Source organism: Aotus nancymaae, unplaced genomic scaffold (genome assembly GCF_030222135.1).
Source record: "Aotus nancymaae isolate 86718 unplaced genomic scaffold, 86718_ANA_hifiasm-v0.15.2.pri h1tg000059l, whole genome shotgun sequence".
Lineage (NCBI taxonomy): Eukaryota > Metazoa > Chordata > Mammalia > Primates > Aotidae > Aotus > Aotus nancymaae.
In genome coordinates this window covers 46,270,609-46,414,787 of record NW_026988473.1, presented here as the reverse complement: position 1 = coordinate 46,414,787, position 144,179 = coordinate 46,270,609, and the positions used below count along the sequence as shown (strand labels likewise).

At 37.8% G+C, this 144,179-nt stretch overlaps 1 protein-coding gene, 1 long non-coding RNA gene and 1 pseudogene across 2 annotated transcripts; 2 read left to right on the top strand and 1 right to left on the bottom strand.

Moving 5' to 3' along the window:
* The first annotated feature begins 64,195 nt into the window (after nt 1-64,195).
* Nucleotides 64,196-128,251, top strand: FAR1 (fatty acyl-CoA reductase 1). The gene is made up of 12 exons (XM_012456608.2): nt 64,196-64,291; nt 90,882-91,077; nt 96,125-96,300; nt 103,657-103,836; nt 106,461-106,638; nt 107,547-107,591; nt 107,703-107,821; nt 108,731-108,798; nt 110,266-110,437; nt 117,339-117,468; nt 122,830-122,957; nt 124,262-128,251. The coding sequence occupies exons 2-12, from the start codon at nt 90,889-90,891 to the stop codon at nt 124,422-124,424; spliced, it is 1,548 nt and encodes a 515-aa protein (XP_012312031.1). The 5' UTR covers nt 64,196-64,291; nt 90,882-90,888; the 3' UTR covers nt 124,425-128,251.
* LOC105720241 (uncharacterized) lies at nt 82,829-93,154 on the bottom strand. The gene is made up of 3 exons (XR_001108105.2): nt 93,047-93,154; nt 87,167-87,299; nt 82,829-83,119 (listed from the first exon to the last, which is right to left on the bottom strand). It is a non-coding gene; the product is annotated as an uncharacterized LOC105720241 (long non-coding RNA).
* A 9,504-nt stretch (nt 128,252-137,755) lies between the features above and the next one.
* LOC105720001 (centromere protein U-like) lies at nt 137,756-140,493 on the top strand (annotated as a pseudogene).
* Nucleotides 140,494-144,179: the final 3,686 nt, after the last annotated feature.

The following is a 144,179-nucleotide window of genomic DNA, read 5'->3' as shown; positions in this document are numbered from 1 at the left end:
CCTACACACACACACACACACACCCCCCACTGGAGATTAGAAAAGTTAAGCAATTTAACCAAGATTACAGTTAGTGAGCAACTATTATTTGACTGAGACAGTCTAACTCCCCCTTCACTATACTATTAATACACAGCCATACAGCAACCTGGGGGGGCTAAGACTTATTCAGTCTTCAGATCTTCAGTTCAGGTTATGCAAGGTTCTTCATAGGACATAAAATTTAGAGTCTGAACTAAGCTGAACAGCTCACTGTGAGGCCAGAATACAAACTAGCAAAGGAGTATCATCTTTACTCCAATAATGACATGTTGCCTCAGGACAATGTGATTTAAATAGACTATTTCATTTAAACTTCAAAAGGTAGGAATGTAGGAATTATTTCAGATGAAGAAACTGAAGCTCAGAGGTGATAAGCAATTTATCCAAATGGAAGATTCATGTTTTTGGCTGCAAGTAAAAGGAAACTTCACTCAGTCTTAAACCATAAGGAAATATATCCTCCCACTTGTTAAGTCTAGAGACAGGGCAGCTTTTGTGCTCTAAATGGGTGATCTCATTTAAACTTAAAAATGCAGGGATGTGAGAATTATTTCAGATGAAGAAACTGAGGCTCATCATGGCCACTACACCGATATACCATGTTGCATCCCCAGATAATGTGTGTGAATTCTGGAACATCCCTGCTCAGTTTTGGACCTGAAGATCTGCTCTTTTCCCTGATCAAACTATCTTGCTTAGTAGTCTCTGCCAGGGACATATCTCAGTCATCACTTAGGACTCCTTGGACTGAGAGGTGGAGAAACCAAGCACACAAGGCAACATATCTGAAGGACAAGCTCAGCCATAATCCAAGGATTAGGACTTTAAAAGGGAGACTTTTGAGGTCCTGTCAGTCAAGTTACAGCCACCAGACAGGAAACAAATACCAAGTCTCCAGGAAGAGGGCATTGGCAAGAGTAAGGCAGTGTAGCCAGAGTTCAGGCTGAGAGGAAGGAACACCAAAACTCAGGGGCATCAAAATGGACCACTGGAATGTATTGTCTTTGGAGAATCTGAAAGCAACCCAGAGACTCACTAATCTATATTAGGATTCTTGGATTGTGAAGATAAATGTTGCTATCTTCAGATATATGTATTTGATATTATTTCATAATTCTTTAATCTTATGAAGTTTGGGAACTAGGGCAGAACAGATCTTGGGTCAGACTATATGCAGGAGACATCAGTGGAAGAACTGGGGAAGACAAAGGCAGGAGAAGCAACATCACTGTCCTGCCTACTGGGAAATGGAAGTCAAATGACCTATCTTTTAGACTATGTAAGGCCTTGGACTTTCAGATAGTTCCAGAAGAGTAAGCTCTACCAAGAGATCTTGAACTTTCAGTTAATCTAGAGGATGGGGGCACTAGCTATTTACTGAAGAAAAAAAAAAACAGATTGTCACTATATTTATATGCTGATTTTTGGGGCAATTTATACTACACACATAATGGAATTCTGCAAAGCAGATTTTAAAAATCATGGTATAGACATGCATTTATACGTCTACTTTGTGGAAAAATGTCTACAAAAGACTATTGAGTGGGGAAAAGCAAGCTATAAAGCAGCATATATAAAGCAGCATGATGCCGTTTATGTATGATGGGTCACAAGATCAGTAATAAGTATGGCCTCATCATTTGGTTGGATATAACATAAATTCAAATTTCCTTTATTGTTCAAATTATAATACAAATTCTATTCTACTTACCTCAGCAGAAAATAATTTTCTTTAATGACATTCTTTTATGTCAATTTTGTTTAGAATTTCTTTTCATGAAACCAGCTTTTGGTTTCTTTCTTTCTTTTTTTTTTTTTTCTTGAGACAGGCTCACTCTGTTACCCAGGCATGAGTGTAGTGGCATGATCATAGTTCACTGCAACCTTGATCTCTTGGGCTCAAGGGATCCTTCCACCTCAGCCTCCCAAGTAGCTAGGACTACAGGTGCACACCACCATACCCAGCTTATTTTTTTCTCTTTAGTAGAGACAAGGTCTTGCTATGTTGTCCTGGCTGGTCTTGAATTCCTTGAGCTCAAGTGATCCTCCCAATTTGACCTTTCAAAGTGCTAGGATTACAGGTGTGAGCCACCTCACCCAGTCTAATCTTTATTATCTTCTTCCTTCTACTAGCTTTGGGTTTGGCTTGATGGAAGGTGCAAAGTTAGATTATTCCTCAAATGACAGGACTCTTAAATGGGTTACCTAAATCAGCACACTTTGTCATTGACAGGAGAACTTGAGGGTTCAAATGCACCACTACTTTCCAAAGTAGGCTTTGACTTCCCAAATTATAGCTTTTTAGGGGTGGATTCTTCGTTGTTCACATATACAACACTCACTAGATCACAAGCTTTCCCTCATAAAAACTGAAATGGTGCAGAGGTTGATGTCTGCTGCCCATAGATTCTAAATCTTCCTAACCCTAACTGCAGTGCAGAAGCCAGACCACTGCTCACTCTGTTTTGATGGTATAGGCACTGTTGTCTGAAGGACCGGTTGACTGCCACCCTAAATAACTGAATATCAAAGAAGTATATGAAACTCTTCCCTCTTGGAGGCACCAGTGGAGCTGTTTATAATTTCCCCCCTGTGCTATAAATTTCAGATTCTGCATATCACACACATATGTAGAAATATGACTAGAGGGATTTTCACTAAAATGCTAACAGTGGTCATGGAGTAATTTGGGGGATTTAAAAAAATTTTTTTAATTTGTTATATTGTTGAATTTTTAGAACAATAAACATATAATTTTATAATCAGAAGAGTCATAAACAGCTAGCATTTATTAATCATTTACTATGTGCAAACATTTTACATTTGATCCTTCACAGGACCTCTGTAAGGTACTTACTATTGCTATCCTCATTTTCCAATGAAGAAACTGAGACAGAAACAGATCAGGTAATTTGCCTGAGTCACAAGTGGCAGAGCCAAGGTACAAACCTAGATAGTCTGTTTTGTTTTTGATTTTCCTTTTAGAGACAGGGTCTTACTCTGTTGCCCAGGCTGGAGTGTGGTGGTGCAATGACAGCTCACTGCAGCCTCATCCTCCAGGGACCAAGCGATCCTCCCATCTCAGTCTCCTGAGTAGCTGGAACTACAGGGGTGCACCACCATGCCCAGCTATTTAAAAAAATTTTTTTTCAGAGATAGAATCTCACTATGTTGCCCAGATTGGTCTCAAACTCCTGGGTTCAAGCAATTTTCTCATCTCAGCCTCCCAAAGTGCTGGGATTACAGGCATGAGCCACCATGCCTGGCCTGGTTTTACCTACTATGTGTGTTATAGAAAGAGTTTTTATTTGAGCTAAGGAGAAGTAAACTAGTAAGAACCCAAAGATGAATATAAAATATATGCTGAATACATTAATGTTAAGTTTTGAGGGAGTTACATTCTGGTTGTGCCAAAGTGGGTATTTCAGAATCTTGCCACATTACCATCCCTGATAAAAATTTACCAAGCATTTAAGTGCTATTGCAGTCTATTCTCAATCATGATCAAATGCATGAAGAAATGTTCTTTGCTATTCAAATTTATTTTGCTTGGGGCAAACCTAAAAATGATCACTAATCAGACACTGCTAAATAAAAGATCTACAAATAACATTCTGTAACAAAGCAAGTTGCAGCTTTGTTGAGATGCACCAGCTAGCCAGACTAGTTTTAGAAATGATTAAGAAAACAGGTATTATTATATAGTCAGTCATATTTTAAAGCAAATGTAGAGGAGCAGGAAGGCAAGGTGAACAAGGGGCCAGTGCAGTCCAATGACTGAATGAGTAACACTAAGAGGTGGATCACTAACACCTGGTAATGGGCCTAGGTGGCCAGGGGACTTAACAGTATTGTTAGGCACAGAGAGTAAGCACCTCTGAACCAGAGTGAGTTGACTTCTGTATCTTCCAGCTCCAAACCTTCTGCTCATTGTGCTCTAATATACTGTGTTTCATAGGCTAGCAATGCCAATTGTTGTAGAAAAATATTGATGAAAGTAATTGAAAATTCTGTGTTATAGCTAAATTAATATATTAGCATAGTTTCCTCCTCAGTGTAATAATTTCTGAAGAATATATTCCATTAAAACCCAGTATACTTATGTCACTTCCTCTATGTCAGTAATTCTCTGCTAGGCCTCTTTCTGCTTCCAGAAAAGCTATTATGCATAGAAAACTTGGATGTACACAATCCAATCTGAGTTATATTAACATAATGGCATTAAACAAACTCACATCCATTAGGATGGCTACTATCAGGAAAAGAAAAAAAATAACAAGTGTTGGCAAGGATGTGGCGAAATCAGAACTCTGTGCCCTGTTGGTGGGATTGTTAAATGGTACAACTGCTGTGGAAAACAGTGTGGTGGTTCCATAAAAAAATTAAAAATAGAACTACCATATGACTCAAGGGTCTTCAGAAGATATTTGCACACCCATGGTCATAAGCAGCACAATTCACAATAGACAAGAGGTGGAAGCAACGCAGAGGTCTCTCAACAAGTGAATGTATAAATACAATGTGGTAATACATACAATGCAATATTATTTAGCCTTAAAGAGGATAGAAATCCTGTCATATGCTATAACATGAGTGAACCTGAAGGATATATTATTTTAAGTGAGACAAGCCAGTAACAAAAACAGAAATACTGTATAATTCTACTTACATGAGATATCTACATTAGTCAAATTCATTGAGACAGAAAGTATACTAGTGGTTACCAGGGGCTGGAGAGACAGGGAAGAGATAGGTCGTTGTTTAATGAGCATATGTTGCAGATTTGCAAGATGAAAGTTTTTGAAATCTGATTCACAACAGTGTGAGTATACTTAACACCACAGAACTTTACAATGAAAAATGGCTAAGATGGTAAATGTTATGTTTTTTACCATAATAATTTTTTAGAAACTTCACCAAAAAATGTTAAACATAAAAAATGAATTAATTAGCTCACGCCTGTAATCCCAGCACTTTGGGAGGCCGAGGCGGGTGGATCACGAGGTCAAGAGATCGAGATCATCCTGGTCAACATGGTGGAACCCCGTTTCTACTAAAAATACAAAAAATTAGCTGGGCATGGTGGCGCGTGCCTGTAATCCCAACTACTCGGTAGGCTGAGGCAGGAGAATTGCCTGAACCCAGGAGGCGGAGGTTGCGATGAGCCGAGATTGCGCCATTGCACTCCAGCCTGGGTAACGAGTGAAACTCCGTCTCAAAAAAAAAAAAAAAAAAAAAAAACATGAATTAATTAGACTTGATAAAAATTTAAAATATCCATTTATCAAGATGTTGAAAAATGAAAAGGCAAATCCCATAGCGGGAGAAAATGTTCACAATACATGCATTTGCACTGGAGGTTGTGGTGCGCTCTCCACATTTCCCTTCCACAACTGTCAGTTTTGGCTGAGAGAAGCTCAACAGCTGAGCCTCGTTCTATCTATATATTGCTCTTGGCCAGAGGGAGCTGCCAGGGAATGACTGCCTCAGTTCTGAAGGGATTTGAAAATATAAACATGGACATCGCTGTTATCAATGGAATCTGTAGCTCTGTGTCAAATGTCTTAGGTATAAAATACTTGGTGAGGAGAGGTTTACAACAGAGTGTTGGGGAAACTCAATAGTTAATGTTCGGATAAAAGAGGGAGAATTTGAGAAGGTAAGGAGAAAGAGGAGAAGAAAAGATAAGGGAATCCAGGGAGATGGGAGGGAAGCTAGAATTGTGTGGAAACAAGGAAGTCAAGGGAAGAGGATGCATGAGAAAGGAAGCAGCTTGTCAAATGTTGCAGAGATATTAGGCAAGAGAAAGACTGAACAATCAATGTTCATCACTTTTAGAAATAGGGAACTCACTGGGGACATGACGTACAAAAATTTGGTTACATAATGGGACAGAAGCCACATTGTACTGTGCTAATGAGGAGGTAAGGAATTAGTAAGTGCAACGACTGAAAAATGTTGAATGTGAAGGGGTAGAGAGAACTACATGAATATCTGGAACTGCTTTCTGGACTAGATAGCAAAATGCCTAAAAGTTTAATTTAATTATTTTTGAATAAGTAATATTAATAAATTCACTTGGTTCAACAGTGTAAAAGATTGTACTAAGAAGTCTTAACACTCACATATGTCCATCCAGCTCCTCATCCTCCATATTCCTCATGTGTCCACTGTATGTAACCACGATTTACTAGTTTTATGGAATTATCTCACTGCTTCTTTAGGCAGCTATCAGCAAATACTAGTATAAATGCATATTCCTCCTCTCTTCCTTACACGAAGGCAGCATAATAGCTTTGCTTTTTTTCCCTTAACAATAAATCTTGCATATCTATCAAGATTAGTCCTGAAGAGCAACATTTAGATTGTCTCTAACCACTTGCTACTATAAACAATGTTGCACTGAATAATCTTGTACAGATGAAAATTCACACATGCGTAGGTGAATTTTCAGGCTGCAATTCCAGAAGTGTTATTTCTGCATCAAAAGATAATTCTTTTTTTTTTTTCTTTTTTGAGACAGAGTATTGCTCTGTTGCCCAGGCTGGAGTTCAGTGGAGCAATCTCGGCTCACTGCAGCCTCTTCCCCCCAGGTTCCAGTGATTCTTCTGCCTCTGTGTCCTGGGTAGCTGGGATAACAGGCGCATGCCACCATGCCAGGCTAATTTTTGTGATTTTAGTAGAGGTGGGGTTTTACCATGTTGGCCAGGCTGGTCTTGAACTCCTGACCTCAGGTGATCCACCCGCCACGGCCTCCCAAAGTGCTGGGATTACAGGCATGAGCCACCACACCTGGCCCAAAAGATAATTCATTTAAAATTTTGATGGGCATTGCCAAATTGCTATCTATAGGGTTTGTATGATTTTGTTCTCCCAGGATGAGTGTGGCGGTGCTTATTTCCCTTAGCCTTAGCAACAGAGAATGCTATCACACCTATGAATTTTTTGTCATCTGATGAGTGACATTGGTATTTTAAGATACTTTTATTTTTCCTTTATATTATCGTGATGAAGGTTGAAAATGGTTTTATATGTTTAAAGGCAAAGCATTTCTTTTGTAGTGAACCTTGTTGCACAGAGTTTTACTGTCTTTGGCTATTTTCCCTTTGGGTTTCTGGCTTTTCTCTTCTCAGTTTCTAGAAGCCCTTTATATATTAGCAGTATTGGGTCATTTGCTTGTGATATAAGTTGCAAATATTCTTATTCTAGTTATTTTGTTTATTGAGTCTATTCCTGTTGTTTTTTTGGTTTTGTTACGTTTTTGCCATGTAGAAGTTATTTTTATTTTATTTTAGTTGACTGCATCAATATTTCTTTACATGGCTTCTGTATATTGAATTATGATTGGAAAGACCTTTCATACTCTAAAGATATAAAGGAATTTTCCATATATTCTTCTAGAAGTATTATATTTTTCCTTTCTTAATGGAAATCTTTAATCTACTACATCCTTATGCAAGTGGGTATGATTATTTTTATGACAGAGAGTAGCAGGAACACAACTTTATTGTCTTCACTTACTAAAAGTGAAATTAAGAGTCAGTTTCATGTGCTAAACTTGATAACGAGCGGAGGTGGGAAGAGGGGAAGTTGGCAGTGGAGAGAAAAGCTTGATTCAGTTCACTATATATATAAAAAAAGAAGAACTGTACAACTTGGGAGACTTCCTGATAAGAGTGTCAGGAAGTGCTGGAGGCTCAGTTGAGCTGGGTGATAATACATTTATAATAATAGCAATAGGTCTGGTTATGTGATTTTTCTCAAATTATGCTCAGAAGAAGCCCATTGCAGGCATGGCAAATTCAGATAGGATTCAAGTTTTGAATCCAGGAAGTCACATATCCAGATTGCAGGCATTTCCCAAAAAAAATGAGACAAAAGGACAATAAAAAGGAATATAGATAGGTTTCAAGAGAATGACAGAAATGACTGGTTCAAAATTGGATTGAGAGTGGTAGAGCAAGATATCTGAATAGAAGCCTCCAGTGAGCATCACCCCCAGGCAAGAACACCAAATTTATTACCTAAGTGCGCAAAAAAGCATAAGAACCAAAAATCAGGTGAGCAATCACAGTATCTGTTTATAACTTCATATCACTGAAAGAGAAACTGAAGAGGTTAAAAAAGACAGTCTTAAATTGCTGACACCACCCCTGGCCCATCCCCTGGCAGTGACCATGTGTCACAGAGAGATAATCTGTGCACTTCGGGGAGGGAAAGTGCAGGAGTTGTGGGAAATCAGCACTACAAACAGTGGCAGAACTCAGCCGATGCCCACAGAGAGAGCATTTAGACAAGCCCTATCCAGAAGGGAATTGCCCATTCCAGTGGTCAGAACTTGAGTTTCTCTTCAAGACTCACCATTACAGGCTAAAGTGCTATGGGGTTCTAAACAAACTTGAAAGGCAGTCTAGGCCACAAGCTCTGCAACTCCTAGGCAAGTCTTAGTGCTATACTAGGCTTGGAGCCAGTGGACTTGAAGGGCATGTGATCTAGTGAGACACAGTTAGTATGGCCAAGGGAGTGCTTGTACCAGTCCTCCCCCAGCTCCAGGCAGTGTACCACACAGCAACTAAAGTGACACCTACCTTCTGCTTGAGGAGAGGAGAGGGACAAGTATAGAGAACTTTGTCTTGCAACTTGGATAGCATCAGAGTCATAGTAGGATATGGTGCTAGGCAGAGTTATGAGACCCATGTTCCAGGCCCCTGCTCTCAGATGGCATTTCTAGATACACTCTGGGGCAGGAGGGAACTGCTGCCTTGAAGGGAGGGACCTAGTCCTGACAAGATTCATCAGCTGCTGACAAAAGAGCCCTTGGGCCCTGATAACCAGCACCGATGCCCAGATAGTAGGCCATAAACCTTCAGTGAGGCTCTGAGATGTGCTAGCTTCAGGTGATACCCACCATATTTCCAGCTGAGGTGGCTATAGTGAGACTCCTGCTTGAGAAAAGTAGGTGGAAAAGTAAAGGGGACTTTGTATTGCATTTTAGGTAATAGCTCAGCCACAGGGAGGGAGAGCACCAAGCAAGCTCTTGGGGTTCCCAGTTCTAGGCCTTGGCTCTTGAATGGCATTTCTGGATCTGTACTGGAACAGAGGGGAGCCCATTGCCCTGAAGGTGATTCCAAGGCCTGACAGCATTCACCACAAGCTGACTGAAGAGAGTTCTGAATTAAAGCAGTAATAAATAGCCTACAAACAAACAAACAAACAAAAAAAAAAAAAAAAAAAGCACAGGACCAGAGGGATTCACAGCCAAATTCTGCCAGAGGTACAAACAGGAGCTGGTACCATTTCTTCTAAAACTATTCAAAATGATTGAAAAGGAGGGACTTATCCTTATCCCTAACTCATTTTATGAGGCCAGTATCATCCTGATACCAAAACCTGGCAGAGATACAACAGTAACAATAACAACAACAACTTCAGACCAATCTCGCTGATGAACATCAGTGCAAAACTGCTCAATAAAGTACTGGCAAACGAAATCCAGCAGCACACCAAAAAGCTTATCCACCACCATCAAGTCAGCTTCATCCCTGAGATGCAAGGCTGGTTTAATATATACAAATCAGTAAACATAATTCATCACATAAATGACAGAAACCACATGATTATCTCAATAGATACAGAAAAGGCCTTCACTACAATTCAACAGCCCTTCATGTTAAAAACTCTTAATGAACTAGATATTGATGAAACATATCTCAAAATGATAAGAGCCATTTATGACAAACCCACAGCCAATATCATACTGAATGGGCAAAAGCTGAAAGCATTCCCTTTGAAAACCAGCACAAGACAACATCCCTCTCTCACCACTCCTATTCAACATAGAAGTTCTGGCCAGGACAATCAGGCAAGAAAAAGAAATAAAGCGTATTCAAACAGGAAGAGAGAAGGTCAAATTTTCTCTGCTTGCAGATGACATGATCCAATATCTAGAAAACCCCATCATCTCATCCCAAAACCTTATCTTCAGCAAAGTCTCAGGATACAAAATCAATGTGCAAAAATCACAAGCATTCCTATACACCAACAATAGACAAGCAGCAGAGAGGAAATCATGAATGAACTCCTATTCACAATTGCTACAAAGAGAATAAAATATCTAGGAATATAGCTAACAAGGGATATGAAGGATGTCTTCAAGGAGAACTACAAACCACTGCTCAAGGAAATAAGAGAGGACACAAACAAATGGAAAAACACCCCATCCTTGTGAATAGGAAGAATCAATATCACGAAAATGGTCATACTGCCCAAAGTAATTTATAGATTCAATCCTATTCCCATCAAACTACCACTGACATTCTTCACAGAATTAAAAAAAAAAACTACTTTAAAATTCATATTGAACCAAAAAAAGAGCTCATATAGCCAAGACAATTCTAAGTAAAAAGAACAAAGCTAAGGCATCACACTACCTGACTTCAAACTATACTACAAGGCGACAGTAACCAAAACAGCATGGTACTGGTACCAAAACAAATACATAAACCAATGGAACAGAATAGAGATCTCAGAAATAAGACCACACATCTACAACCATCTGATCTTCAACAAACCTGACAAAAAGAAGCCATAAGGCAGGGTTCTCCTATTTAATAAATGGTGCTGAGAAAACTGGTTAGCCATATGCAGAAAACTGACACTGGACCCCTTTGTTACACTTTATACAAAAATTAACTCAAGATGGATTAAGACTTACACATAAAACCAACAACCATAAAAGCCCTAGAAGCAAATCTAGGCAGTATCATTCATGGCATAAGCATGGGCAAAGATTTTATAATGAAATCACCAAAAGCAATTGCAAAAAAAGCCAAAATTGGCAAATGAGATCTAATTAAACTAAAGTGCTTCTGCACAACAAAAGAAACTATCAGAGCAAACAGGCAACCTACAGAATGGGAGAAAATTTTTGCAATCTACAAGGTCTAAAATCCAGAATTTATAAGGAAGTCAAACAAATGTACAAGAAAAAAACAATCCCATCAAAAGTGGGCAAAGGACATGAACAGACACTTCTCAAAAGAAGACATTTATGTGGCCAACAAACATATCAAAAAAAACCTCAACATTATTGATCATTAGAGAAATGCAAATCAAAACCACATGAGATACCATCTCACACCAGTCAGAATGGCAATTATTAAAAAGTCAAGAAACAATAGATGCTGGCAAGGCTGTGGAGAAATAGGAACACTTGTACACTGTCGATGGGAATGTAAATTAGTTCAACCATTGTGGAAGACAATATAGTGATTCCTCAAAGATCTAGAACCAGAAATATCATTTGACTCAGCAATCCCATTACTAGGTATATACCCAAAGGAATATAAATCATCCTCTTATAAAGATACATGCACACGTATGTTTATTGTAGTATAATAGACATGGAATCAACCCAAATGCCCATCAAACATAGACTGGATAAGGAAAATCTGATACATATACACCATGGAATACTATGCAGCCATAAAAAGAAATGAGGTCAAGTCCTTTTCAGGTACACGGATGAAGCTGGAAGCTATCATTCTCAGCATACTAACACAGGAACAGAAAACCAAATGCCACATGTTCTCATTCACAAGTGGGAGCTGAACAATGAGAACACATGGACATAGGGAGGGGAACATCACACATAAGGGCCTATTGGGAGGGTGTGGGGAAAGAGAGAATCAGGATAAATAGCTAATGCATGCAAGTTGTAATCCCTAGATGATGGGTTGATAGGTGCAGCAAACCACCATGGCACATGTTTACCTATGTAACAAACCTGCACATTCTGCACATGTATCCCAGAAGTTCAAATACTTTTTTTAAAGCCTGTAGAAATATGCACAGAGAAATTTACTTTATGTTTAAAATCAGAAATTCAAGTGTAGTAGAGTGTCTTTTTAAATAGACTATTATTGAAAGAAAGAAATTTAAAATACTTGGCATTGTTTTTGATTATTTATGTGGATCCTATTTGTATATGTTAAATCATTCTTAAGTTATAAAAAACTGTAAAATTCCTTGAGTATACTTAAACCTCAGATAAAAAATTTACTTCTGAATAAAAGTAAATTTGGTTAACAAAAGCTGCAATAACTTTACTACCACAAAAGGAATATAGCACCTATTTTATCATTTATACTTGGAATGCTACACTTGAATGATAAAAATAAAATCTAAAATATTAAAAAAAGACATAGTGTGGGTGAACAGATTTTTCTTTTAAAAAAGACCAAACAACATATTGCTTGCAAGAAACACACTTCACCTATAAGACACACATAGACTGATGGAAAAAGATATTCCATCCCACTGGAAACCAAAAAAGAGCAAAAATAGCTATACTTGTATCAGAAAAAAAAAATAGATTTTAAGTCAAATCTATAAGAAAAGACAAATAAGGTGATTGTATAAGGAAAAAAAGGTCAATTCAGCAAGAAGATATAACAAATGTAAATTTATCACTCAACACTGGAATGCAAATATAATTCAAGCTAAAAAGAGAGACAGACCCCAGTACAATAATAGCTGGAGACTTTCACACCTCACTTTCAGCATTGGACAGATCTTCTAGACAGAAAATCAACAATGAATACACATTCTTTTCCTCAGCACATAGATCATTCTCAGAGACAGACCATATGTTAGGTCACAAACCAGTCTTAGAACACTGAAAGAGATTGAAATAATATCAAGCACCTTTTCTGAACACAGTGGAATAAACCTAGAAATCAATAACACGAGGAATTTTGGAAAACATATGGCACATGGAAATTAATATGCTCCTGAAAGACCAGGGGTCAATAAAAAAAAATAAGAAGGAGATTGAAAATTTTATTGAAACAAATGATAATGGAAACACAACAAATCAATACCTATGGGATTGCAGTACTAAGTGAAAGCAGTATGAAGAGGGAAGTGTATAGCTATAAGTACCTACATTTTTTAAAAGTAGAAAAACTTTAAATAAACAACCTAATGATGCATCTTAAAGAACTAGAAAAACAAGAGCCAACCAAACCCAAAATTAGTAGAAGAAAAGACATAATGAAGATAATAGCAAAAATAAGTGAAATTGAAATGAAGAAAATAATACAAAAGATCAATGAAATAAAAAATTGTGTTTTTTGAAAAGATAAACAAAATTAACAAGCCTTTTGCCAGACTAGGAGAAAAGAGAGAAGACCAAAATAAATAAAATCAGAGATGAGAAAGGAGATATACATTGGATACTGCAGAAATTCAAAGGATTGTTAGTAGCTATTTTGAGCAACTATATGCCAATAAATTGAAAAGTCTGCAAGGAATGGATAAATTTTTAGACCCGTATGACTTACCAAGATTACATCATGAAGAAATCTAAAATCTTATCAGACCAGTAACAGGTAAGGAGAATGGGGCTATAATAAAAAAGTCGCCCAGCAAAGAAAAGCCCAAGGCCTCTTATTGTCACTGCTGCATTTAAAGAAGAACTAATAAAAATTCTACTCAAACTATTCTGAAAAATAGAGGAGGAGAGAATACTTCCAAACTAGCAAACCAAATTCAACAACACATTAAAAAAGATCATTCATCATGATCAAGTGGGATTTAACCTCAGAATGCAAGGATGGTTTAACATATGCAAATCAATCAATGTGATACAGTATATCAACAGAGTGAAGGGCAAAAATTATATGATTATTTCTCTTTTTTTGTTTGTTTTGAGACAGAGTCTCACTCAGTCACCTGGGCTAGAGTGCAGTGGTGCAATCTCTGCTTTCTGCAACATCTGCCTCCCTGGTTCAAGAGATTCTCATGCCTCAGCCTCCTGAGTAGCTGGGATTACAGGTATGCACTACCATGCTCTGCTAATTTTTGTATTTTTAGTGAAGACAGGTTTCATCATATTGGCCAGGCTAGTCTCAAACTCCTGACCTGAAGTGATCTGCCCATCTTAGCCTCCCAAAGTGCTGGGATTAAAGGCATGAGCCACCATACTCAGCCATATATGATTATTTCAATTGATGCTGGAAAAGGATTTGATAAAATTCAGCATTGCTTCCTGATAAAAACCCTAAAAAGCTGGGTAGAGAAGAAACATAACTCAACGTAATAAAAGGCATATATGACAGATCCACAGGTAGTATCATACTGAATAGGGAAAAGCTGAAAGCCTCTCTTCTAATATCTGGAACATGACAAGGATGTCCACTTTCAGCACTATTATACAACCTTGTCCTGAAAGTCATAGCTAGAGCATTCAGATAAAAGAAAGACATGAAGAGCATAAAAATTGGAAAGGAAGAAGTCCAATTGTATCTGTTTGCAGATGATATGATCTTATATTTGAGAAAACCTAGACTCCATTAAAAAACTACTAGAACTTATAAACAAATTTAGTAAAGTTGCAAGATACAAAATCAACATGCAAAACTCAGTAGCATTTCTATAGGCCAACAGTGAGCAATCTGAAAAAGAAATCAAGAAAGTAATCCTATTTACAATCGATATAAATGAAATAAAATACCTGGGAATTAACTTAACCAAAGAAGTGAAATAGCTCTACAATGAAAACTATAAAACGTTGATTCAAGAAATTGAAGAAGACACAAAAAATGGAAAGATATTTCATGTTTATGTATTGGAAGAATCAATATTGTTAAAATGTCTATACCACACAAATCAATCTATGGATTCAATGCAATTCCTATCCAAATTCCAATGACATTCTCTATAGAAATGGAAAAAACAATACTAAGATTTATATAAAACCACTAAACACCCAGAATGGCCAAAGCTATCCTAGGCAAAAAGAACAAAACTGGAGGAATCACATTACCTGACTTCAAATTATACTACAGAGCAGTAATAACCAAAACAGCATAGTAGTGGCATAAAAACAGATACATAGACCTATGAAACGGAATAGAGAATTCAGAAACAAATCCACACACCTACTCATTTTCAACAAAGGTGCCAAGAACATGCATTGTGGGAAAAGACCGTCTCTTCAATAAATGGTGCTGGGAAAACTGGATATCCACATGCAGAAGAATAAAACTAGACCCCTATCTTTTGCCAAAGTCAAATCAAAATGAATTAAAAGCTGAAATCTAAGACCTCAAATATGAAACTACCACCAAAAAATAATTGGAGAAAATCTACATGACATTGGAGTGGCCAAAGACTTCTTGAGAAATACCCCGCAAGCAAAGGTGACCAAAGCAAAAATGGACAAATGAAATCACATCAAGTTGAAAACCTTCTTCACAGCAAAAAAAACCAGTTGATCCGAAAAGACATCCCACAGAATGGGAGAAAATATTTGCAAACTGCCGACCTGGCAAGGGATTAATAACCAGAATATATAAGGAGCTCAAACAACTCTGTTGAAAAAATATAATAATCCAATTAAACAATGAGCAAGAAATCTGAATAGACACTTCTCAAAAGATATACAAATGGCAAACAGAAATGTTAAAAAGTGCTCAATATCATTAATCATCAGAAAAATGCAAATCAAAACTTCAATGAGATATCATCTCACTCTAGTTAAAATGACTTTTTTCCAAAAGTTAGGCAACAACAAATGCTAATGAGGATGTGGAGGAAAGGAAACCACTGTGCACTGTAGTTGGGAATGCAAATTAGTACAACCACTAGAGACACAGTATGGCAGTTCCTCAAAAAACTAAAAATTGAACTACCAAATGATCCAGCAATCCCACTACTAGATACATGCCCACAGAAATGAAATCAGCATTTCACAGAGATATTTGCACTCCCACATTTATTGCAGCACTATTCACAGTAGCCAGCATTTAGAAGCAAGCTAAGTGTCCTTCAACAGATGAATGAATAAAGAAAATGTGGATCCAAGATGGCCAAATAGGAACAGCTCTGGAGTGCAGTTCCCAGTGAGAACAGTGCAGAGGGTGAGTGCTCACCACATTTCCAAACAAGTTTTCACTGCCCACAGACCAGGATATTCCCGGGCCAAAAAGCACCATGAGTTTTCAGCACAGAGGTTTCAACCAGTGCTGGGTCAGCTCACAGAAACTCACACAAGTCTGGGTGGCTGTTTCAACTGGCACCTGGAACACCTGGGAGACAGAACCACCCATTCAACTGAAAGGGAAGGGGCTGAGACAGGGAGCCAGGTGATCTGGTTCGGCGGGTACCAACCCCACAAAACAAGCAATCTGAAATGCTCTGGATTGAGAGTTTTGCAGCAAATGCAGCTGGACCCAGTATGGTCCAGCTCAGTGTGGGGAAGGGCGTCCCCCACTACCGAGGCAGTCCGCCACTACTGAGGCAGTTCACACAGCAGCTGGGCAGAGCCTGCAGCAGCTCAGCAACACCTCTGCTGGCAGACTGTGACTAGACTACTCCATGCAGGGCAGGGCATCTATGAAAAAAGGCAGCAGCATGACAGGAACTTATAAATAAAGCCAACCTTCCTAGGACAGAGCACCTGGGAAAATAGGCATGTATGAGTTCAGCTGCAGGAGACTTAAAGGTACCTGTCCAGCAGCTCTGCACAGATCAACAGAGCTTCCAGCACAGCACTTGAGCTCCTATAATGGAAAGACTGTCTCCTCCAGCAACTCCCTGACCCCTGTATACCCAAAGAGTCACCTCATAAAGGAGATCTCAGGCTGATATTCAGCAGGTACCCTTCTGGGACGAGGATAGCAGAGGAAGAAACTGGCGGTAATCCTTGCTGTTCTGCAACCCCCACGGGTGATCCCCAGGGGAGTGGGGTCTGGAGTGGACCTCCAGAGGTCCTGCAGCCGAGGGGCTTGACTGTTAGAAAGAAAACTAAGAAGCAGAAAGAAATAGCTTCAACATCAACAAAAAGGACATCCGCTCAGAGACCCCATCCAAAAGTCACCAACTACAAAGACCACAGGTAGATAAATCCATGAAGATGGGAAGAAACCAGTGCAAAAAGGATGAAAACACCCAAAACCAGAATGCCTCTCCTCCTCCAAGGGATCACAGCTCCTCACCAGGAAGGCAACAAAGCTGGATGGAGAATGAGTCTGATAAATTGACAGAAGTAGGCTTCAGAAGGTGGGTAATAACAAATTTCTCTGAGCTAAAAGAACATGTGCTAAGCCAGTGCAAAGAAACTAAACCTAGAAAAAAGGTTAGATGAGATGCTAACTAGAATAAACAGCTTAGAGAAGAATATAAATGACTTGATGGAGCTGAAAAACACAGCAACAGAACTTCGTGAAGTATACACAAGTTTCAATAGCCGAGTCAACCAAGCAGAAGAGAGGATATCAGAGATTGAAGATCAACTCAATGAACTAAAATGAGAAGGCAAGAATAGAGAAAAAAGTGAAAAGAAATGAACAAAGCCTCCAAGAAATATGGGATTATGTGAAAAGACCTAATCTACATTTGATAGGTGTACATGAATGTGATGGAGAGAATGAATCCAAGCTAGAAAACACTCTTCAGGATATTATCCAGAAGAACTTCCCCAACCTAGCAAGGCAGGCCACCATTTGAGTCCAGGAAATAGAGAACACCACAAAGATATTCCTCAAGAAGAGCAACCCCAAGGCACATAATTGTCAGATTCACCAGGATTTAAATGAAGGAAAAAATCCTAAGGGCAGCCAGAGAGAAAGGTGGATCTCTCTGCAGAAACCCTACAAGCCAGAAGAGAGTGGGGGCCAATATTCAACATCCTTAAAGAAAAGATCTTTCAACCTAGAATTTCATATCCAGCCAAACTAAGCTTCATAAGCGAAGGCGAAAGAAAATCCTTTATGGACAAGCAATTGATGAGATATTTCGTCACCACAAGGCCTGCGTTACAAGAGCTCCTGAAAGAAGCACTAAACAAGGAAAGGAACAACCAGTACCAGCCTCTCCAAACACTTACCAAATGATAAAGACCATTGACACAATGAAGAAAATGTGTCAGCTAATGGGCAAAACATCCAGCTAGCATCAAAATGGCAGGATCAAATTCACACATATTTACATTACACATAATATTACACATAATATTAACATTAAATGTAAATGGACTAAATGCCCCAATCAAAAGACACAGACTGGCAAATTGGATAAAAAGTCAAAACTCAACGGTGTGCTGTATTCAGGAAACCCATCTCATGTGCAAGGACACACATAGGCTCAAAATAAAGAGATGGAGGAAGATTTATAAAGTAAATGGAGAGCAAAAGAAAGCAGGAGTTGCAATCCTAGTCTCTGATAAAATGGACTTTAAACCAACAAAGATCAAAAGAGACAAAGAATGGCATTACATAATGGTAAAAGGATCAATGCATCAAGAAGAACTAACAATCCTAAATATATATGCACACAATACAGGAGCACCCAGGTATATAAAGCAAGTTCTTAATGACCTACAAAGAGACTAAGACTCCCACACAATAATAGTGGGAGACTTTAACACTCCACTGTCAATATTAGACAGATCAACAAGACAGAAAATTAGCAAGGGTATCCAGGACTTGAACTCAGATCTGGACCAAGAAGATCTAATAGACCTCTACAGAAATCTCCACCCAAATCCACAGAATATACATTCTTCTGAGCACCACATGCCATCTACTCTAAAACTGACCACATAATTGGAAGTAAATCACTTCTCAGCAAATGCAAAAGAACGGAAATCATAATAAACAGTCTCTCAGACTACAGTGCAATCAAATTAGAACTCAGAATTAAGAAACTAACTCAGAACTACACAATTTCATGGAAACTGAACTACTTGCTCCTGAATGTCAACTGGATAAACAATGAAATGAAGGCAGAAATAAAGATGTTCTTTGAAACCAACAAGAACAAAGTCACAACATACCAGAATCTCTAGGACACATTTAAAGCAGTGTCTAGAGGGAAATTTATAGTAATAAATGCCCACATGAGAAGCAAGGAAAGATCTAAAATTGACACCCTATCGTCAAAATTGAAAGAGCTAGAGAAGCAATATAAAAAAGCTCAAAAGCTAGCAGAAGACAAGCAATAACAAAGATCAGAGCAGAACTGAAGGAGATAGAGACAAAAATCCTTCAAAAAAATCAATAAATCCAGGAGCTGGTTTTTTGAAAAGATCAACAAAATAGACAGACTGCTAGCCAGATTAATAAAAAAGAAAAGAGAGAATAATCAAATAGATGCAATAAAAAACGATAAAGGGGATATCACCACTGACTCCACAGAAATACAACTACAATCAGCGATTACTACAAACAACTCTGTGCACATAAACCAGTAAACCTGGAAGAAATGGATAAATTCCTGGACACTTGCAGCCTCCTAAACCTAAACCAGGAAGAAGTTGAAATCTTGAACAGACCAAAAACAAGGGCTGAAGTTGAGGCAGCAATTAATAGCCTACCAACCCAAAAAAGCCCAGGTCCAGACTGGTTCACAGTTGAATTCTACCAGATGTACAAAGAGGAGCTGGTACCATTCCTTCTGAAACTATTCCAAACAATACAAAAAGAGGGAATCCTTTGCACATCATTTTAGGAGACCAACATCATCCTGATACCAAAACCCGGCAAAGACTCAACAAGAAAAGAAAACTTTAGGCCAATCTCCATGAACATAGATGCAAATATCTTCAGTAAAATACTGGCAAACCAACTGCAACAGCACATCAAAAAGCTTATCCATTACGATCAAGTAGGTTTCATCCTGGAGATGCAAGGCTGGTGCAACATATGCAAGTCTATAAACATAATCCACCACACAAACAGAATCAAAGATAAAAACCACATGATTATGTAAATAGATGCAGAGAAGGCCTTTGACAAAATTCAACAGCCCTTTATGCTAAAAACTCTCAATAAACTAACTAGGTATTGAAGGAACATATCTCAAAATAATAGAAGCTATTTACACCAAACCTACAGCTAATATCATACTGAATGGGCAAAAATTGGAAGCATTCCCTTTGAAATCCAGCACTAGACAAGGATGCTCTCTGTCACCACTCCTATTCGATATAGTATTGGAAGTTTTAGCCAGAGCAGTAAGGTAAGAAAAAAAAAATAAAGGCTATTCAATTAGGAAAAGAGGAAGTCAAATTGTCTCTATTTGCAGATGACATGATTGTATATTTAGACGACCCTATCATGTCAACCCAAAATATCCTTAAACTGATGAGCAACTTCTGCAAAGTCTCAGGATACAAAATCAATGTGCAGAAATCACAAGCATTTCTATACACCAATAACAGACTAACAGAGAGTCAAATAATGAGTGAACTGCCATTCACAATTGCTACAAAGAGAATAAAATACCTAGGAATACAACTAACAAAGGATGTAAAAGACCTCTTCAAGGAGAACTAGAAACCATTGCTCAAGGAAAGGAGAGAGGACACAAACAAATGGAGAAACATTCCATGCTCATGGTTAGGAAGAATCAATATCGTGAAAATGGCCATACTGCCCAAAGTAATTTACAGATTCAATACTATCCCCATCAAGCTACAATGACCTTCTTCACAGAACTGGAAAAATATACCTTAAACTTCATATGGAACCAAAAGAGAGCCCACATAGCCAAGACAATCCTAAGCAAAAAGAACAAAGCCAGAGGCATCACACTACTTGATTTCAAACTATGCTACAAGGGTACATTAATCAAAACAGCATGGTACTGGTACCAAAACAGAGATACAGACCAGTGGAACAGAACAGAGGCCTTGGAGGCACTGCCACACATCTACAACCATCTGATCTTTGACAAACCAGACAAAAACAAGCAATGGGGAAAGGATTCCTGTTTAATAAATGGTGTTGGGAAAACTGGATAGCCATGTGCAGAAAGCAGAAACTGGACCCCTTCCTGACACCTTACACTAAAATTAACTCCAGATGGATTAAAGACTTAAACATAAGACCTAACACCATAAAAACCCTAGAAGAAAACCTAGGCAAAACCATTCAGGACACAGGCATAGGCAAGGACTTCGTGACTAAAACACCAAAAGCATTGGCAACAAAAGCCAAAATAGACAAATGTGATCTAATTAAACTCCAGAGCTTCTGTACAGCAAAAGAAACAATCATTAGAGTGAACCAGCAACCAATAGAATGGGAAAAAATGTTTGCAATCTATCCATCTGACAAAGGGCTAATATCCATAATCTACAAAGAACTAAAACAGATTTACAAGAAAAAAAACAAATCCATTCAAAAGTGGGAGAAGGATATGAACAGACACTTTAAAAGAATGAGAAAATATATGAGGGCAACAAACATATGAAAAAATGCTCATCATCACTGATTATTAGAGAAATGCAAATCAAAACTACATTGAGATACCATCTCATGCCAGTTAGAATGGTGATCATTAAAAAATCTGGAGAAAACAGATGCTGGAGAGGATGTGGAGAAATAGGAACACTTTTACACTGTTGGTGAGAATGTAAACTAGTTCAACCATTGTGTAAGACAGTGTGGCAATTCCTCAAGGACCTGGAAATAGAAATTCCATTTGACCCAGCAATCCCATTACTGGGTATATACCAAAGGATTATAAATCATTCTGTTATAAAGACACATGCACACGTATGTTCATAGTGGCACTGTTTACAATAGCAAAGACCTGGAACCAACCCAAATGCCCATCTCTGATAGACTGGACAGGGAAAATGTGATACATATACACCACAGAACACTATGCAGCCATAAAAAACGATGAGTTTGTGTCCTTTGTAGGGACATGGATGAATCTGGAAACCATCATTCTCAGCAAACTGACACAAGAACAGAAAATCAAACACCACATGTTCTCACTCATAAGTGGGAGTTGAGCAATGAGAGCATATGGACACAGGGAGGGGAGCATCACACACTGGGGTCTGTTGGGGGGGCCAAGGAAGGGACAGCGAAGTGGGGGGTGGTTGGGGAGGGATAACATGGGGAGAAATGCCAGATGTAGGTGACAGGGGGATGGAGGCAGCAAACCACATTGCCATGTGTGTACCTATGCAACAATCCTGCATGATCTGCACATGTACCCCAGAATCTAAAGTACAACTGAAAAAAAACAGATAATAAAGCCTACGTTTTGAAAAAAAAAAAATGTGGTTGGTACATATACACAATGGAGTACTATTCAGCCATACAAAAGAATGAGATTCTGTCATTTGCAACAACATGGATGGAACTACAGGTCATTATATTAAGTGAAATAAGCCAGGCACAGGAAAAGAAACTTCACATAGTCTCACTTTTTGTGGGAACCAAACACTAAAACAACTGAATTCATGGAGACAGAGAATAGAAGGATGGTTAGCAGAGGTTGGGAAAGGTAGTGAGGAGAAGGGGTGGAAAAAAAGTGGGGATGGTTAATGGGTAAAAAAAAAAACAAAATCAAAAACAAAGAATGAATAAGACATAGTATTTAACAGCACAACAGGATGACTATAGTTAATAATAAATTAATTGTAGATTTAAAAATAACTAAAAGATTATAATTGAATAGTTTGTAATATGAAGAATAAATGCTTAAGGGGATGGATACCCCATTTACCCTGGTGTGATTATTGTACATTGCATGCCTGTATCAAAATATCTTATCTACCCTACAAATATATATACCTATATGTACCCACAAAAACTAAAAATAACAAAATTTAAAAAAAAATTAGATTGAAAGTAAATAAGGATAAGAGGAGGCATGAGGGTTCTAAGAAACTATGTGTCGCTAGACCAAAAATTAGTCTGAAAAGCAAGCATATGGAGGTCAGAAAAGAAAATAAGCAGAAATGATGGGATATGGTCATGGAGAATGGACTGTCTTATTTAATGATTTTATAGGCAAAATTGTTCTAGGTGAAGGCAAGATCCAGGGTATAACTTAGGAAGAATATGGAGAAGGTGAGAAGGGTGGAGAAGGCCACTGAAAATAAACAGACCAAGAAACGAAAAGCCAGGGTTTTGGGTAATTAGTCCTGTCTAGATACTAAAGCTATCAGTGTTAATGGGTAGATTAAGAGTAGAGAGAAAGATCGTACAGCTGAGTAGCTGAGTTTTTTTATGAATGAGAGTTGACACCCAGAATGTCTACAGATGACAGACCCAAGAAAACAGAAGGTACTGTGCCAAATGGCACCAACTGTGTCAAAGCAGAGACTTTCACAAGCATTAAAAGAGGAATGGTGAAAATCCAGAATTACGGAACAGTGAAGAGAGATGTTTCTGACCCCACCTCTGGTCCCTGATGCAGAGACATACCCAGGGTTGTGAAGAGATTCTACCTTCATGTGACTGGGCTGCAGTGGACTCTGATCCTCAGGGAATACCTTTTAGGAAATTTATTATTTTAATACTGTAGAGCTGTCATATTGCATGACCATTTTAACCATTAAGGTTCATCTTCCTGCTGTTCAGGGACAGTCAGTTTTGAGAATGATCTTATAGGAGGCATGTTCCAAATGTCAGCAACACCCACAACTCCAGACTCATCATTTTAGGTTAAGGCCTATGATATCTCAAATGCCCTTCAGTTTTTATATTGGGGCACAGACCTGAGTGATCTCTTTCCAAGGAGAGGTGAGAATGGGACAGAGGAGAAAAGGAGGAGGAGATTGGATGTTTCAGGGAAAGATTCCCAGTGAGTGAGGGGAAATAGGAGGCTGAGGGCACCTAAGGTCATGTTAATAGCTCACAGTTATAACTGAGTATTCACCTCTCAGTACTTTACATCTAAAAATTCACTGTAGCTCCGCAAACAACCTAGTGATGTAAGTTCTAATAAAAAAGCACTCTTGTTTTTCAAATGAGAAACTGAGATGCAGAGAGGTAAAGTTTCTTGCCCAAATTGAGTAACACACCAGTAAGCAGAAGAGCCAGGGTGGAGGCTCAGGCAGTCTTTGCGCCAGAGGCCATGCTTTTACCCACCCTACCTTATAGCTTCCTGCCAAACTACATCTAGGGCCTGCCCTGGAAATCTGAAGTATGATGTAGATTTTCCTTGGTTGTAGTCCTTGAAGTCTTCCCATTTATCCCTCAAATGGAATCTCAAAGACAGTAGTCCCGGACTGTGCAAAAAATTAAAATAAGACATAGCAGGAAACAGTAGAATCAGAGTATTATATGACAAAAGCAAAACAGGCTAAAAGAGAGCAGTGCTCAGTAAGGTAGGAAGGTTTTCCCCGTAAAACCTTGGTAAAATCAGAGTAGAATTGGCTTTTCTGCTGGTTCCCCCATTATCCATTATTCTTTTGGCCTCATGGCCTGGGACTTTGAAGGAGGCACAGTCATTTTGGAATTATGCTCTGAGCTTCATTACTCAGCTCTTGAAAGCTAGGGGTTGGGGAACTTCAGGGAAGAGAGAGGAGAGACCTCCCTTCCTCCTGTCTCAGTCTCACAGTCCATCTTACAAACCTCCAGACCAACTCAATTCTTTGGCATCTTTGAGGAATCCAGGCCAGGAGGGTCACTGACGTATTTCAAATAACTGCAGAGTCTTTGTAATAACCACAATAAAACTTTCTTTTTTCACCAGTTCAGAAAGCAAGTCACAAAAGTATATACTGTTTCACTCCATGTTTCTAAACTACCCCTACCCAGAAAACATGTCTGTGTCTGTATACAAAAACTCCATGTGACACAGTGGTTGACTTCAAGGAGCAATTACAGGTGTTTCTGTAATTTTCTTCTTTTTTGATAATGAATGTGGAACTTAAGAAAAATAAAATAATTAATTACAATAACATTGGCTGGGCACAGTGGCTCACGTTTGAAATTGTAGCACTTTGGGAGGATGAAGCAGGTGGATTACCTAAGGCCAGGAGTTCGAGACCAGCCTGGCGAACATGGCAAAACCCTGACTCTATGAAAAATACAAATATTCTACAAAATATCCAAAAATTAGCCGGGTATGGTGGCAGGTGTCTATAATTCCAGCTACTGTAAGATGGTGAGTTACTGAGAATTAAACACAACCAGATGTTAACATAAATACTCAGGAGGTTGAGGCACAAGAATCGCTTGAACCTGGGAGGTTGAGTTTACAGTAAATCAAGACTGCAGCACCGCTCTCCAACCTGGGCAACAGAGCAAGACCCTGTCTTCAAACAAACAAACAAAACAATAACATTAAGAGTAGGTAAGGAATTCATTTTGCAAGATGATGTCAAAGATGTCAAAGCATTATTCCTGAAAGTTTTCTGCCTTTGAGAATATCGTCTTTCATGATGTTTCTTTCAGGGGTGTGCCCCAGAGGACAAGGTGAGATCACCCTCTCCACTTTCTCCAAAGTGACCAATCAATGCAGGGCCACATAAATGCTCAGCACCTTCCATTTGACTTCACCTGATCATCAGGGGTTAGTTTCCATGTTGAAAGCTTCACATCTGCACTTTCAACTATGTCTGGATATAATTCTACAAACCTACACCATGGCTGAGCACCTGAGTAAACTACCCCATTTTTTGATGCTGTGATGCCAGAGCCGATACAGTTGTGTCTCTCCCAGTGTCAGTCACACTCTCCCATGCTAGCACCAACATTGCCACCCCCAGATACTTCAGTTCCCTCATTCCTCCTTTGCCCTCCCCTAATCCTCCCTGCCTCTTCTGCTATAACAAGTTGATGCATCCCAATGACATGTTTAATCCTCACTTTCCTCTTACCTGCTAGTAGCAGAGAAGACGAAAGAAGGAAGATACCATCTCTTCTCAAGAAAAGCTCCTAAGGCTTACTCCAAAGACATTCACATCAAGTTCTCTCTCTCTGTTAAGAGGGACTATTTCATGGAGTACAGTCCTGTGGCAAAACTGTAGTTTTAACCTAACATTTTCCGCTGAGGCTTGACTGGAGAGGCCAGCCCAGCATTATCCGCATGCCCGTGTTGTGCCGTGCTTAACCTTTCCTTGTCCTTGACTTCCTATGTGAAGCTGAGGGCATGGGCCAGGCTCACATGGCTTTCCTTAGCATCTACTCTACTCAACATGAGCATTTTGGCTTGCCAAAACAACTTAATGTCATATGGAAGCAAGAATTTTCCTTGGATTATTTCACCAAAAGTCTCTCAATTCTCAAGTATCTAGGAGCATCATTTGCAAATATGCTCACATAATTTGCACATTATCTCTTTGTGCCATGTTTTTCTGATGCAGATCCAATTTCAACCAAGACACGTGTAAGATGGTGAGTTATTGAGAATTAAACACAACCAGATGTTAACATAAATACTGCACAATATTATTTGCATTCTGCCACTTAGAAGCAGCATGCTGCTTAGTTCAAAATACTGGCTTTTAATTTTCTAAAGACTGAAGAATGTTATCCCCAGAATATACTCTTTATGATGTTAAGTTTGGGTCTTCATTGTTTTATCTAGAGAATCTTAACAAACTAGTAAGTGTATTATGAAAGAGATAAAGTAGTGAGAAAAAGAGTCATGGTGTTTGTCTCATGTTGGAGAAGGGAAAAGCCAGATCCCTGCAAAGTTAGATTAGTAAAAAGTGGGAGACAGCCAGTGGGGAGGTAGGGAAGTGAGTTTCTTTAAGTGGTAGAAATCCGAACCACTCAAATGCAGTGCACTGAGAAGATAAAGATACTTGCCTTGAGACAGGGCGGCACCCTTAGTACCAGGGTTTGCGGACCTGTGGCAGAGGTCCTGGGAACTGAGTGGGCACAAATGAGCCATCTGCCTTCTGTGTAATGAGGTCTCATGACCTATGGTCCTGTGACAAAACTCCTGGACTAAATGATGTTGGGCCTTGAACATATCTTCAGCAATGGTCTCAACAGACTGAAAGCCAGAGAACTCTCCCTTATTCATCCAGAACCTGAAGAAGCTCCAGAATCCTGGTAAGTCCCAAAGAAAAAGAAGGGAGAGGCCGGGCGAGGTGGCTCACGCCTGTAATCCTAGCACTTTGGGAGGCCGAAGCAGGTGGATTGCCTGAGCTCAGGAGTTTGAGACCAGCCTGGGCAACACAGTGAAACCCGGTCTCTACTAAAATACAAAAAATTAGCCAGATGTAGCAGCATGCACCTGTAGTCCCAGCTACTCTGGAGGCTGAGGCAGGAGAATTGCTTGTACCTGGGAGGTGGAGGTTGCAGTGAGCCGAGATCATGCCACTGCACCACGGCCTGGGTAACAGAGCGAGACTCTGTCTCCAAAAATAAATAAAGAGAAGGGAGTCCTGAAGAATGACATATCAGACTTATCAGTACCATTGGCATAAGATTTAACTTGATACACAAAAGAAAAAGAAAGGCTGCATTACTGATACCTGCTGTGGTAATGGGAAGGCCTGGAGGGGCCAGTTCTCTGGAAGGAACCAGGGTGAATCTTCATGACAGTGCTTAAAGATAGTCAGCTTCCTTACCCCGCTCTAATACCAGGGTCCCCAAAGCCTGTACATCATATCACAATCACATGTATGAAAGTTAATTTGTTTTACAAATTAATTTGAGTAGTGACAGGTGTGTATGTGTGTGTCGGTGGGTGGGTGTGTATACACACACAAGGGAGGTGGAAGGAGACAGAGGGACAGAGAGATAGAGAGAGGGAGAGAGAGAGAGATCTACACACTTTTAAACAAACATTTACATTTCCCACAAAGGAGAATCTGAAACAGACTTGGGTGCAGGAGCTTGTCCCTGGAAGCAGGATTCTGGAAACAAAGAGGATGAGCAGATAAAGGGAAATTGCTGAGAAGGGATTTTTTTTTTCAGCTGGTTACTACATGGGAAAGTCCTTGCCAAAGACTCCTGTGTCACCACATCCCATGGTCAGTTTTCCTTTGACTCATGTAACCTCTGCACTTCATTAGACACAATTGCCTGCTCCCTACTTTGTGAAATTTCCTCCACAGCTTCTCTGGGATCATGCCACCTGGATCTTCTACTTCGGACCACCTGGTCTCTGTTTTCTCCAGTACTCTCTTCTCTCCCTGCACCACACTCCGGGTACATGCCCTAGGCTATCGTAGTCCTTGCTCACAGGTTTCACAACCATTCCTACCCTGACCTCATCTTCTTATCCTGGCTCACCCCTCCTCCTTCCTACAGGACAAATCTATTTGGATATAACTTCACCTCAAATATGGTATGTCCAATATGGACCTCTTGACTCTCTAAACCAATTTTCTTTTAACTTCATTTCTTAGTAGTAACACCCATTTCCCAAGGTCATTAGATTTCAGCATCTGACCCTTGCCCACATACCCTGTATTCAATCAATTGCCATAAAGTCCTGGCCAGGTGTAGTGACTCATGCCTGTAATGCCAGCACTTTGGGAGACCAAGGCGGGTGAATCATTTGAGGTCAAGAGTTTGAGACCAGCCTGGCCAACATGGTGAAACCCCATCTCTATTAAAAATACAAAAGATAGCCAGGTGTGGTGGCACACACCTGTAGTCCCAGCTACTCAGGAGGCTGAGGCAGGAGGAACACCTGAGCCCAGGAGGCGGAGGTTGCAGTGAGCTGAAATCGCACCACTGCACTCCAGCTTGGGCAACAGAGGAAGACTCTGTCTCTAAATAAATAAATAAAGTTCCACAGATATTTTTTGACAGAATTCTCAAACCAACTTATTCATCTTCATTTCACTTCTACCACTTCTTCACTTGTTTATGAAGCTTCCTGTGCATGAGGCCAAAAGCAGCATGGTAAGAACTCTAATCTGACAGATATGCATCAACTTAGAAGGCAAGTTAGGCCCTAAAAACTGTGTCAGATAAAATAAGCTGTTGATCAGTTTTGAGGGTCATGTTCAGATGATATCAGGAAGAGCTGATGCAACTGTTACCGCACAATTGTATTTCTACAAGTCCCTACTGTGTCTCCTGATACCCTATGCTACTAGCATGTTTGGCTCACACACGCTTCTGTGCTATTATTTATTTGGTAACTCTGGCTTGGTGGTATTAGTTTGGGATTATCACATTTAAAAGTCTCATAGAGGCTTTGGTGCCATGGTCAAAGCAAGAATGTAGTCAAACACATCCCTAGATTGGTTTCCATGTAAACCAGCCTGTAGGCAGGCACAAAAAGTTATAATTCTGAAGACCACAGAGTCAACAGGATAGTTTCGGAAACAGGAGCTGACATAGAGTTTTCCAGAACCAGAGGGGACAAAAACCAACCGACAAATTTTGGTAGGAGTTTTTCTAAACTTGCTGACACCTGTAAAACAAGAACGACTCAATTCTTTACACTGAGTCAGTCCTGTCTGAACTCTCCTTATCTTTGACATCTAACAGGGCTCAGTATCCCCTGCATATGAGTAGCTATCACTTATATAGCACTTTCCATGGGTTAGTATATTCATCACAGATTTTCTATTTTATGATGTTTTGACTTCTTGTGGGGAGGCTAGCTTGGCAGAAAGAGATTGCCCCTCCCAGGGTCAGCTAATTTTTAGAGATAATTAACAACTGGACTATACACCTGTGTCTCACTTGCAGGCCACCAATCCCAAGTCCATATCCTCAACCTCCTCCTTCATCTAATTCATATACCAAGCCAGTATTTCCTGCCCCAAATCACCCAGGGCCAGCTACTAGACAGCTGGAAATCATCCTATTACCCACAGCCCACTAGTATTATTCAAGGTTGCCCGTTCTAACTTGTATCCTCTGCCTTGCCTTGTTTTGCCATTGAAAACCCAAGAAAGGCTCTGGGCCAGGCTTTCGCCTTGCTCCTTTCTGCCTCCTGACTGTCACTGACGCTTCCCCATGTGGCCCTGCATGGTAGGGCATGCCCCTCCTCTAGCAAGTAATTAAAATCCTCCTTTACTGACATTATCTTTTGCTTATGCTTACTCACTTCCATCACTTAACATCCTATAAGTATAACTGAAACAGCTAGGAACCATTCTGAACACTTTGAATAGACAAACTCCTTTAATTTTCATAACAACTCTTTTAGGCATGTGCTACTATATACTCATTCTAACAAGGAGGACATGAAGGTGCAGAGAGGCTAAGGACGTTGTCCAAGGGCCTATGAGTGAACGGCAGAGCTAGAATGCAAACCTGGGTCAGCCAGTCTGTGATTTCACAACTGACTGTACTGCCTCTTGTGGAAGCTGAGGTGTGTTACATGCTCAAGATACAAATCCCTAGCATTCTCCTCACCACCACAAGTCTCTTGCAAGAATTGCCCTTCTTGTTTGAAATCCTGCTTTAAATTAGTCATCAGAATGAGGAACAGACATATCTGAGGTCTAAAAAGAATCGCTGTTTCTATTCCAATTGGTTGGCTTGGGATGAATAAAGAAAAGAGCATCTAGATACAATTGCCTAGAGGACAATTTCCTTCTAGACAATCTTACTCTGTACCTTGGATTTATCTTTTGTAATACCAGTTTATTACTGGTACCACTGAGAATGTAGTACCAGTAATAAACACATAAGAGCACAGTTCTTTGAGCTGCCCTAGAAGTGAACCAAATGCCGTGTGTAAGCCAACTACAAGCCATCCAGTGTTTCTAGGGCATAAAGTGTCAGAGAGCACTGGTGCTAGACGAGGCCAGAGAGACAGTCTTTTCCCCAATGTATGTTCTTGGCACCTTTGTTGAAAATAAGTAGATATGTGGATTTGTTTCTGGATTCTTTATTCCATTCCATTGGTCTATGTGTCTGTTTTGATGCCAGTGCCATGCTGTTTTGGTCACTACAGAAGTCAGGTAATGTGATTCCTCCAGTTTTGTTCTTTTTGCCTACAATAGCCTTGGCTATTCTGGGTCTTTTGTTGTTTCATATAAATTTTAGGACTGTTTTTTCTCTATTTCTGTGAAGAATGTCATTGGTGTTTTTTTATTCTTTTTTGCTTTCGTGTCCTACATCCAATCTATGTGCAATTTCTGCAGCCTCTAACATCAGAATATATTCCAAATCCAGGCATTACTCACTTCCTCCCTCACTATCATCTCAACCCTAGCCACCCTCATTCCACATCTGACTGTTGTAATAACCACCTACCTAGTAGTTCTGTGTTCACACTTACTTTCTATACAGTGGCAAACGTATTTTATAACATAAATCAGATCATAGCCTTTATCTCAGAGCTCAAATGACTTGCCAACTCTCTACATTATCTGGCCTCTGATTGCCTCTCCAGCCTTGTCTCCTCCTTCTCTTTCCCTGCTTACTCCACTCCAGCCACAGTGTTCCTGCTTGTCTTAATACATCAAACTTGTTCCCACCTCATGGCATTTGTACCTGCTGGGTTTCCTCTGTCATCAATGCTTCCAGTTGGGTCGTATGACCTGCTATCTCACTTCAACCCAGTCTTCATTTATCACCTCCTCAGAATGACCTTCCCTGTCCATCTCATCTAAATAACCTCTTGCCCCTCTTCACTCTGTAATCTCTCACTCAGTTCTATCTGTCTTTTTGTTTATTCATTTATTTTCTGCACCCTTACCCCCACCTTCCTGACCTTAGAACATAAGTGCAATGAGAAAAGGGATTTAATTTGTTCACTTCTATAGCCAGTGCCAGGAACATAATATTTGTTGAATTAATGGTTAAATAATTTAATAAAATGAATAAACAAGGTTGTTTTCATTTTTAAGAAATATAATAGGGTGTATTGATAGAAATGTAATCTTGGGGAGTCCAGATTCTGTTAATGAGTGGCATTACCTCTGGCCCATTTGCAAGAACATCTGATGCTCTTAACAGGGAAAGTTTAGAGTGAGAGTTGACATTTCACATTTAACATGTTGTTTAACAACTTTTCACGAGGCGACCCTGACTCTCAGGAACTGAAAAGAAAATGGCAGAATTTATCTGAAGATCCACAATCTAGAAACAGAAGCACTGCTCTTTTGAAGGGCACCATCTCAGTAACTGGAAAGTCCAGATTGCCTGACACACTGGTAACCAATGACTGGGGGTCAGGTCCCAACAGGTGTCTAGGTTATGGGAGTTAAGTCTATGTTGAAAGGAAGAAAGGGAGAAGAGGACATAAAAACGAATTTGTGTTGCCATATCGCAAAGTTTTTGTGCCAAAGTGGCCATGTGTGTCAAAGTCATGGAATCCCTTCTCCTGGGAGCCAAGAAGTCTCTCAAAGCTAGAAGGGAAAGGTGTTTTCCCCACATCAGTCCAGCTTTGGAGACATTCTATTAGTGACATATGTCCCTTCCCCAAAACCAAGTGTTCTGTGTGCTAACAACATAACTTTAATAAAAAAAGTAAAACAGAATTCTGCATTTCTATAAAACTTGATGAAAAATAGTATTTCAAACTGTACAGTCACCAGGAGTACACGGTTATCAAAAATGCACGCACTTCACTTGGCATCTCCAGCACCTTCAGCTTTCTGTGCCTGGTCTGTTTTGGGCTCTCCATTTTCTACAGGGTTATTCCCCTCTTTGCCAGTATCAGCTCTTCCCTTTTTCCCTTTGGGTACCTTCTCTCCATTCTTTGCAGGGCCCTTTTTAGGCATGGGCCCTTTTTAGGCGTAGGCCCGGGCTTTGGAGGATTGGGTTTAGCAGTCAGCCTCACAGATTTTCTCTGTGGTTTGTCCTTGACTTTATCTCCTTTAGCATCCCCTTCAGCCTTTCTTCTTAGGCATGGTGGTGGCGATGGTGGTGGGTGGTAGGTGCTGGGAGTGGGATGCAGTGGCCCACAGGATGCAGTGGCTGTATTTGGTCCAGGAGTCATTCTCACCTCTTCTTCACTCTAAAGCTTTTTCTCCTAATGGTGTCTTTTCATGAACTATATTTCTTAATTGTAACCTAATCCAATTTATCAAATATTTTTGTATATTCTAAAATCATGATAATATTCTCTGTAATACTGTAGAGGCTTTATAGGTTACTAGTTTCCACATTATACCTACCATTTATTTGGAATTTATTTTGTATACAATGTATAGTAGAGATCAAGCTATATATACATATTATTTATTAATATTTAATTAACAGCACCATTTATTGATCTTCAGTAAAACCTTCATCATAAATCAAGTATCTACATTCCTTGGGTCTATCTGTATCTTCTAGTCTGTTCTTTGGTCTATTTGTTTACTCTTTTGACAATTCCACACTGTCTAAAATACTTAAACTTTATAAGAAGTTTTGCTGTTTTATAGAGTAAGAACTTTGTTTTTTTCTAAGAGTATGATGCTACTCCTAGCTTTTTGTTTTTCCATATAAATTGTAAAGCCAACTTGTCAGTTGTCACATACACAAAAGTACCTATTGGCATATTGATTAAAATGACACTAAATCTAGGAATAATTTGGAGAAGAACTGATATTTTTATAATATTCAGTTTTATAATTTATACATAATTATATCTTTTTAACTTCCTTCAATGATGTTTTGTGATTTTCTTTTTTGGTTGTTTTTTTTTTTTGAGATGGAGTCTCCCTCTGTTGCCCAGGCTGGAGTGCAGTGGCACAATCTGGGCTCATTGCTACCTCTGCCTCCCGGGTTCAAGTGATTCTCCTGCCTCAGCCTCCCTGAATAGCTGGGACTACAGGTGCGTGCCACCAGGCCCAGCAATTTTTTTTTGTATTTTTAGTAGAGACGAGGTTTCACCATGTTGGCCAGGCTGATCTAGAGCTCTTGACCTCAGGTGATCCACCTGCCTCAGCCTCCCAAAGTGCTGGGATTACAGGCCATGTTTTGTGATTTTCTATAAAGAGGTCTTGTGCATCTTTTGCTAGATTTATTCTTTAAGTATTTATGGGTTTAAAAATTGTTTTTAATTCTAAGAGAAACTAGCCCATCTATAGTTTCATTGAAGAAGTTGTCCTATAATATTACTAATAGTAGTAATATTATAATAACTAACATTTATTGAGTGTTTACCACATGCCAGGCACTATGGTAGATGCTTTACACATACTAACTCACAACAAGCTTACGATATGGGCATATTTATTATCTCCATTTTACAGGTGAATAAATGGAAATTTAGAGAGAATACCATAGACACATGGTAGTGGCAGGACAAGATTTCAGCCGTTGCAGTCTGATTCCACAGCCTATATTTTTTACCAAAATGTGTCTGATCTCTCTCTCTCTCTCTCTCTCTCTCTCTCTCTCTCTCTGTGTGTGTGTGTGTGTGTGTGTGTGTGTGTGTGTGTGTGTCTTTAAATATGAACCTTAGTCATGGGCAATCCCAATCCACAGAGTGACTACAACCTATGACATTGTTTGCTATGATGCTGTGAAAATATGAGCTTGGATAATCAGATTTCTATTCTCACATCTTAAAAACAAGGAACAGTGAGAAATAGAAGCATATTGTTAGTAGGAGCTAAAGGGGAAAGTTTTTGATGTAGAGAGAATCTGTCAAAGCCATGCTAGGCCACGTATAAAGACAAGACAGAGAGATTTAAAAACTGTGAATAAGCCAAAGTCATGAGACACCCAAAGGGCACAATGAAAGTAGAAGAGGAGGAAATCATCAGTAAAGAAACAGGCATGTGAAGAAAATAGCTGACATACTGATGACTGAGTATTAAAATGAGGATCAATAAACTCCTGTGCTATGGTCTGGAGGACTTCCTTGGATCCAGTTTCTGCTCCTGGGAAGCTTGACTGTACTATAGATCCTGCTTTTCTCATAGTCCAATTGACTCTTCTTGGGTTTCCAAAGCACATATATAATTATACATTAGTATAAATGTGCTTTGTCAGTCATGATCCAGCTAATTAATTAAACAGGCTATGGAAGCACTGAGAAGCCAAATAGGGTATCATGAGTCAAATAAAAGATTAACAATAGCAGGGATCTACTACCATGTATAGGGCCAGAGGACAAAGGAAGGAAGTGGAATTACAAGAGTCCAAAAATGTTGCCCAGAGAGAACTGGGACCATAGAGAGAGGAGCTATCTGTCAGGAACTGGAACCAGAGACATTGCCTGAGATAGAGCAAGACACAGAGAAAAATCTAAGTTTCCCCACTCACCCTCTGAATTCTAGTTTCTCTGAAGACCTACCATTGGCTGAACCTACCTGGAAGCCAGTTGACGAGGGAACTTAGGACATAGAGTTCCTTACAATACAAAGTAAGAAATATTGCAGTGCAAACAGTAAAAGACCAGCATATCCTCTATTATTTGAGGTAAAGCCAGGCTGTTTCTTATCCCCAAAGAGTATAATTTACAAATTTTATTATGTTATTGTTTTCCCCTCATAGATGATGAATGTCTTGTTAGCCATTGTGTGCATTATCTGGAGGCACAAGATATGACCCATACCTTGGAAAACATAAACTGCTCTGTGGTGACTCTGCAATGGATAGTCCAGGAATACAAGCATCTAGAGCCTCTCTGAGGCTAGGTCTGGGGAGGTAATCCGGATTTCATTTAATAATTACATTATTATTATTCATTCTACATCCCTTCTTACCCCTACCTTGAAAAATTATTATCATGAATTGTTAAAAACTGCTAGGAGTGTTGCATAGACTGAAGGACCCAAATATGCATATTGGGCAAGTCATTTTCTATTGGTTGTCTCCTAGAGTTGGATACAATTTTTTTCTAATCTAAAGGTCTGTCTTTGTGAAAACGTAGACGCTCTGAGCTGGTTTGTTAAATTAGAATGGTGGGAGTGGGCATTGGGTCATTTTATCACCACATTAAGGACTGACAGTCTTGAAAGAACTGTTGCTTACGATGATTTATTTTTCTAAAGAGGACAGTACTCTTTGTGAGAGTAATTAAGAACTTAATAAATGTCTACATACATTTATGTCTATAATGTCACAAAGGGAATGAGCCTCTGGCTGTAAGTAGGAATGTTTTATTTTACTTATTTACACATTAACCAACATTTTGTAAACATCTACTACATGCTAGACACTGAGAAGTTTGGAGTGGTCATGATTGTCTTCACCCATTTCATTTTCCTATAACACAATACCACAGCCTGATTAATTTATATTTTTTTAAAAAAGACATTTGTCCCACAGTTCTGGAGGCTGGGAAGTCCAATAGCATCTGCTTGACTTCTGACAGGGACCTTCTTGCAGCTTCAAAACATGGCACAAGGCATAACATGGGGAGAGAGCAAAAGCAAGAAAGCCAGAGAGAGCTCACTTTTCTTATAAAGTCATTTCTGTGATAATAAACACAGTCTGGTGATGGTGCCATTAATCCATTTATGAGAGAAGAAAGAACTCTCATTATTCATGAGAGCAGAGGATTAAGTTTCCTACACATAATTTTGTGGGGACACACTTAAACTATAACAAAGACCAATAAAGTTTTTTTCCTTCATGCTGTATATAGGAACTCAGGTCCTAATAATACAGCCATAATTGCAGTGAAAGAGACTCTTCCACATCCAGCTCTGAGGACATGAAGGTCAGTATCAGTTTTAGAGTTTTTACCAAATACAACCAAGAACAAACAGGAAACATGTTCAGTGGATGAGGATAAGTTGCCTGGAATATATACAGTCCATAACAAGTTCTATTTGGGCTGTCTTGTAATTTCTATTCTTATTCAACAGATCCCTTTGCAGGAAATAGAGAGAGGTGCCCATGTAATTTTTGAGGATGGTCTTCACTGGTAAATTGTATGATAAATTATATGATTTTTAGGTTTTACATTTTCAGAGATAATTTATTTGTACTTTGGTCGATTCTCTGTGATTAATGCATTTACATGGAGAACTGAACAAATGATGACATTATAGCCAATAATTTTTTTTCTTTCCAACTTTTATTTTAGATTCAGGGAGTACCTGGGCAGGTTTGTTACATGGGTAAATCGCATGTTACAGGGGTTTTGTATACATATTATTTCATCATCCAGATAATGAGCATAATACCTGAGAGGTAGTGATTTTATTTTCACCCTTCTCCTAGCCTCCACCCTCGAGTAGGCCCTGGTGTCTATTGTTTCATTCTTTGCATCCATATGTACTCAATGTTTAGTTCCCACTTATAAGTGAGAGTATGCAATGTTTGATTTTCTGTTCCTGCATTAATTTGCTTAGGATAATGGCCTCCAGCTACATCTATGTTCCGGCAAATGACATAATTTCATTCCGTTTTATGACCATGTAGTATTCCATGGTATTTATATACCACATTTTAAAAATACAATCTGCCATTGATGGGCACCTTGGTTGTTTCCATGTTTTGATACTGTGAATAGCACTGTAATAAACATATGAGTAAAAGCGTCTTTTTGGTAGAACAATTTATTTTCCTCTGGGTATATATCCAGTAATGGGATTGCTAGGTCATATGGCTGTTCTATTTTTAGCTCTTTGAGAAATATCCAAACTGCTTTCCACAATGGCTGAACTAATGTATATTCCCAGAAGCAGTATATAAGCATTCCCTTTCCTCTGTACCCTCACCAACATGTCTTTTTTTTTTTTTTTTTTTTTTTTACTTTTTAGTAATAACCATTCTGACTGATGTGAGATTGTATCTCATTGTGGTTTTGATTTGCATTTCTCTGATGATTAGAGATATTGAGCATCATTTATAAGCTTGTTGGCTCTGTGTATGTCTTCTTTTGAGAAGTGTCTGTTCATGTTCTTTGCCCATTTTTTAGTAGGGTTGCTTGTTTTTTGTTTGTTAATTTGTTTAAGTTCCTTATGGATTCTAGATATTAGACCTTTGTCAGATGCATAGTTGGCAAATATTTTATCTGATTCTACAGGTCATCTGTTTACTCTGTTGATAGTTTCTTTTGCTGTGCAGAAGCTTTTTATTTAAAGTTTCATTTGTGAGTTTTTGTTTTTGTTGCAATTGATTTTGGAGTCTTTATCATGAAATCTTTGCCAGGTCTTATGTCCAGAATGGTTTTTCCTCAGTTTTCTTCCTGGGATTTTGTAGTTTTAGGTTTTACATTTAAGTCTTTCATCTTGAGTTAATTTTTACATAAGGTGAGAGGAAGGAGTCCACTTTCAACCTTCTGCATATGACTAGTCAGTTATCCCAGCATCATTTATTGAATAGATAATCCTTTCTCTATTACTTGTTTTTGTTGACTTTGTCAGAGATCAGTGGTTGTAGGTATGCAGTTTTATTTCTGGGTTCTCTAATTTGTTTCATTGTTCTATGTGTCTGTTTTTGTACCAGTATCATTCTGTTTTGGTTACTGTAGACTTGTAGTATAAGTCTGGCCAGGTAGTGTTATGCTTCCAGCTTTGCTCTTTTTGCTCAGAATTGCTTTGGCTAGTCAAGCTCTTTTTTGATTCTATATGAATTTTAGAATAGTTTTTTTTCTAATTCTGTGAAAAATGTCTGGCAGTTTGGTAGAAATAGCACTGAATTTGTACATTGCTTTGGGAAGTATGGCCATTTTAACAATATTGATTCTTCTAATTCATGAGCCTGGAATGTTTTTCCTTTTGTGTAGTCTCTGATTTCTTTCTGCAGTGTTTTGCAATTCTCTTTGCAGAGATCTTTGGCCTCCCTAATTAACTATATTCCTAGGTAGTTTATTTTCATGTGTGTGGCTATCGTGAATGGGATTGCATTCTTTATTTGGCTCTGAGCCTGGACATTATTGGTGTATAGAAATTTTATGTTAATATTTGTAATTTATTTTGTATTCTGAAATTTTGATGAAGTTGTTTATCAGCTCTAGGGGCCATTGGGAAGAAACTATGGAGTTTTCTAGGTACAGAATCATATTATTTGTGAAGAGAGATAGTTTCACTTCTTTTCTTTCTATTTGTATGCCTTTTATCTCTTTCTCTTGCCTGATTGCTCTGGCTAGGATTTTCAGTATTATGTTGAATAGGAGTGGTGAGAGTGGACATCCTTAGCTTGTTCAAATTCTCAAGGGGAATGCTTCCAGCTTTCAACTGTTCAATATGATGTTGGCTATGGGTTTGTCATAAATGGCTCTTATTATTTTGTGATATATTCCTTCATTGCCTACTTTGTTGAGGGGCTTTAACATGAAGGGATGTTAAATTTAATTGTAAACCTTTTCTGCATCTATTGAGATGATCATGTAATTTTTGTTTTTAGCTCTGTTTAAACAATGAATTACATTTATTCATTTGCATATGCTAAACCAACCTCGTATACCAACAATAAAAGCCTACTTGATCATGGTGGATTAGCTTTTTGATGTGCTGCTGAAATCAGTTTGCTTGTATTTTGTTGAGCATTTTTGCATCTGTGTTCATCAGGGATATTGGCATGAAGTTTTGTTTCTTCATTGTGTCTCTGGCCAGGTTTTGATATCACAATGATGCTGGTCTCATAGAATGAGTTAAGAAGGAGTCCTAGATTTTTTGGAATAGTTTCAATATGATTGGTAGCAGCTCTTCTTTATATGTCTAGTAGAATTTGGCTGTAGATCAATCTGGTCAGGACTTTTTCTGGTTGGTAGATTTTTTATTATTTATTCAATTTTAAACCTTATTACTGGTTTATTCAGGGGTTCAGTTTCTTCCTGATTCAATCTTGGGAGATTATGTGTTTCTAGGAATTTGTCCACTGTTCTAGGTTTTCTAGTTTGTGTGTATGGAGGTGTTCATCACAGTCTCTGCGAATTTTCTGTATTTCTGTGGGGTTTGTGGTAATGTCTCTTTTGTCATTTGCAATTGAATTTATTTGTATTTTTTCCTCTATTTTTTCTTTATTAGTCTAGCTAGGGGTCTAACAATCTTATTTATTCCTTCAAACAACCAAATTTTGGTTTCATTGGTCTTTTGTATGGTTTTTCATGTCTCAATTTCATTCAGTTCAGCTCTAATTTTGGTATTTATTTTCTTGTGCTAGCTTCGGGATTAGTTTGCTCTCGATTTTCTAGTTCCTTTAGATGTGATATTAGGTTGTTAATTTAGTATCTTTTCAACTTTTTGATTTGGGTATTTAGTGCTATAAAATTTCCTCTTAATACTGTGTTATCTGTGCCCCAGAGGTTCTGGCATATTGTATCTTTGTTTTCATTACTCTCAAGGAATTTCTTTATTTCTGCCTTCATTTCATTGTTTACCCAAAAGTCATTCAGGAGCAGGTTATTTAACTTCCTGTAATTGTATGGTTTTGTAAGATTTTGGTATTGATTTCTATTTTTATTGTGCTGTGGTCTGAGAATGTGGTTGGTATGATTTGGGGTTTTTTGAATTTGTTGAGAATTGCTTTACAGCTGAGTATGTGGTTGATTTTAAAGCATCTGCCATTTGCAAATGGAAATAATGGATGTTCTGTTATTATTGTGTAGAGTGTTCTATAGATATCTGTTAGGTCCATTTGATCAAGTGTTGAATTAGGTCCTGAATATTTTTGTTTTCTGCCCCAGTGATCTGTCTAATACTGTCAGTGGGGGTGTTGAAGTCTACACACTTACTATGCAGTTATCTAAGTCTCTTCACGGGTCTCTAAGAACTTGTTTTATGAATCCGGGTGCTCCAGTGTTGAGTGCATATATATTTAGGATAGTTAAGTGTTCTTGTTGAATTGAATCCTTTATTATTACATAGTATCCATCTTTGTCCTTTTTGATCATTGTTGGTTTAAAGTCTATTTTGTCCAGTCTACAGAAATGCCACCCTGAATGCTCCCTATCTTGTCTGATCTTGGAAGCTAAGCATGGTTGGGCCTCTTAGTACTTGGATGGGATAAACTCTATTTTGTCTGAAATTAGAGTATTAACTCTTGCCCTTTTTTTGTTTTCCCTTTGCTTGGCAGATTTTTCTCCATCCCTTTACTTTGAGTCTATGGGTGTCATTGCATGTGAAATGGGTCTTTCGAAGATACCATACAGTTGGGTCTTGCTTCTTTATCCAACTTGCCACTTTGGGACTTTTAAGTGGGGCATTTAGCCCATTTACATTCAAGGTTAATGTCGTCACATGTGATTTCATCCTGTCATTGTCTTGTTAGTTGGTTATTATGTAGACATGATTGTATAGGTGTAAATGGTCTATGTACCTATGTATGTTTTTGTGCTGGCTGGTAACAGTTTTTCATTTCCATATTTAGCACTTCCTTAAGAACCTCTTTTTTATTGCATTTTAGGCTTTGGGGTACATGGGAAGAACATGTAAGATTGTTGCATAGGTACACACATGGCAGTGTGATTTCCTGCCTTCCTCCCATCACCTATATCTGGAATTTCTCCCCATGTTATCCCTCCCCAACTCCCCACCCCCTACTGTCCCTCCCCTAGATCCCCGCCCCCACAGATCCCAGTGTGTGATGCTCTCTTCCCTGTGTCCATGTGTTCTCATTATTCAACAGCTGCCTATGAGTAAGAACATGTGGTGTTTGATTTTCTGTTCTTGGGTCAGTTTGCTGAGAATGATAGTTTCCAGGTTCATCCATGTCCCTACAAAGGACATGAACTCCTCATTTTTTATGGCTACATAGTATTCCATGATGTATATGTGCCACATTTTCCCTGTCCAGTCTATCATTGATGGGCATTTGGGTTGGTTCCAAGTCTTTGCTATTGTAAACAGTGCCGCAATGCTTCTTTCCGGAGCTCTTGTAAGGCAGGGCTGGTGGTGATGAAATGTCTCAGCAATTGCTTGTACATAAAGGATTTTATTTCTCCTTTGCTTATGAAGCTTAGTTTGGCTGGATATGAAATTCTAGATTGAAAGTTCTTTTCTTTAAGGATGTTGAATATTGGACCCCACTCTCTTCTGGCCTGTAGGGTTTCTGCAGAGAGATTCACTGTGAGTCTGATGGGCTTCCCTTTGTGGGTAACCCGACCTTTCTCTCTGGCTGCTCTTAGCATTTTCTCCTTCATTTCAACCCTGGTGAATCTGACGGTTATGTGCCTTGGGGTTGCTCTTCTTGAGGAATATCTTTGTGGTGTTCTCTGTATTTCCTGGACTTGAATGTTGGCTTGCCTTGCTTGGTTGGGGAAGTTCTCCTGGATAATATCCTGAAGAATGTTTTTCAGCTTGGATTCACTCTCTCCATCACATTCAGGTACACCTATCAAACGTAGATTAGGTCTTTTCACACAATCCCATATTTCTTGGAGGCTTATTTCATTTCTTTTCACTCTTTTTTCTCTAATCTTGCCTTCTAATTTTATTTCATTGAATCAATCTTCAACCTCTGGTATCCTTTCTTCTGCTATTGAAACTTGTGTATGCTTCATGAAGTTCTCGTGTTGTGTTTTTCAGCTCCATCAAGTCATTTATATTCTTCTCTAAGCTGTTTATTCTCATTAGCTTTTCCTCAAACCTTTTTTCAAGGTTCTTAGTTTCTTTGCATTGGGTTGGAACACGTTCTTTTAGCTCAGAGAAGTTTGTTATTACCCACTTTCTGAAGCCTGTTTCTGTCAATTCATCAGACTCATTCTCCATCCAGCTTTGTTGCCTTCCTGGTGAGGAGTTGTGCTCCCTTGGAGGAGGAGAGATCTTCTGGTTTGGGGTGTTTCATCCTTTTTGCACTGGTTTCTTCCCATCTTTGTGGATTTATTTACCTGTGGTCTTTGTAGTTGGTGACTTTCAGATGGGGTCTCTGAGTGGATATCCTTTTTGTTGATGTTGAAGTTATTTCTTTCTGTTTTTTAGTTTTCCTTCTAACAGTCAGGCCCCTCTGCTGTAGGACTGCTGGAGGTCCACTCCAGACCCTTCTTGCTTGGCGATCACCTGTGGTGGCTGCAGAACAGTAGAGATTGCTGCCAGTTTCTTCTTCTGTTATCTTTGTCCCAGAAGGATACCTGCCAGATGTCAGCCTGAGGTCTTCTTTATGAGGTGTCTCTTTGGATATACAGGGGTCAGGGACCTGTCTGAGGAGAGAGTCTGTCCCTTATAGGAGTTCAAGTGCTGAGCTGGGAGCTCCATTGTTCCATTCAGAGCTGCTGGGTAGGTATGTTTAAGTCTGCTGCAGTGGAACTCAGAACCACATTTTTTCCCAGGTGCTCTGTTCTGGGAAGGTGGGGCTTTATTTATAAGTTCCTGACATGCTACTGCCTTTTTTCAGAGATGCCCTGCCCAGCGAGGAGGTAGCCTAGTCACAGTCTGCCAGCAGAGGCATTGCTGAGCTGCCATGGGCTCTGCCCAGCTGCTATGTGAACTTGCTTGTAATTTTGTTTACAGAGGTATAGTTAGAACTGCCTGAGTAATGGTGGTCTGCCTCAGTAATGGCGGACTGCCTCGGTAATGATGGACTGCCTCAGTAATGGTGATTGCCTCAGTAATTGTGGACTGTCTCAGTATTGGTGGACTGCCTTGGTAATGGCAACTGCCTCAGTAATGGTGGACTGCCTTGGTAGTGGTGGAATGCCTCAGTAATGGCGGATGCCCTTCCACCCACAGAGCTGGACCCTCCCGGGTCCAGCTGCCTTTGCTGCAAAACTCTCACTCCAGAGTGTTTCAGATTGCTGGTCTTTGTGGGTGTGGTACCTGCTAAGCTAGATCACCTGGCTCCCTGTTTCAGCCCCCTTTTTTTCAGTTGAATGGGTGGCTCTGTCTCCCAGGTGTTCCAGGCACCTGTTGAAACGGCTGCCAAGATTTGTGTGAGTTTTTGTGCAGAGACCTGCTGTGCTGGCTGAAACAGCCATGCTGGAAACTCGTGGTGCTTTTCAGTTCAGGAATCTCCTGGTCTGTGGGCAGTAAAAACTTGTTTGGAAATGTGGTGATCACTCACCCTCTGCATTGTTCTCACTGGGAACTGCACTCCAGAGCTGTTCCTATTCAGCAAACTTGGATTCAGTTCCATGTATTTGTTACAGTTTGATATATGCATTAGTCAGAGTTCCCTAGAGAAACAGAACCAATGGGAGATTGTGTGTGTGTGTGTGTGTACATGTAGTTGACCCTACGTATACACAGTGCGTTGGTTCCAGGACTCCCCTCACATACTGAAATCCTCATGAGTTTTGGGGAATTGTTTTTAAATATAATTCTCCCATAAAAAGACACAGGAGATAGCCTGAAAGAGTTCTCAATGGCCAAAGCTGGACAATTTGAACAACAATAGAATGATGTATTCTATTATAAACCAAAGAATAAAATATATATATATGAGCCTATATCAGTATAAATAAATAATAAATATATAGGTAAGTGCAGGAAAAGGAGAAAATACTCTGTACAGAAGAATTTTAAACTGTGTTTGTAGATATTTATTCCTCCAGAAGGTAGTGCTAATTTCCCCCACCTTAAGTGTGGAATGAACTTAGACTCCTTCTAAAGAACAAAATATGGGAGAAAAAAAAATAGTAACTTTACAATGGAAGAAACTGGCAGATATGACATGAACCAAATAGATAAGATTAACATCATCAGTGATAATTCATGTTGATAGCATGTACTCCCTGATATGATATAATGTAATAAAAAAGGCACTTTACGTTTGTGGTAATTTTCCCCAAAACTCATAACTCTAATATAATCATGGGAAAAACATTAGAAAAACCCAAAACTGAAGGACATTCTACAAAATATCTGACCAGAACTCCTCAAAACTGTCAAAGCCATGAAAAACAAGGAGAGATTGAGAAATCATCAAAGATTAGAAGGGATTAAGGAAACATGATGACTAAATGTACTGTTGGATTTTAAATTGGATCCTGAAACAGAAAAAGGACATTAGTGAAAAAACTGACAACATCTGAATAAAGTCCATAGTTACTTGTATTGCACCAATGTTAATTTCTTAGTTTCAACAACTGCACCATGACTGTATAAGATTTAGACATTAGGGGAAGCTGGGTGAAGGGTATATGGGAACTTTCTAGATTATCTTTACAACTTTTTAATAAATCTAAAATTATTTCAAAAGTAATATAAAAATGTTTAAGCAAGTTCAGAAAAGCAAATTCTGATAGTGTCTAGTACAAGAAAAGTGTTCTTTTGTAGGTCAGGAATATTTCCTCAGGCCACTCCATGAGTTGTCTGAAAAAATGCCTCAAGTCTAGCTATGTCCTTTGGCTGGAATTACTTGCTTACAGCAACTTTTGGCATTCAGCAAACATGGGACTGTGGTCCTGAGAAAAGGAATGCATTGAAGAGGGCACAGGAGCATCCTGTCACTAGGAAGATATATCCTGTGTTAGTCAGGGTTCTCTAGAGGGACAGAACTAATAGGGTAGATATATATTAAAGGGAGTTTATTAAATATTAACTAACGTGATCACAGAGTACCACAATAGGCAGTCTGCAAGCTGAGGAGTAATGTACCCTCCTCTTCTGTGATGGTCCCTGAGCTTTTAGAGAGAGTGGTTAATATGGTACAGCTTTAGCAGCAGTATCCTGGTAATGGAAACAGATCAGACCCAGTGGGATTCCAAATAAAGGAGATTTACAGGCTCTGTTGAATCATCTCTTGTCTTTTAAATAGCATAGCTTCAGTTTTCTTTGAAAAAGTAAAACAATGAGATACAAAAGCATTAATTATTGGAATAGTAAAAATATGACGCACACAATGATTAGATCGAAAGAGAATTTGTATGTCAGAACAATAACAAAAAGGATCTATTCCATTAGAGAGCCACCACATGAAGAAAATTAAAACTCAGTTCTCCTTTAGAGACTTCTTGTAGCCAGGAAATAAGTTGGGTATAAAATAGTTTTAAACTATAAACAGCTTAAAAGAAAAAGGTTTTCTTTCTTTTCTTTTTTCTTTTTTTTTGAGATGGAATCTTGCTCTTGTTGCCCAGGCTGGTGTGCAGTGGCGCTATCTCTGCTCTCTGCAAACTCCACTTCCCAGGTTCAAGTGATTCTCTGGCCTCAGCCTCTGGAGTAGCTGGGATTACAGGTGTGCACCACCATGCCCAGCTAATTTTTGTATTTTTAGTAAAGATGAGGTTTCACCATGTTGGCCAGGCTGATCTCAAACTCCTGACCTCAGGTGATCTGCCCACCTCAGCCTCCCAATGTGTGGGGATTACAGGTGTGAGCAACTCCGACTGGCAGGAAAAGGTTTTATTGACTCTTCTTCAATCAGAGTAGCAGGCTTCCAAACAAGATTTTTGTTTTCACTTTAGAACTGCCATCTACAAACCAAGTAGCTATTTGTCAGTCAGATGAGAGCTGTTTATCAACTGACTGACAAAGCGCCTCTTTTTCCCCTAGGACTAACTGCAGAGTAGTTAGTTCTTGTTAACTGCAGAGTTAGTCCTAAGGGAAAAAGAGGCTCCCTGCTCATGAGTATCTCTGCATGCCTTAGGTAGCAAAATCCTATATAAACCATTTCATCTTTATCATAGAACTCTTCTGGGCACTGTTATCCCCATGAGAGTGGTTCTCTGACATCACCCCATAAGTCTCAGTAAATGTTTCACTAAGGGCCATCAAGTGGTGAATTTGTCCTGAATAGCACTCTAGCTTCTACTCTATACTCTGTGGGCTTGGGCAAACTTACCAGTTCCCATTTAGCATGTCCAATTAATATTGCTCAAAGAGCAGATATACATGCTCCTGTTTTGAAGTACTAGGTAGAGAAAACATTCCCCAGTCAAGTATTAGATCCATTTTCATAAAACATTTAGGTAAAAAATACACAACGACTTTACATAAAGCTTTTTTAAACTTTTCAACTTTCATAATGCTATCAACAGTTACATTTTCTGTTCTGGTCCCAGAAACTTCATATTTCCACCTCCAGGCCATTTTCCCCTCTCTTGTGAAAAAGAATTTGGGTTCCCAGCAGAGGATGGAGCCTTTTAGCCCATATTTACTTCGAGTTACTCATTTCAACATTGCCCCAAGCAATTGGTCAGCTTTCTCACTGTAACCTTTGCCTTCCAATATTTTTTTCTCGGTCTGGAGTAAATATAGATTTGGGGCTCCCTCTGATTCACTCAACTTTTGATAGTGTTGTATTAAAATCCTTCTTTTAACATCATCAATTTCTATTTTACTCATTTCATTTTTTAATAACCAGCTAAAGATTTCCACTCTGCTGGAAAGAGTTCCATGACTTTTTTTCTCTTGGTTTCACCCATCGATGTTTTTTTTTTCCTTTTTTTTTTTTAGATGGAGCCTCGCTGTGTTGCTCAGGCTGGAGTGCAGTGGCACAATCTCGGCTCACTGCAACCTCCACCTCCCAGGTTCAAGCGATTTTCATGCCTCAGTCTCCTGAGTAGCTGTGACAACAGGCACGTGCCACCATAACTTTGCATTTTTAGTAGAGATGGGGTTTCACCATGTTGTCCAGACTGGTCTTAAACTCTTGGGCTCAAGTGACACCCCTGCCTTGGCCTCCCAGAGTGCTGGTATTACAGGTGTAAGCCACCACATCCAATTCAATGTTTTCTTTATTCACCTTATTGCTTAGTAACTCTTCAAAGATTCTCACCTTTGTGGGATGAGTCTTTTGACTCTTCCCTCTACTCTTCACCATTTTCTTATTAATTAATCGAATGTTTTTATTGCCATCTATAAGACCCATGAGAGAAAGTGGTGATAGCACATTTGATAAGTTTCCTGGAACCAAACTGTTGTTGGATCTGCAGAAGTAATGGCATCACATGGGATGCCCATGTAGAAGGGGTCTCTTAAGCCACAGTATTTATCACAACCTGGGTAAAGGACATTTTGAATGGGTGAATATCTCTGTCATCACAAAGCCAGTCCCACATGGTTTGTATATGAAATGTATCAGCTGCTTCATCTGGTGATGTGGTCTCCACCCAAATCTCATGTAGAATTGCAATCCCCAATTTTGGAAGAGGGGCCTGGTGAGGTGATTGGGTCATGTGGGAAGACATCCCCCTTGCTGTTCTCATGATAGTGAGTGAGTTCTCACAAGATCTGGTTGTTTAAAAGAGTGTAGCACTGAGGACTTGACTCAAGATGGCTGAATAGACACAGCTCCAGCACACAACATCCAGCAACAGAGACAAGAAATCCAGAGATCTCCTAGCTCCAACCGAGGTACCAGGTGCATTTCAACAGGTTTTGTCTGACAGTGAGCAAAGCCCAGGCAGGGCAGACCGAGGTGGGGAGGGGTGCTGCTTCACTCAGAAAGTGCATCTGACCAGTAAGTCGGAGGCTCCCTCTCTGGCAATCCGGTCCAGATACAGTGCTTTCCCCAAAACCTCAGCAATACACAGAACAGGGGACCTTAGCCAGTCAAGCGCCAGGTATAACAAGCGCAGAGTTGTACAATAATCCAGGATGGTGTCCCAGATTGGCGCGCAGATCTAAGCAAATGTAGAAGCCCATAAGCTGGCTGGGAGAGCCTGCAGACAAGCTACTGCCCCCTCCACCTGCCTGGAGAAAGAGGCAGCTGAAGGCAGGAGGAAGACGGAGCAGCTGGGCTGGCCCCTCCCCTATGACCAGAGAGAGGGAGCTGAAAATGGGTAGACAGGCACTGCGGCTGGGTGGGTCCCTACCCTCCCCCAAAAACCCCAGAGGGCTGAAGCATTAACTCTAGCGGGTTGTGCAGCCAGTGTCACAGTCTGAGCTGAACCCTGAATGATCCAGCCCTGTGGAGGAAAGACATAGCCCACTATTAAAGGGGAGAGACTAGGCCTCAGGTTTTAACAAAAAATACAGGAAGCCTACATAGCAATGGGACAGCGTTCTTGACCACCCAGCAGCTCCTCCAGGTCAGCGGAAGAGGCGAGCCTAATCTCCCAGTGTAAATAAAGAAGCCTACCTAGCAACCTGAAGGAGTCCATAGAAACCAAGTAGCACCTCGACAGGCAGACAAGAGACCTCATCAAGCAGCTCCCTGAGATCACAGCCAGGAAAATCCATGCAGATGGGAAAAAAACAGTGCAAAAAAGATGAAACCATTGAAGACCAGAACACCTTTTCTCCTTTAAGGGATCACGACTCCTCAACAACACAGGAACACAATATGACTGAGAAAGAGTGTGACGAATTGACAGAAACAGGCTTCAGAAGGTGGATAATAACAAACTTTTCTGAGCTAAAGGAACACGTTCTAATTCAATGCAAAGAAATAAAAAACCTTGAAGAAAGGTTAGACGAAATGCTAACTAGAATAACCAGCTTAGAGAAGAATGTAAACAACTTGTTGGAGCTGAAAAAACACAGCACGAGAACTACGTGAAGCAAATAGCTGAATCAGTCAAGCAGAAGAGAGGATATCAGAGATTGAAGATCAACTCAATTAAATAAACAGAGAAGCAAGATAAGAGAAAAAAGAGTGAAAAGAAATGAACAAAGCCTCCAAGAAATATGGGATTATATGAAAAGACCTAATCTACGCTTGATCGGTGTATCTGAATATGACAGGGAGTATGAATCCAAGCTGGAAAACATGCTCCAGGATATTATCCAGGAGAACTTCCCAAAGCTTAGCAAGGCAGTCCAACATTCAAATCCAAGAAATACAGAGAACACCACAAAGATATTCCTCAAGAAGAGCAACCCCAAGGCACATAATCATCAGATTCACCAGGGTTGAAATGAAGGAAAAAATGCTAAGGGCAGCCAGAGAGAAAGGTCAGGTCACCCACAAAGGGAAGCCAATCAGGCTCACAGCAGATCTCTCGGCAGAAACCCACAAACCAGAAGAGAGTGAGTGCTGATATTCAACATCCTTAAAGAAAAGAACTTTCAATGCAGCATCTTATATCCACCCAAACTAAGCTTCATAAGTGAAGGAGAAATAAAATCCTTTACAGAGAAGCAATTACCGGGAGATTTCATCACCACCAGACCTGCCCTACAAGAGCTCCTGAAAGAAACACCAAGCACAGAAAGGAACAAGTATGAGCCACTGCAAAAGCACACCAAATGGCAAAGACCAAAAATGCAATGAAGAAAATGAGTCAGCTAACAGGCAAGAAAACCAGCCAGTAACAAAATGGCAGGATCAAATTCACATATAACAATATTAACATTGAATATAAATGGCCTAAATGCCCCACTCAAAAGACATAGATGGGCAAACTGGATAAAAAGTCAAGACCCATCAGTGTGCTGTATTCAAGAAACCCATCTCACATACAAAGACACACATAGACTCAAAATAAATGGATGGAAGATTTATCAAGCAAATGGAGAACAAAAAAAGCAGGGGTTGCAATCCTAGTCTCTAATAAAATGGACTTCAAACCAACAAAGATCAAAAGAGACAAAGAAGGGCATTACATAATGGTAAAAGGATCAATCCAACAAGAAGAGCTAGCTATCCTAAATATATATGCACCCAACACAGGAGCACCCAGATACATAAAGCAAGTTCTTAACGACCTAAAACAATATTTAGACTCCCACACAATAATAGTGGGAGACTTTAACACTCCACTGTCAATATTAGACAGATCAACGAGACAGAAAATTAACAAGGACATCCAGTACTTGAATGCAGAGTTGGACCAAGTGGACCTGATAGACATATGCAGAACATTCCACCCCAAATCCACAGAATATACGTTTTTCTTAGCACCACATCCCACTTACTCTAAAATTGACCACATCATTGGAAGCAAATCACTCCTCAGCAAATGCAGAAGAATGAAAATCATAACAAACAGTCTATCAGACAACAGCGCAATCAGATTAGAACTCAGGATTAAGAAACACACTAAAATCCACACAACCACTTGGAAACTGAACAACTTGCTTCAGAATGTCGACTGGATAAACAATGAAATGAAGGCAGAAATAAAGATGTTCTTTGAAACCAATCAGAATGAAGACACAACCTACCAGAATCTCTGTGACACCTTTAAAGCAGTGTCGAGAAGGAAATTTATAGCAACAAATGCCCATATGAGAAACAAGGAGAGATCTAAAATTGACACCCTATCATCAAAATGAAAGAGCTAGAGGAGCAAGATCAAAAAAACTCAAAACCTAGCAGAAGACAAGAAATAACTAAGATCAGAGCAGAACTGAAGGAGACAGAGACACAAAAAAACCCTTCAAAAAATCCATAAATCCAGGAGCTGGTTTTTTGAAAAGATCAACAAAATAGACAGACCACTAGCCAGACTAATAAAAAAGAAAAGAGAAAAGAATCAAATAGATGCAATAAAAAAAGATAAAGGGGATATCACCACTGATCCCACAGAAATATAAACTATCATCAGAGATTACTACAAACAGCTCTATGCACATAAACCAGTAAACCAGGAAGAAATGGATAAATTCCTGGACACTTGTACTCTACCAAGACTAAACCAGAAGGAAGTTGAAACCCTGAATAGACCAATAACAAGGGCTGAAGTTGAGGCAGCAATTAATAGCCTACCAACCAAAAAATGTCCAGGTCCAGATGGGTTCACAGCCAAATTCTACCAGACGTACAAAGAGGAGCTGGTTCCATTCCTTTTGAAACTATATAAAACAATACAAAAAGAGGGAATCCTCCCTAATTCATTTTATGAGACCAACATCATCCTGATACCAAAACCAGGCAGAGACTCAACAAAAAAAGAAAACTTCAGGCCAATATCCATGATGAACATAGATGCAAAAATCTTCAATAAAATACTGGCAAACTGAATGCAACAGCACATCAAAAAGCTTATTCATCATGATCAAGTAGGCTTCATCCTGGAGATGCAAGGCTGATTCAACATATGCAAGTCCATAAATGTAATCTATCACACAAATGGAACCAAATACAAAAGCCACATGATTATCCCAATAGATGCAGAGAAGGCCTTCAACAAAATTCAACAGCCCTTCATGCTGAAAACTCTCAATAAACTAGGTATTGATGAAACGTATCATTAAATGATAAAAGCTATATATGACAAACCTACAGTCAATATTATACTGAATGGGCAAAAACTGGAAGAATTCTCTTTGAAATCAGGCAGTAGACAGGGATGCCCTCTCTCACCACTCCTATTCAATATAGTATTGGAAGTTCTAGCCAGAGCAATCAGGCAAGAAAAAGAAATAAAGGGTATTGAATTAGGAAAGGAGGAAGTCAAGTTGTCTCTATTTGCAGACAACATGATTGTATATTTAGAAGACCCCATCGCCTCAGCCCAAAATCTTCTCAAACTGATAAGCAACTTCAGCAAAGTCTCAGGATACAAAATCAATGTGCAAAAATCACAAGCATTCCTATATACCAATAACAGAAAAACAGAGAACCAAATGAAGAGCTAACTCCCATTCACAATTGCTACAAAGAGAATAAAAAACCTAGGAATACAACTAACAAAGGATGTAAAAGACCTCTTCAAGGAGAACTACAAACCACTGCTGAAGGAAATAAGAGAGGACACAAACAGATGGAAAAACATTCCATGTTCATGGTTAAGAAGAATCAATATTGTGAAAATGGCCATACTGCCCAAAGTAATTTATAGATTCAATGCTATCCCCATCATGCTACCTATGACCTTCTTCACAGAAGTGTAAAAAACCACTTTAAACTTCATATGGAATCACAAGAGAGCCTGCATAGCCAAGACAATCCTAAGCAAAAAGAACAAAGTCAGAGGCATCACACTGCTGGACTTCAAACTATACTACAAGGCTACAGTAATCAAAACAGCATGGTACTGGTACCAAAACAGAGACATAGACCAATGGAACAGAAGAGTCCTCAGAAGCAACACCACACAGCTACAACTATCTGATCTTTGACAAACCTGACAAAAATAAGCAATGGGTAAAGGACTCCATGTTTAATAAATGGTGTTGGGAAAACTGGCTAACAATGTGCAGAAAGCAGAAACTGGACCCCTTCCTGTCACCTTAAACTAAAATTAACTCCAGATGGATTAAAGATTTAAATTTAAAACCTAGCACCATAAAAACACTGGAAGAAAATGTAGGCAAAGCCATCCAGGACATAGGCATAGGCAAGGACTTCATGACTAAAACACCAAAAGCAATGGCAACAAAAGCAAGATAGACAAATGGGATCTAATTAAAATTCAGAACTTCTGTACAGCAAAAGAAACCATCATTAGAGCGAATCGGCAACAAACAGAGGGGGAAAAAATTTTTGCAGTCTACCCATCTGACAAAGGGCTAATATCCAGAATCTACAAGAACTAAAACAGATATACAAGAAAAAAACAAGCAACCCCATTCAAAAGTGGGCAAAGGATATGAACAGACACTTCACAAAAGAATACATATATGAAGCCAACAAACATATGAAAAAATGCTCATCATCACTGGTCATTAGAGAAATGCAAATCAAAACCACATTGAGATACCATCTCACGCCAGTTAGAATGGCGATGATTAAAAAATCTGGAGACAAGTCCAGCCTAAAGAAAAAAAAAAAAAAAAAATCTGGAGACAACAGATGCTAGAGAGGGTGTGGAGAAATAGGAATACTCTTACACTGTTGGTGGGAATGTAAATTAGTTCAACCATTGTGGAAGACAGTGTGGCAATTCCTCAAGGACCTAGAAATAGAAATTCCATTTGACCCAGCAATCCCATTACTGGGTATATGCCCAAAGAACTATAAATTGTTCTACTATAAAGACACATGCACATGTATGTTCACTGCAGCCTGTTTACAATAGCAAAGGCCTGGAACCAACCCAAATGCCCATCAATGATAGACTGGACAAAGAAAATGTGGCACATATACACCATGGAATACTATGCAGCCATAAAAAGCAATGAGTCTGTGTCCTTTGTAGGGACTTGGATGAATCTGGAAACTATCATTCTCAGCAAACTGACACAAGAACAGAAAACCAAACACTGCATGTTCTTGCTCATAGGCGGGTGTTGAACAAGGAGAACACGTGGACTCAGGGAGAGGAGCATCACACACTTGGGGTAGTTGGCGGGGGGCTACGGGAGGGACAGAGTGGGGTGGGAAGGGTGGGGAGGGATAACATGGGGAGAAATGCCAGATATAATATGCACCTATGCAACAGCCCTGCATGACCTGCACAGGTACCCCAGCACCTAAAGTAAAATAAAATTTTTTTTAAAAAGTGTGTAGCACTTCTCTTTTCACCCTCTTCTGCTCTGGTCAAGTAAGATATGCCTGCTTCCCCTGCACCTTCTGCCATGATTGAAAGTTTCCTGGGGTCTCTTCAGCAGTGCATTCTGTACAGCTTTTGGAATCATAAGCCAATTAAAACTCTTTTCTTTATAAATTATCCAGTCTCAAGCAGTTCTTTATAGCAATGCAAGAATGAACTAATACATCTGGGGTCCTTCACTGGGCATTTATATTGGGCGTTGGGCAGGCCCCCATCTCCAGGTAAACATATCTTACAGTGGCTTTTATCTAGTCCACCAGGCTGGCTGTTCCTTCAGGTATAACCTCCTGTGTGTCTGGATCATGTATAGCCATCTGCTATATATTGTTCAATACTGAGCTGTGGGTCCTGCATCAACCCAAATGTGCTCTTTTACTCTGCAGCATTTAAAATCAGATACTATCCCGAAATTAGTTACTTTCACAATCCACTTTAGTAAAGGCTGCTCAGGAAGCTGATGATACTAATCTACAAAAGAGAATGCTTTATTCACACTGTATCGTCTGGTTTCAATAGTTAACTTGGTTTTTCCTTTCTCCCACATTGACTACCTTCTTGGGGACTACAGGTCCCCAAGGGTAGCTTTGAGGCTAGTGACCTGAGCTCAGACCACATCTGAGCTTGGTCCAACCTCAAGGCCCGATCCAGCACTCTCTTTTACTTTCATTTTAGCTATTATAGGTAACAATAACCAAGGTTGAATCCATCTCTGAATTCCACTGGTAACTTTTACCTTCATTAACTGAGTCCAGCATGGCTGAAGCTCTGTACCATGGATGGTAACCACATGGCCACTTGGGAATGGAAGTTCCTCATCCCCACCCTTTTATCCTTTCTTTCTCTCTCTCTTTATACACACACACACACACACACGTGTGTATATATTACACACGTATACATATTACACATATATGCATATATTATATAGTAGGGTATTAGTGCTTAATGCGCTCCAGTGACAATGTCATAATATTGTGTGATTCAGTTTAAAACATTTACTAGAGATCAGAAAAGAATAAATGAATATATGTGTATATATATATATACACACACACACACACATGCATGTATAATATGTATATGTATATATATGCATGTATGTGTAATATATATACACATATATATGTATATATATCCCTCCTGAGTAGCTGGGATTACAGGCACCCACCACCACACCCGATAATTTTTGTATTTTTAGTAGAGACAAAATTTTAGAGATATATCACAGTTTAGAGATATATCACATATATATATATATATATACACACATGTATGTGTACAAACATATAATGGAATTGTTTCTCTTATATTTAGTAGTTTTAATTATACATACTAACTACTATTTAAACTCCTAGTAACCCTAATTTCCAGTGAAAAATCTAGGATTACTTAATTTAACAGAACATGACTTTAAAATTTTAAATTATTGAAGAAAATGTTGAAACAAGTTTTATTTATCAAAGACCACTAAAGTTATGTGAACTAAAAGGCATTTAAGTTGGTTTCTATTTTTCTATAAATGCTTCCTTTTTTTTTTTTTTTTTTTTTAACAGAGTCTTGGTGTGTCACTTAGGCTGGAGTGTAGTGACACGATCTCGGCTCACTGCAACCTCCACCTCCTGGGTTCAAGCAATTCTGCTTCAGCCTCCCAAGTAGTTGGGATTACAGGTGCGTACCACTACGCCCTGCTAAATTTTGTATGTTTAGTAGGACAATGTTTTACACGTTGGCCAGGATGGTCTCGATCTTTTGACCTCATGATCTGCCCGCCTCAGCCTCCCAAAGTGTTAGGATTACAGGCGTGAGCCACTGCACCCAGCTGGATATATATTTTTTCAATGTAAGTTGGGCATGGTGGCAAGCACCTGTAGACTTAGCCACTCAGGAGGCTGGGAGGGGAGGATACCTTGCGCCCACGAGTTTGAGTCTAGCCTTGGCAACATAGCAAGACTCCATGTCTAAAAAACACGTGTGATTAGAAGGTCTCATGTTTTCTTTCCACGCATGCCCTGGGGTGCTGAACCTCACTTTACAGAATACTGTTCATAGATACAGGAGGCCAATAGCTAAGTTCTATGGGATACACATTGCCAGTTTTACTACAAACTGCCAAATTGTTCTTTAAAGTTCAATGTACTAATTTACAAGCAGTTTATATAAGAGTTTTATATAAGTGTTTTTTCACATCCTTTCCTAAACTTTATATTTTAAATGATCTTTATATTCATTGTTCTGTGGGTTGACATTCCCCCTTAGGGATCAGATTCCTGCTTTAACTGCTGATGTTCTCAGATGAGAAACTCCCACTCTCACCATCATATAAGGCTTTTAATCTTTTAGGATCCTTGAGAATAAAATATAGAAGTAACAGAAACCTTTTGTTAATGAACCAGTAATATAAATGTAGTCATTTATTCTTTTCTGATCTCTAGTAAATGTTTTAAACTGAATTACACAATTTTATGACATTGTCACTGGCAGCCCATTAAGCATTAATGCCCTACTACCTGCACCCATGTGGGCCTTCAGTAAATATTTGTTGAATGAACAGAAGGAAATTCTAGCCTATGACCTAGTGGGAATACTTTTGAGTACTTCTTTTAATTCCTCTCTTTCCTTTACTTCTCCTACATGAGTTACCAGTTTTCGTCAATTCTACTCTGAGATACCTTTTGTGGCCCTGTCCTCTTCATTCCCACTACCATTGCCCAAAATTGTAGCCATTTAAACTTCCCATCTTTGTTTCCTAGTCTACTACCCCAAGTCTTTTCCCCTCTTGAGTTCAACTTTCGTATGGCCACTGGAGTTATCTTTCTAAAGCTCAAAATAACATCAATCGTTTCTATTAATAATATCAGTAGTACATGGTTTTCATGACTTTTCATATATTGCTTTAATCTGTTTTTCCAACTTCATTTCATACTACTTTTCATTGAGCACCCTGCCCTCTATTCCAAACTTGAGAAATAGCAAGCTATTTTTCACATTTTAACTTGCTAATCACTCTTTCATGTTTATGTAACATTCGACATGCTCATCTTCTGCCTGGGAAATACTTATCAATAGAATCCCCTATTATTGACTTTTCCTGTGGCAATTATATTTTTATTGTGTTTATCTTTTTTTGCCTTTTTTTTTTTTTTTTTGAGACTGAATCTTGCTCTATCACCCAGGCTGGAGTGCACCGGTGCAATCTCCACTCACTGCAACTTCCACCTCCTGGGTTCAAGTGATTCTCCTGCCTTAGCCTCCCGAGTAGCTGGGATTACAGGTGCCCACCACCACACCCAGCTAATTTTTGTATTTTTAGTAGAGACAAGGTTTCACCATGTTGGCCAGGCTGGTCTTGAACTCTTGACCTCAAGTGATCCACCTGCCTTAGTCTCCCAAAGTGCTGGGATTACAGGCATGAGCCACCATTCCTGGCCTTTTTTTGCCAGCTTGACCAATGCTGTCCAACAGGAAGGTAATACAAGCCACATATAATTTATTTTTATTGTTTCTCAGCTTCTTGCTCTGTTGCCCAGGTTGGAATGCAGTGGTGTGATCATAGCTCACTGTAACCTCAAACTCCTGGGCTCAAATGATCCTCCTGCCTCGGCCTTCCGAGTAGTTAGGATTACAGGTATGTGCTACCATTCCTGGCTAAAAGTCACATATAATTTTAACTTTTCTAGTAGCCACATTAAAAAAACATAAAGAAACAGATGAAAATCATTTTAATTATATACATATAAATGTTTAATAATATATATAATTTTTTTGAGAGAGTCTTACTTTATTACCCAGGCTGGAGTGCAGTGGGTGGCATGATCTCGGCTCACTGCAATCTCTGCCTCCCAGGTTCAAATGATTCTTATGTCTTAGCCTACCAAGTAGCTGGGATTACAAGTGTGTGCCACCACACTTGCACAAGTGTATTTTCGTATTTTTAATAGAGACAGGGTTTTACCATGTTGGCCAAGCTGGTCTCGAACTCCTGGCCTCAAGTGATCCACCCACCTTGGTCTCCCAAAGTTCTTGGATTATAGGCATGATTAATAATATATTTTATTTAACCCAATATATCCCAAATATTATCATTTCAACATGAAACTAGTATACAATTTATGAATGAGGTATTTTACCTTCTTTAAAAACAGTCTTCAAAATCCAATGTGTTTTTTATACTTATAGCACATTCCAACCTGGCTTGCCACATTTAAAGTGCTCAGTAGCCACATGGGTAGCTAGTGGCTTCCATATCAGTTACTTAGTGTGAGCTTCAAAAGGAATCATATCTTGTTCATTTTTGCATTCCCAGGTGCCTGACTTGTAAGAAATGCCTAATAAATACTTGCTAAATGAATGAGTAGATGAACAATAATAAAAAGAGCTAATGTTGATTGCTTACTATGTGAAAGACACTGTGATTAGTAATATAAGTGTTTATTCCTTTCCTCACTAGAATATGGTTGACTGGCATTCAATGTCTAATGAATAGTCATTAGATAATTAGGTAGCCTTGGGAAGATCACTTAACTTCTTATGAGGTCAATTTACTTATTTGTGAAAGGAAAAAGGGTATGGGCAAAATGACTCTTAAGGCCAGTTCTAAAATAGTATGGCTATAAATAAATGTAGGACATGTGGAGTAGAATCATGAGAACAATGAATGGATTGACAAGATGTTTTAGAAGGCAATGTTGTGCAGTGGAAGGGCAAATGCTTTGGATTTAGACACAACTGGGTTAGAATGCCCAAATCTACTACTTAGTTATGTGATCTTAGGCAATTTAATTCCCCTTATCTTCATGTCCTCATCAGTAAAATAGATTCCTACCTTGCTATGAGGCTTGAAATTAATTTTTATAAAGTGTCTGGTTTATTAGTTTATCTTCAAAAACATAGAAGATAGACATTATTATCAGTTCTAGAAAGTCTTTTACTTTATTTTCTTTTCTTAAAATTTAACACATACAGTAATGTGCTGCAAAACAATGCTTCAGTCTACAATGGACTGTATATATGTCAGTGGTCCCAAAAGATTATAATGGAGCTGAAAAATTCCTATTGTCTATTGATATATGTTAGAATTGTCTACAGTATTCAGTATAGTAATATGCCGTGCAGGTTTGTAGCCTAGGACCAATAGGCTATACCATACAGCCTAGGTATGCAGTAGGCTATACCATCTAGGTTTGTGTGTTACCAGGAGAACCCTGATGAAATAACTGGGAAAGTTTCCTTTTCTTACTGTTTTTCTTTAGCCCTTTTATCTATAGGTATAGCTGCTTAAGGAAACTAGACAGCCCAGATGCTAAAAGATCTTCCTGACCCTCCTATGAAATACCAGAGAAAGTTAAGACTCACACGAGGTTTGGAAAAGTGGTTCATACCTGTAATCTTAGCATTTTGGGATGCCAAAGTGGGTGGATCGCTTGAGCCCAGAAGTTGGAGATCAGCCTGGGCAATATAGTAAGACCCCACTTCTACAAAATATAAAAACATTAGCCAGGCATAGTGGCACACACCTGTAGCTTCTTGGGAGGCTGAGATGGGAGGACTGCTTGAGACAGGAAGGTCAAGGCTGCAGTGGGCTATGATCATGCCACTGCACTCCAGCCTGGGCATCAGGGCGAGATCCTGTCTCAAAAAAAAAAAAAATGTGAAATTAATGGAAACCAGAACAGGTGACCTCCAGTTACCTTTAGGTCCTTAACATATCATCATAATGCTAAAATCCCCTCCCCTAAAAGAAAATCACTGCCATTTTATGTATATGTGATGTATGAAGAAGCACATTTGGAGCTCTGCCTAGTACATGCCAACATACCTCTCCTACCCTGCCCCTAGTCCTTTAAAATCTTGTGCCTCCCATCACTCAGAGAGAAGGTGCTGTTAAAGCAAGAATTCCCCTTCTCCATTCTCTGGCTAGTGATAAAACCTGATTGCCTGTTCAGCTGGACATTTCTTCTCTGCCGCCAACACCAAGTAGGGGAAGAATTCAATTTACGAGTGACATAAGTACACTCTATGAGGTTCCCAAAATGGAAGTGCCTAACTACGCATTTCTCAGAACATATCCCCAACATTAAGCAATGCATGTACTTTAAGATAGGGCTTACCATTTGCCAAAATCTGTTTTAAGTGCTTTAAAATAGTCAGCTTCATAGAACCCCTGTGTGTAGATACTATCGTTGTCATTTCCATTTTAGTTTTGGGAGACTGAGGCACAGTAGTTAAATAAATTGCCCAAGGTCACATAAGTGGTATGTGGTAGTGATGGGATTCTACACTCAGAATTTTAGTATTAGAGTCAGAACTCTTAATTACTATGCCCTATTCTTCTCAAGCCAACCATTACTGATTTCACTGGAAAAGACCTATAATTGGCTGTTCTAAGAAATGACCATAGCAGAATAACTCAATGGCCTTGTTTATGGAGAAATTGTAATTTGTGTACTGTTCTCTACTTTGGATGACTGGAGATTAGCAAATGAGTCAAATGTTTTATTACCTTAGAGTCATACCTTTGTAGATACTGACAAGTTTTTTTACACATAGGTGTGGTTGGCTACCTGAAGTTTTCCCAGTTTAGGGCCTTTGTTTGCATATATCCAGGTGGAGGCCTTACCTTAGAAGCCGAAGAATGTGCTGATACTGACTTTAGAGACTTTAGATACTATTCTCAAGAAGCACTACCCAAAAAACAGGGCAAGTCAGAGTCTGGGGCTTATACCTTGGACATGCTATGACCTTAGAAAAAAGATGTCGAATTAGTGATTCTCATTTTTGGGCATCTGTGGCAGCTGTGTTCTGACTCATGTGTAAAGGTAGTAAATCCCTAAGAAAGAAAAAGAAAAAAGACATGAAAAAGAAGAATAATTTCTGGGATTCTATTCAATTACTATTTGCTCCCAAATGGGCTCCAAACCATGGCAATGCTACCCACAAAAGGCAGGCAGAACAATGACCATCTAATAAGATGTGCAAATAAACTAGGCAACAAGATGTTTTCTTTTCACAATGATGCTTGGGAAATTGACAACAGATGGTATCTAAAACGTGTTACAAATACTGTGCCTCTTCTTTCCAAGACCTGGGAGTTCAGTAATACCAGGGCACTTTTATCAATAAACAACATCTAGAGGAGACAGCTGAGAACCAGAGAGGCAATAGTCAGGACACAAAGAATAATTTAGAAGATCCAGGGACACAGCAGCTTCATTTTTGATCCACTTAGATTAAACTTGTGGAATATCTGAGGATCAGAGCATTCCCCTCCAGATGAAAACCAAACTTATTTCACAGATCTCTGAAACACACAGAACAGATATGGAGGAAATGAAGCCACAGGAACCTGTGTGTACTTGCCTAGACAGGCAATCGATGTACTAGTGGAAATGCTAAAACCTTGATAGGATTTTTAGTTTGTGTTTTTACTAACAGGCTTTAAAAATATTTTTAAAGCAGACCTATTCTGGAAGGCATGATTAGGTGTAGAGCAAGGCAGATATAATAAAATCAACTAAAATACTGCTCACATTAAAATTTAGTTCACTTGAGGAAAGTTGCCTGTAACTCTTTCTATGCTGAGAGTGAGTATCTCTGGTGCATTCTAGACAACTATGATGGGTTTTTCACAGCAACTACAAAGAAAATTGTATTCCCTTTAGTTTTATCAAAACAAAGAGTTTTAATGTGCTATAGTTACTTTTAAATAGTTTATACTTTCTATTGTCATGCAATCTGTAAAGTAAAGCATGTTGAAAAGAATGGTTAATTTGGTGAATTCCATGAGGGATGTGTATATAAGATTCTGGGCGAGTGTTGTGGCTCACACCTGTAAAATTAGAATGCAGTTGATACCAATATATAGCAGCTCAATTTTCAGGGATCTTGTTGAATAAAGATGGGAAAGGCAGATGAATGAATGATTGATGTTATTACATTTTTCTAAACTCTAGTGCAAAACCTCCCACTGCCTTTTGTGAAGACTATTAATTACTCACTTTTTGTAGATTTATTAATTCTCTGAATTCATTTAAGAATTACAGTATATTATGGAAGGTTTGAGTCATACAACATGCCTTTGTATCATCTTGGAGTGCAATTGTACCATCTTGGAGAGTGATCCATTGTTTTTCTAAGTCTTTCTCCAAAAAGCACTCTGTCCATTTGTGGGAGTCTGCTGGAGGCACACATTTCATACACACTGACTTGAATCAAATGAGATCCCTTTATGCTCTCAAATGTATGGCTACTTTTGAGAATCATTTATTAAGTGATTACTTAAATAATTACATCATGTTTTCCTCAGAACTAAGTATTACTTTGCTTTTGTACTTACATCAATTTTTTTAAATTAAGACATATGCACAAACAACAAAAAGTTTATGAAGAAAATTATTTTCTGGAAGTAGCACCTATTTCCTACAGTGATATTATCCTATCAGCATACTGATAAACCTTAGCAGTGGTTAACTTAGCTACACATGTTCTAAGATGCTCCTGAATCCCCCATGCTGGGTTACATCCTCTTTCTAGGTATTCCCTCATCCTATATTACACTGGCATTGTTTGTCTGTCTCTCCATTACACCCTATGTTTTGTGAAAAATACTGTCATATCCAAGTTCATATGCCTAATACAATCACTTTAAATAAAGGCATTTACCTGAATTAAACAACTTAATGATTAATAAATATGAATACTGTAATCTTTGTTTTGTTGCTTGTTGTTTTCTTTTACAGGTTAGAATTTAGTCCATAGCGCTTATGTTTGTTTTAGGAGAATATTTTGACCCACTTCTAAGAAGTGTTTCACCTGATCCTGGCTACTTACAAATTTGGCTATTGGACTGGATGGGTTACAGGCATACTTTGTCTTGCCTAAAGTAGCGGAATGTGACATCCCTTAGGGTAAGCAAGTGTGTTCGCTTTGTGTTCTGTGCCCTCCTCTAGCAATGACAGTACTTGGTGCAAGACTGTGAGCTCATTGAGGCAGAAGCCATGGCATTCAAATTAGTTTCCTGAGCCAGAATTAACATCTGCCACAAAGTAGGCAGCTCAGTGAGCTTTTGTAGTTTCCAACTGGATGCAGCACTGTGACTGCTTTTGGCTACTAACAGGGCCAGGCACTGAAACAAGCTCTAAATCCCCACAGAAAAATCACTCTGAATTATCTTGGCCCATCCCTAAGTACCCAACCTGTGTATACTATTCACCTTGCCAAGAGTGTTCACTCATCTTTGCTTCTCACAAACCTTTTCTTTTTTCTTTCTATGGCTTGCATGTTTTGAATGACAGCTATATCCTCATGCTGTTTATATCATGGAGTCCCAAGGAGCTTAAAGGTTACAGTAACATTATTACAGAATTCTCATGATCCTTTTATTATTTTAAAAACCGAGCTGTATGTACATAAAGTGCGAAGAGTGCAGTAATACTGTATTAAGTGTCCGGCTCGATTAATATTTCCATATGTATACAGCTCGGCACGACCACCAAAATCAAAACGCAACGGTTCCAGCTTCCCAAAGTTTCCCTCGTGCCCTTTCCCGCCGAATATGCCCCCACCCCTCAGAAGTAAACGTTATTCTAACTGCTGTCACTATCGGTAAGTTTTGTAGGGAATTATTTTGGAGGAAGTGGAAGGTGGATGAATCGGCCCACAGTCCCTTGGGGCTGGACGAAACCCAGGCTCGGTTCCCTCCCTACTGAGCTCCCCGTGGAGGCTCCAGGGGTCCACAGAGTTCTCCGGTCTCACCGACTTGGGCCAGACCCGCCAGGCTGGTAGTTCTCCGAACGGATCCCTCACACGCCCAGCAATGGCTGGAGGGCCCCCAGGCCCCACCAAAACAGCGCCGAGCACGCCACAATGGCAGCCCGGCTGTCTACCGCGTGGGCCTCGCCGCGTGCTTCCCACCTTGGGAGTGGGCGCCCCTCCCGCGCGACGGACAGCCGGGCGTGGCCCTAGTCGCGACCCGATGGGATGCCAGTAGCCGGCGGGGGCGCTCCAGGACTCGGGATGTTGGGCGCGGGCCCATTGGCTGAGCATTCCCCCGCGAGCCGGCCGGCCGCAGGGCCCACCTCCCGGCCCTCTCTCCGCGCCCCCATTGGCCGTCCGCGTCCCGCTGGTGTCCGCTCCCGCCCCCCTCCCGCCCGGAGGGAAACCGGGTTGGGGGGTGGGAAGCCAAAGCAGTGAGGATGCTGAGTGGTCCTCGGAGTAAGGGTGCGCGCGAGAACCAATCAGAAGCGGATGTGGAAAAGAGGCGCTGCGCCAACCAGTCACATCGCGAGGTGCGGTCGGGGCCAGCTGACGCGAGTGCGGGCCTCAGCCAATGGGCGTGCCACTGCCCGTCCGCTCTTCTGCAGCCGGTTGGGGGCGGTGGAAAAGCGAGTGAGGAGAGCGCAGCGGCGGCGGCGGCGGCGCAGCCATCGCTGGACGGCCAGCGAAAGAGCGAGGCCTCAGACTCTGCGTCTAGGTGAGAGGCGGGTGCCCCGGGAGGAGCGGCCGGGCTGCGGGTCCCTCCTCGCTTGGCGCGGGCAGCGGCTGCAGGAGCCCGGGCTGCAGGCCGGGCCGAGGCGGGGGCGACGACCCGCTGTCCAACCTCCGCCCCAGCCAGGGTACGCCCAGAAGTGAGGGTGCCCGCCTCGGCCCGGGTGGTCTTGGCGCCACTTGGCCCCGCCATCGCCCTCCACCTGGCCGGGACCGCGAGGGGGACGTACAGTCGGGCCTGGTTTTCAGCCGCGGAACCCGGGGGCGCTGGCTGGGGTGGGAGGCCGCAGAGAGGTGGTGAAGGTGGGGCGGGGTGGTTAACCGAGCAGCAGGCTCGCGTGCTCGCGGGAGGGTGGCGGTAAAGGGAGGCCTGTGATTGCAGGATTCCAAGTCTGGGGAGGAAGAAAGTGATGGGAAATAGGTGATGCTCAGAAAAGTGTGCTCAGGGAAAGGGCGCGAGTCGGGTGAGTGTGGTTGGCCTCTTGGAAGTAAGGCATTTATAGGGTTTGGGGGAGATCAGCTGGGAATGAAGGGAGGTCAGGCTTAGGGTTTGAAGGTGAAGGTCTCTGGAGAACTGGGGACACTTGGATCTGGTGTAAGAGGCACCTACTGAAACCGGAAGGTGCCTGAAAGAAGGTTTTAGGTGAAGTGTGGACAGGAGACTGGGGCCAGAAGGCGTTGGTCTCGTAGGACAAAGTATACAAGCATCAAACGCGGTAGATTTATGTATGTGTGGTAGGTGAAGGTTGTGAATCTTTAATGAGTAGTTGAACAAGAACCATTGTCTGATTCTGCAGTGTGTCGGAGAGTGGAGGGTCGCAGGTAGTGTCTTGGTCAGGTTTATAGGTTAACTTATTGCTAGTCGAGGGCCAAACACTCAAGAGTTTTAAATTCTCACTACTGAGGTTGATCCTCCTCCTGCACACCACCCCTCCTGCCATCCCTGTGACAGTTCATCTCATTGTTTTGCCTCAACGGCGCAAAAATTCACTCCCTCCGAAGGAATGGCATATGTATTGTGTATTGTTTGCTTTTGACTGTATGGCAGTCAGGAATCCCTTAATTATATATATATATATATATTTAAAGAATGTGTGGGTTTAAAGACAACATCAGAAGATACTCTCAGAAAATCTGCCCTCCAGGGGAGTTTCTCACTTGTAATGTTGGGCATGTATAATATAGCATGAAAATGATGCAGAATCTTTTACAGTAACACAAGTGAGAATTAATGTGTAAGTACAATCCTGTTGTCTTTTTTTCAAATTAATTTAAAAAAATAAACAGAGACAGGGTTTTCTCTGTCGCCCAGGCTGGAGTGCAGTGGCTAGATCATAGCTCGCTGCAGCCTCAAACTCCTGGGCCCGAGAGATCTTCCCACTGTGGCCTCTTAAAGGCTTGAGATTACAGGGCTGAGCCACCCTGCCCAGGCCCTATTATTCCATACATTTTCCATAAAATTATTCATGGATTTTTTTGTGTGTGAGAGACAGCCTCACTCTGCTGCCCAGGCTGGAGTGCAGTGATGCCACCTTGGCTCACTGCAACCTCCACCTCCCAAGTTCAAGTGATCCTCCTGCCTCAGCCTCTCAAGTAGCAGGGACTACAGACACATGCCCTGCACCTGGCTAAGTTTTGTGTTTTTAGTAGAGACGAGGTTTCACCATGTTGGCCAGGCTGGTCTCGAGCTTCTGACTTGAAGTGATCCATCCGCCTTGGCTTCCCAAAGTGCTAGGATTACAGGCGTGAGCGACTGTGCCAGCCAAATTATTCTAAATTTATTTGTAAAAATTACACATAAATTTTGTGCAATTTGATTATGTATTAGGCCTGTTGGGAAATTTATCATGCTTGTGAAGAATTTTGTAGCTAAGTAGATTCAGTTTTTCTTCTTTTCCACTCAGAAAAGACATAGTATGTATGTATCATTGCTATCCTGTTTGAAGCTTTTGGAATTTTTATTTGTGGGGTGTGGATAGAGGCTGGAGGCAGAGACTGAGGTCATAGAAGAGGTAGAAAAGAAGGTGGCCCACTACCGTATTTCCAGTGTATTTAAATGGGAGTTTCTGTTTGAGGAAAGGACAAAAGGATTGTGAAGTTATAGAGTCAAGGACAGAAGCCAAAGAGAGCATTTGCTGTGTAACATGTTTCCTTGTTAACCAGATCAGCAGAGCATTATAAAATGGGCCATTATTTATGATCTAGAAACAATTTTGTGAAAGTGATTTCTTGATGATGCTATTTACTTGATCACATTTGCCCTTAGTATAACAGAATACCTAAGTGCTGAGGCAACTCAGAGCAGAGAATTAATCTGAATGGTGTGGAGTGAATCAGGGAAGGTTTCCTGAAAGAGGTGAGTTTGAGCCAGCAATGGCTGGAGGGGCCCCAGACCCCACCAAAACAGCACCAAGCACGCCACAATGGCAACAATGAACTTTAAATTGGGACATGGGTTATTAGAAGACGTGAGGATGACATTCCAGTAGTTTGTACATGATATTAGCAACTATGGACAAGAGTGACAAATTAAAAATGTTTTTTAAGTATAATTGAAGATTAGAATGAAGATTTAGGAGTTTGGAAATCAACTAAGCCTATGTTTCAGCTTAGTGATAACTAATTTCTTATGTTGATTAGGAGAGAAAATTAACAGTTGATAATGGATTGGAGATAGGTAATAAAAGAGAAAGCATAAAAATATTCTTTGACAGTTATAGGAGAATGAAGTGAGAGTAAGGTTATTGTGAAGTGGTTTTAACAGTCAACCATATATATTAATTGGAAACATTTTTGAGTGCTGTACTAGAGTATATTGATAATAGTAGCAAAATTTATTGGGTGCTACTTTGTGACAGACAGTTTTGAGCTTTCCAAATATTATCTCATCTTCTGATTATCTGCATTTTATAGATGAGGGAGATAAGACTCAGAGATATAACTTGTCCAAGGTCACACGATTAGGAAGGAACGGGTCAGGATTGGCAGAATCAGTTAGTAAATGTTAATTGAGCATCTCCTTGATGCCAGGCACTGTACTAAATGCTGGGTATTCAACATGGACAAGGAAATTCAAGTCAGACCTCATCTATTTTCTAGAGATTGTCAGTTTATATAAAAAGAATTAGTGAAGAAAGAAAAAAGATTAGTTGGAGAGATTTCTGTAGATACTGGGGAATACACAATTTAGAGAAACCTAGGATAGAGTTTTAAAGAGGAAGTGAGCAGCAGCAAAATATATAGCTGAGAGACTCAGAATGATTGAGAAGAAACCATTGAGTTAAGTAAGTAAAAAAGTAATGTGAATTTAATCACAAGAAAGCTGGAATGAAGATATTAATATTTGGGCTGGTAGTTAATTGTGTTTGGTGGCAGGTACTCTATACAAATTTAAATATTTTCATAGTTATGGTCAGATTCATAGGAAAGATGATGGTATGGCCCCTTGTAATGTTTTAATCTTTGGCTGGCAAGATCATGAATACTTTAAAATGCGTGTACTTTTTAGTATTTTTTTCAAATTTTAAAAAGTGAGCAAGGCTGAGGCAGGCAGATTGCTTGAGCTCAGGAGGTCAAGAGCAGCCTGGGCAACATGGCAGAACCCCTTCTCTACCAATAAAAAAAAATTAATTGGGCAAGGTGGCATGTGCACCTGTAATTCCAGTTATTTGTGGGGGCTGAGGTAGAAGCCTAGGAAGTCGAGGCTGAGCCTTGATCATGCCACTCCACTCCAGCCTGAGTGACAAAGTGAGACCCTGTCTCAAAATAAAGTGAGCATTATTTTTATAAGTAGCAGGGACAAGCATTCAACTGAAATGAGCTACTACTCAGGAAAATGTAGGTGGGCTAGTCTGAACTTGGAGTAGGAGAGAAGATAGTCTTATTTCAGTGTCTACTCCATCAGAGCCGCCTTGGTAGGTGTGTTCCCATCCTGGAAATCACTGGATTGTCACTGATGGAAACTGAAACTGTACTGAAAGATGGCATTCACTTAATCTGGGGGATCCAGTTACTAACATACCCTGAATGGTGGAGATACAGTCTTGGCTTTCCTGAACATTTGTTTTCTTAGGGTTTAATACATGAATTTAAAGTTTAGAAAAAACCAACAAACCACTGATAGAATTGAGTCATTTTAACTGTTTCTTTTGGCCTCATATCCTTCTTCCTACACATTGGTTCTGTAGTTCCTCTTCAGTGGGTTTGTAATGGGCTTAGAGTTTCAGTTCAGTAAGACAAAATGAAAGTACTGGACTTAGGCTGATCAACTTAAACACTTATAAGCTCATCTTTGTGTTCGGTTCCCAATTTGAGAGTGAAGACAGATTTCAAGAAAATAAGCTTTTCTTATTCAAAGAATGATTCCCAAACTAGTAGGATTTGCCCTAGGATCAGTACAGACTTATTACATCTCCTGAACAAAGAGGAAAGAGTTACGTAAATTAATCTAGCTTTTAGTTTAATTTCACTTAGCCCATAGGGATTCTGAGGAAATGATATTAATGTGATTCCTATTTCATCTAGGCACTGTGCCATAATCCTTCAATAAATTATCACATTTGATTCTCATATAATTCTCTAAAGTGTGAATACCATATTACAGATGAGGAGAATGAAACTCAGAGAAGTTGGTAACTTTCCAAGGTTGGAGAGCTAAGTGACAGAACTGGGATTCAAACCTTTCTTTGTCTAACTCCAAAACTCATGCTTCTGAAACTAATAGCAAGAAGGACTGATTTATACCTTCAGTTGAAAAAAAAATGCCACAAGCCTTAGGTATTTAGTTATTATTTGTTACCTTAGAAGGTGAGACTCGTGCTCTGAGTGTTTGTGCTCTGTAACACTGCCTTTAAATTAATGACAGTGATTTTTTTGGTGTCTTATAGAATACCTTATATTTTCTTGCTTTAGTGATTATGTTTTTATATTTTAGAATTTTTTGATGATGTATATTAGTGTCTATATTTGCTTTAAAATGTTTGTGAAATGGATATATATTAGTGTCTATATTTACTTCAAAATGTTTATGAAATGGATACTATGTCTTAAAGTCAAATGTGTCTCAAAATTGGTGAAGCCTGGCATATATGCATGTAGTTTTCATGCATAAGTGTTTTACCAATTTGTTGTGCACTTTTGTCCCCCATGCTTCCCCATCTTACCTATCCTATTCTTTTTAAAATTATGATTTAATAAAGAATTGAAATATATACTAATAAAGTAATTCATTCTCTTTTGTTAACATTGCAGTGTAGAGAAAAGTGTTATGATGTAGAAAATTCAAATTGAACTGTGTATCAGCAGATATGAGCTTTAGTTTTGGTTTTGTTAGCAACTTGATGTGTACCTTCAGGCAAATCACTTCTCCTCTATGGGCTTTAGTTTCCTCATCTGTAAAATGGAGGGTAAGGAGAAATTTTAAGACTGTCTGCCTCAAACAGGTTGTATGCCTTCTTTCTAAAACATAGATGCCCTAGATGCCTTTCTTAAAAACTGTATTACTGCATTTTACAATATTTTCTTTTCTCTTCGTCTTCCTTCTTTCCCTTCTTAATTTTTTAGAGGATAAATTATTTTTGGTGTCTACATTTACCAGGACAGCATATCTTAGGAAGTAGGGACCCAGAACATAATGAATGAATGAATATATATTTTATCTGAGTTAATGAGAAATTATTTAAATAAAATACTGTCAAAAAGGTGAAGTTTCATTGAAAAGTAGTTCTACCTAAAGAATAAAATATATTTAGTAAAGTTCAATTTGTCTGTTCTGTATTGGATAGATGTACAAAGAAGAAAACTCTTAAACTTGTCTTTAAGAAGCCTTCTTACTGGTAGGAGGGACAAACTTCTGTAAACTTTGTATTATGGAAAATTGCTAGCAATAATATACACATCGCCAACTTTAACAGTTATCAATTTGTGGTCAGTCTTGCTTCATCCATACCTCCACCCACTTCCCTCTTTATACTGAAGCAAGTCCTTAACCTTTTTTTTTTTTTGCCAGTTATTACCATGCAGTATGATAATTATAATAATAAACATGTTAATCTAACTGTGGTGAAAATTTGTTCATATAAATATATTTTGAGACTTGAGCATTATGCTGTTTGAAGCATGAGAAATGAGATCTACTAAGTTACTATAGGTCAGGGATAATATAATTGAAGAGACTATGTACATATGTGAAACAGAATGTAGCAACACTGGATCATTTGCCAGAATTGGTGGTAGAGACTCTTAAGTGGAAACTGACATTATTTTAGAATGAAAGTAGAACTTAAACATTAGGTGGCAATAGAGAGAAAGAACATTTAGGGGTAAGGTGAAGGATATCACATGGTTAAAGCATGCAGTTAGAAAATCTAACTTTGGCTTCATAGAATAAGTTATATCTAAATCTATATATCTCTATCTTTATCTTTTAGACCCCTACAACATGTAGTTGGCATAGTGTAGATGTTACATCAGAACTTGAACAAAGCCAATTGCTATAGTAGAAATTATGACACACTACTTTGTGAATGTATCACTGTTCATGGTGAATTTTTTTGGACATTCTGTTAAAAAGCCTTCTAAATATCTTAATACCACATGTATTAATGGAGTCATTCTTGTCAGAATGTTTGTGGGTTTGTGCCATCATCTTTTGTGTGCAGTTGTGTGTGTGTGTTTAAATGTTAACTATTTGACAATTTTAAGATTATTTTGAAATATCTAGTTTAGATCATTCTCGTCTTACATGAAATTTTTTCCAGAAATGTTGGCATGATAATTCATGAGAAATCCTTGAATTTCGGGAATTGTTATCATTATAGCTTATTATTCTGAAATATTCTGGTAAGAAAATCTTAAGGTATATTTCCTAATGCAGAAACTCCTTGTTAAAGATCATGAACTTCTCTGAGCATCTCCTCAAAGTGTTGTGCTAGCTCATCAGAAAAATATACATTCAAATATTCTTGGGGTTCTGTGGATTCTGGTTTAATAATTTATCCTTTAATTTGTAGGCAGAAAGCATACTGCTAAAATTCCACTCAATTGTATTTATGTGAGTTCTGCTTGTCTTTTACAGACAAGTATTATTAATTATTAGGAGTGATAAAATAATAAAGCTTATGATTGGAAATGCCTAATTAAAAAATTAGACTAATTCTTAATTGAATTCTTGGGAAAAACAAGCTGTAGCTAGTTTAATAAGTAGGAATTATTTCACTAAAGATTTTGGAATAAACATATGGTACTTTATGTAATGGCTCCTGTCCATCCTGGATTAACAGGAAGTAGAATATATGACATACGAATGAATAAATGCATTAATACCTTTTTCCCCCCAGAAGTAAAAACATTTACTTACTGTGTCCTTAGGCAGTTAAGATCTGTGGAGGAAAGGATCTGCTGAAGTATTTTGAGTTTCACATCTGTGTTGAAACAACGAAGTAATGAAGGAGCTTAGAAACTGTTTTTGGCTAACAAAGGATTGATTCTCAGTGGATCCCTGTGATACAAGTGCTCATCATTCACTTAGTGTGAGGAATGGCCCTAAATGAGTTTCTTAGAACATGGTTTTAAAAACTTGTGAATTGTAATTAAAATGTAATTATGATAATGATTATTAGCATAAGCGGAGTTCTCAGGAGATAGGAACAGGTGAATTAGCTGGTAATGGGACATTTGACCCTGCAGAGCTGTGCACAGACTGTTCGAAGTTCAGTGGATATTAGGTGAATTGCTTTACAGTGATACCCTTGTGACCTGTTGGAGTTAATAATTTTCCAAGTACCTAATCTACTACTGGGAAACAACTTATTCCAATACATAGTAATAGAATATAGACTGTGAGAACCAGAAGAGATTTTAACAATCCATGATCTGGCCTCTCCTTCAATGAATTTAAAGAGTGACCAGAGAGGTCGACTTGCCTAAGGTCTGTTGGTTATGGCATTCCCAACAGCGTTGTTACTCAGGTAAGTCTATTGTGTGTGTTTATTTTGGCTATCTTTTCATTCTGGATCTTAGTATCTGGAGAAGGAAGTATATTAACACTAGAGTTTTTAACATGGTAACTAAATAATTGATAAATTGGCTAAGAATTCCCTGAATTGTTATACCATAATGTTTTTACTGTGCCATATATATACTCCTTCCATCTTTAACATAATAGCTTATGGTTACAAGATTTACTGGGGTAGGAGTTTTAGGAGCTTAATTCAGTTCCACAGTTGGAAACAGATACTAAGAATCCACAATTCTTAAAACATTTCCCTCATGCTTTTTTATATCTTTCTGGGGTGATTTTTCCCTAACAGCATTTAGTTGCAAGCTGTGTCTATGAACTTGGCAAAGTTTTAAAGATAAACTAGGAAAAGATTTTTGAGAAGAGAGTTTGTTATGGGATTTAGTCATTTAAATACATTCCTAAAAGCTATTTTTTCCTACTCAAAACTAGACACTGGAAGGATTATTGACATCCAGGTTCAAAGAAATTACTACTTACTTATATGACTGATCCCAATTCTGAGTTCTTTTGCCACATTTCGTTCATGTAGACAATTTGGCTGGGAGAAGACTTGCCCCGTACATTAGCAATCCCATAGGCAGAATGAGGACCCTTAGAACAATGCCTGTCAAGCTTTTTTAATCCTAGCCTTTTAGCTGAGTCATCCTTTTTAGGTCAATAAATTTTACTTTCTAGTGGAATAATAATAATTAATTGTCATGGTATAAGCATTTTTTGGGAAGAGCAATGTGGATGGTTCCTAATTGAGTCACAAAAAATATACGTGTCATAAAGTCTAGACTAATTAGAAAACTGTAGGCCTCAAATCCTAGTGATGTAATTGTATCAGTATATTCTCTACGGTTATAATAAAATAAAAACTAAATTGATAATGATGAGCTAAACTTAATGGTAATTTTTATTAAAAGACAAGAATAATGACAATTGGAAATGAAGATCAACTAACGACAGCACAGTTTCACTGATGGCAAGCGCCCCTTTGAAAATTACAGACTTCTAGGTTTTGAGTATGCATATGTGGTAGGAGCTTGCAGCATTGCCAGTTGCAGCAACCAGACATACTAGTTGAATACAAATTGAAGTTTTTCGTACATTCTAGTAAAGTGCTCATTTTTACAACTGTTGATCACTAGCTTAATAGTTTATTCATGAGTAGCTTTATGGATTAAAGGAAGGTCATGCTTTCTAAATAGTTTATAGTCCTTCAAGAGGCTTGGCCCTTTCTTAGAAAATCATTGCTTTAGAAGGCTGATTTGGTAATCACTGAACTTCTCATGAGCATTGTTTCCCTAGCTGTGTTGGGAAATTTTTGAAGAGCAGAGCTTAGATAGAATTTAGTGGGTTTCTTTACCTCAGGGCATTTTGTAGTCTTTGATATGCTAATATATATATTTAATCTGGTTGGTAATAAAGTATACAGTTTCCCAGCCCCATTTATCACAAATGCTGCCTTGGAGGACTGCATCTTGTTTTTAGGTTCAGCCTTGAGAACAGATTCAGAAGGCAGCAATAAGAAAGGAACACACAAAAAATTGAAAATACAGCATATATATGAAGCATACATGATTTACGTGTGTTAATTTTGGGTGAAGCTATATGTTGTGAATATGTAGTGTTCAGGGTAAACATAGTACGTTTTTCTGTAACATCAGTTTTACTCAGTAATTTGAAATATTTTAATATAAATCTTTAGGTATATTATGAAGTCAAATTTTATAAATTTTTAAGCAAAAAAGATACTGTAATTCTGTTGTTATGAAAGTTTGAAAAGCTCTATCTTTAGTAGTACACTTAAAATATTAGTATATCTTTGCATATTGGAATATTATGTTTCACTTCTTTGAGTCTGAAAGTATTAGGATCAAAATTTCATGTCTTAAAATGAAAACGTTTTTATTAAGGGAAAATGTGATCAAACACAATAGTTTACCGAAAAAAAGAGTCATGTATGACTTATGGGAATTACTTTATTTAAAAAACTGTTTTCTTCCCCTACAGGGAAATTGAATACATGTTTTTGCAAGCAGCAGACTTTTTTCCCCTTCAATTTCACTAACTTAACTAATTGTTAGAACTATTTACTTTTTTGTTATTTTGTATGCTTCTTCCTATTTATTATTCAGTATTATCAAGCTGTGTGTTAACAAGAACACAGCCCACCTTCTGTAGGCTTTATAGTAGAGAAGTTACCCTACTGGTTCTAGCCTGAAGGACAGAAACAGAAACAAAGGAAAATGTATATTATTGAACAATTTGTTTTCTGATCAGCAGATAATTTTAGTGCTACAAAACTGACATTTTCTCTCTGATAGAGTAGAATTTAAGATTTTTTTATGTTTGATTTTTACATCACTCAGAAATTCTGAATCTTTTTTTCTCAATGTGTAACATTCCCAGGATGGTAAGATCCTAGAAGCATTTTAACTCTTGTCAAAGTGCCGTGCTTATGGAGCAGCATCAGTATATGAAACATTTGTACAGTGTCCTAAGAACTAATGAACGTCTTTAGATTCCTCACTACCAAGAAATGCCTTAGGGAAGTATTGGGGAAAATAGGATATAGACAGTTAAATATTGGTAAATCAGTGCTTGTGTAGGCAAACAGAGTGGCCATTATATCTACTTCAATGGGTACTTACAACAGGGTTGGACACTGGCATCTTTTATTGAAAAAAGAAATGTTAATCAAGATGCTACAGCTGATCTTTATTTGTGGAAAATGCTCAGTAAGCCTTAATTTATGAGAAAGGAAAAAGGAACCTACTGTTCTTATCAGCTTGACTACACTAAACAGTTTGTACACTCTGGGTTTGCATTTTGGTTCTGCATTTTGTTGCTTATAGCTTTCTTTCAGATGAGGTTTTCTTTTTTGAGATAGAGTTTCGCCCTGTTGCCCAGGCTGGACTCAAACTCTTTGCCTCATGCAATTCTTCTGTCTTAGCCTCCCAAGTAGCTGGGACCACGGTTGTGTGCCATAGTGCCTGGCTCAGAGGATGTATTCTTTGATATTGAGAGTGTCTTAGTCCATTTGTGTTGATCTAAAGGAATACCTGAGGCTGGGTAATTTATAAAGAAAAGAGGTTTATTTGGCTCACAGTTCTGCAGGCTGTACAAGAAGCATGGCATCAAAATCTGCTTCTGGCGAGGGCCTTAGGAGGCTTCCACTCCTGGTGTAAGGTCAAGGGGAGCAGGCATCACACAGAGAGGAAGAAGCAAGAGAGAGAAAGAGGAGGAGCTGCAGCCAGGTCTTACGGCTGAGAACTAAGCCAGTTCTCACAAAGAGTGAGAACTCACTCCTGCAAGAGTGGCACCAAACCATTCATGAAGAATCTGCCCCCATGACCCAAACAACTCCCATCAGGCCCCACCTCCAACATTGGAAATCAAATTTCGACATGAGACTTGGTGGGACCAAACAAACCATATCTAAACCATAGCAGTCTTAAAACATTGAGTGACGATTGCAGTTACCAAAATATGGTAGAAAAAACACTAGATCATTGGTTCCCAATATGTTTCAGATGGGTTTATCGGAAAATCTTAGTGAATATACTTAGCTTCTTCATAGTGTAACTTCTGTAAAACAAGTTGTCTTGCTTTTGACTAGAGGTGTGTCAACTCCATATGGTAGTGTTGCAGAACTTTGCTCCTTAGTTCAGCTAAAACTGGGTTTGGGAGTTCATAGTTAATTGAACATGGGAATGTGAAATTCTTATTCAGTAGATGAGGTTATTGGGTAGACAAAATATTTCAAAGTATGAAGTCAATGAATCCATATTTAAAATGGATTTTGAGTGGCTAAAAAAATATGTAGTAAGAAACTACTCTTTGTTGTAGTGTAGTCCTGTGAAATAGGTTCAACATAGGTTGCTGGTTGAAGTCTCAAGAGTAACAGACAGTTATTTCCTCTTTGTGACAAACTGTATTTTCTAAAGATGATTACAATAGTATTTTCCATCGCACATGTGTGAGCTTCTGCAGACCCTAACTGTTCTCATTCTGAGGTGGGATTTAAGTCCCTTGTACTTGGGCAGTCTTGTGAATCACTTGTAGCCAATAGAATGTGGCAAAAAGTTACACTGTGTGACTTCCAAGGCTAGGTCAGAAAAGGCGAGACAGCTTTTGCCTAGCTCACAAGAATGCTGGTCTTTAAGACATTAGCAGCTTTGTAAGCATCGGACTAGTCTGAGATCCCCATGCTGAAAGGAGCCCAAACTATCTCATTGTGAAAATAGAAGAGGCTAAGTCCTAGAGCTAGTACCGCTCAGCCAGACTTGCTTAGCTGACCCCTTCCCAAATTCCTAACTCATAAAAATTGTGAAAGAGAATAAAATGGTGGTTGTTTTAAAATGCTAAGTTTCAGAGTGATGTTGTTATACAGTGATAGGTAACCAGAATACTACTGTCCATTCAATACTACTTTCCCATCCATCCTTTCAAATTCTGTGCTTTTTTTTATATATTGTTGTATGAAGTTTTTGAACAAAGTATTGTTGTATGAAGTTTTTGAACAAAATAGTGGGCAAGAGTTTCTCTGAGTTTGTGACAGAATTATATTCTGTGCTCTTCTTCTCTTATAGTCTTTTCTACAAAGTAATACGACCCAAACCTCATACCTGCATATCTTAATGGGCTTTCCTTTTAGACATACAGATTTTTAAAAATATATACCTTGAAAAAGGCTATAGGTCATGTCATCCTTTTGCATTCAGCCTCTGGGATATCTGTATTTCTAAAGCCTGACATTAATGTGTTGCTTCGTTTATGAAGATACTGTATCAAACAGGCATTTATTGTCCATTTTACAGTGTTGTGCACAGTAACAGTAGTAACGAAATCATAGACAATGAATTTTTAGACTGTACTGCTTTCTGATTGATGTCTTTCTCATTTATGCTTCATTTTTCTGAATGTTTGTGGAATATTGGAAATCATTGTTTAGAACAGAGATTGGGAAACTATGGCCTGCAAACTGTCTTGTTTTTCTAAAGTTTTATTGGAACACAGACACACCCATTCATTTATTTATCATCCATGGCTGCTTTTTTGGTACTGTGGCAGAGCCAAGAAGTTGTTGCTGAGATTGTATGGGTTACAAAGTGGAAAATACTTGTTACTTGGCCCTTTACAGAAACCTTTGTCAACTCCTGGTTTAGACTATTTCTTAATTGATTATCTTTTTACTTTTTTAGTCCTTTACTTTTGAGGCAGGGTCTCACTCTGTCACTGCTCTGTGAGAGCAGTGGCGTAATTTTAGCTAACTGTAGTCTCGACCTCCTGGGCTCAAGTGATCCTCCCACTTCAGCCTCCCAAGTAGGTCAAATCACAGGTGTGCACCACTACGCCTGGCTAGTTTTTGTATTTTTTTTCCAAGATGGGGTGTTGCTTTGTTGCCAAGGCTGGTGTCAAACTCGTGGGCTCAAGCAATCTGCCTCCCTTATCCTCCCAAAGTGCTGGGATTATAGGCATGAGCCACTGCACCCAGGCAGTTCCCCCTTTTAAAGGATATTTGAAGTTATTTTTCTTTTATTTTTTAAGTCATGCAATCTAATGAATATTAAAAGATTATTTAACTTAACTTTCTGTCTGCTGCTTGAATTTTTTTCAGTACTCCTACCATGTGGTCCTCTAGCTGAAAGGGATATGATAATGAGATAAGCAAAATTAATTAAAGAAATAATGACAGCTGGGTGTGGTGGCTCATGCCTGTAATCCCAGCACTTTGGGAGGCCAAGGCCGATAGATCACTTGAAGTCAGGAGTTCAAGACCAGCCTGGACAACATGGGGAAACCTCATCTCTACTAAAAATACAAAAATTAGCCCGGCCTGCTGGTGGGTGCCTGTAATTCCAGTTACTCGGGAGGCTGAGGTACGAGAATCACTTGAACCTGGGAGGTAGAGGTTGCGGTGAGCTGAGCTCACACCACTTCCCTCCAGCCTGGGCAACAGAGTGAGACTTAGTCTCAAAAAAAAAAAAAAGAATTAATGACAAAGCAGCATTGGATATGGCTGTGTTAAGCACAGGAATTGTACCTGATTGGGAGTAAAAAAATGAAAACATAGGTGAAATATTAGTATTATGTTCTTTGTCCATTTGCTCCCCCTACTGTCTCTCCATTGGTAGGTTTTTGTTTTTTTAAACAATTTTTCATAGAGATGGGGTCTAGTGATGTTGCCCACACTGATCTTGAACTCTGGTCTCAAGTGATCCTCCCGCCTGGGCTCCCAGAGTGCTGGGATTACAGGCGTGAGCTCCCAGAGTGCTGGGATTACAGCTCCATTGGTAGGTTTTGACTTTGAATTTGTTTACTTGCAGAAGGCACAGAAGAGCCAATTTTAATAGAAAAACAGGTAAATGGGCTGGACTTTCAGGTATAGATATAGGTGGTAGATTTTTTTAGGTAGCTGTATTGATTGGTTAGATATTCAATTTGAGACTTTCCATTTCAGTACTTAGTTGCCCTAAATAAATTTGTAGCAGCTAAAACATGGAACTAAGACTTCTTATAAATATACCTGTTGTCAGTTACTGGGTTTGTACAATAAATGATGGTACAGAAAGATGCATGCAAGTAGAGCCAGTCTAGACTTGACTGCAGTACTGTATTGGGTATTGTACTATATTTTATATTCTGTGCACTTCATTGCTTTGTGAACATGGTGAACATTGTGAACAAGGTGAATCTTGCAGGAGATAGAAGAAGGTACATGCAATCCCCAAATCAACATTATCTTGAGAGGGAAAATAATTTTTCACATTCCATTCAGGAAATCCATCCTGTTTCATAGCATCCATAACAAAAATGCTATGAGATGGAGTTAGGTGGATTGAGTGTTTATCTGTATTTTAAAGATAAATTGTAGACCCAAACAGGTAAGCAAGCTCATCGGCAAGGTAAACAGGTGAGTTTAGGTTTTTTTTTTGAGATGGAGTTTCACTCTTGTTACCCAGGCTGGAGTGCAATGGTGCGATCTCGGCTCACCGCAACCTCCACCTCCTGGGTTCAGGCAATTCTCCTGCCTCAGCCTCCTGAGTAGCTGGGATTACAGGCATGCACCACCATGCCCAGCTAATTTTTTGTATTTTTAGTAGAGACGGGGTTTCACCATGTTGACCAGGATGGTCTCGATCTCTTTACCACGTGATCCACCTGCCTCGGCCTCCCAAAGTGCTGAGATTACGAGTTTAGATTTTAACCCAAACCTGCTAGACTCAGAGTCCCAGGGATTTCCACTGTGTCTTGACACTGGGTTATCTGAAAGGCTTGTTTCAATAAAGGGCCTACCTTATTTAGCAAGGGGCAGTTTATAAGCTGGGCCTCATTTCATTCAGTATTGAAAATGTTTTTACTAAAGATTTAGTTTCATAATAGCTCACTATTCTGTGCACTTTATTGCTTTGTGAACATGGTAAACATTTTAAGTTTAATGCATTTAAGTTCTAGTATATATTTTCAAACTTAAGTGATCCATAGGATTACCTTGGTATAGGTATTTGTAGAAACATGTTTGAATTTATTATTAGTCTTAAGCAAGACCCCAAAGCATCTTGTCTTCTAACCTTACCTTATTACCTCTACTGCCCTGGGTTTTTTTGTTTCTACTATTTCAATAAAGGATACTGTCTCTAGGTAAGATCTCTCCATGGGTTAGGTAGGGTGGGGTTGGAAATGAGTCCACTGATCTTTGATATGTGCTTCTTACCTGAAAATGTTGTCTTTTTATTCAAATTGATAGTGTCAATAACTAAATCCACCTAGAAGATTGTCTACTGAGTAGCGTTCTAAGATTGACAGTAGACTACTTGTCTTTTCTCCCTCTTGTTGGCTGCCTCTGGAAATGGCTCTCAGGGAAATCCTGGTAAAGTCTAATTGCCTTTGGATTTTAACTACCTGAATTTTTTTTTTTTTAATGCAAGGTCTTACATATTTATTATTGAACCCAGCCAACCAGTGCCTTCATAGCACATACAGAGAGAAAAAAAAAAATACATTCCCAATAAAACATGTCCAGCTGTCTAAATAGTGGTGACATTTTTCAGCTCAATATGGGAACACAGTCATGACCTTGACGTAGCATAAATATGTGTGCCATCTCATGTGCAATTCCTTACAGACCCAGTTTGGTTCTTCTCCAATGTCTCGTTTTGGAGTTGCACCTGATTTTATTACCAGTTTTCAACTAAATCCACTGGGAATGGGACGATTTTTGCTTTCATTTCTTGGCCAGGAAATGCTTAATCCTGAAAGTCTTGTGAGAAGACATGGTGAGAAGCTGAGGTCAAGCACACAGAATGATGGTAGAGAAAGGAAGAGAGAGCCTGAATTTTTTTAACAGTAAAATTTCTATACTGAGTTGCTCATTTGACCCATCAACTTATAATGCAATGATGTCATGTTTAAGGATTCTTCAGCAAGAGTTTGTGTTATTTCATGTTAAAATTTTCTGTGGAGCAGATTCTTGTCTATTGTATGCAGTTGGTAAAAGCTGAGGCTTTGTAGTGAAGACTGCTCTTGTTTCTTCCTGTCGTGAGTCATACAACTTAGAACTGTGTAGGACCTTCCAGATCATCTATTCTAACCTTTACATTTTCTCTGAACTTTTCTTCTAGTGTTGTGCACTCAGTTCTCATTGATGAATTGATTCCTTGACCTTTCTGAAGTACAAGTAAAAACTTTTTGTGCATTCTATAAATGTGGGATTTAGTTAGAAGATTTAGTTCCAATTTGACTCTACCCATATATGTGTGCTGAGGGACCTTAGACAAGAAAAGTCATTAAGGATACTTGTGGAAAATAGTATATGAAGGCATGAGAGAGAGACAGTTTGTGTTAAATAAATTTTTCTTTCCCTTTCTTCCCTTAACTATATATTTTTCTCATCACTGGTGAGTCTTCTTTAAAACTTCATTCTTGGCTGGGTGCTGTGGCTCACACCTGTAATTCCAGCACTTTGGGAGGCCGAGGCGGACAGATCACCTGAGGTTGGGAGTTTGAGACCAGCCTGACCAACATGGAGAAACCCCGTCTCTACGAAACTAAAAATTAGCTGGGCGTGGTGGCACATGCCTGTAATCCCAGCTACTCAGGAGGCTGAGGCAGGAGAATCGCTTGAACCCGGGAGATGGAGGTTGCAGTGAGCCAAGATTGTGCCATTGCACTCCAACCTGGGCAACAAGAGCAAAACTCTGTCTCAAAAACAAAACAAAACAAAAAAAACCTTCATTTTTATTCTACCTGGCTGGCCCATGGAATTTCCTCTCATTTCCTTTCCCCATACCCCACTTCTTATATACTCGTTCATATTTGACTTACTGCTTAGCAAGTATCAGAAATAAACAGCTGACATTTTGTTAAAAGTTTTAATTAATTTGAGTTGTTTTAAATTCTAATACAGACAAAGGAATTCTCATTTCTTGGCACCAAAAACCTGCCTTTTTAAGAAACTGGTAAATTTTTTGTGCTTTTAAAAAAACGACTAGTCAAATGCAATAGTGAGAAAAAGGGAAAGAGTAGAACAGAGTTCAGTCTGTAACTGTGAACAATCAGTTGTGGTAACTCACTATCTTCAGACCAGCTTTATACTTTTCTGATTATTGGAATATGCCAATTTCTCAGTTAAAATGCTTTATCTATTTAAAAAACTCTTTAATACAGTTGAAAATAAGAGGATCCTGTCTTTAATTACTTAAAAGTTTCTAAAACTAATGAAACAACATGATTAGCCTTCCATTAATATTAGAGCATTTATTAAGAGAATACAATCATGTTTCAAAAGTGCAGGTTTATTTTGGGTAGGCTGTTACCTTAGAAGTTCTCTGTGGTTCTCCACTTGTGGTCATTTCAGGTTCTTTTGGCCCATGAGACCCGGGTGTTCTCCTTTTGCAAATGAGGAAACAGCTTCAGAGTAGTAGTGTTATCTTAGGATCTCATAGCTGCTAAGTGGCAGAGTTTGGACTTGAACTCCCAGCAAGTAAATATATCTTAAGTAGCATTGTAATATGTTTCTCTTAATGCACTTATAAATGCAAATATATGATAATTTTTTTTACAGCCACTAGGAAAACCCACTTTGCAAGTAAGCCTAAGTGAATTCCTTAAAAGTAATGGTGATGTGGCCGGACGCAGTGGCTCACACCTGTAATCCCAGCACTTTGGGAGGCCAAGGTGGGTGGATCATGAGGTCAAGAGATCGAGACTATCCTGGTCAACATGGTGAAACCCCGTCTCTACTAAAAATACAAAAAATTGGCTGGGCATGGTGGCGCGTGCCTGCAATCCCAGCTACTCAGGAGGCTGAGATAGGAGAATTGCCTGAACCCAGGAGGTGGAGGTTGTGGTGAGCGGAGATCGTGCCATTGCACTCCAGCCTGGGTAACAAGAGCGAAACGCCATCTGGAAAAAAAAAAAAAAGTAATGGTGATGTATGGTACTCATCATTTTGCTGGTCTTCAGAAAGATTTCTGCTTCTTTGACTTGAGTCAAAGGAAAAGGTGTGTTTTGAAGAAAATAGCTAGCTACTACTGCTAGGTGATATTTCCTAAAGCAGCTCAAGAACAGTGAAAATAAATATGAATCCCTTTCACAGTCCTGTTGTCCCCTTCCCCAAGTTCATGGGAATGCTAATGCTGTGGCTTTTCTCATATTGCAGTGGTGCAGCTACTTTTCAACAGATGATAGAGCTTGTAGATTCTTGCTGTGTAGTAAGAATACGAACAGCATGGTCTGGAAGGATTGGCAGCGTTCCTTTCATGGCTTTTCGTTTTTTAGTTGCTTCTAGCCACTCTGGTAGGACTGTGGAAGATAGGACAAGTCTGAACTTCCCTTAAGAACTCTCATTTTTATTGGCTTTGCCAATAAGTTTGTAGGGTAAAGTGTATTGGTTGGATGGAGAAGCCAAGAAAACATTTCTTTTAAAATTAGTGCAGCCTTCCTTTGAGCCAGAGGCAGAGTTTAAAAATATTTAGTGCTTGTAGAGCAAAAGAAACTATCATCAGAGTAACAGGCAATCTACAGACTGGGAAAAATTTTTGCAATCTGTCCGTCTGACAAAGGGCTAATATTCAGAATCTACGAAGAACTTAAACAAATTTACAAGGAAAAAACAACTCCATAAAAAGTGGGCAAAGAATATGAACAGACATTTTTCAAAAGAAGGCATTTATGTAGCCAACAAACAAATGAAAAAAAGTTCATCATCACTGGTCATTAGAAAAGTGCAAATCAAAACCACAATGAGATACCATCTCATACCAGTTAGAATGGCGATCATTAAAAAGTCAGGAAACAACAGATGCTGGAGAGGATGTGGAGAAATAGGAATGCTTTTACCCTGTTGGTGGTAGTGTAAATTAGTTCAACCATTGTGGAAGACAGTGTGGTGATTCCTCAAGGATCTAGAATTAGAAATACCATTTGACCCAGTAATCAAATTACTGGGTATATATATGCCACACAATAAACATACGTGTGCATGTGTCTTTATAATAGAATGTTCACAATAGCACAGACTTGAACCAACCCAAATGCCCATCAATAATAGACTGGTTAAAGAAAATGTGGCACATACATACCGTTGAATACTATGCAGCCATAAAAAGGGATGAGTTCATGTCCTTTGCAGGGACATGGATGAAGCTGGAAAACATCATTCTCAGCAAAGTAACACAAGAACAGAAAACCAAACACCACATGTTCTCACTCATAAGTGGGAGTTGAACAATGAGAACACATGGACACAGGGAGGAGAACATCACACACCAGGGCCTGTGGAGTGGGAGGCGCCTTGGGGAGGGATAGCATTAGGAGAAATACCTAATGTAGATGACAGGTTGATAGGTGCAGCAAACCACCATGGCACTTGTATACCTATGCAATAGTCCTGCACGTGCTGTACATGTACTCCAGAATTTAAAGTATAACAATTTTCAAAAAATATTTAGTGCTTGAAAAGGTTTGAGTGGCATTGTGCTAAGTTGTGGGAATTGTTTTTTTTCTAGGAGGGAAACTTGTAAATTATCATAGTAGTATAAAATCACTTGTTAATAGCTTTAAGTTATTGCCTGAAACTGATAAGAAACCACTTCATTCTACAATCTAGTACAATCTAGTACAATCTACTTCCATTCTAGCAAGCAATCTTTATTCTGTTAAGCTTGAGGAGAATTGCGTTCGGTAAAAAACGTCTGCTATTTGGTGGTGATAGATTAGCTGTTGGGGCTTTGGTAGGGCAAATGTTTTGATAACCGAAGGAAGTACATTGTTTTGTTTTCTGTTTTTTGGTTTTTGTTTTTTAGGGTTGAACTGATCACATATTCAGGCTCTAAATTCTCAATTGTTAGAGGGAAAACTGCTTAATATATTTTCCTGTCTTACATGCATATGTACACCTATGAAAAACTTTCTAGTGCCTGGTACCTAGTAAGTCCTTAATAAATATTTGTTGAATAAATTTTTACATTAAAAAAAATAAAGCTCAAAGAATTAGATAGCTCTTCTAGGTACGTTCTCAGTATACTATTTAATATATATTAAGTGTGTAATTGTCATTAATATCTACTTGTTAAAAAGTATATTTATGCAGAATTATTCATCATATCTTCCATATGAGGTTATTGACAGCAAACCTTTTTTTTTTTTTTTTTAAGAGATGGGGTCTGCTGTGTTGCCCAGGCTGACCTTGACCTCCCGGGCTCAAGCAGTCCCTCTGCCTCACCCTTCAGAAGGGACTATTCATTTGAACTTTAATGCTCTTTAGTTTTAATTAGACTTTTTGTCATTGAAATATTGAAATAGAATAGATTATAATGAAGGTAACCATATAGTTTATTTTGCAAACTGAGACACTTCTGAGAAAATCAAAATTAAGTGGGAGCAGCATATATAAACCAGGCTTGTTCCAGGCAAACTAGGACATATGGTCACCTTGTTTGTTTTTATTTTTCAAAGTAAATATTTTATCAAAATATAATAAATTCAGAAAGTCCATACATTCTAACTGGACAGCTTGATGGATTTTTAAAAAATAAGCTGCCCAGATCAAGAAATAGAACATCACCAGTATCCCAGAAGTCTTCTTCATCTTCCCTTCTAGTCACTGCCTCTTCTTCCCTGCAAGGTAACCATTGTTTTGACTTTCAGTCATAGATGAGTTTTGCCTAGTTTGAACTTTATATAAATGGCATCATATAGTAGTACACACTTTTTTATCTGGCCTTACTGGTTCAGTGCTCCCTTTGTGAGATCCCTCCACATTGTGTTTAGCAATCGTTCCTTCATTTTTATTGTTTTTAAATATTTCATCATGTGCATATACCACAGTGTATATGCTATACTATTTCATGAACACTTGAGTTTTATTTTGGGCCAACAGGAATGGTGCTGCTATAACCATACTTGCTTGTTCTTTTGGTGAACATATGTACTCATTTCTATTGGGTATGTAATTAGGAGTGGAATTACTAGGTCATATGATATGTGAATGTTCAGCTTTAGCAAGCAGTACCACCTTTCATAAGTATTATATCAACCTGTACTTCCTCCAGCAGTAAGATGTGAGTTCCATTTATTCTGCACCCTTATTCTGAGGGTCAATGTAGTGGTATCACATAGGGGTTTTAACTTGATAACTAATGAAGTTGAGCCCCTTTTCATGTGCTAATTGGTCATTTTGATCCTCTTTTTCTTTTTTTTTGAGTCAGAGTCTTGCTCTGTCGGCAAGGCTGGAGTGCAGTTGCAGGATCTCAGCTCACTGCAACCTGTCTTCCGGGTTCAAGCAGTTCACCTGCCTCAGCCTCCCAAGTAGCTGGGATTACAAACATGTGCCACCACATCTGGCTAATTTTTGAATTTTGGCCAGGCTGTTCTCGAACTCCTGACCTCAGGTAATCTACCTGCCTCGGCTCCCCAAAGTGCTGGGATTATAGACATGAGCCACTGCGCCTGGCCTGATCCTCTTTTGTAATGTCCATTCGTATACTCTCTTTCCTCCTTTGTTCAAGCCTTGCCCATTTTTCTATTGGTTCATCTCTTACTGATTTGTAATTTACATATTTACACATTCTCGATATTAATGTTTTCATTATATATATAAATTACAAATGTATTTTATTCTGGTTTCCTTTTTATTAATGTCTGGGGATAAACTTAATTTTAGTGTCATCCAGTTTGTCAATATTTTCCTTTTTATGGTCTATTTAATAAATGTCTGCATGAAACTCATGGAAATGGTCCTCTTCTATCATCTTGTAGAAACATAATTGTTTTACCTTTCATGTTTAGATCTCCATTTTATCTGAATTTCTGTGTATAGTGTGAGGTAGAGGTCAAAATTTAATTTTTTTATATGGGTAATTGATGCTGCACCATTCTCTTCTTGTCCCAATACCACATTCCTGTAGCTTTATAATACATCTCAATATATGATAATGTAAGTTCTCCATCTTTGTTATTTATGTTCATCCTAGCTAATCTTGGCCTTTTGTATTTCCATAAACAGTTTAAAATCTCAGTTTCCATATTAAAAAAAACAGCTTAGATTTTGATTGAGATTTTATTGACTCTAAGGATAGTAAGTTGACATCTTCAGTCTTCCAATCTAGGAATATGTCTCCACTTATTTAGGTGTTGTTTAATTTCTGTCAGGATTTAGTAGGTTTTAGAATAGAGGTCTTATATATCTTTTCTATCCCTTTCCAATTCTTGGTGGTTTTTAAAAAAAATGATTTATTGAGATGAGATTCACATAATATAAAGTAACGATTTGTCTCAGTCTGTTTTGTGCTGTTATAACAAAATATCTTAGACTAGGTAATCTGTAAAGAACGGAAATTTATTTCTCACCATAACAGAGGCTGGGAAGTTCAAGATCAAAATGTACTGGTAGGTTCAGTTATCTGGTGAGAGCTGCTCCCTTCTTCTAAGATGGCACATTGTTGCTGAATCCTCCAGAGGGGAAGGAACATTGTGTCCTCACCTGGCAGGAAGAAAGGCAAGAGAACAAACTAGTCCAATGTTGAGTGAAGCCACTTTTATGAGGGCCTTAATCCCATTAATGAGGAAGGAGCCCTCCTTCCCCGATCACCTCTTAAAGACCCATCCTCTTAATAGTATCACATTGGCAACACCTGAATTTTGAAGGGGACATATTGAAATCATAGTACCATTACAGCAAGCATTTCAGTGGCATTTAGTACATTCAGTGTTGTGCAACTGCCACCTCTATCTAGTTCCAAAACATTTCATCATTCAAAAGTAAAACTCCTTAAGCAGTTTCTCTGTACTCCCTATTCCCCTATGCCACAGGCACAGGCAACCACCAGTTTGCATTCTGTCTCTGTAGATTTATCTGTTTTGGATATTTCATATGAAAGGAATCATACGATATATGACCTTTTGTGCCTGATTTCTTTCACATGATATGTTTTTGATGTTCATCCATATTGTAGTAAGTATCAGAACTTTATTCTTTTTTATGGCTCAGTAGTATTCCATTGTATGTATATGCCATAATTTGTTTATTCATTTGTTGATTAACATGTGGGCTGTTTGTGCTATTTGGTTATTGTGAGCAGTGCTGCTGTAGATGGAATATCCCTAATCCAAAAAATCTGAAATTCAGAATGCTCCAAAATTCAAAACATTTGGCTGGGTGTGGTGGCTCATGCCTATTATCCCAGCACTTTGGGAAGCCAAGGTGGGTGGATCACTTGAGGTCAAGAGTTCAAGACCAGCCTAGCCAACATGGAGAAAGCCCATCTCTACTAAAAATACAAAAATTAGCCAGGCATGCTGGCAGGCACCCGTAGTCCCAGTTACTTAGAGGCTGAGGCAGGAGAATCACTTGAACCCAGGAGCTGGAGGTTGCAGTGAGCTGAAATCACATCACTGCACTTCAGCCTGGGTGACAGAGTCAGACTGTCTCCAAAAAAAAAAAAAAAAAAAAAAAAAAACCCTTTTAAGTACAACATGATGCTCAAAGGAAATGCTCATTGGAGCATTTTGGATTTCAGATTAGGGATGTTCAACCAGTAAGCATAATGCTAATATTCCAAATTTGAAAAAAATCTGAAATGTGAAACACTTCTGGTCCAAAGCATTTCGGATAAGGGATACTTAACCTGTATAAACCTGTGTCAACTTGTTTGAGTACCTGTTTTCAATTCTTTAGTGTGTTTACCTAGGAGTGAAATTGCTGGGTCATGTGATAATTCTGTTTAACTTTTTAAGGAACTGCCAAACATTTTTCCACAGCAGCTGAGCCATTTTACAGTCCTACCAACAGTGTATGACTGTTCTGATTTTTTAAAGTCTTCACCAACACTTATTTTTTTCTGTAATTTTGGTGTTTTATAGTGTTTTAAGTGGTATAATTTTAAGTTTAAAAAATTTCACTATTTGTTGTTGGTATATAGAAATACATTTTTCCTTCGTATAAACCTTGAATCTGGTGACCTTCTTAAATTCATGTGGGGGCTGTTAATTTTAATAGTCTGTTTATTTATTGGATTTTGTACTTACACCTGAGTTTCTAATTTCTGAATGCTTTCATATTATTTGTTTCCTTTTTTACTAATTATATTATGGATGCAGCATTTTTGTGAACAACTTGGAGAATATAGGAATTTAAGTTCAACTTGGAGAATATAGGAATTTAAGTTTTCTTAAAATTTTTCCTTACCTTAATTTCCCTTGCAGTTGGTTCTATTGCTTTTCATTTTGGTCTTTCTTTATTTTGTGTGTAGTTTTTAAATATCTGGTGATCTGTGGTTATTTATTCGTATTTATAATGGAGTAGGGTGGTTGGTTTTGATAGCTGATACTAGCTTCCTCTAGTTTTTGAGGTCTGTTTTCTCAAAAGAGCTTTTCCACAGATGGTATGATTGAGAGCTCTGAATGAGTTTCCTTTAAGGCAGGGCTATCCAAGTTTTTGGCTTCTCTGGGCCACATGGGAAGAATTGTCTTGGGCCACACATAAAATAACACTAACAATAGCTGATGAGCTAAAAAAAAAATCTAATGATGTTTTAAGCAAGTTTATGAATTTGTGTTGGGCTGCATTCAAAGCCGTCCTGGGCTACGGGTTGGACGAGCTTGTATTAAGGACCAGCAATAGAGAGGCTGAGGACCTAAAATGTATTCTGAGCGCTATAAATGCTTTTTCCTTTTGGTGGTTTTTGTTTGTTCTCTCCTGATCCCCTGCCTCTCCTACCTCCATTTGGGGATGTTTGAAGCAACCCTCAGGCTCAATTCTACTTCTTTTTTTCGTCCCTATTACCCATGCTGGATGCTCTTCTCAAGCAGATCTGGATAGTAAGTCTGGGAGCCAAAGTTTATACAGAAAGTGAGACTGCCATGAGTAGCTCTGCTGTTCTGTGAGCAATCTTTTAATTACCTTGATTTCCTTATGCTTTAGTCGAGTTTCTTGATCCTGACGTTGGTGTTTTCCACCAGGTTCCATTTAGGGGATTAGTAAAAAGAGTTCTTGCCTCAATACGGTCCTTTCCTGTGCTTGTTTTGCTTGGGTTGTTGTTTCTTCTGCTATGGCTATTCTACCAATTCAGTCTTGTCTGTTTCTTCTAGAAATTCTTCTCTCATTTTTTCTTTCTTCCTTTTTGTTTGGCTTAGCTAATGGAGCTTTTTTTCCAGATTGTTATGAATATATATTTTTTTTAATTATGAAAAATTTAGACATAAATCACATGTATCTACTCCCCAGCTTAAATAAAACATAAATACAATTCAAGATTCTTATTCTTTTCTACTACCTTTCATGCATCTATTAATATTTTTCCATCTGTATACATTTCTAAACAATACAGAGCATTGTTTTGAATGTGTTAGAGCTTTTTGTAGTGACATAATGCATGAATTCTTCTGCACCTGTTTTTATTTTTCCATTCATTATGGTTCTTTTATTTGTTCATTTTCTTAATATATCTTTTCTGCTGTTTCAGTGGAATTTGGGTAGGGAAGGTCAGTCAGCCCATGTATTTCTTACTCTAACTTTTTAAAAAGGGAGATTTAAGCACCTTTTGGATATACTGTCACTAAGAGATATGTAATAGAAAGGACTTGGTGTTACCTCTTCTTGTTACACTTGGTGATAATAGGCGAATATGACACCTCCAGTGTTATACAAGCTAGGTAATTGAGTCTTGCTGCTGACCTGTATTTGGTGTTATAAATCTCTTTGGAGTCAGAGAAACACCATTCAGTTGTGTTTAGAGTGTAACTGAGATTGAATGAAGATTTGGGTTCTTATTTCTGAAAGGAACTTTTAGAGATCCTTTAGTACAAACTGTACCAAAGAAACTCAGGTCCAGAGAAGGTGAGTGACTTGTCTGAGGTGATCCAAGGGAAAAACACAGGGTTAAAATAAGCTATAAGACTCATTCTTCTTTCCACTTTACTATAATGAACTGGAGGTTAGAGTCCTTGCTTGTTAATGCTCAATTTTGACTTTTGCCTGCTTTTTATTTGAATGCCGAGAGATTTTTAGTATGTAAGAATGAAGGTGAATCCTTAAACTAATGCTTATTTGCCATATTTTTCTTAGGATCAAAATGGTTTCAATCCCAGAATACTATGAAGGCAAGAATGTCCTCCTCACAGGAGCTACTGGTTTTCTAGGGAAGGTGCTTCTGGAAAAGTTGCTGAGATCTTGTCCTAAGGTAAATTCAGTGTATGTTTTGGTGAGACAGAAAGCTGGACAGACACCACAAGAGCGAGTAGAAGAAATCCTTAGTGGCAAGGTAAGTGTGGAAAATAAGCATTTGGAATGGAGAAAAAAGTGTGTGCTTGTGTGTATAATTATTGTAACCATCAATAGCTTAGTATATTTCTTCAGTATTCTGAAAAAATTAGTAAAAAAAAAATTTAGTAAGTTCCTGCAGAATGGCAAGAAACAGGATATGACTTGTGAGTAACTAGGAGAAAAAAGTTTTCCTCTGTGACTGGCAAAATTGTATAATAAGCTCTAAGCCACCTTTATGGTAGGTATTTAAGGTATATTTTTAGAACATTTGAGGCAGGTTTTTTGTAATTACTAAATAGTTTAGTCTTTTGATAATAATAGTAATTAGTAGGTAGTGAGACTACCTACTTCTGTGAGACACTATGCTTTGATAAGCACCACTTACTCCCCGACAACACTATTAGGTGGTAGAGAAGTCACATATTCCCATTTGACAGATGACAGTGGGGTCATATAGAATATAAGAATATGTCATACATTTTGAGCCGTTGGAAAAATATTGCTAAGAAAAAATGGAAATGAGCTGGAGTAAAAGTATTTCACAATCATAAGTTTGTGAATTCTTTTAAAATAAATGATTTTATCTGACATTTAATAATAAATAGTAAATTGAATTAGAAAGCTATAAGCTCAGTTTTGGTGCACATAAGGCATATCTCAAGAAGGAATTTCAAGTAGAGCATTTATTTTATAATTAGAATGACACTCATTTGAATATCTACATTCTTACAGGCCTCTTAAAAAACCCCCAAGCTGTAGCAAGCCTCATTATAGCAACCAACCGGACTTTTGTCTTTGAATGAACTTCATATACCTTTATTATAGTTATTTGGCACTAATTGTCATATGACATTAGCATTTGTTTGACACCATGCAACATATATTCCTCATTATGTTGGTTTTATTTTTTAACGATGGGATGTAAGATTCTTTCTTAGAAGTTTAAAAATTATTCTTATACTTTTATAAGAATAATTTATACGTATATAATTTTACTTACGCAAATTAGACTACATTCGTCTCCCTTAATCATTTTTTTCTCTCTGATTATTTGCTGAACCCTTCTGGAATCCTTTGCTTCCCTTAAAACCTACAAGGAAGGAGTCATCAATGGGGCTATAAAACCACAAGGCTTGTTCTAAGTAAAATGCCTGTTTTCTTGCTCTCTCTGCCCTTTGTTTACTCATCTTGGCATTTTTATTATGAACCACTTGTAATTGGTATGTTTTTATTTTTCTCCTGATACTCCTGTCCCCCCAGGTGAGGGGTTATTTGTTCTTACTCATTTTTTATTTTTTAGATTATATTTATTGTGCCTGCTTAGTCCTGGGTGTTTGACTTGTTGTAGGGGATTGAATTCAGGGATAAGTAAGATACATTCCTGGCCTTTTAGACAGTTTTTAAGAGGGAAGAAGGAAGGAAGACAGAGTATCAGAAGTGTCAGGAAGAAATAGGAACAGTTATTTAAGTTGATGTGCTGGCCAGAATTGAGGGTCTGAGTAAAACGTGAAGAAGACTTGGGCATCTTCTTTGGGGTCTTCAGAGCAGTGCTTCTAAAATTTCTTCCACACTAAGCCTAAGAAATGGAATATATTTTCTACTTAAAGCCTGAAGTTTCATTAAGCTTCGATGGTTTAGCCTAAACATACAGTTGTTATTTTCAATATAAAAAAATGTTTTGTCCGCAAATATTTGACTAAACTTGATACTCCCTAAAATTATGTAATTTTTATCTTATGCCTTCAATTACCTCCTGGCATATCTTACCACTTAATTCTAAAGCCATTCATTCTCTATTATATATAGCATTGCTGGTGAGTCAATAAAAATGAGCCCTTTTTATGTCAAATAGCAGTGAGTGTGCACTTAAAGTTAGTAAGAAATTTTAGGTATTATCTACTCTGAGTTTGAAATAGGAATAAAGAACATAAGCCTAAGAGCATATACCAAATGGGACACTGACTTACATTAGGGTTTCTCAGCTTCAGCACCATTGACATTTGGGCTGGCTAGTTCTTTGTTCTGGAGGCCTGTCCTCTGCATTGTAGGGTCATCAGCAACATTCCTGGCCTCACTCCCTGTTGTAACAACCAAAAATGTTTTTAGACATCACCAAATGTCTGCTGGGGACCAGAATCACCCCTGTTTGAGAACAATGACTCATGGGAATGTCTCAGGGAACAGAAACTCCATTGGGTAACGAAGATTGATTTAAAATAGTTGATCATGGCTGGTTACAGTGGCTCATGTCTGTAATCCCAGCACTTTGAGGGGCCAAGGCTGGTGGATCACTTGAAGCCGGGAGTTTGAGACCAGCCTGGCCAACACGGAGAAACCCCATCTCTACTAAGAAATACAAAATTAGTCAGGTGTGGTGGTACATGCTATGGTCCCAGCTACTCAGGAGACTGAGGTGGGAGGATCGCTGAAACCTGGGAGGCCGAGGTTGCAGTGAGCTGAGATTGCACCACTGCACTCCAGCATGGGTGATGAGTGAGACCCTGTCTCAAAAAACAAAAAATAAAACAAAGTAGTTGATCATGAAGTATATTCAGGAAAGAGAATCAAGGATGTTAAGAAGGTATCAGTAAACTTAGTAAAGTAGAAACTAGTGAGTTAAAAACACTGGAAAGGATGGTATTGAATTAAGAGATGCTGGCTAGAGAAAAGAAGAGTATCACATTTAAGATTTAGCAAATTTAAGAGCAGCATGGTCATGTCCTGGTGGTAGTGGTATAGATAGCTGATATTAAAGGAAATTAAAGATCATCAGCAATCAGGAGAATGCAGTATGAATTCAAGGTGTTAAAAAGTACTTTTTTGGTCATTGCTTAGGTTCCTTTTTCTCTGCTTGTCCCTTAAGGATTGATATTCTTCAAGTTTCTGGTTTAGGCCTTGACATCTTACTAGGTCCAGTGAGATGGTTACTCAGCCACCTTCTGTTTTATGTGAAATGAATGGATGTCTTTTAAATTAGATTTAGTTTTATACAGTTTGGGTCTTGGGTACTCATTATTGCTGTTACCTAGATAAACTCTTTTCTACTCCCGGGGCTTCAGTTACTACCTCTATGTGGTTGGTAAAATCTATATTGATAGTCTGGCTCTCTCCCCTAAACTCTAGACCCACAAAGCCAGTCACCTCTACTAGACCTGTCTTCTGGGGTGTCATGTAGGCACTTTACACTCAACATTCACAAGACTGAATTTGTATCTCCAAAACAGCTTCTTTCTCTCCCTGTGTTCCTCAGTCTACTGAATTTATTCACTTAATAAATGTTTAAAGTCTTTATCTTGCCAGGCAAGATCTGCTCTCTTGGACTTGTATGCTGAGCAAAATAGATGTGGACCCTACCCTAATGAAGTTTGCATTCATTATCCCTCAAATCCAGTCATTGGCCAAAGTGACTACTTCCTGAACGTTACATCCCAAATCTCTCATCGCCATTATTTTGATTCAGACCAAGCAATATCTGGATATGAGTAACCACAAGAGTGTTCTAAAACTCATTACTGCCAAAGGATTTTTTTAAATTATGAACATGCTTGTATCACCTGTCTGCTTAAAATCAATCAGTAACTCACCATTACTCTCAGATAAAATTCATCTTTTTAATGTGGCTTAAAAGACAGTTATCTGGCCTTTCTTATCTCCATCAACTCTAGCTGCTTTTTCCTACATACTCTTATGTTCCAAGCTGACTGAATTATTTTTAATCTCCCAATCATATTAATGCCTTCTAATTTCTGATGGGTTATACATGCTGCTTCCTCTGCCTAGAAACACTATTCTTCTACTTTGTAATTTCAGGGCCTTCCTCCCTCACTTTGTCCTTAACACACACACATACCACACACACACATTCTGTTAAATGTCATTTTCTCTGAGAAGGCCAGCTTGTGTGTGGTCTTTCAAAGCTGGGTTAGTTGTTTCTCCTATGCAGCCGCATAACTCTGTTCTCTTATTAAATAGAGCACTATATTTTAATTGTCCATTTACTTGGACCAAAGGCCATTTTCTTGTTTCTTTAGAATCTGGAAGATGCCTGCCTGGTTCATATTAAATAGCCAGTAAGTTTTTATTTTTTTAATTAATATAAGAACATATTAATATTCAAGTCATGTGCTAGCAGCGGAAGTAGCAGTAGGAGCTAGCAGTAGAAGCGGGAAGACTGTTACATACTAAAGTCATCTAGGAAGGTGAAAACGAGCCCTGATATATAGACTTCTCAGGTTAAGAATCCTGCTTAAACTGCAAGTATGAACTTTAAATGGAGAGTCAAAGTGTGATAGAACAGTGACCTGAAAAAAACATCAGTGTTTTTCTGTGACATCTGGGATAAAAAGTTAAACTTGACTCACAATTGAATGTACCTTTTAACTGTAATCATTTTGTGATCTGATCATCTAGCAAAATTTATTCCTTTGGGTACACTTAAAGAATGTTGAATTTTCAGTTTAAATCCTATAAATGTGATACTTCTGAAGTTTGTTCAGTTTCTAGTTTGCATATTTGCTTACCAACTTTGTCCTTTCACATAATTACCATTTTTCCTTCTTAAAAATTTTTTCTAAAATTTTAAGTAGAATGTAAATCGTGTTTTTCTCTAATCTGTCGAAAGGGAATAAAATAAAAATGAAGTGAAGTGAAAAATTAAGGTCTAGATTTTAGATATCTGAATGATCAGTTTTAAACATTGTTCTGATGTCTGTATTGCTGAAGTCTATTCTGAGGGGTGATGTAATCTAATCAGCCAGGGCATGGACAGTTCAAATTCAACTCTGTGAACTACCAGCTTTGTGTACTTGACAAACTCCTTAACTGCTCTGAGTCTCAGATTCCTTATCTGCAAAATGGGGATAATAGTGTGAGCCTCATAGGGTGTTTTCTGTACAGAATAATAGCAATTAAGAATAGCAACCTTAGGAATTGCATAGTTTAAGTTTCTAAAAAAGCAGTCATCCTTGGCGGGAAAAAATGGTGATGATGAGTTTTAGAAAATGGAAAAATACTGCCCTAAAATAAATATTTTTTCCCCTTGATAGCTCTTTGACAGATTGAGAGATGAAAATCCAGATTTTAGAGAGAAAATTATAGCAATCAACAGCGAACTCACCCAACCTAAACTGGCTCTCAGTGAAGAAGATAAAGAGGTGATCATAGATTCTACCAATATTATATTCCACTGTGCAGCTACAGTAAGGTTTAACGAAAATTTAAGGTAAGTACAGGTAATTATAATATTTGAACTTCAGTTTAGTTATTAAAAGATCTCATTCTAATTCTGCTCTTCAGTCAATTTGTTGTGAATGTGATTTAAAACTATTTGTCATATGTTAACTGTGGCTTTCAGTGTCCTACAGAGTGTTAAAAAATTTTTCTTCCTTTTGTTATCAGTTTAAAAACCCTGGATAACTAATACATATTGATTAGAAGAACTTGCCATGAATTTAAACATGCAACAGGGGAGAAGCAAAAAATGGAGTAGAAGAAAGCTTAGCCTTAACAACTAATAGTGTTTGTCTTCTCTTCCTTCAGAAGCCTATACCCCAACAGTTTTATTCTTCTAATCCACATCATACCCATCTGAAAATAAACAAAATTAGGCTCTTTTTTTACAGGATAAGGTAAATTGCTTATAAATTTAAATCACACCTTTTTATTTTCAAACTTTTTTGGTAGTACTAGGGGCAAGGTATGTTGGAGATTAATTTAAAAAATAATTTGGACTTCTTTCAAGATATCTGTTGCAAGAAAAAGTTAAGACTCTAAATGTCCCTTGTTGTTAAAAAATCTAATGAATATGCATTTCAAATAATGGTTCTGAATTCAGAGCAGTCTTTTTGACAGTGTGTCCAAAAATACAGTTTTTATAATGTTACTTTAATTGTATGGTCTCATGCCAATTAAAATGGTACAGACTTGTTACAGGTTTCAAAGCTACTTGAAAGCGTTCTCTTTAAAATGTTTTAAAGTTAAATAACTAAAAGGAGGAAGTTGAATGTTCCAATAAAGAAATAAGTATTTGAGATGATGAATGTGCTAGTTACCCAGATCTAATTACTATACATTATATGCATCAAAACACCACTGTGTATCTCATAAATATGTACAGTTATGATATGTCAATTTAAAAAATAAAATACATTTTTTAAAGTTTAAAAAATGGAGTTTTGAGGCTGAGGTAGGAGGATCGCTTGAAGCCACCCTCGGCAACATAATAAGACCCTGTCTCCACAAACAAAAAATTTTAATTAAGAATTTTAAAAAATTAAAAATTAAGTTCTGATTACAAAAATATGATATCATTCACCATATTGTCTTTATCTAATATGGAAGTATCAATGTCAGTCAGCATTATATAAGGTGACAGTTCAGTGCCAAAATATTACAATATATTTTGCCTATATTCCAGGTGAGTTCACTATAATAGTCCCTTAGATCTCTGCAGTCATCCTTTATGGGTTTTCAAGGTATTTTCTCATTAATTATTTTATTCCATGGTCACTTTACCCACTGTAATATTACAGACAAATCCATTGTACACTTGAGGAAGCTGAGGCAGCATTGTAATGGAAGGGCTATGAGCTTTGGAATTACATACGTTAGTTCTAATCTTGACCATATCATTTACTTACTGGTGAGTTTGTGTAAGTTATTAACCTCCTTAAGCCTCAGCTTCCTGATATGTAAAATCAAAGTAACATTTCTCAAAAGATTATTATTTTTTCCTTCAGGAAATTTAAGTGATGTCTCAGTTCCTGTCCATTGCAGGAAATCTGAATCTGTAGCGGTTGCTTTATTTATTTTTTTAGCTCTTTCTACGCAGCTGACAGGTAAAATAATGTGCAGCCATTATGTGTTAATGATTCAAAGGTGATAAAGAATATTATTAGGACTATAATGATCTTATTCTCATAAAATATATGCATAGATGTATTTATATACATGTCTTTTTATATTTGCTGATACATTTATCTTTGGATGGTGCAGTTACAGGTAGGTTTATAGTCTTACCTATATATTATTTTTTCTACTATGAACATGTATTAATCTTCAAATAAAGCTGTATGCAATGACTTTTTAAAATTATTTTTAAAAGTAACACCTATAAGAAATCTTAAAGGGACTGATACCCTCATCAACTAACAAAACTCCTTGTTTTTTACATTTAAAATTTTCTTTGTGTGTATATATATTTGCATATAGGTCTAACAATTTGTTTTTAACTAGCATTTCCAAGATTGTTAATGTGGTCTTTAATTTTTAGTTAGTGCTTTATCTTTTCTTAAAGAAAAGATAGTGTGAAATGGTCAGTAAAATAGATTCTTGTTTCCCTGTAGTTATGGCTTTTATTATTTCCTTCATAGACAAAAGAAAGAGTTCACACAGCTTTATGAAGCTTAGCATGTTTTCATGAAAAACATATGTAAATATTGGCTAATGATAGTATAGTCCTCATTGACTTAAAGGGGGAAATTACATGCTTTGAAATGTGAACAGGCAACATTGATTAGGGGGCAACTCATAAAGGGAAGCTTTACAAGGAGGATCAAAGTAAAGTACTTTCAGGGAACTTAGTCTCTCTTTCTGTCACCCTAGGGTAAGCAAGGCTGCCATTAATGAAAAGACATCTTCTCATTATTATTTTCTTCTTTTACTAGAGATGCTATAGCAGAAGGCATCTTACATATTACATTGTTCTTCTCTTCCATTGTCAAGGCATGTATGTTCACTGACCTAGCCCTTGTCATTACATTGAAATTATTTCTGGGAAGCAATTTTGACATCCAAGTGGTGATACGACATTGGGTTTGGGTCAGAGATTCTATAATATTCCAGATAGGCATAGAACAACTTTGTATGAAAGAATTACTTTTTTTTATTTTTAAGGTAGGGTCTCACCTTTATTGCCCAGGCTGGAGTGCTGTGGTTCAATCATGGCTCACTGCAACCTCGACCTCCTGGGCTCAAATGATCCTTTCACCTCAGCCTCCCTAGTAGCTGGGACTGCAGGCGTATGCCAACACGCTTGGCTAATTTTTGTATTTTTTGTAGAGACAGATAACAATTATTCTTTATAACTGCTTGTTAAGTTAACCCACAAATAAAAAATGGCACGAAGCTTTTACTGTTGGGAAGTTTTCAGATATTACTACAACATTAAGCCCAATACCTTAGGAGAGAAAACAGCGTAAATTGCACACAGATCTTATTTGCAAAGTGCATGTAGTCTAGATGAGATAGGATATGCAAAATAACTGTAATATAGGATAGAAAATAAGGATTTATCAAGGAGCATACATTAAATGCTATGGGAGTTGAGAGAAGGTAGATAGAGCTCACTTATTTTCAGATGTGGTGGTTCCTAAATCTTGAGACAGGAGAAAAATAGATTATCAGGCTTAGGATTCACGAGGAAATACAGAAAGTGTGGGGAGGGCTGGGCGTGGTGGCTCACTCCTGTAATCCCAGCACTTTGGGAGACTGAGGCAGGCAGATCATCTGAGGTCAGGAGTTCAAGATCAGCCTGGCCAACATGGTGAAACCCTGTCTCTAATAATAATACAAAAATTAGCTGGGCATGTAGCACACACCTGTAATCCCAGCTACTGGGAGGCAGGAGAATCACTTGAACCTGGTAGGTGGAGGTTGCAGTGACCAAAGAAGGCACCATTGCACTCCAGCCTGGATGACAGAGCAAGACTCCATCTCAAAAAGAAAGAAAAAAGTGAGGGTAGAAGTGAAGATAATAAATGGAGTGACTTAAGTAGTTGATCATGGGGTCTGTTATAAGGGAAGGTACTACTAAGGGAAGTGCAAGTTAGGCAGGGTCAATAAAGTTGAGAGTAATGAAGAGGTGAGAAATTGGAGACCATGAGGACAAAAACTAGGCTGAAAGAAAGAGATGAGTGGGTAGATGGTATGGTTCATAGTATAAAATTTTAGAAATAGAGCAATTCAGGGTGATAAGACCCAAGGTATGAATATGAAAGATTTTTCAGAAAGAAATGGAAGTTAAGATTGATGCTTAGAAAAGATCAAGAAACAATTGAGTTTGTTGGGCATTGATTATCAAACTTTAGAATGTATTGTGAATCTTAAGAATTACTGGAAAATGTGTTAAAAATGCATATTCCTAGATTGCACTTGCCAAATTTTGACCTTTCAATTTTAGAATCATACTCCAGAGTTCTTGTTTTTAGCAAGAGCCTTAGGTGTGATTTAGTCACTGCTGGACCTTTTTTACCCCTTTAGAATCATTGCTGTCAGAATCAGCTTTGGAGACATTTTTAAAATTACGGGTGACTGAGCCCCCTACCCTAAGATTGACTCATTGTTCCCTAAACATCTGTGTCTATATTTTCATTAAGGTTAAAAAAAATGGCGGTTGTGGTGATGAGATCTCATCTAGACAGTATTTTCTTAGGAGCAAGAGGGTGGAAAAGAGACTTGTGTCAAAATGGCCTAGAGAACTTATTTAAAATATAGTTGTCCAGACCTCATTTCATGTGTTAAAAGTGTCTGAGGATGAGGTCCAGTAGTCTGCATTTTTAATAAACTCCCAGGTGTATGTTATGCAAGTATGAGAACCGTGGTTTAAGGTCTTTAGAAGTATTATCAACATAGATTTTGAATAACCTAAGCTGTCTATAGAAGAAAGATGAACAAGAAAATTTATTGGCACTTCAGGTCATTGAGCTTTTTTTCTTTTTAAATTTTTTTTGAAGTGATTTCCATGTCTACATTTAGTGAAGGTAGATTCTAATTATAAAGACTCTCTCATTTTGCACCCCTCTCCCAAAAGCCTCTCTTATTGAAGATGCATTTATGACTCCATATAACCAAAACAAAGAGAACATTATTTTTGTTTAGTACTAAATGACTTCTAATATAACATGTCAGTGTCTCAGTTTGAAGGTCAATGGAGTAGAAATTGGATTGAGGTAAAACAGAGTTAGGTTAACTATCCTGGCAGAGAGATACTAGGCGTTACTTATGTGGGCACAGAATGGCTTCAGGTTTGGGCTCTCAGGTACAGATGCAAAGGGAAAAAGGTAAGGCATAGAGGTTTTCCTCTCAAGTTATTCCTTATTTTTGGTGACCCAGAAACTCTGTCACTATCCTCAGGGACGTGTAACAGAATATCCTTAGTGTACATTTCCCAAAACATTGCTCTTCCTGCCCCCGTTGTTTTGCAAATGCAAAAGAAAATAGTGCATTCCCTTATAGTCTAGTGGACAGTATCCTCTCTGTGAAATGTCTTTCTTAATGGATTTTCACTTGAACAGATTTTCGCCCTCAATTGAGACAAGGAAGAAAAAAAAAAAGATGCATCCATGATTTTAAGACCCCCAACCCAATTAAAAAAAAAGCCTTTCTAATATGTTTTCATAGGGTCTCGGGTACTATTAAATTAAAAGAAAATAATATGGCACAGGACTTTTTTTCTCTCCTGGAGTTATTCCTTGTTCCTGGTGACCCAGAACTTGTTGTCCTGTCCTCAGGAACCTGTAACAGAATATTCTCTGTATACCTCTCCCAAACAGTACTCTCCCTATCACCATTGTTTTGCAAATGTGATAAACATCAAAGCACTGCTTTACAGTAAAGTGGACTGGATTCTATCTGTGAAATATCCTGTCCTTTTTAAATAGTAGTTGGATTTTTTTCTTAAATACTGAAAATAAAAGAATTTTGGAAAGTACTCAAAACTATTTTTTTAAAAATTTTTTTGTGTTTGAACATTACTGCTTTGCTGATTGTATACATAGACTTTCTAATTTTACTTTTAAAACTTAATATAGAAACAATATCTGTATTTCTGATCTTTTCCGTAGTTATAATTTTAGTGATTTGATGATATTCCATCATGTTGACATGCCACAGTTTATGTATTATTCAGTTAGAATAAACTTTAAGGAATTTTAATTTCTTTTTATTTGAAAAGTGAGGGTTAGAACAAGTTTTTCCTCTGAGTTAATTTCAACAGATTAACTAGATTAATACATATACCATTTCTGTAATTCCTGGTGCTTTGTCCTAGTTTCCTTAAGATCATTTGTGTCAGTTTGTAGTGTCAAAACAGTATATTACTTTACCAGTATATTACTTTGTCACTGGTATTATTTAAATTATTTTTCCTTTTTATTATTTTTTAATTGACAAAAGTTGTATATATTTATCGTGTACAACATATTTTGAAATATGTAACATTGTGGAATGGCTAAATGAGCTAATTAGCATGTTCATTATCTCACATACTTTTTGTGGTGAGAATACCTAAAATCACTCTCTTCATAATCTTTAAAAATACAATACATTGATATTAACTGTAGTCTCTATGTTGTACAATAGCTCTCTTGGTCAGTTTTTTAAAAGCTATAAACAGAAGTTTAATAGAAAGCAAAAACTATCCACCATCTCATTACCTTAAGGAATATTTGTTGACTGCCTGTTTGGTGACTATGTTAGAGATACTGCTAAATGCTTGCAAGCTATTTGTTTTGTTTAATTTTATACCAGTTGTAGTAGGTAGGTTTCATTATTGTTCCCATTTTCAGGTAAGAAAACTAAGGCTGGAGTGCTTCAATAACTTTATGCGCTAACTGATAGGTAGACCAAGTAAGAATTTGAACACAGGACTGATTCCAGAGCCTTGTTTTTAATCCTGCTTCACATGATATTGTATGTATTTTTTTTGGTATTATTCATACCGATTTTCCATGTTTTTGTAGTCTTCACATAATTATTTTAGTGGCTGTATTCTTTCATTGTGATAAAATACCTACTTTATTGAGCCATTCCATATTCCATAGTGAATATTTGGGCTCTCTGGGTTTTTATTATTACATGGTACTTTATTGATAACTTTTCTGCATATATATGTTTGCTTTTGTGGAATTATTTAAGTTAATTATAGAAGGGAATATATAGATCATTTTGGGGTTTTGCATTTACCTTGTAACAAATGTACCAGTTTTATTATAATATCCCTTTGAATTTTATAAGGTAGTCTTAGAAAAGTATTTGGATTGATTGCTATAAAGAGGGAAATAAACACATACTTTCTTGATTATATGTTAATATAATTTAATGTTTCTGAGTTTTCTCTGGCAGTATCATCCTTTTTAGTGTCTCTACCTTAACATTTAAAAATTACTTAACCATTCTATTTTTTTATCCTTGTGGCACATCCATATTATGCAATATTATACTTTTAAAAATCGAGATGCAAAATAAGTCTAGCATGACTTCAAAATTATGCATAGAAGCTAAAGACTGAAATTATCTGTTTGTTCCTGAGCAATTAATTTTTAAATTTCTACTTTAATTTTTAAGTGCTATAATGAAGGTTATTTTAAAATCAAAAAAAATTTTAACACAATTGATAAACATACTTCATACAGAAATAAAATACACAAAATCACAGCTAAAGGATAAGGTGTAAAGAAACAAAAATTTCTGTCTCTGTCTCTCTTACTACCTCTCTAATGAAAATAAGATTTTTTTTTAACAGGTAAAATAAATAACATAGCTTTCCAATTTTCTGTTGTCACTTTTTCTTTTTAAACAGAGATGCTGTTCAGTTAAATGTGATTGCAACGCGACAGCTTATTCTCCTGGCACAACAAATGAAGAATCTGGAAGTGTTCATGCATGTATCAACAGCATATGCCTACTGTAATCGAAAGCATATTGATGAAGTAGTCTACCCACCACCTGTGGATCCCAAGAAGCTGATTGATTCTTTAGAGTATGTTTGTTTGAAATTTATATACATTTACTTTGATCCCAAAAGAGGCTGAGATGGGCGGATCATAAGGTCGGGAGTTGAAGACCAGCCTGGGTAACAGAGTGAAACTCCATCTCTACTAAAAATACAAAAAAATTTAGTCCGGTGTGATAGTGGGCACCGGTAATCCCAGCTACTTGGGAGGCTGAGGCAGGAGAATTGCTTGAAACCTGGGAGGCAAAGGCTGCAGTGAGCCGATATTGTGCACTGCACTCCAGCCCGGGCAACCCAGTGAGACTGTCTCAAAAAAAAAAACTTTGGATCCAAGTCCCTCTCCCTCCTCCTCACCCCACCCATATACATGTGCGCGCAAGCGCACGTGCACACACACATACACATGCATACATTTATCTCTTTTCTTCAAAAATTTTTGAATATCCTCACATCCTTTTTATTGTATAGATTAGTATCTAAAGGAATGTTAGTGAAATCAATGTGTAGTTTTCACTTTTGACCAAGTATAATGGCTTTGGAGGAAGGCTCCTGAACATCTTATTAGTGATATTAGGGGCTCTCTTTTAGGGAATCAATCTTAGCAATCAAGAAGTACCTGTGGAGACCCATGACTGCCAGTTTAATAGCAAGCCTCTAATTTATTAAAAGATTGCCATCACTACCCCCCACCCATGGAGTATATCTGTAGAGAGGCTTTTAATTATTAGAGAATCAGAGGAGTCATAATCTTTTAATTCATACCATTAATCTTACTGTTTATCATCTTTCTGAGGACTGAAATCCTGTCAGCAATTATTACATAAAAATTATTTGTGAGTATTGATAGATAGGGATTAAATGAAGTAGTACATACCATGACCTTGTTTTCATTTGCTGCAGCTTAGGCTTTCTCATCAGACAAGGTTCAGACAAAAAAATAAGATCTTTTTTACTTTTATAGACTACAATTATATAAACATTCCAGTATCCACCATATTTTCACATTTGTTAATCCTTATATAATATCTTTGAGTTTTTTCCTCCTTTATTCTTCTCTTTTAGTCTCTTTTCTTTCCAGAGATTCTATCCACTTTGACTCCTTAGTTAACATCTGCTGATTTCTCCTAAAATAAGCACAGTCTTTTCTTTAAAGGTTTCCTGCTAATCATTATGAGGAAACAGATAGATTGTAAAAAAATAAGTATGAGAAATTACCAAGATGTTTTCATTGTAATTCCCTAATTTCTATTTTCTCACTTATTTTCTTAGATAGTCCCAAATATCTACTTCACTTTCTTCATATATCAATAGGCAAAGTGTTTAATACCTGTGGGAAAAGTTGAGTGTGGAAGTTAATGAAGCATTTTACTTTTTCTCTTTATAACATTAATATATACAAACATTTGAGAAACTGAAAAAGAACTTGTAAGCTAATGCTGTATCTCCTTTGCTGGATGCAAAGAAATCTAGCCAGCAGATAATTTAAAAATAACTCAGATTTGTTCTGTAAACTCTAGTGATGAGGCCTACTGGCTAAAGTTTCTCCTGAGTTTAGGCAGGTTTTTTTTTTTTTTCTCATATATTAACTATCCCTTCCATTTTTCAAAACTCATCTCCATGGTGGAATTTTTCCTAAGTTGGATAGCAATTTCCCTTCAATTTAATTCATATTCTTTTTCTTTCATATATAAAAAGTACTTCCCTATACAGAAGAAAATTTTATCTTGATAATCTCCATTTTATGCAATTTTGTCAATTAGTATGGGTATCATTAGAGTATGACAATATACTGAGTCTACTTGCATACACAGCGTTATCGACAAGAAGGAAAAAGTATCTGAAAACAAGTACATAACATATTAGAATCAGAAGTTTAGGAAAAAACTTGGATATCACCTAGTATATCACCATCCTTTTACTGATGAACAGAGTAGACCATTTCTTCAAATAGAATTGGAGGAATTTTTTGACTTCATAGTAGGTTGCTAGTTGAAGTTTTATAGCATGGTTCAGTTTATTTTTATTGCTCATCATATTTGTTCATCTCACTAGAGCATATGAATTGCAGTGTTGCACCTTAAATACTAGACCTTTTATATTTTTTATGTTCATTATAAATGTATGTTAATTGTAAATGTATATAATCAACATGTTATTTCACTAGGTGGTTATATACAGATCTATATTTCCTAACCTGCAACCTTCCAAAAGGTTTCAGATATATTTTGGAATTTATTTGGACTTTAGAGAGGGAATATAATTTATGTACTGTGTAATAGGAAAAAACTTTTTAACTTGATCTGGGTTAGTATCCCTGATCAAATACATATAAAATATATGACTATTTAAACTAAGTTGAATCAAAAAAAGACCATAAGTCAGTGTAGATGAGATTTTGCTATCCACCATATGATTTACGAAAGAACTCTTAGTTTTCAGATCTTTTTGGATACAGAAATTGCAGATAAGGGATTGTGGATGTGTAATTGATGTTTAAGAAAAATAAAGACTAAGTTTAATTTTTCAGTAAAAGTCATCAGATGATTTGAGTCAGAACAACAGATATGTTTAAATGTGCAAAGTTCAATTAAGTGGCTTTTCATTTTATAATAAAATATCTGGAAATATATTTGTATGCAATTCTTTACCAGGTGGATGGATGATGGCCTAGTAAATGATATCACGCCAAAATTGATAGGAGACAGACCTAATACCTACATATACACAAAAGCATTGGCAGAATATGTTGTACAACAAGAAGGAGCAAAGCTAAATGTGGCGATTATAAGGCCATCGATTGTTGGTGCCAGTTGGAAAGAACCTTTTCCAGTAAGTTGTTAGAAACCTTTATAAATTATTGGAGTTGAGAATTTTAAGTTACAACTCTATAAAAAGAGCTGGCAGTTCTTTAAGAACAGGTATTATTTATTAAAGATGGATTACCATGGCAAAGCTGTTTTGTGTTCATAGAGCTAATTTTATTGGAACTTTCATTTCTGTAATGTGATGCTGAGTATATAGAAATGTAGATTAACATTTTAAAAATCCTAATTGAAAATTAAATCAAGAGCTGTGACATTGTCTCAAGTCAGAGGAGACCATGATTTGGTTTGCTTCTTAGTACCAAAAAGAAACAGACCTTCCAAGAGGTAGATCCCTTCCTTCCTCTGTAGATCACAAAGCTAAGAAAGGTACAGGGTGATGTTAGGGTAGTTGTGAATTCCTGGAATGAGAAAAAGCAGAAATATAAACGAGTTGGGTAAATTGATTTAGGCAAAACATAGGTCTATGTAATGGGAGTAAGTGATAGCATGTCTTGTTGCTTTGACAATTATTCTATTTTTCTCTGTTTTATTCATAATTTTGAGGAGGATATGCCATTTTCCTTAATCCCAGGATGCTGAATTAGTAAATAGCATAAAATCAAACTTGAACAAGCTTAATTTTGCAAAAATATTTAACAGTATAAACCCCCTTTTATAAATTTCTCTTTGCAGAGAATTAATAGAAGAGTAGGTAACCCTTTGAAAATGGTTTTACTCAGTCACTTTTGATCCCAGGGGAAGACTGTTTCTGTTTGGGACTGGTAAAAATATTTTGGTCTGAATCTAGTCTGTTTTTTAGTTTTTAGAAGACAGCTATCAAGTATATATTTGGGGTTGTAGAGTTCAAATAATAAATCTCTAGCTTCATAATGTTTCTAAAGCTTCTCCCTCTTTTTAAATTTTTGGTATTAGGGATGGATTGATAACTTTAATGGACCAAGTGGGCTCTTTATTGCAGTAAGTAAACCTTTTTAATATTCTATACATTTTTCTGCTTTATGTGTATATTTAGATATATATACACTATGGCTTATATATCTTAAGGTGCTGTTTTTAATTTCAACAAAGGCAGGGAAAGGAATTCTTCGAACAATGCGTGCCTCCAACAGTGCCCTTGCAGATCTTGTTCCTGTAGACGTAGTTGTCAACATGAGTCTTGCAGCAGCCTGGTATTCCGGAGTTAATAGGTATATGAGGTGACAATGTTGCTTATTAAATGTATAGTAACTGAAAAGGAAAGACATAACTATTGACTAATGTTAATTAATCCCTCCATCCAGATATTGCCATACCAATATTAAGGCAATATCACTGCCAACTCCAAGAGTTGGTATTATCACAGACAATAGCAAGTGGTACCATCAGTAGTAATGAAGAATTAATGTTAATGCTCATATATTACTTACAGAATAGACAAGTTTATTAGGGGTTAAAAATGAAAAAAATACCTTCCCTAAGGATGATTTTTTTAATCCAAACTAAAACTTGGTGTATATATATATAAAGAGCTGAAGTTTACAGAATATGGTTTACATATATTAAACATGGCACATCAGAGCAGCTTTAATCAACCCATGAGACTCTTTCCTTTAAGAGGTAAAAGTAGCATTTATGGGTAACGTTTAAACTTTAAGCTTCCCAGTAACTTTTTTTTTCTAGCTAGTAAACTACCTTTATTTTTGATAATAAGTATTTTCTGTCCTAAAAAAGGAGAGAGATGATTATATGAATATGTTGTTTCTGGCAAAAGGAAACTTAGTCCATAATTTTTTTCAGCTCGATCCTCTAAAAATGAGACAGGAAGAGCTGAGATTGTCTGTTGTTTTCCTCATGTTTAGAAAACAGATACTCCTATTTAAGGAGGAAAAATGTGAAAGGGAAAAAGTCTGTATTTTTTAAAATAAAAAATTATTTTTGGTAGGGGAAGAAGAAAGTGTAGTTAAAATAGTCATTAGCATAAAAACTAATCCTTTAAAAGAAATTAATATAGAAAAGATGCTCATCATCCTCATGTCTTCTTGAATATTATCTAAGATTTAGACTGGATATGTTTGGCCTCTTATTATGATTAATTGGTTTCACCTTTGTCTTCGCAGACCAAGAAACATCATGGTGTATAATTGTACGACAGGCAGCACTAATCCTTTCCACTGGGGTGAAGTTGGTATGATTTTACCTGTGTTTTTGAATGTTAGAATAAATCTTAAAAAACCAAGTTCCCTGAAGTTTTAATGTTAGAATACCTATGAGGCATTAAGGCCACTGAGTTACCAATTTGTTCTTAATTGTCATCTTAGAAGTAATATCTACCAATACTACCTTGTGGTTCTTAATAATGTCTCACAAATTTAAAAATGTCCTGCTGTCTATTCTTACCCACCCACCCTACGCTTGTCTAAGCCTTGCTGTTTTTCTGCTGCCATCTGCAGCAGCCCTCATAGATATGTATGGCATGGGAACAGTGCTTTTTTTCTCCCTCATGAGCACCCTTGGTCTTGCCGTTGCCTATCCATAGGCAGTATCACTTCTTACAAGAGGTGGTCTATTAAGTGGTACCCAGAGTAATACATGAAGGAATTAGGAAGAAGGATACAGTTTGCTAGAATATTTTTTATTAACCTTTATTAATCTATTTAAATTCACAGAGTCACAGCAGGTGTATGTGCTCTTAGTTCTGTAGGAATAGTGTAACTTAAATAGGAGTAGTGTAACTTAAAACCTGTTGTAATTGAATCATTTTTAAATTATTGGTTGATAAGTTCAAACTTAAAGTAAAATATATTTTTGGTATTGATTTAGTGATAGGTCTTATTTAACCTCTAATTGAATAATTACCCCTGTAGAACAATTTTGATTTCAATGTAAATTTTTTATGACATTTGTCCTAGGATTTTTCTATGGCATTTTATTTCAGTGTAAAGATTGACCATTAGAGCATATAGGAAAAAGATAAAATCTAAGGTGATTTTAACTTTATAATTATTTTTAATATTCTTTTAAGAATATTTAAACATTTTAAATGAGTTAGGTTTTTTTGTAATCTTTTAATGTGTTGTAAAGTTTAGTAAAAGCTGAAGTTGAGCATTATATTTTAATGACTATCTCAATAAAGTATTAATGTAGATGATACTAGGTTTGATTGTGTTGACGTTACATAGCCTACATAAATTACAACAGAAGTTAATTTTGGGTTGTTTTATGCCTGTTAATATATGTTAATTTGAGCATCTTAAGCAAAGGATGATGATTTTCCTTTTCTTTTTTAAGTAAGTACAGTAATAAGACTGGAAAGAGGAACAGAAAGAAAGAAGCTATCGTGAGAAGTGAAATATAGAAAGTGACACTGTAAACTGACATAGGTAAAACATTGAAAGGATTTTAAGAGTGAATTTTAGCAAAAATTCATTCATCTAATTAAAATTCATAAATAGCAGCAGTTATAAAACCACTTTAGTTTAGCATTTTAATACCAATATTCTATTAGTTACTAGAAAGTAGAAAAGTTTGTTTTTTTAAATGAACGAACTCTGACATCTTTGTAAAATATTTTGCATTGTAAAAACATGATTTTTTTTTCAAAACTTCATTACATGGTTATTATCAAAGCTGTTACACAACTTTTCTTCCTCAGAATACCATGTAATTTCCACTTTCAAGAGGAATCCTCTCGAACAGGCCTTCAGACGGCCCAATGTAAATCTAACCTCCAATCACCTTTTATATCATTACTGGATTGCTGTAAGCCATAAGGCCCCAGCATTCCTGTATGATATCTACCTCAGGATGACTGGAAGAAGCCCAAGGTAATGGTGACTAGCTCTGTCCTATCTGTTCCTCTGACTGTTAAACAACCCATGCTTACACTAAAATGCATATTAACTCTGTATTTGTTTATGCTTTTGATAAGGCTTAATGGCCTTTTGTGAATGAGAAGACTCTTGAATTTAAGACATTGTCAGAAAAGCAAAGGTAGTGTTGTAAGTTACTCTAATTTGTTTAAAGTTTGGATAGTTATTATCATGTATTGAATTCTAGGTCTTTAGGTTTCTTTCTGAATAACAATATTTAAAATGCTTTGACGCTTATTTTTCCCACAGGAGATATTCTAAATCATTACTTCAAGATGCATCCTTTTAACCAAGTTTACAGGCGCCCCAATATTAAGTTTTATACCAACAACCTATTGCTTCATTATTGGAAGGGTGTCAGACATACAGTACCTGCATTATTGCTCGATCTTGCACTCAGGTTGACAGGTCAGAAACCGTGGTAAGAAGAATAGGAGTAAATACACTATGTATTGGTAAGGTGGTAGAAGCTTTCTGGAGAGACAAAAAGTCGCTAGCATGAGTTTTACCTTTAGATTTACTAACCTGATTAATTACAATCACAATCAAAATGCTAGGACATTTCTTAGAATTTGGAGATCTTTAAGGGGCACTAACTATGGATCACATCTTACTGGGTCATTGATCATCTAAAATTCCACAATACAGGAAATGTCCTACATTATGATTGTCATTGTTATTATAAGCTGAAATTGAGCCCTTCTCTCCCTCTTAAAAACCTAGCAATGAGTTTTTATAGGGGATTAAGGGTAAAAGTTTTGCTTTGAATGGATGCTGCAGTTTTATGTGAAAAATACAGGATGTGTCTAGAAAATTAATTACTTGAAATACCTCAGCTGCCCATTCAGCTTATAATATGGTTATTACAGTTTTTGACTAATTTTCCAGGTTGGGAATGGCATAGTTATGAAAAAAAAAACAAACAAATGGAAAACTTTCTATTTTCTTATAGTTGTTATAGCCTTTCTTTATTTTTTGTTTTTGTTGAAATCCCACAAACTTAAAAGTTCTTCTACTGTCTTTACCACACAACTACAGTAGAATATACCATAAAAATACTTACTTTTTAAAACTACATTGGCATTACAGTGGAGTCTTTGATTGGATAGTTCAGGATTTGAGTATTTTTGTATAAAGAAGATACTGATCCCAGAAGTTCCATCAATTACTCCAAAAATAAAAGTGAGGTATATATGCCAGTTACAGTGTATCAGGATCTGAGTTCCTTGTAGGTATTTTCTGTGGATTCACTTTTCCAAGATGTTTCTCACCCTATATGTTAGCTAATTGAAATATGTGAGAGGTGTTGAACAACTTTAGAATGGGTAAAGAAATATTTTCGGACTTTTCTAGAGTGATCTGCAAAGTGCAATATTTGCCATTGGAAGCATTCTTTCATGGCTAAACAGCAGGTATAAATTCATGAATGATGGCAGTGTATGTTTTCTTTACATAAATAAGGTTGTTATAATTTAGGGCAGAAAAGTAAAAACTGGGTAAAAAAAATAAAGCATTAAATATATCACATTGCCTTACACAAAGAAAGGGGGCTTAGTAAACGTTTAAAAAAAATAAGTGAATAACTAGTTTACTAATTACTGTTAGTTTGCTAATAGCTGGTTTACTAATTACTGATTCAGAGGAGATGTTGCTGCATACAAATCATCTAAAACTTGGCTAAAAACAGCAACAATCATTTTATTTCTTTCATGATCAGGAATTTGAGAAAGAATCAGCTGGGCACTTTTGGCTTGGAGCCTTTCATGTGTTTGTGATCAGATGAAAGAGACAGGTGGGCAGAGAGGCAATGGAACAGCCAGAGGCCCGGATATTACTGTTTGTCATGTCATAAGGATCTCTCCATATACTTCTTTGCAGTAATTAATGATAGCCTTAGGGGAATTAGACTTCTTACATGGCAGCTGATGGCTTCAAGGGGGAAGGAAGTCTTTTAGCAAGTAAGGTGGAGGTTGTGTTGCCTTTTCTGAGCTACCTGTAAAAGTCATGCAGCATCACTTTTCCCGCATTCTTCTAGTCACAAGTGAATCACAAATCTTCCTAAATTTAAGGAAAGGGGAATTAGAAAGTAGTCATGATGAAGGGTATTGTTGCCGCCATTTTTGAAAAGTACAATCTGCTGTAGTCAACCTTCTGGCCAAAACAATTCATATTTCTTCTGCATGGAAAGTATAGTTGCTTCTTCCCCCCTCACCATGCCTTCCCCTTCACGCCTCCCCACCTCCACCACCCCAGATCCCTGTGGCATCAGCTGGAAGCCAGGGTTCTGTCATCTAAATCTGGTCCAATTTTGGATAAGGCTGTTTAGGAGTGATTTTGTCAGGATAGCTCCTTGAGTATAGTTTCTCAAGAATTGATCTGTGAACTAAAGCAACAAGTTACTGACTGCCCATACACCCATCATATGATGGTGGCATAGGATAATGGCTTTAAACAGTTTTATTCAAAAAGAGAGTATTGGGAGGTACCCAGCAAACACTGCTCCATAACATTTCTGAATTCTAGTCAGATACATGTTGATGGTTTCTTGATTAGGAATCAAGATACATGTTGATGGTTTCTTATTCTCGGGAAGGTTTCTGAGGCTCTTGCCTCTACCCTCTGAGTCATCCTTCTTTATGCATAAAAACTGGCCCATACTATGGGCTCTGTGTGCAGCCAAGTAGCCTTCTTATCTTGCTTCCTGCCCATGAAAGGGTAGGGAATCAGGGCAGGAACTGGCAAGCTTTTCTTGTAAATTAGGGCCATATAATATTTTAGGTTTAGCAGCCCATGTGGTTTTTGTTGAAACTACTCATCTTTGCTGTTAAAAATGAAAGCAGCCATAGACAATAGGTAAATGAATGAACATGACTGTGTTCACATTACAAAAACAGGTGGTGGGCTGGATTTGGCATATAGGCCCTGGTTTGCTGACCATTGATATAGCAGTCTCTTCATTTTTTTATTGTCTATCCCTTTACATGTAATCTGACACAATTGCTTAAAAATTGTGTGGGTTTCTGGTGTATCTGTTTTAAAGGAATCCACCCCATTAGGCTAAAGCCATATCCATAAATCTCTTTGACACAAGCCCTTCTCTTATCTTGGGTTCCCTGTGAAGTTGCTATGGGACAACACTTTTAGATCTTAGATCCTGCCTTTTGAACAATAAGAGTTTCTGTTACACATTTCTTTAAGATCTGAAGAGTGCCTTTTGTCTATCTGAAAGTTCTAGAAGGCACTACTTTAGGTCTTTCTAAAGTCTTAGCAAAGAATCCATCTTCTCCTACCCTGCTATGCTCAGAAACCATTTCTTAAAGGATTCCTGGCTGACATTTTACATTTCCTCCAAATTCCACTCAAATAGTTCATTTTTAAAGATCATCTTTGTTCTCTTTTGCCCTCTTTCAGCAAATTTCGGCTAGATCATTGAGTTTATTAGGTACACTTTCCATATTCCTTATTACCACAGGTGACAGTTTGTTGTCCTCACTTCAAACCCTCACCAACAGCTTTCTTAAAGCCCTTTAAGTCTTCTAATAATACTGTTTTCCTGGTCATTTTACATTTCACTGCCGATCACCTCACAGGCCTTACAGATTTTGTTTACCACTTGACCCTGAAGCCAATACCACATGTTTTAGGTTTTTATTATAGCAGCTCCTCCCAGTACTGAGATCTGTTGAGATCTGTTATCTGTTTTGTATAACAAAGCACTTCAAACTTAGTGTCTTAAAGTAATCATTTTATTTTTGTGTCATAATTTCTGTGGGTCAGGAATTCTAGAAGGGTTTAGCTGGATGGTAATGGCTCAGGATTTTTCAAATGATTGTAGTCAGACAGGGACTGGAGCAGCTTTGCTGTGGAGGGAGTGGTAAAGTGGGGAAGGGGACAGAGCAGCTGGTATGGCTGGGCATCTCTCTCTCCAGTAGTGTCAGAGCCTCTCCATGTGGTCTCTCCATATGGACTAGTTTGAGCTTCCTCGCAGCATGGCAGCCTCAGGGGGAGCTGGACAGCGTACAAGGTGACTGAAGGCTTCAAGGGTGAGTATCCAGTGAACAAGACAGAAAGCTCTACACCTTTTCTGACCTAGCCTCGGAAGTCACATTGTGTCACTTCCACCTCATTCTGTTGGTTCTAAGTTATTTTCAGCTCTCATTGAGAAGACAGTCAAGGTGACATTGTATTGTAGGTGGGCATATAGGATGTGAAATAATATCATAGGCAGCTTTGGAAATTAATCTTTCCTAAGTAGGAAACATTAAGTAAACAAACCTGAACGTTTGTCCTGTGTGAGGCTTTCTAAGTATAAAAGCAGGACAGATCCTTGACCTCTGAGAGCTTATAGTCTAAAAGCAACAAAGAATGTAGAGGTTTTTTTATTTAGACAATTTTATAAATGTTAAATACAGTCTAATTTGTATTATTTAATTTGTTCAGAAATTTATTGAGCATGGTAATAGACTTTACACCTTATATTGGGGCTTTACTATAATGCCTAATTTTACATTTAACTGATGTCAGTCATGTCATTCATTTCATCCAGTTTACTCATTTTTGTAATTCTGAATGTGAGCTAGATAAGAATCTAACCTGCTGTATATCTTGATGTAATTATAAAAAGCACAACTCAAATATACATCACATGGATTCTTGGTTAATAGTCATTGGGGATTGTGATGCATGGTGTTATTGCATGTAGAAGCAGTATAAATTATTCACTCCAGCCCTGGAAATACAGTAGACATTTCATCACTGTTAAAAATGATATTTTAAAAAAATGGCTACATGATCTTATGTTTTAGTTAACTAGCATAACTTTATCTAGCTTAACTTCTCTAAACCAGATATTTTTCATCTGTGTACTTCTCGATTGGAGACATTTGACAATGTTTGCAGGTATTTTTAGTTATCACAACTGGGAGAGGGCTGCTACTGGAGGCCAGAGATGCTGACAAACATCTTACAGCATGCCTCACAGCCCTCCACAAGAGGGAATTTTCAAACCCACAATATTAATAGTGCCAAGGTTGAAAAATGATTATCTACCCTGGACTAGATAATCATTAAAATCTTGCCTTCCTCTAAAGAATTGTGATTATTTTTTTAAAGTTGTCATAATAAAGAATAAATACATATTCAGAACATACCTGGCAATGTAGTCTTAAACATCTGTTCTATGGTATGTTTAAGCAAGGAGTGATGGTACAAAGATTTATGCTTCTATTTCCCCATAATTTTCAATCCATGTATTTTTGTTGTATGATAAATATTCTATAAATTTCACACACAAATATATGGTATTTCAGATTTCTTCCCTTTCCCCAATTTTTTACTGCAATTATGTTTTGAATGGCTGAATCAGTGATTGATGTTAGGGTGATTCTGTCACTTGAATGAATCTGAAGATAAGATTAGGTGAGAGAATTGTCAGTGAAAAAGAGTTAAGAAAAACTTTTTGATAAGATATATATAGGAAAACCACATTAGCTGTGTGTGTGAGAGAGATTTAAGTATGCTAAACTGGCGTGATAGTATGTATTGATTTAGTGACAAATTTATTATATCTTCTTTTTTAGAAAAAAATAATCATTTAATCTCTTCTAATAGCTGCATGTGTTTTTCCCCCTCAAATGCTTTTTATCTACAGAACTATCCCTGTCCAAAAATCGCCTTCAATGCTTGATAATTATTTTTGTGTTTAATAGAGATTTTGAAATTACTTTATTGGTTGAAATACAGTTTTTCTTTACATAGTTTATATTGCTTCATTTTTTTCCAGTATTCTGGACTCAGAGTTTCTTTCTAAATGTATTGAATGTGTTATCAGAATTGCTTGGCTAATGATACTTTTTTTTTATTTTTTATTTTCATTTCTAATGTAATTTTCCTCCATGCCCCCTATTTCTAAAGCCTCTAATTTTGAGACTTTCTAAACTATTGAATACATATAATGCAAATCTTTATTATAATATAAATGAAATTTAAAAAAAATACTTCTGTACAAATTATTTTTCTGTTCTCAGAAGCTGGGATTTTTTGTTTCAAAAAGTTCTTTCTTCCCTTTCCCTACTTGTCATAAATATTATTGTGTAGATGTTACTGTTCAAGTTAGTGTTATGATATCAATGACTTACAGTGAGCCATGATATATAAAATGACAGATTTAAAGATTAAAGCTCCTTGTACTTTTGAAAAGAAACAAGTGTCACACTCCTTTATTTCTATAAGGATGACCATTGGTGGGATATGGGAAGGTGAGTGAGTATCTGTTTCAGATAGTTTTCAGCATGAGTCATCCAGATGATGAAGAGTGGTGCCAATCATTGTTAAAGAAAAGTTGTTTTGTTTTTTTAAATGAATAGAGTTGACTACCTGGAAACGAATATTTCTGTATTCACTTTGCTTCAGCAATGCTGGAGAGTTGGGATTATAAATATAACACAGTATGTTATGAATTCACAGGAAATCTTAGTAAATGCAGCTGTGAACTAAAATATAGTCTATGGAACAGAAAGCAAGGAAATATTAATTGAATCCGTTCATTTGCTTAGTATTGATGTAAAAAATTATATATCAAAGAGTATTATATATCCTTTGAGAATTAATTCTGTATATCAGTAGAATTCTGTTTAGGTGGTATTAAATTCATTTTCTGCTGCTTTCAAAAAAAAATTTTTTTTTTTTGGATTTATAAATTGTTCATCCAAGATACAGAAATATTCTTACTCCCTGCTGGTTTGGTACACTTAAGGATTAAATGTTATAATTTTAATTTTAATGCCTATATTGGTGGTAATAGGATTTTTCCTAATCTATACAAAATATGAATCTGTCAATTTTTCTTACAATACAGGATGATGAAAGCAATTACTCGTCTTCACAAAGCTATGATGTTTCTTGAATATTTCACAAGTAATTCTTGGGTTTGGAATACTGACAATGTCAATATGTTAATTAATCAACTAAACCCTGAAGATAAAAAGGCAAGTATTTTCTGTTTTATGTTAGAAAATAAGTAGCATACTAATTACAGAACCATTAGCAACCTGAAAAATATTTTCCACAGCTATTATGCAACAAGAAAGCCATTATTTACAGTCTCTCATAAAGTTTCAGTCATAATTGTTAGTGGTAAAATAAAATTGCTCTATCTTAAAATTTCTAGTGTAAGTATTTTAGAGTGACAAAGGTATTTTCAAAGTATGATTGAAATGTTGATTCTCGTTTCCTTAATGTTGGATTAAGAGAGAATTTTAACTTCTTTGTGATTTTCTTTCAAACACTTTGTGTTCTCTGAGTTTTGAGAAAAACAAGTTTCTTAGAGAAACTTGTTTTTCACAAACCCTTTTACTTTTTTTATTCCACATTTTGCCCTTTGTTAGTTTGGAACTTAAATTCTTTGTGTATGTTCTTTTTGAGCTTACTCTAGATGTTTTAACATGTATATCTAACACAGACTAAGCTAAGCAATATTTATAGCCTCCTTCTTAACATTAATAATATTTAGAACCTTAAAATGTTTTAGTTGTGATTACCACTCTCACTCACTTAAAATGATTATAGTACTACATTACTTCAGTTCTCTATTTTTTTATGAGACAGAGTTTCGCTCTATGCCCAGGCTGGACTGCAATGGCGCAATCTTGGCTCACTGCAACCTCTGCCTCCTTGGTTCAAGCGATTCTCCCGCCTCAGCCTCCTGAGTAGCTGGGATTACAGGTGTCCATCACCACACCTAGCTAATTTTTGTATTTCTAATAGGGACGGGGTTTCAGTTTGTTAGCCAGGCTGGTCTCAAACTCCTGACCTCAGGAGATCTGCCGGCCTCAGCCTCCCAAAGGGCTGGCATTACAGGCGTGAGCCACCATGCCCAGCCCAGTCCCCTATTTAAACCCCATGATGAGATAGTATTTTGTTCATTTAGTTTTTATTTAGATTTAACTCTCTCTGTCTCTCTCTCTCTCTCTCTCTCTGTGTGTGTGTGTGTGTGTGTGTGTATACCAATGTCTTTACTCTCAGATTTTCTCCTTATGATCTTCTTTCTGCCTGAAACATATCCAACATACCTAGAATATGTTTTAGTAAGGATTCTGTTTTGTAGTGAGTTCTCAGTTTTTGACTGTCTAATATGTCCTTGTTTCATCCTTGTTTTGGAACATGATTTCAGCACATTAAAGAACTTTTTTGCTGGGCATAGTAGCTCATGACTGTAATCCCAATACTTTGGAGGCTGAGGTGGAAGGATGGCTTGAGGCCAGGCGTTCAAGACCAGCCTGGGCAACATAGCAAGATCCATCTCCACAAAAATAAAAAAAAAATTAGACAGGCATGGTGACATGTGCCTGTAGTCCCAACTACTCAGGAGGCTGAGGTGGGAGGATCATTTGAGCCCAGGAGGTCAAGGCTACAGTGAGATGTGATCATATCATTCATTGCACTCCAACCTGGGCAATAGAATGAGAGTCTCTCAAAAAAAGAAACGAACAAAAACTTTCTTTTTTATTTTTTGTCTCACATTGTTGCTATTGAAAAGTCAGTAGTTGGCTTTTCCGTCATAGGTGATCTGTTATTCCTGGTTCCTCTTCCATTTTCTCTTTATGTTTGGCATTTGGCTGTATCACTGTGAAAGTGGGTTTAATTCTGAAAAATTTACCTTGATTGGGTTGGGCTTTATGAATCTGATTTAAAAAAAAAGACTGTAGAGCTGGTTCATTACAGTTTTTCAAGAGTTTCTTTTTTTCTTCTAGTGCTAGCTTTCTTTCTCTTCCCACTTATTTTTTAAATTTTAATACTGTGTTATTTAACCCAATACATCATCAAAAATATTGTTTGATCAAAAATCTAAAAATTATTTAAAGGATATTTTACTTTATATTTTTCATACTGAGCCTTCAAAACTCAGAGTGCATTTTATACTCCACAGCATATCTCAGTTTGGACTAGCCACATTAAAAGTGCCCAAGAGGCACAGGTGGCTTGTGGCTGCCATATTAGACAATAGAGATCTAGTCTGTTCTACTGGTTCTGCATGACAGAAGTCCTCAAGTGGTCTGTTTCTCTGTCCACTTCGGTGTGTGGTGGGTATACTACTTTTTCCCCTTTGCTCAGAGGATATAGCTTTTTAGGTTCTTATCTTTTTGCAGGGGTATGCTGTAAGACTCTTAATCTCCCTCTCTGCCTACAGCCTTCAAAGCAGAAGGTCTAAGCCACCTTCTGCGGGGTCCTGCAGATACTCTCAAGTTGAAAGATTAGGCTGGCTTTCTGGAATCTGCTGATTCCTTACTTTCTCCTTCTGCATTTTCCCCCATGCATAATGCATACTGCTCAAGGGATTATAAGAAAGTTAGTAAGCAACCAGATGAAGAATTAAAACATTATTGTCCATTGAAGTCCCCCTTAACCCTGTCCTAACAATATGGTTTGGGTTTGTGCCCCTGCCTACATCTTCTGTCCAAATTGTAATCTCTAATGTTGGAGGAGGGGCCTGATGGGAAATTATTGGATCATGGGGACGAACTTGCCCCTTGCTGTTCTCATGATATTGAGTTCTCCTAAGATCTGATTGTTTAAAAGTGTGTAGTACCTCCTCTTTCACTGTCTTCCTGCTCCTACCATGTAGAACAGGCCAGCTTCCCCTTCACCTTCCTCCATGATTATAAGTTTCCTGAGGCCTCCCCAGAAACAGAAGCCTTTATGGCCTGCAGAACCATAAGCCAATTAAACCTTTTTATCTTTACAAATTACTCATTCTCAGGTAGGTCTTTATAGGGATTTGAGAATGGACTAATACACCTAATCACTACCTCCGCTGTCTTCCCAAGGGGAACAACTGTCTTGAATTCTAACACTAAATATTAGTTTTACCTATTTTTTGACTTCACACAGATGGTATTATACAGTATTTTTTCATTCTTCTGTTGATAGACATTTGAGTTATTTCCAGTTTCTGGCTATTAGGAATAATTATCCTGTGAGCATTCTTTATCTGTACACATTTGTATAGGGTATATACCTAGAAATAGGATAACATAGGGCATTCATACATTCAGTTTAGTAGATAATGCCAGTTTTCCAAAGTGGTTGTATTCAGTTTACATTCCAAAGGACAGTGTATGAGAATTTCTGTTAATCCACATCCTCCATAACACTTGGCCTTTTAATTTTGATTTTTAATTTTAGCCACTTAGGTGGTATACAGTGGTATAACAAAATGATTCTACTATATATTCCCTAGTACATAAAATGCTTATATAGAAATAATGAAAAAAGTAAACAATCCTATTAGAAAATAGATTATAGAGAGATGAACAGTTTACAGAATGATTCCCAAGAATTTGAAAAGATATTCAGCTTTACTCAGTGGAAATGCACACTAAAGTAAGACTGGGATATCTATTTACTATTTATCAAATTTGCAAAAATGCAAACTCAGACAGTGCACTCTGGTGAGTCCCTGGACAAATCAGCATCCTTATACATTGCTGTTAGAACTGTATGGTGTATGTTTCTCCATTATTTTATTTTCAATTATTTTGTATTTCTTTTAGATATGTCTTTTGTAAGCAGCATATAGTTGTTGGTTTTTATTTTCAGTCTGACTAGTTTTGACCTTTAATTGGAGAACTCCTATGTAATTGCTATCATTCTGGATTTAGTCTTTTAGTGCTTTGTATTCGTCATGCTGGTTTTAAGTTCTTTTCTTTTTTTTGCCACCTTTTAGGTTAGATTTTGAATAATTTTATATTTTCCCATCTATATGTGTTGCATAGAATTATGGTGTTTTTTTTTTTTTTTTGGTTGTTTTAGTAGGTTACTCTAGAGATTACAATATCCTTTAATTTAGTAAGGTCTAATATGAATTGATACTTCTACCCTTCTCAGATAGTGAAGGATCAGCACCCATCTGTTACTGTTGTTATTAGGTTAGTGCAAAAGTAATTGCGGTTTTGGCCATAATACGTGTTTTAATTCTATATATATGTTAAGCCACACAAGCCAGTATTTTTATTGCAGTTTATGCAATAAATATTCATATAGATTTACCAGTATAATTGTCCTTTTATTGCTCTTTATTTCTTCCTCCATCTCCAGGCTTTAAATCTAGAATCGTTCTCCTTCTGCCTAACGAATATCCTTAAGTTTACTTCCTCTAACATGGGTTTTCTGCTGATGTCAGATTGTCTCAGGTTTTATTCTCTGGAAGTATCTTTATTTTTCATGGATATTTATACTGGTATAGAGTTTTACCTTAGCAGTTGTTTTCATTGAGTAGTTGGAAAACATCTCTCAGTCTTTTGGTTTCCATTGCTTCTGTTGATAAGTCAACTTACAGTCTAATAGTTGTTCTTTTGGAGGTAATCTATAGGATGTTTTTCTGACTCTTGTATGCCTAGATGTGTGTTGGGACAGGAGGTAGGGGAAGTGGGAGTTGTATTTGTGTTTTGAATTTGTGACTTGGTTTCTTATCATTTTTGGAAAATTTTCTTATCTTCTTAAATACTGCTTTTATTCCATATTTTTTAACTGTTCCTAATAGGACTCCCGATAACATAAACATATACCTGTTCATAATGTCCCCTAAGTCTTCATTTTAATACAGAGTTATTACATTTTTATATTTTACTGATTGTCTTATAGTAGCTTTTCCCTTCCTAGAATTGGCTATTTTTACATAAGTGATGGTATATAGTGAATAATATCTTTGTAACTCCAAAACAATTATCTGATTATATGCTAAGGAGCACTGATCAGTGCATAGCCCTCTTACTTTGCCATAACATTTCCAAAGGCTTTCTTTTCTGGATTTACCTACCCTTTTCATCAAATAGTCTAATAATGGTTATCCAAACTCCTTAGCTAGCTTTCATAACATATTCTTTCTCTTGATGTCGAAAGTGTTCTCTAGGAAAATTAGTCTGTGCAGTAGGCATGATGTACAGGAAGGCAGAAGAGACTACAGATAGAAGGGAACAGGCAATGTATCAATACATGCATAAAGTAGTGAGGAATACATAGATCTGTTTGGACAATAGAATTTTGTCTTTTTTTTTCTTTGTTTAGCAAAATGGTACAAGCTTTTCTCTTCTTATATTTAACCTACTTCTCTTAAAATGCTGACACGAGTTTCCAGGTTATCTTCTCAAATGTTTCCACATTTATGGAAGGTATGAACTAGGAATAAGAACTTTTCTGTGACTAGCAGTAAGATTTCAAAAGTTAATTCCATATTTAAGCATTTTGTAATTATGTCACTTGGAATTGGCCTTTAGAAAAAGTGTGAATTTCTGACTGGTTGTGAAAAAAATTAGTCAAGAAAATAATCAGTAAATTTTTTGTTAACGTAGACCTTCAACATTGATGTACGGCAGTTACATTGGGCAGAATATATAGAGAACTACTGCATGGGAACTAAGAAGTACGTGTTGAATGAAGAAATGTCCGGCCTCCCTGCAGCCAGAAAACATCTGAACAAGTGAGTTTGATACATGGATTTGATTGCATCTTATTTTCTTTATGAAATATTCCACATTTTTTTTGGTAAACTGGTAGATTGAATAAAAGATATTGCTAATAATCTATGATAAGTGCTTACCTTTGTACTAGAACTATGGTAGTATACTGTAGCCTAAGATTGTTGAAACTTACTGTCTTCATCAGTTTATATCTTTCTTAGGATGAAGTTCAGGTGGAATTGAGTTTCAGAAATTACTATTATCTTTCTTTATATTGCTTCTTTAAAAGTAAAGGTATTAGAAGGAGGATATTGTAGGTAATCTATTTTAAAGGTTTTTTTTTTTTAATCCTCAGTAATCTTTGGAGGAAGAGAATACATCATTTGGCATAGAATATTTTTTCTTACATAAAATAGTTATAATTTCCTTTATCTCTTTATACAAGTAACACATACTATTTTTTTTTAATAATCAGAAGATAAAAAAGGAAAAATCACTGGTAATCTATCAAAGATACAGATAATTTTTAATGGTAATTGCTCATATTTGTAGTGATTTTATATGATTTTTATGACACTTTTTAAGACTTTCACATTATTATCCCTCTCATGCCTCATAATGTTATGAGACTTTGCAGATAAGCCAGTTAAATCGATGAGGAAATTGAGACTTAGGAAAGTTGTATTTGCCTAGGCCATATTGTATTGAGTGGCAAAGCAAACTAGAATATTGATCTTTGACTCCTTATTCAAAGCTCTTTTCTTTGCATTGTTTTTCTTACATTGCAGTCCTATCTTGCACTGCCTGCTGAAGTCACTGTAATTTATGTAATATGATTACATATCTAAAGGTTTGTATTTCTTTTAAACTCCATCAAAAACATCAAAATGTTTTAAAACATGAGCTGAGTAACATGTTGTTACTCTTTGAGAAAAGGGAAGATCCTCCTTTACCGAGTTAATGCCATGTTTTATGCTTGGATGAGGGCTTGTCCAGTTGTCCTTTGATCATGTGACTGTCAGCTGTAACTGAAGGAGTAAGTTACTTGTCTGACAACTTGTAAGCAACTAAAGATGTCAAAAAAATGCTCTATTTTGTCTGTACTATTATGCATGTAATGAACGAACCTTTTTAGATTAGATGAGAAGCTGTAGAAATTCAAGGAACATATCTGTTTTACCTACAGTATACTTAATGTCTAGTATGAGTTTCAAATTAATATGGATTTGAGCTTTGATTAAAAACTCAGTATTAATCATCTGCCATCCAACAATATTTTATTCTAGAAAATACTGTCTAACATATCTTTTGATTTGCTTTCCAGGTTGCGGAATATACGTTATGGTTTTAATACTATCCTTGTGATCCTCATCTGGCGCATTTTTATTGCAAGATCACAGATGGCAAGAAACATATGGTACTTTGTGGTTAGTCTGTGTTACAAATTTTTGTCATACTTCCGAGCATCCAGCACTATGAGATACTGAAGACCAAGAATTCAGCATTAGAACATCTATGCATATGGTGGTCTAAATGCCCAAAATGTAAAATGTACTTAAGTCATCTCACCTTTTGTCAAGACATTAAACCATCTTAGATTGGAGTGTGAAGTAAATTATGGTACACTTTATGTAACATTTTAATGTTTATGCTCATAAAACCTAGTGAACACACTGTGTTATGCCAGCTCAAATCTACATTAGCCACCAAAACCATGACTTAATACTTTGAGCCTAGAAGAAAGGGGTGGGATGAGGGCAGAAGTGGGGAAATAGGAACACTGACCAGTATAACTGTGCAATTCTGGAACATATTAACTAAAATATGCCTTAACATATAGTGAATTTCTAATTCTAATGTTCAGTGCAATGGAAGACATTTATTTGGACAGTAATACTAGCTAAGTTGGAAGATACTTGATTCTTCAGTGTTTGATTTTTTTCATTAATTGAAGTAGGTTTCAGGTTTTTTTTTTAATTATAACCAACCTATTTTCACATCATCTTGTAAGTTAAATGATATCAAACATGAAAGACATGTTCTCATTTTTCTTTTTCTGATACATATCATTTTTCTATAAGCAATCAGTTGCTTTTAAAATCAGAAGGCTATATTATTCTAATGACCCTCCTGAATCTAAATGGGTTTGAGAATCCATATCAACATATGCTATGTGTTTTTTGACGGAAAGTTAAAACAAATTCAGTAAAACTGTTAGTATCAAAAATAATAGGAATACAGTTTTCTTGTCGACATTATGATCAAATAAAAATCCTGTGAGATTGTGTTTATGTTTTGAAGCAGGAGGATTTCTTAAGACTTTGTTGGAAGTGGGAATTGGGAGGGATTCACCATACTTGTGTTCTCCTCCCTTTATAAACTTAATTCATAGGACTTTCAAAAGGCTTGTGCTATCTTTCCAATGAAAACTGAAAGTGCATTATCATGGAAGAATGTATTTGCAGGTAGTAATAACATTTAAAAAAAAGTTCTCATTTGTAAACACATACTAATTTTGCCCTCGAAAGATGAATTCCTTCAAGAAAAAAAAATAATGCTTAAGATAATGTGTATGAAATTAAATAAAGGACTTTATTTACATACCACATAAAGTAGCAAACTGTTGAATGAGTTTGAAGATATCATTTATTTTTTATGCATGTGGTTTTAGCTTTAGAAAGAAATGCATTATAGAAACAATAGCCAGAAAATTGATGTATATTTTAATGATACATTAAAATTCCCTTTTAATCATAATAGCTAACTCTACTTACTATTTTAGCATACATTTGGTTCAACAGATTGTTCAGTGTAACACTTCTAATTAAGTTGATCAAGTTGTACTGTATTAAATAATCAGTGTATCTGAAGTATGTTTAAAGAGAATGGTTCAGAATATACAAAGTTACATGGAACTTTACATCTTAAAACTTTGTCAACTTTTAAATGCAATGTGTAAGAAGTTTATTTTGCTATTGTGAAAAACTAAATGTAAAGGAAATCACCTACTTTCATACAGGTGTATAAACTTGAAAAGGAAAAATGCTTCCATATTGAAGCCAGATTTTCTGTAGTAAAACTTTTAAATATTATTTTAAAAGAAATATGTATATAAATATCTCTATATTCTTTGGAATGATACTAAAGTCTCTGGTCTAGGACCATACCTTACATAAAGGTATAAGAGACCATGACAGTGTCTGAAAATGGAATAAATGATGCCTTTGATTTAAAGTGGCCCACATAATATACATTGAGTACGCCATCTCTCCAAATGTATTTCCATAATGTGTTGAAAACGTGCTCACATTTGTATGATTTTTATACTTCTGCCGAATAGACTTAGAATCAGAGGAATTGTCTTTGTGTCTTGCAAAAGAGTTGGGGACAACTTGGGCAGGCCTATGAAGTGCATAGGGAGTGTATGTCTTCTGAACTTTTTTATTGTTCTTGTAATCTAACTTAAGGAAATGTTAACTGGGAGGGTGCTGAGGCCACTGCATTAATTTTGTGTGTTTAGAATTCTGTTGTCAACAGAAAACTAATGAATAAATTAGCTTGTTATTCTGGAATTTAAAGTTCTAAAATTAGTATCAAGAGTATGTAGTGTTAATTCTCACCAACTAGACTTTGAACTTAAGTCAAACTTAAAGATTTGAGAAATCATTTGTGTCATTTACTAGACATGATTTTTAGTTCTGTTTGATTATGTTTTCTACACAGACTCCTTATTTAACAGGATAGCCTACTAAATTGAATGTTTCTTATTTCATTTAAATTATTTGATTAAACTGTATTCTAAAACATTGGGGTTTTTTCCTCCTATTCACTCCTAATCCTGGCATATACATTTGTAAATTGTGATGTCATTGGGACTACATTTAAATTTGAGTTGGCAACATTAACATGTCCTAAGACTCAGTGCAGAGAAGCATGGCAGTACGTTCTTTGACTTAAGAATGGCATAAAATAATAATTTTTGAACCTGTGTAATAAAGCTTGAAAGCAGGGAAAATAATTTCCTTTTCCCCTTTTTTTATGTTGTCTGTAGGAATTGATTTGGGATTTTATTTTGTGTTTTTTTTAATGTAAATTGATAATATTTTATAGGAAGTAAATAGAAGCATTATTGGGTGCCTTTGTTTGTAAACCAAAAAGTAATAAATGAATCCCTATATTTCCATCATAGTATTTATTGTATTTTTATGTTCTGAAAATTATCCATGAAACAATATGGTTAGGATTACAGGAAGCAGTCCTTACTTACACTTCTTGTCTCTTTTAGGTGAACTTGTGTTATTTTGTTTGTTTGTTTTGAGATGGAGCAGGAGTGAAGTAGCATGATCTCAGCTCGCTGCAACCTCCCGCCTCCTGGGTTCAAGTGATTCTCCTGCCTCAGCCTCCCAAGTAGCTGGAACTACAGGCATGTGCCACCACACCCAGCTAATTTTTGTATTTTTTAATGGAGATGGGGTTTCACCGTGTTGGCCAGGATGGTCTCAATCTCTTGACCTTGTGATCCGCCCACCTTAGCCTCCCAAAGTGCTGGGATTATAGGCATGAGCCACCTCGCCTGGCCGTGTTAATTCTTATGTCCTAATTGTATTTAATTTGAGTTGCTCACACAGCATTTTAGGAGGAGCATACAGGCAGGATGACTACTTTGTTTTAAAGTGTTATTTTTATGTATTATCTGGAATGAGGCAGTTTTTTTTTCTGTTTTCTAAAAAGAGTAACCAAGAGACCTCTAGGGTATCATTAGGTTCCAGCTGCTCTCCTCCACATTGAATGATATCCTGTTAATTTATAGGTACATTTGTAGTAATTTATATGTCTATTGAATAAGAGATAATTCATTAGTAATAGAAATTAACCCTTTTGGAGCAGGGGAGAGCATGAGGCTGGTGTCTGGTAAACGTAAATGGCCTTCTGAGCATGCTCTTCTAGGCTGACTCCCAGCCCTGACTTGAAACCGTTAGCGCTGACTTGCTCTGTTTTGAGAAAAATTTTCCAACCTTTTGCATGAGAAACTAGAAAAAGGGATGTATGCCATGTAACTAGATTACAGAAATGAGTTAATAGTCTGTGATAAAAGATATATGAAATATTTTCTTACTGAATTAATATTTTTGTCTTGAAGCATTTTCTAGTAATAGAATGTATTTGTCTTTTTTCTTGGTAGTACCTTCTTAGCATACATCTTTGCTACCCTTAAGATGCTAAACAAATCACCTTTGTCAGTTAAGCATAGTTGTGCAAAAATTGTTAAATAATTCTTTTGATTTGTCTTTATTAAAGAAAAATTTGAGTAACATTAAGTTTGATGTGCTCCTTTGCAAGTTGATGTCTCTAAAATTCATTTATTTAGAAAAAACGTAAGTGATAAGTGTAATGTTTTTGCTGTGGGCCTGAACTCAGAGAAATAAGGATATAATTGGTTTTTGGCCAGAGATCACAGATTATATCTATAATATCTTTAATTTTATACAAGGGGAAAGAGAGACAACCAAGATTTTTCTGAATTCATTTTTTAAGAAAAGTAAACATTCTTAGTTACTGTCTTTAAAATTCCTTTCTCTTCTAGACATACAATTTTCATTTTTAAAGTTCCATGAATTTAAATTAGGTGTCTTCCAAAGATGCTTTAGAGGCAGAATTCCTTTATTTTCTACAGTTGTTGTACAGTAAACCTAATTCTCTTTCTCTCTCGTATAAATAAGTTCCTTTCCCTTGTCTTGAGCAAGGTGTAACTAAAAAATTTTAGGTTGAGCCATATAAAAATGCTAATATGTTTTTGACCTATAAGGAATTTTATATGACTCAGTCTAGTTTTATCGCTGCCTTTTTTCTTTCATTTCCTAACAAATACACCTGAACCAAAACAGATGGGTGTAGTTTTATTACAGTAGTCATCCAGATTATTTATTTTATCAGTACTTAGTTGTTTGACATTTAATACCTAACTTTCTGCTTTATGTCACATCTTAAACAGGTTCTTGTCATTTCCCCTAACTTCTCCCAAGTTGCTTGTTGGTTTCTTGAGAGCAAAACCAGATTGCACATTTAATGTTATATAAACAACACTAGCTAACATTTGTTAAGTACTTAACAATGTACCAGGCACTGCTCTCAGCATTTTGTATGTAATAACCCACTTATGCCCTCTGTGTTTGTGTGATAACTAAGGTACACGATGTTAATAAAGTACCCCAGGTTACACTACTAGTAGCAGAGCCAAGACTTGAACTCAGACTAGTTCTAAAGTCCACACTCTAGTCCATTATACTATACTGTCTTTCACCCTAGGAATACAGGTATTTCTGGACTATTCAGAGTTTCCCTGACTAGTACTAAATGTTTTTGTTAACTTCATTTCAAAAACACAGCATTCATCCATTCAACAAATTTTGAGTGCCTGTTAAGATTTAGGCACTGTGTCTTATATTGCAATTACCTGTGTCACATACCAAACTAAGCTGCTCAGTGGCCTAGACCTGAATATGACACAATGCCTTTCCTTAGGATTTTACGATTTGATATGGATAAACAAGCAGATAATTTTAATATGTAATGACAGAAGAACAACATACTAAAAGCACAGAGGAGCAATTTCCTGCTTATTTCAAGAAAGCTTATACAAACAGAACTTTTGAATTGTGGTTTTAAGTCGGATTGGTAGAATGGTGGGGTAGAGAAGCATCCAGGCATCAGAAAGAGCATTTGCAGAGGCTGGGAGGTGTAAGGAAGAGAGAGGACATGTTTTGGTGATAGAAGTGAGGATAGCTAAAGAAAGATTAGGCTGGAGAGATTGTTGAGCCATCTGAGGGTCTTTGTGCGCTCAAAATTCACTATAGGCTATGGAATGGCTATTACAAAAACACAATAGAAAGGATTTCCTAGCAAAAGCACATGTTACCCAAACTAACTTTTTTGTTGTTGGTCACCTAGAGATGTTAACGCAACATGTAATGCAAATGCCCCAATGTTAGAAACCACAGTTGACAAACTTTACTGTATTTTATTCAATAAGAATTGATTAGCTGTTCGTGGTCCACTAATGTAAAATCATGCTAAGTACACCTTTCTAAATTGTTAACAGATCATAAAGTACTAACAGATGCCCTTACACCTTCAGGGTTTTTCCTTAAGATGTTTTTCCAAAGAAATCTAGTTGTCTAGATTGAGGGCCAACTTGATTCCTGGTTTATGGATAGGTTTGATGACTCTGCTGAGCTCAGTAATGCTGAAGTGGTTAGGAGGGTGGGCCGTGCATGTGACACTTGATGGAGCACAGTAGATGGAACACTGCCCTGCCTGTATCATCTGGCTTCTGCAGTATGCCAGAATGCATCTTACAGACCTGGGTTCATGTTTTGATTTTTCCCTTCTCTGGTACAAGAGACAGTACTCCATGCACTGTAAGAACTGCCTACCTTGCTCTGAAATTCCCCAGACCTCAACCCTTAGTTCCCTCAGTGTTCAATATTATTCTAACTCATACCACATGATAAACACCCTTCTGTTGCTCATGTATTGTCAGATGTACTTTACCTTCAAGCACATTGTATATATCCATACTCTGTTAGTTTTACTAGACCGCTAGATTCTAGGTCATTATAGAGTAAATGTATAGTTATTAAATAAATGTCAGTATTTGGGTGCTGGAGTATCCAGAAATCCTCCTTGGCACTAGGTAGACATATTAGTAATCAAATACACACACAGAAACCATCCTGTAGGGGGAAAATGGAAGCGCCCCTTAGAGCAGAAAGGAAATCTTTTTTTCACTTAGTGGAGAAAAATGCAAGGGGGAAATGTTAACTTTGAGACATTCTAAAACGCCAGTTCACAGGCTTTTTCACAAAGCCTGAGTATACTGTACAAATCTAGCTTCATCTCTTTGAAAGCCACTTATGCTTGTTTGCCTACCCTCGTCACATTTGCTACTCTTCTTTTTGTCACATAGTTCTTTGATCCTGTCTGCTCTTGCCTTCCCCATCTCCCATTTGAAACCTCCCTTGCCAGCTGCAATGAGCTTTCCAGGATCAGCTGGCATTCTTCTTCTAGGGGACTGGGCTTTTATAAGGTCCACACACAAGAAGAATTTGATACTTTTGGAAATAACTGAGCAGTTAAAGGTTAGTGTTGAAAGCGATTCTTAAAGAGCATTGAATATTGGTAACTTGCTACACTGACTCCAATTTTATCACTGACCCTTGTGGGGTGTGTGTGTGTGTGTGTGTGTGTGTGTATCCTATTCCTTTTATGTGACCACTCAACAAATAAAAGGTGCTATCAAAGAAAGAATATTGGTTTGTGTGGTAAAACCTTTTTCGAAATATAAATAATAGTTGTTAAAAAGCAGAGAAGATTTGTCTAACATTATGCTTATTTAATTCCTTAATTTGGATGATTCCTCTGAGCTCACACTCTTCCATTATTGCTAGGGCTCTTGAAGAATCAGATTATGAGTTTATAAAACCCCAGACTGAAAATGCCATCTCCTTGGATGATGCCAATCACTTCGCAATCCACAAACCACAACAAGCTCTAAGTTTATTCTAGCTAACCCCCAAACCAGGATCTCACACCTGGCCAGGTCAAGATAATTGGCTAACTTTTTAAACACAGAAGTTCTATGGACTGACCCCTGGAGTTTCTTTTTTTTTTTTTTTTTGAAACAGAGTCTCATTCTATCACCCAGGCTGGAGTACAGTGGTGTTATCTTGGCTTACTACAACCTCTGCCTCCAGTATTCAAGCAATTCTGACTCAGCCTCCCGAGTAGCTGAGACTACAGCCAGTGCCACTGCACCTGGATAATTTTTGTATTTTTTGTAGAGACAGGATTCCACCACATTGACCAGGCTATTCTCGAACTCCTGACCTAAAGTGATCCATCCACCTTGGCCTCCCAAAGTGTTTGGATTACAGGTGCGAACCACCACACCCAGCCTGACCTCTAGAGTTTCTGATTAGAGAAAAGCCCAGGGATCTGAATTTTAAACATTCTTTCCCAGTGACTCTGATGATCCAGATGTGATTGTCCCTGCCCTAAGCCAGGGGTATGCAGCAGGATCATTTGAGGAGCTTAATAGACATAGAGGTATCTAGGCCCCACCTAGGAGCCGTGTATCCCAGACAAGTGGGACAGGGACTATACATTTATAATAATCTTTGTGAGTGATTTGGCATACTTAGGGTATTGAAGATCCACCTAAACCTTTTCAAGAAATGTTTTGCCACTCTTGGGAAAAAAATTCCAGCATTTTTCCCAAATAAGACAAAAGTAGATGACAACAATGTGCACAGTTGCAATTCTTTAGCATTTTTCAGCAAATTCTGCTGCCATTTTAGTACAAACATTCTGTTGTTTTTATAAATAAATACACCATATCTGCATCTCTAACATACTATTCCATGGTAACTCCCGAGCAGAAGTACTTGTAAAATTAAAAAAATAATATAATACCAGCCTGGGCAATATAGTAAGACCCTGTCTCTTCAAAAAATAAAGAATTAGCCAGGCATGGTGTTATGTGCCTGTTTGTCTCAGTTACTGGAGGTGGGTGGGGGTGGTTGGGTAGGGGAGCTGAGGCGGGAGGATCACTTGAGCATAGGAAGTCGAGGCGTGATTGCACCACTGCAGTCTGGCCTGGTGAGAGAGACAGAGAAAGACCTTGTCAAAAACAAAAACAAAAACAAAACTATAATTAAAAACTCTTCCGTAAGGACAGAGAAGCAGAATTGTACTGTGGAAAGAAAGAGACTAGATACAAATTTTCTGCCACTCACCAGCTGTGTGGTCATGAATGAGTCATTTAGCCTCTCAGCTTTAGTTTCCACTGCTGTAAAATCCCTACCTGGGAAGGTGTTTGTAAGGATTTAAATGGTACAATGAATAGAAAATGCATGGTACATAGAAAATACTCAGTAACTCTTCCCTCAGAATTACCAAAAAAAGTCCCAAACTATGAAAGGAATTTCATTAGAATTATATTAATACACCCTAATTTATATTTTCCATTTTTATGCTATGTTTTTCCCATTTCTAACATTCTATCACATTTTCTTATTTTAAACTATTTTTAAGGATTACAGATTCTGAAAATTTTGAGTAAAAACATAAAACATTAGTTCCCTTTTCTCTTTGTGGTGTTAATAATATCTCTTTGCTTGAGCACCTCCCCCACTGTGGCTTTTCTGCAGCCAGCAGTTTTTGGCCACTGAGATTGGAAGGATCTTCTCTATCTTTCCCACCCAAGGACATAATTCCTACTCACTTCTTCCAAAGGCAGAAGAATTCCTCAGTTTGCGGCTTCCAAATTATCTATCCCTGTGGGTTTTTGTTGTTGTTTTTTGTTGTTAGCCAGAACTCAGACAATTCACCCTCTTTCCCACCTCCAATGGTCTGTAGTCAGCCAGTTTTCAAGCAAACAATGGTTTATCTTCCCTTCTGGGAGTGAGAGATTTATAGCATGTAACTTGGGCCCTATTTGTTTCCCAAGAACATTTTGGGAGTTTCCCTCCTTTTGCATGTATTTAAAAGAGATTAACCTGAAACACAAAATAATTTGATTTTTCTAATTATGTAACTTAGCTCCTAAGAGCATTTCACATTCCACTAGCCTTGTAGTTCTCCGTGCTGAAAAATTATAGACACAGGATGAGTAGTGGCTTATAATTCATAAAAACTTTAAACTGTCCAGAAACAAGCTCCCAGTTAACTGAAATGGGAAGGAAATCATCCACTTAGCCACATACGCATTTAAAAATGTTGCAGTTGAGCTAGGTTCCTTCATCAGAACCAAAACTCTAAGCCAGAATAGTTTCGCTTACAACTAGAAATTGCAGAACACATGTGTTTAGCAATAGTTAAATCACAGGTTCTTAGCTCTAGTTTTGGGTCTTTTTTTTTTCTTTCAGACAGAGTCTCACTTTGTTTCCCAAGCTGGAGTGCGGTAGCACGATCTTGGCTCACCACCCTCTCAGCCTCCCGGGTTCAAGCAATTCTCATGCCTCAGTCTCCTGAGTAGCTGGAACTACAGTTGCCTGCCACCATGCCCACCTAATTTTTGTATTTTTAGTAGAGATGGGGTTTGCCATGTTGCCTAGGCTGGTCTCGAACTCCTCACCTGAAGTGATCCACCTGCCCTGGCCTCCCAAATTGCTGGGATTACAGGCTTGAGCCACCATGCCTGGTGTAGTGATTTGGGTCGTGTTGCTCCAGGCATTCCGTCCAGCTTTCTCAGCCATTGTCATTTTCAAAAGAGTGTGTACAATGTTTCTACAGTCAGTTGCCAGGGTTTTTTCTAGGCTTATTCTTTTTTTTTCATTACAGTTTAAATGAATACATTCACAAAATAAACCTGGTTATCTTTTATCTTTTTTCCTTGGCTAGAACTTCCTAGTTATTTCAACTGAGTGAAGTTTCTAATTCTGATTCAATCCTCACCCTAACCTCCTTCCCCTAAGAGGAGGGTTCCTATGCTCCGTGTTCCTCCTTGACCCCTGCAGAGCCCTCTCCTCTCTTTTCCACACTGCTGTTTGCCACAGCAAGCTGACCTTTGCGGATGACACATTTGGGTTCCCTTGTCCTCTGGCTTCCAGTGGAGTTCAGCCAATGAGGGGCATTGGCAGGAGTAGAGGACCAGAGAGAGGACTGGGGGCGGGGGGGTTAATCCTCAGTCACTCCCTATGGGCTCTGGCTTGGCAGTGGTTGCCTTCCTCTACCAAATGCCAGTGCTTCCATAGGGTGGCCCTGCTCTAGAGGCATTTCTTAGAGTTCCAATAACTGCCACCTCCCCTTGCCCTGCCATTATCGCCACTGTTTCACCATCCCTTGTTGGGTTCCATAACCCTGCTCACATGTTTGTAAATAGTCCCTTCCTTAAACTCTGTTACTTTTCTGAGGATGCCGCTTCCTGCTGGACTCAGGTTCTATGAGAGTCTTGCTGGTCCCAAAGCCTGAGGTGTCTGGGCACAGGATGCAGTTGAGCTTTGAGGAACTGGGGAAGCTGCAGTAAATCCAGAAATGAGGGATGAGGATGATGTAGGGAAGATGTGCGCGTGGAGTGAGGTCAGGGGCACAGCAGTGGGTGTCTGTGACAGGTGGGAGGGCCACAGACTCAGAAAGCTTAAGCTTTCACAAGACACTTTTCTTTTGGAGAAAAGTGAGAGGAAAAAGGGGATCAGCCTGAACTCTCAGGTTGTTTTCTGCTGGGGCAAATTCTCTTGCACACAGGCAGTAGGGGAAGGAAACCAAAATGGAAGCACAACTTGTCTGAACTTGGTGGCCTGCTTTGCCCACTCCACGTGTGGTCATTTTATGCCTTCTCTACTCTCCACAAGTTCCTAATCAGTCCAGATTCTTTCTCTCAAATAACAGAGACCATCGCTCATGGAGCCCCTCCACTTAATAGACTTTGAATGCTGCCACACTCCTGGGTCTCAGGCGCATCCCTCATCCTTTAAGGCCATCATCCAACCTGTGCTCATGTGCCCTTTTCCCCTTGACCATTCCAGGATGTCTTCCTATCAATTATTCCTTCTGGCCTTTTGCTATCCACTTCCTTCCCTTTAGCCTGGCAGCCTGCTCAGATATACTCCATGGAGAGACAGGCACTCCCTGTACTGGCTCCTCCTCACATGAATGCCTCTTTTTTCTCTCCTTCCACCTCTAAACTTCAGAGTGGTCTATCCTTTCTTTCTTAACTCCCTCCCTTGCCACCCATACTTCAGCATGTTGCAATCTGGCTAGGCACATCTGATGCAGTCAGATGCAATCAGGACTTACTTTTCAGCAAGTCTGCACCGTTTGGTACTGTTGACCAATTCATTTTCCTTGAGTTTCTCCCTTCCTTTGACTGTACCTATCACAGTGATATCTTGGTTTTCCCAATCTACTTTGTTAACTTTTTTTTCCTTTTTGGCCACTCTTTACATATCAATGTCCTGCAAAGCTCTACCCTCAGCACTCTTCTGTCCTTTAGATGCTCTCTGGCAGTAACCCAGCCACAAACAAAACTTCCCCTCTGATGATCCCAAATCTATATCCTCAGCTCAGACACCTCTCCTGAGCTTCAGATGCACAGGTCTACCTGTCAACTCCCAAAAGGTATCACGGACATCTTCAAAAAGAACTTCCCACCTTCTAATTCTTCCTCCTCCCATGTTATCTCTCTTAGTCAGTGTCTTCAATACATGTGGTTACTCAAGCCATAAACCTGGGAGTTGTCCTTTTCCCTTCTACTTACGAACCTGCCCCTATCCCCCGCTTCTCCTCCTCCTGCTTCTCCACTTCCTCTTCCTTTTCCTCCTCCTGCCCTCCTTAACTACTGCTCAGCCCTGGTCCTTATAACCTCTTACCTCAATCTTTCCAACAGCCTTCCTAGTAGGTCCACTCCTCCTCTTTGACACTCTTCAAATGTATTCCAGGTGACCAGAACAATCTTTTTAAAGCACACAGCTAATTATCCTCTCCTCTGCTAAACACCTTCAAGGCCTCCCTGCTGCCTGAAAGTACAATCTCCTCAATGTCATCTCTAAAACCATCTTTCATTTGGCTTCTGTTGACTCCTCCAACTTCCCTTCACCTTCCCTGCCCTGCATTTTACACTCCAGCAACACCAAGCTGAGGCCTCTGCAACTTTACTTATGCTGTTCCTGTCTGGAATGTCACCCCTATGTCATCCCTTCAACTTTTCCTATTAATTGCTTAATGCTCAATTTAGATGCCCCTTGTCCAAGATACACTTGTCTGGTTTACATGCCCTTTTCTTGTCTTGCAACCAGATAGCTTTCGTCACTGCTACATTGTAGTTACATATGCAAAACAGTGTTCTAGTTGAGCCCAAACTGGAAGTCAAACTGGTGGACCAGACACCCTCTTGGACTCTTATATTTACATGAGCTGATTGATATGCATGAGGGTAAGTGGGAGAGAAACAGTAAGTGTGAGATGGAAGACTGAGAGAAGAGGGAGATAAAAGGACATTTTTTTATGGGGGGTATATGCTTTCTACCAAGCCCCTTGAAATGTTTGTTAGTCCTGACGGAGAGATGAGTTACAGATGTTGTGAGACTCTGGGCTCAAGCAGAAAGGGAACAGCCATTTTTGGGTGGATGGAGGCTCCCTTATGTAGATGTGACAACAGAGGATGTTGACAGGGGAGAACCAGGGCAAGCTGAAGGGTGGGGCCAAGTGTTGCTTAAAACCGATGGATTGGTTCATGATTATATGCCAAATATTCCTTGGGAACTCCAAGAAGTATTTGAGAGATGGTGGATGGGAGGCAGGACTAGATTATAGCTTCCACTCGGATGAATGAGCAGCATGATGAGGCTTGCATCATGAATTTTGCTCCAGAATGACTGCAGGAATAAATCAGGAAATCTGAGAGGACCCACAGACTCCCTGAAAGAAGTGGGTTGCTCCTGCAGGACCTGGGAGATATGCCAAATGCTGTGCTGATATCAACAGCTGAGAGACCCATAGATGGTTTACATCACAAGACTCTGTGCAGACAAACCCCAATACCTGTCAGGAGCCTGGTAGACTTGCTGGGTGGTTAGATCCAGAAGAGAGATAATAATCACTACAGTTCAGATCCCAGGAAGCCACATCCATAAGAAAAGGGGAAGAATACTACATCAAGAGAACACCCCATAGGACAAAAGAATTTGAACAGCAGCCTTCAGCCCTAGATCTTCCCTCTGGCAGAACCTACCCAAATGAGAAGGAACCAGAAAACCAACTTGGTAACATGACAAAACAAGGTTATTTAACATATCCCCAAAATCACACTAGCTCACCAGCAATGGACCCAAACCAAAAAGAAATCCCAGATTTACCTGAAAAAGAATTCAGCAGGTTAATTATTACGCTAATCAGGGAGGCACCACAGAAAGGTGATGAAGCCCAATGTACGGAAATCCAAAAGATGATACAAGAAGTAAAGGTAGAAATATTCAAGGTAATAGATAACATAAATAATAATCAAAACTTCAGGAAACAATGAACATACTTATAGAAATGCAAAATCCTCTGGAAAGTCTCAGCAATATAATTGAACAAGTAGAAAAAACAAATTCAGAGCTCAAAAACAAGGTCTTTGAATTAACCCAATCCAACAAAGACAAAGAAAAAGGAATTAAGAAAATATAAACAAAGCCTACAAGAAGTCTGGGATTATGTTAAACAACCAAACCTAAGAATAATCGGTATTCCTGAGAAAGAAGAGCAATCTAAAAGTTTGGAAAACGTATTTGGTGGAATAATTGAGGAAAACTTCCCTGGCCTTGCTAGAGATCTAGACCTCCAAATACAAGAAGCACAAAGAACACCTGGAAAATTCATTGCAAAAAGATCATCACCTAGGCATATTGTCATCAGGTTATCTGAAGTTAAGATGAAGGAAAGAATCTTAAGAGCTGTAAGACAAAAGCATCAGGTAACCTATAAAGAAAATCTATCAGATTAACAGAAGATTTCTCAGCAGAAACCCTACAAGCTAGAAGGAATTTGGGCCCTATCTTCAGCCTCCTGAAACAAAACATTTATCAGCCAAGAATTTTGTACCCAGTGAAACTAAGCTTCATATTTGAAGGAAAGATACACTCTTTTTCAGACAAACATTGAGAGAATTTGCCACTACCAAGTCACTACTACCATGTCTAAAAGGAGCTCTAAATCTTGAAAGAAATCCTGGAAACACATCAAAACAGAACATCTTTAAAGCATACATCTCACAAGACCTGTAAAACAAAAGTACAATGTAAAAAGCAAAACATATAGGCAACAAATAGCATGATGAATGGAGTAGTACCTACCATTTTAATACTAATGTTGAGTGTAAATGACCTAAATGCTCCACTTAAAAGATACAGAATTACAGGATGGATAAGAATGCACCAACCATCTGCTGCCTCCAACAGACTTAACTAACACATAAGGACTCATACAAACCCAAGGTAAAGGGGTGTAAAAGACATTTCATGCTAACAGACACCAAAAGCCAGCAGGAGTAGCTATTCTTATATGATACAAAACACACTTTAAAGCAGCAGCAGTTAAAAGGCAAAGAGGGACATTATATAATGATAAAAGGCCTTGTCCAACAAGAATATATCACAATCCTAAACATATATGCACCTAACACTGGAGCTGCCAAATCTATAAAACAATTACTAATAGACCTAAGAAATAAGATAGACAGCAACACAGTAATAGTGGGGGACTTCAATACTCCACTGACAGCACTAGACAGGTCATCAAGGCAGAATATCAACAAAGAAACAATGGATTTAAACTATATGCTGCAACAAACGAACTTAACAGATACATACAGAACATTCCATCCAACAACCACAGAATATACATTCTATTTAACAGCACATGGAACTTTCTCCAAGAGAGACCATATGATAGGTCACAAAACGAGCCTCAATAAATTTAAGAAAATTGAAATTATAACAAGCACTCTCCAGTGGAATAAAACTGGAAGTCAACTTATAAAGGAACCTCCAAAAGCATGCAAATAAGTGGAAATAAAATAACCTGCTCCTGAATAAGCACTGGGTCAAAAACAAAATCAAGATCAACTCCTCCAGGAAAGAAGCAAAATGAAGTTCAGACACTTTTGAAAATGAAGCAAGTGAAACACATCTGCAAAAATTAGTGCAAAAAAAGAAAAAAACAGGAAGGAAATGCAATCCCATTCATGCTGACTGGGAAAGAATGGAAGAAAGTGGTGTAAGAAGAACTGCTAAATCGGCAGACAAAAATAAGTACTCAACAACATGAGGCTATTACAACTACAGCATCTTCAAAACTTTCAGAGAAACCAACTGAGTTGATCACTTCTAAAATGATAGGACCACTTAGTACCCAGCTCTCTGTTGAAAAGAGACCTTGGCCACAGAAATTTAATTGAAAACTCAGACAAAAGGAAAGCTGTCCTATGACAAAAGAAAGAAATCAATAAGTAAAGCCGTCGACTCAGGTACTTCCAACATTGTGCATATTTGGTGTCTAGAGGGAAAGAAAACCAGTGACATCATGGAGTTAAATATTGTTTTGCTCACATTTGAGAAAACCCTCCTAGAGTATAAACAAAGAATATAATCTAAAATTGTAAGAAAGTCATTAACACATTTTAATATTAAAAATAAAATGTTTAAAGAAGTCCAGATGTTGAAAAATTTGAAAAGGAAGAATGCTATGATGATTTCAGATATCAAGAAGAATAGGCAATGTTTGATTGACATCCAGGATGAACTGCTTTGGTGAGAGCCACAGCTGAAACAACTACAAACAAAATGTGATGGACATAAGGAGAGAAAATCTTCCCTTAGGAATGCAGCATATTTCTTATCTAATTTAAAACAGCTTTATCAAGATTATTCAGATGTTCAGGAGAAAGAACCAAACATAAAGGAAACGTATAATTCATCCAGCCATCCAGCTCTGTTATTTAAAGCAAGAAGGCTTTTGGGAGCTGAAAACCACCTACAAAATATCAGCCATCAATTAGAGAAGCTCCTTGATCAGAAATGAGAGGTGCGACCTTCTAAAATGTGCCTACAGAAAGATTAGTCTCATGCTACTGTCTGTTACCTTCTGAAACTATACTTTCATAAATAATTTTTTTTTGCAAAGAAGAATGGCCTAGTTACCAGAATCTAATATTTGTCATTCAAATTAAATGACTGTGAACAATGTTAAATGACATCCGTTTTTCAAATAGTTTTAAAGGCCATGATCATCTTTTCTGGCTATCTTGAGTAATAAATTTTAAAATGATGACATCATCTCTTATCAGCCTCAGATATCAGAGTTTTAATAACTATAAAATGAAGTTGACGTGAACATTGACTAATTTCGATTAATAAGGAGAATTCCACTGAACGTTAGTACACCAAAGCTAGTTTTCGGTAAAACTGGTTTATAGAAGTAAAAAGCAAAAAACTGGAAAATACGGTGATAAAACTTAGTGTATGTAAACAGGTTTAATAATAATATATTTGTTATTGAATCTCACAGACATCAGGCAAATTATAGCCTGGTGACATAAGTGCCCATAATGAATTAGGTACTTGTATGGTACTTCTGTAATTAGTTTATCAAGAATTCATCCACTTCATTGTTGCAACTGAGAAGACTGTTCTCTGCAGCTTAAGCTAATTCAGCATCTTCAGCAGCTTCTGAAATATAAGCATTTTTAATGCCATCATCCCAGTCAGTGTCAGCAGATGCACCTGTTTATAAGGATTCTGGGTTTCATTGCTCTTAATTTCATCTGCTTCACAGATTCTAAACTCCTCTTCCTTTATTTCAATGGAGAAGGGTGAGAGAGTGTGAGATAGGAAAATAAAGGCTGTTTACTCAGAATGTGTGATTTCACCGTATACTCTCTGTTGAAGTAAGGTGTTAAATAACAGATATTAGAAGCTGAGCACACCTGGCATCCCAACAATTTGGGAGGTCAAGGTGGGCGGGTCACTTGAAGGTCAGGAGTTTGAGATCAGCCTAGTCAACATGGTGAAACCAGTTCTCTCCTCAAAATACAAAAATTAGCCAGGTGTGGTGGCAGGTGCCTGTAGTCTTAGCTACTTGGGAGGCTGAGGCATGAGAATCACTTGAACCCAGGAAGTGAAGGTTGCAGTGAGCCAAGATCCAGCCATGGCACTCCAGCCTGAGCAACAGAGCAAGACTCTGTCTCAAAAAAAAAAAAAAAAAAAAAGCTAAGAGATATTAAAGTGAATGCCTGGAAGAATTCTGTCTCCAATATCTCACCATGGGAATGAGTACCCTAATTCAAACGTTGCCACATTATAGCTCAGAGACACTTGAAACTCCAAATTTGAAATTACTTGCAATTCTGTGGCATATACTTTTCAATATTCCCCCATGGGGGTAGAGCAAGGGTGAATTTAATTTTTTAACAACTGGACTGTCCAGCTGAAGACAAATCAGAAAAATAAATTTGCTACCTTGACAATGGACTTATTTCCCTAATTTTAAAGTATTTAGAAAATGATGAATATGGATTGTAAAAAAGATGATAAAAAATAGTTTTGGAACAGTTGCCAAAATGCGCTATGGATTGTATATTACAAAATTGTATTGTATCAATTATTTTACCATAGTGTGTAAGAATGTTCTTATTCAGTACAGTGGCAGGTGCGTGTAATCCCAGCTATTTGGCTACTTTGGCTACATTTAATTTTTCCCTCTACTGTATACATATACATTGTTATTTTTGATGAATCTCTTAAATTACAGATGTTAAAACTCTTCATCTCTTAATATTTAAGCATGTAGCTGAAGAATAAGGACACTCTCGTTCTTTTTTTAGTGACGGGGTAGGGTGTCATATGTTGCCCAGGCTGGTCTCAAACTCATGGCCTCAAGCAATCCTCCTGCCAAGGTGCCAGCCCAAAGCAAGACATTGGCAGATGCAGCTTTGTGCTGCACTGGAAGATAACACCCTAACCAAGTTATATTCCCTTCCTGCTCCATTTCACTTCCTTCCTGGATCCCATTCTGAATCAAGAGCAAGAAGAAATGGTGGGCTGGAGCTCTCAGCACCGTCTCTCAGAACCCACCACAGCTCTCTCTGCAGACCACATTCTGCCAAGGAGTGAAAAGATGTCCTCTGTCTTTATTGCTTGGTAGCCACTTGGCCTTGGGTCCCTTTCCTCTCTTTCAAGAAACCACCCTTTCCCTATGACTGAGAGGAACAGGCTGGGAAAGAGCAAAGGCTTTTAGAGCAGATAGATCAGGTTCATGGCTTAGCTCTGCCACTTGGGCACCTTAGGCAACTCGTTTAACCTCTCTGTGCCTGTTTTCTTGTCTGTAGCATAAGTTGCTGTGAAGATGAAATGTGCCATGTATATAAGTACTCAGGACAGTGCCTGCCTCAAACTCGCTGCTTAATAAATGCTAGCTCCTATAACCAGACAAGCCTGGTAGAGCAAGTTGTTTGGCCCCCTCCTGGGATGAAGACCTTTATATAGACTCAGAGCAAAGATTCAGACAATCCATTGGTGCCACCTTTACTCAGTCTAAATTCACATGAACCACACGGAACAGGGTTTGCTTTCACTGAACTGGGGACTAGGTCTTGGAAGTGAATTAAATTTGACAAATGTTAAGGGCCTGTTTGCAGCCACGCTTAGTCTGGAGTTTCAAACACAGGATGGTATCATTCTAGGGTCAGGGACAGAATGACTAAGAATCCAAGCAAGAACCCTGGGGAGAGGGTCAAGCCCTGGGAAGCAGAGCTTGGTACTGTATGAATAAATCCACCACCACCGAAGTCTCTCTCCAGAGCTCTGCAGGGACACCTGCTGGGTTTTAGAAACAGGAGCCATTTCTCTGCAGTTGGGAAGGAATGTCATCTGCAAGACAGCCCAAGGTCTACAGTGAGGCTATGAGATCCTCCTCAAACTGGTCCCAGTTTATCTTTCCACGTACATCTCACACTGAAGCTTCCCCTTTCCCATCCAGATGATCAGTTTCTCAATAGAGCTGCTATTGTCACGTCAGGCAGGACATCCCTTCATTGTGCAGAACTGTCCTGCCCATTTCTGGATATTTGGCTTCACTGGCCTTTACCCAATAAATGCCTGGAGCACCCACCCCCTCATCATTCATGTCCAAATGCCCATACCCTTTTCCAAATGGGCCATGTGTATTTTGCACTTGCTTATTTCTCTTCCTGTAACATCCTCTACTCTTCTTAACCAAGTGAAGATGTCTTTCATGAAACCCCAGCTCAAATGTCACATCTCAGGGAGCTCCTCCTGTTCCCACGGCCTCCCAAGGGCTTCCACAGTAGCCGTCCTCCTTCTGACCTAGCTGGGATCTCCTCTATTGAATGGGTTGTTTGGGGGGTCAATCTCCTTTGTTACACTTGTCAAAAGGACAACATTACAACACATGTGTAGATCTAATTGGCTTTCATTCGTGATTGAATTGGGGCAGGCTCCATTGAACAGGATAGAATTTGAGCTCCCACTGGGCAACGGCAAAAGAGCGGGTTTTGTGAGGTGGGGACAAGGAAACACGATCAGAGGCAGGGGAAAGCTGATCGGTTAACATCAGGTTACTTCAGGCTACCTTTTTGTAAGGGTTAAAGCAGAGGGCACTTCCTCATTTGGCTGATTTGGGTAAACTGGAATCTCCTGTTTTCAGGGGGGAAAGAAAGGTCTGTTTTGGGATCTGCTGCTTGCTTAAAG

Coding starts and splice junctions, on each gene's coding strand:
- FAR1 (XM_012456608.2), top strand. CDS start 90,889: ATGGTTTCAATCCCAGAATACTATGAAGGCAAGAATGTCCTCCTCACA. Junction 91,078..96,124: donor AAGAAATCCTTAGTGGCAAG/GTAAGTGTGGAA, acceptor TCCCCTTGATAG/CTCTTTGACAGATTGAGAGA. Junction 96,301..103,656: donor AGGTTTAACGAAAATTTAAG/GTAAGTACAGGT, acceptor CTTTTTAAACAG/AGATGCTGTTCAGTTAAATG.